Source organism: Schistocerca gregaria, chromosome 2, assembly GCF_023897955.1.
Source record: "Schistocerca gregaria isolate iqSchGreg1 chromosome 2, iqSchGreg1.2, whole genome shotgun sequence".
NCBI classification, from domain to species: domain Eukaryota; kingdom Metazoa; phylum Arthropoda; class Insecta; order Orthoptera; family Acrididae; genus Schistocerca; species Schistocerca gregaria.
Window position 1 is genome coordinate 253,472,681 of NC_064921.1, and position 144,179 is coordinate 253,616,859.

Below are 144,179 nucleotides of genomic sequence, written 5' to 3' on the forward strand. Positions count from 1 at the left end.
CCTTATGTGCCAGTGTTCAATGAAAGTTTATAATTTTCAAGGTTTCAAGACATATTTGAAAACGTCTGGATTATTACACTGGGGATCAGCCATTTTGTTGTCCTAGATCTGTGACTTGTTCTTAACTAATTTTTGGTCTCTGAATTCAAAACTGTTAGCAGATTTTCTCTACCACATCAAGTTTTTAAACTACAGGATACTCTCTCTTTACCCTAAAAGTCATTAAAACTGGGCATGCAAAGGAAAACAAAGTGGGTACTAACCAAACGTAGTAGAATATTAGAATATTTTATTCATTCAAAGGTTATTATAATATTCAAACTTACACTGTCAGCCAAACTTTTTAAAACTCCCTAAGATTTGTTGAACAATTTCGACGTAATTCTGGGCTCGTGTGTTTCCTAGAAAGTCCTTGACAATACCTTTGAATGCCAACCAAGCATTTTTTTCAAGTTCAGTCATTGTTGCTATGGAACGTTCATCTTTAATAAGTTGCTGATTCTGTGGCCCATCAAAGACATCAACATTCATCTTCTCATATGACAAGCTAGGAAATTCCGAAATGATATACTTAAAACAGTCCCCTTCAGTTGACAGGGCTCTAACAAATTGCTTCATGAGACGTAGTTTTATATGCAAAGGCGGAAATATAATGTTTTTTCTGTCGACAAGTGGATGATTTACAATGTATGGATCACTAGGTTTCAGGTCAGAACTTGGCGGCCACTTTGATTGCACCCAATGCTTCTCATGAGCTGTGCTGTCTCACATACACAGAAAACACGGGTACTTGGTATATCCGGGTTGCTGGCCAAGAAGGAAAGAAACCATTTTAAGGTCAACACAGATGACCCATTGGTGCAAGTTATATTGCAACACGTAAATGACCTTCTTTATGTCTTCGTACTTTTCTTGAAAGAAAACTGAATGGCCTATTGGGATCGGACCTTATAAATTTCCATTGTGCACGAGAACACACTTCAAGCTACGTTTTGAGCTATCTATAAACAATCGCCATTCTGTTGCGTTATAGGCTGAAATTCCCAATTCCTTCATTAAAACAGGTATATTGTAGCAATACACAAATCCATCAGCACTCCGAAAGCACTGCAGAAATGCACTTTCTCAATCGGAAGTAGGTGATTTTAGCTTCTTTTTCTAACAAGTTTTTTTCGTGCAGTCTTGATGCTTTTTTGGATAGTCCCAAATCCCGTACCAAGTCCTTTAACTCATGCTAATTAAATCCTTTACGTTCGCTCGACGCATCTTATTGTATTTCCAAAGAGGGTAATTCTTGAAACACTGGCACTGGAACTTCAGCTGAATACAGCACATGGCGTATAGCTGACTTCAAACTAGGGTAATCTATTTTATATTTTTTTGTTATATCTTGACGTTTTTACTATAAAAAAGTAACAATCACTGGAGTGGTCTTTGGGTTCTCGCCAAATCATTGGTATATCAAAAGGAAGTTTATCTCATGTTCCTTTTGTCCACATTCTCAAACTCTCCACACACTGCTTGCAGACCTTGTGAGGGGACCATGATTTATCTTGGTCGCCAATTTTTACGTTAAATTAAGCAAACTAGGATTCCCTGACAAAATTACTGATGTTTGTCCGTTGACTGGGAATGGTAAAACTGCCACATATATAACAAACATGTTATTGCCAACTTAATGCAGTTGAAAAAAACAAATGGACCAACTTTTCACTAACGGAACAACGGTTGTGAATTAGCCTCTTCCATACATGGAGAAACTAATACAGAAATTGTGTCTCGTTTTAGCACTTTAGACGACAACAAATCATCACATGATTACAATAAATGATATAAAACCTGATTAAATGTTCCAAGAAAGCTCATATCGCTCCAAAACACCAAACTTACTGGTATATTTACATTATCACATAGATACAAAGCATCTGTGCAGGAATATTACTGATTTAATTTATTATCATCCCAAACAATGCATTTTTACAATGATTTCCCAACTTTTCTTTCAGAGGAACAAGTCGTACCATCCAAAACACCTCTCACGTGCTACATGTATATTCACTGTAATATTACCTACTTCTCCCTCTGAGCCACTTACCGTTAACTATCTACTTATTTTATCTTGTTTACATCCATTTCCACACAGAGAAAAACGTCACGTCCCCATTTTGGTATTTTGTGAAGGATACCCAACAAATTATCTTTGCTTCTTTATCAGCCTTCAATTTACATCTTACCATACATTCCACTTTATAGGCATTCGTAGGCTAAAAAAAATTACAGAATCTGTTGAATGGAATGAAATTCTATTGCGTACAGAATATGGAGTCAGAGTAAATGGAACAGATTCGAAAGTAATGAGAAGTGCCAGAAATGAGAACACCGAGAAACTTAACATCAGAATTGGCGATCAGGAAGTACATGAAATTAAGGATTTCTGCCACCTAGGCAGCAAAACAAGTAATGATTGGTGGAACCAAGAGGACTTAAACAGGGGTCTAGCACTGGCAAAAACGGCATTTTGGCCAAGAGAGGTCTACCAGTGTCAGGCATAGGTCTTAATTCGAGGAAAAAATTTCTGAGTTCGTAAGTTTGGAGCACAGAATTGTGTGTTAGTCAAACATGGACTCTGGGAGAACTGGAACAGAAGGGACCACAGCATCTGAGATGTTCTGTTACAGAAGAATGTTAAGAAGAAGAATCGGGTTGACAGAACACCTGTTCAGATATCAGCGACTAACTTTCATGGTACAACAAGGAGTTGTAGAGGGTAACAGAGATTGGAATACATCCAGCAAATAATTGAAGACATAGGTTGCAAGTGTCATTCTGAGATGAAATGTTTGTCACAGGAGACGAATTCGTGGCGAGCCGAATCAAACCGGTCAGAAGACTGATGAGCTAAGAAAACGTTCGCTCATGGCACCCTCCTACCCACTTTATTAACATATTACAAAGAAAACCATCTATTCATCCTTGGAACCTCAACCCCAAAGAAAAAATAGCAAGTTCTCGCAGCTGTCCTTTTAAACACCCATTTCTCCTTCGAGATCAGCCTAATGTTTAAACGAATACTTCCTCCACAGGTCATCAACGCATACTATGCAATGTCAGGAACATCAGTCAACATGTATGTTAATACTTATTAGAAATCGTATTTATTTACAATACCTCTGGGACATATATAATTCCACAGCAAATATCTGTCAATCTTTAGATACAGCATCTCCGTTCACGTCATACTAGCCGGGTGTTGCTAAGACTGTTATTACACTCCAAAACTTGGCATTCTTCACAATTGATGGGTGCACCTCCGGAAATTTGTTACAGTGCACCATCAGTAGTGGCAATCCTTATTTCGTCTGTTATTCATCTTTTGTTACATGCATCCTATTACGATTGTCACCTTCCATAGTTTCATATCTGTCCGGTCTTCTTCCCGAAGGGCCCTTAAATTCATCGCCTCTTAAACGTCTTGCATCCACCTTCTACGTCTTCTTCAACGTTTTATTCCCTCAAATGATGTCCATTCTTGGATTATTTTTAGCCTCCGGTTATCATCCTTTCATTGGAGTGGCCAGACGCTGAAGTCAGTCAAGCCGGAGAGGCTTCTCGATGATTGGTCACGAAAGGCTCGCTTCTGCTGAGCAGTGCTGATCAAGCAATGGCTGCGGCGGGTTGCGGGCGATGACTGTGGTTTGTCGCCTGATTTCAGTAGTCGTCGTCCGACGGCACAGGAGCTGATCACGTAGTTCAGTGACCAGCCCTGCTGTCTGGCTGTGTTCTCGTTGCAGTCCTCGGTTACGACTTATGCTCCAAGTTCTCCCAAGATTTTATCCGTTGCATGTTTGTTGTCAGGTCCCATTTTGAATGTTTTTCATGCAGTTTCCTGAGTGCGTAACTGGAGTTGCCTTTGTACTCCGCTAACAGTACGCAGTCATCGGCGGAATGTAAAATTACAGAATGTCTTGTTCTGAACAGATTCCCATTTCACATTTCCTTTTCCAATTTCGCAAATCTTTTAAATACGCCTTAAATGAAGTCGATGCTTATGTGCACCTTTGTGTTAGACCCTTATTCGTGGAGAACTGTTGAGGAATTTAGTTACGTACTGTTGAAACCCTTCTGTAAAGTTTGTTATTGCTTGTGGACACGTGTTACCGATACCAAAATTTTCCACTGATACTCACAAGTTAATGGGACAGCATCGTATGCCTTCTGTAAATCAATAAAAGTATGCCATCTGTTCATTAGTGTGTCACTCAAAACACATTTTGCTCCTCCAATTTTTATTTTTGCTTCTATTTTACCTTTTATTACTTTACGGTACAATCGGACTATTTTAGAGATAATGATAGTCCTGTACAATTTGTACAATCATTCCAGCTTCCCTTTTTTAAATTGTGGACGAAATAATTGCTACTTTCCATTCATTTCGCGGATTCTCAGCATTTAAACATCTATTAAATATTCTTGCCGCATCTGCTGAACCTTCTAGTGTCTGTTGTTCGGTTTGTATTCAGTTAACAGCCTGGTTTTCATAATGGACTTAAGCTATGCCCTAATTTCCGTTAGGATATTTTTGTGATAGGTTTTCTACTCCTCCTTAGAAATAAGATACATTTATGAGACTTGATTTGCTTCCATGCTTTATTTACCTGTGTGTGGCTTGATTGTTGGTTAATATCTTTCCTTTTCTAGCCTTTGTTACTAATATCTGTACCATTTTCTTCCTACCATAGTAGTTTAATCTGATTAGAGTGTTTTGGGAGGTAATCATTTCTCCTAAGCAGCAGTCTTGTCACGTATAGTCTTCCCTATGTGTTCACTATAGCGTGGAGTATCTTTCAAACACCTTTCAAGGACTATTCATTCTCCCAGACCTTCATTTGCAGCTTCGCACATTTCAGATACCGATCCTTCTGCAGTTCTGTCCCTTTTTGTAGCTAGTCGGGTATAAGAGCTTAGGCGAGCCATTTCTCAGACTCTCTATATTATACTTGACATTATTCAGTGGAGTTCCATTTACCTCAGCTCATCTGTTATATACGATGTAAGTCTTTTTGACAGAAATAATAGATTTTATCTATGACTAGGAAATGACATGAGTCACATTACTGGCCACGCATGAGTCTGACGCCTGAGATTTTCAGGTCATTGTTCTGTTTGAGAATAATAAAATCAATGACTTATTTTAGGTTAAGTATGGGTTGCGTCGATGTACATTCGCGGGTATCTTTGGCTAAAACCATCAATTACGAATTCTTAATTTCTGTTGTTCACATAAATGAATTAGTCTTTCCCCATTATTGTTCACAATGGATTCTTCGCAGAGACCTGCTACTAAGTCATTATTGAAACCCGTTCTGGCAGCCAGGTCACCACTTAAAATCCCCTCTTTCCGATTTCCAACCTTTCCCAAAGTTGTCGTCAAATTAATAAACAAGTTGTCGTTTTCAGTTGTTACGACACAGCTCGTTATGGTACATGCCCATGTGATTACCAAATAATGATTTCTTACATCGATATTCACATACAAAAGTCTATGATTGATTTGATCCGAGTCTTCTACCCATTTTTGTACTTCTTTTTAATTGCTCGGGATATTCCTTCTCGGACATGTTCTTATTATGGCATACCAGTATATAAAGCACGTCATCGTCTTTTTCCTCTGATCCTTTTCCTATTTTCTTGGTCTGTGTGAGACCTGCTATATCCACGTCATACCGTTATAATTCTTTAAATGTTTCTCTTTTAGTTGATCTCCATTGAACATTCCATGTAACTAACGTAATTTTTCTCGATTTACAGCCATCATATTCGGCTACTAGAAACTCTCGTTAGAGCAGTTGAGAAGACAGTAGTGGCAAGATGACGTTATAAGGTGTGAGCGTGCTATTGGCCGACCACTTCTCACAGCCATCTCTTCTCCATCGTTCCCGACTGGCGTGCCGCCGCTTGACTTTACGCCGTAACAAGACCGACCTTCTCTTGTGGTCATTACACGTGACCGACCGGAAATTTGACCATAATTGGCATCAAGTTCCCATGCAGTCCAATATGAGGCTGCACATCCAGATACCCCACAAGTCTGGGTGTTGGATAGCTCGACCATCTCGCCAAATGGAGAACCGCAGACAAACTCCTTTCAAATTCTGTCAGGTGCTGACAGTACTGTGTCATGCGAGTACGTGGCATCTCTGTTCTCCTCACACCAAGTGAAGTGTGGCAGCGTTCAGCAAACTGGACTAGCATTCGGAGATACAACGATTCAGATCCCCGTCTGGTCATCAAGAATAATATTTTCCGTGATTCCCTTTGAAAGTGGCTCATCCGCTTTACTTCTTCGTACATTTAAAATCCAGACTTGTGCCCTGTCTCTGATGACCACACTGTCGACTGGACGTTAAACGCCAATTTCTCTTTTCTTTTCTGTCTCACAGTGATCACTCAACATCTGATACTGTTCGTGCTCTTGTATACCCTACCACATCAAATGTGAACAACATTAATGCATTCTGATGGACGATCTACCTGTCACAGAGAACTGCAGCTTTAATTATTTAAATATCCATCGATGGTTTGTCGTGTACGAAATCGATCTGATATCCAACCATGTCTACTGGATGCTTCCTCATTTTTGGCAGGCAGTGTTTGGCTGAAAAACCATCGTATTCCCAGGAAGCGATAGACTTGGGCAACTGTTGTACATCTGTGAAGAAGAAGTATTTGAAAAATGAGGAATAGTCCTTACACTGCTCAGTGTAACGGCTGTAAAGCTGAGTGTGCAGGTTCAGTAGTATAAGAGTCATAATAGCTGACTCTGTCGTTTGTTCACGTCTTGAGCGCTGATCGGCTGAAGCCTATAGGAGTCGGTCGGCTTCGGACCACGAGTGGTTTGAGTGCAGCTGCTGCCAACATTGGCAATCTAAAAATACAGCAGCTGTCTGTGCAGAGACATTACTAAGTGATTGTAGTGTCATCCACGTGTACCCCCCCCCCTCCCCTCCTCTACTCGCCCAACGCTCCGTCCCCGCTTCTACCACACTTGCACTCTCATCGCGGCCGTCTATGTGTTGGTCTTCGATAGGCGGAGACTCTTTTCTACGCTACACACGACTCACCGGAAACTTGGCCAGGTCGTCTTGGACAAACTTTACTCTGCAGTAATTGCTATAAAATCCCACTTGGAATTTAGAAATTATGACCACTCAGGTACCAAGTTGTGTTTTGCAAGTCCACTGCCAAGTTCTTACCAAACTGAAATTCAGTAGTTCCTATCTCTCATGACTGTATTGACAACGGGAAACTGGTAAGTAACATACTCACATTCAAGTCTGATTTTTATTAATTGTCTGAAAATTAATTTCGTGACACCTCCTTAACGAAATTGCTAGTTCAGAATTTCTGGCACTGAGTAATTCTGATGACACAAACTAAGGTCTACATTCTTGAATAGACAATGAGGAATCATTTACTCATTCCAGAAGTTCTTATAACATCAAGAACTCTAATGGAATTGCACAAACGAATGGCAACGGATCTTCAGACGGGACTCCTGTCAACTATGGTCCCGGAAGATTTTCGACATAATTGTACCGGAATGCCGATTTTAATCGTGCTGTCCATGCAATTACTTAATCAGTCATCAAATTTCAAGGTGAGTCAAGACTGACAGTTCAAATAATGTCCTATTTTTATTTTACACATTTTGTGCGACATGCTGTTCGTAGAATGACTGATGGAGTCTTCGTGCAACAGACTCAACTTCGTCGTGTGACTATATGTAAACTGTCACAGTTGCTGGCACACACTCCTTTCAAGGGAAGATTTTCTCAATCCGGTAGAGACTTCGATAGGATTTGAATGAAATGTAGTTTTCACTACTTTGACAGATGTTGTGGGATAATATCAATAAATATCAGCTTGACGATACTTTTGTACTTTATTATATATCACTCTGACACAATGAGTTGCGTTTGTTTCATCCAAATGCATTTATTTGGTAAGGTTTATTACTAATGAAACTCGTAACATTTGAAATCTACTGCACAAAATTCTTAGGCCTATTGCACAATACTTAATTGAACAAAACCAATATACCATGGTTGAAGGAATGCAAAGATTCTGCATCTTCACTTTCAATGCCATGAAAGATTGATTCCCTAAGTAGTGCACTGTTCTTGAATAAAACTCAAGTTCAGGAGCCCCCTACAAAGCAAATAAAGACGAAACATAAAAAGCTACAGTATACTGTTCTGACCTACCAGTAACTGAATGTATATGTAGTTACTGACAGCATAGGTACATCAGAAGAAAAGATATAATACGTTTTATCTGATGAATTAACTATGACAAAGCTTTACGCAAATTGGGTGATGATTTCTTCGAATGTTAAGCAAAAGCAATGTGAGAACCAATTCCTGATCAGTGTGTGGATCGTATTGAAAACAAATCGATTTTTTGCGTTCATTTCTTACCTTGTATGCGGCGTAGTTCCATCACTTAAAGCCAGATATGAGGCAGTAATAAAATGGAGAGGGAGTCACTGGAAGAGGATGACGAGAGTGGACGGACGAAAGTCGAAAAATAAAACTTTTTTAACCTAAAAGCACAGTATTTCACAGAGTGGCAGGAAAACGTTGTGTTATCTTGTAAAACAGTTATTAAGGGTAATTTCAGCTTATCGATTTGATGGGCTACCTATCTCAATAGAAGGCTTGATTTTCTTGATTTTATGAAAGGTGAATGTAACAAGGGAAAGAATGAAGAATAATCTTAATGTCCCGTTAACGTCTCGTTTAACGTCGAGACTATTAGGGAAGGAAGAGAAACTCGGGTCGAGCAATAACTGGGAAACTGGCCGTGTCCTTTGAAAGGAATACCTAAATGTGAGGCTTTATTATTTTACAAAAAAAACTTGTTATTAAAAATATTACTAAACCTCTATTGCGATTTATCATGTGATATTCAGTACACGTTGTTCTACTGTCTCGCTGACTCATCAGTGTAGCACATACACGATATTAAACCATGCTGAACAGTAAAACGGTAAAGAAAGAAACATCAAGAAAGGCACTGATGACTAACACGAACTGTCGTAAAGAAGACGGAAACAGAAATGAGTACAACATTGTAATATATGTAAGCAGAGTAACGAAATCATATAGTAGCATTTTCTGTGCTAATATTCACTTCTGTCTTTAAAAATAGCAGATATTACATTAATAATTTAATTTATGGTGTACACAGATACTGCTAGAGAGAAGACAGTCAGAGTTCATGTGGCTGTTCATACTCAATGGCAGCCAAACGGAGACCGATTTGAGTGACCTCCACATTGAGTTTGACTCGAATTTTTTTGTCGCTGTGCCGTCATCTCGGGGCACTGTTGACGTACTGGAAGCCTACAGGGTAGGCAGAGGATATCCACTTGTAATAAACAAGTTCTGTGAATGGTACTCGACCAAATACCACAACTGCAGAAACGAGAGCATCAGAATGCGGCGTAAAGACCTGATGGGGTACAACATGAAGGTGGGGGTGGTCGTGGTAAGTCAAATCTCCATTGTTTCATACTATGCACCTTCAGAGTATCACAAGTAGTAGTGCAGACTGTTTCCACCAAAAAAGTCTCAGTCAATCTCACGAAATAAGCGTCAAACGAAAAAAATAAACAAAGAACGAAACTTGTCTAGCTTGAAGGGGGAAAACAGATGGCGCTATGGTTGACCCGCTAGATGGCGCTGCCATAGGTCAATCGGATATCAACTGCGTTTTTTAAGATAGGAATCCCCATTTTTATTACATGTTCATGTGGTAGGTAAAGAAATATGAATGTTTTAGTTGAACCACTTTTTTCGCTTTGTGATAGACAACTCTGTAATAGTCACAAACATGTGGCTCACAATTTTAGACGAACAATTGGTAACAGGTAGGTTTTTTAAATTAAATTACAGAACGTAGGTACGTTTGCACATTTTATTTCGGTTGTTCGAATGTGATACATGTACCTTTGTGAACTTATCATTTCTTAGAACGCATGCTGTTACAGCGTGATTTTATGTAAATACCACATTAATGCAATAAATGCTCAAAATGATGTCCGTCAACCTCAAGGCATTTGGCAATACGTGTAACGACATTCCGCTCAAAAGCGAGTAGTTCGCTTCCGTAATGTTTGCACATGCATTGACAATGCGCTGACGCATGTTGTCAGGCGTTGTCGGTGGTTCAAATGGTTCAAATGGCTCTCAGCACTATGCGACTCAACTTCTGAGGTCATCAGTCGCCTAGAACTTAGAACTAATTAAACATAACTAACCTAAGGACATCGCACACATCCATGCCCGAGGAAGGATTCGAACTTGCGACCGTAGCGGTCGCCCGGTTCCAGACTGTAGCCCCTAGAACCGCACGGCCACTCCGGCCGGCCGTTGTAGATAGATCACGACAGCAAATATCATTCAACTTTCCTCACACAAAGAAATCCGTGGACGTAAGATCCGGTGAAGTGCGGGCCATGGTATGGTGCTTCGACGAACAATCCACCTGTCATGAAATATGGTATTCAATACCGCTTCAACCGCACGCGAGCTATGTGCCAGACATCCATCATGTTGCAAGTACATCGCCGTTCTGTCATGCAGTGAAACATCTTGTGGTAACATCGGTAAAACATTACGTAGGGAATCAGCATACTTTGCACCATTTAGATTACCATCGCTAAAATGGGGGCCAATTATGCTTCCTCCCATAATGCCGCATCATACATTAACCCACTTGTCGCAGCCATCATGGATTTTCCGTTGCCCAATAGTGCATATTATGCCGGTTTACGTTACCGCTGTTGGTGAATGACGCTTCGTCGCTAAACAGAACGCGTGCAAAAAATCTGTCATCGTTCCGTAATTGCTCTTGCGCCCTGTGGCAGAACTGTACAAGACGTTCAAATTTTTCAAAGTCGTCACCATGCAATTCTTGGTGCATGGAAATATGGTACGGGTGCAATCAATGTTGATGTAGCATTCTCAACAACGCCGCGACAGCAGCTAAAATACCTACTTGGGCATCATCATTTGTTGCAGGTCATGGTTGACGTTTCACATGTGGCTGGACATTTCCTGTTTCCTTAAATAACGTTACTATCCGGCGAACGGTCCGGACACTTGGATGATGTCGTCCAGAATACCGAGCAGCATACACAGCACACGCCCGTTGGGCATTTTGATCACCAAAGCCATACATTAACACGATATCGACCTTTCCGCAATTGGTAAACGGTCCATTTTAACACGGGTAATGTATCACGAAGCAAATACCGTCCGCACTGGCGGAATGTTAGGTTATACCACGCAGTTACACGCGATCTATCACGATGCGAAAAAAATGGTCCAACTAAAATATTAATGTTTTTCTACGTACTACAGGAATATTTGATAAAAATGGGGGATCCAATTTAAAAAAAAAACCGCAGTTGATATCCGTTTGACCTATGTCAGCGCCATCTAGCGGGCCAACCATAGCGCCGTCTGGTTTCCCCCTTCAAGTTAGACGAGTACCGTTCTTTGGAGTTTTTTCGTTTGATGCTTATTTCGTGAGATATTTGGCCCGGTCACTATCAATGGACCACTCTGTAGTCAAGCACGCGCTCTTGTGTGATTTTCATTCTACACTGACGGAAAAAAATCTCAGCACCAAGAAGGAATTGTGCGACATAAACGCAAGTTAGCAGGCGTGTTTCTTCATCTGAAAGATGACATTTGTACAAATTTCGCGCCAGTCGCTTAAGAGTGACCCTATTACCGCCACTATGAGGATGCAAATCAGATTTGCTTTAAATACTCGCTGTGACGGTCCTGAGCGTTAGCTACTTTCGACATTGGCCCTGGTGAGATGGTGTTAGTCAAGAATGCCTTCAAGGCGACAAAGACGCCATTATCAGCACCACACTGAATCTGAACCACGTTGTCTAATAGGGCAACGAGAACCTGGATGTTCCTTCCGGGATATTGCAGGAAGATTTGGCAGGAATGCAGCCACTACGTGATTGCTGCCAGCGGTGTTCACAAGAATATAAAGTCGCAACAAGGCCGGGCTCCGGACGGCCATGTGGCACCACCAAGAGGACGGACATCGTGTGCGGCCTGTGGCTCTGGCACATCGTACTGCATCTGAAGCAGCAACCTGAGCAGTAGCTGGTACCACACTGACACAAAGAACTTGTACAGATTGCTTATTTCAAGGAGAGCTCCGAGCCACACGACCCGTAGCGTGCATTCCACTGACCCGAAACCACCGCCATTTGGGACTTCAGTGACATCAAGAGAGAGCTCATTGGAGTGGAGGTTGGAGGTCTGTTGTGTTTTCCATTAAAGTTGGTTCAACGTCGGCGACACTGATGTTATCTAGACAAATTTATTACAGAAATTTTACACTACTGGCCATTAAAATTGCTATAACAAGAAGAAATGCAGACGATAAACGGGTATTCATTGAACAAATATATTAGACTAGAACTGACATGTGATTACATTTTCACTCAATTTGGGTGCATAGATCCTGAGAAATCTGTACCCAGAACAACCACCTCTGGCCGTAATAACGGCCTTGATACGCCCCGACATTGAGTCAAACAGAGCTTGGATGGCGTGTACAGATACAGCTGCCCACGCAGCTTCAACACGATACCACAGTTCATCAAGAGTAGTGACTGGCGTATTGTGACGAGACAGTTGCTCGACCACCATTGACCAGACGTTTTCAATTGGTGAGAGATCTGGAGAATGTGCTGGCCAGGGCAGCAGTCGAACATTTTCTGTATCCAGAAAGATCCGTACAGGAACTGCAACATGCGGTCGTGCATTATCCAGCTGAAATGTAGGCTTTCTCAGGGATCGAATGAAGGGTAGAGCCACAGGTCGTAACACATCTCAAATGTAACGTCCACTGTTCAAAGTGCCGTCAATGCGAACAAGAGGTGACCGAGGGGTGTAACCAATGGTACCCCATACCATCACGCCGGGTGATACGCCAGTATGGCGATGACGAATACACGCTTTCAATGTGCGTTGCCGATGTCGCCAAACACGGATGCGACCATCATGATGCCGTAAACGGAACCTGGATTCATCCGAAAAAATGACGTTTTGCCATTCGTCATTGAGTACACCATCGCAGGTCCTCCTGTATGTGATGCAGCGTCAAGGGTAACCGCAGCCATGGTCTCCGAGCTGATAGTCCATGCTGCTGCAAACGTCATCGAACTGTTCGTGCAGATGGTTGTTGTCTTGGAAAAGTCTCCATCTGTTGACTCAGGGATCCATTACAGCCATGCGGTAAACTCCAATCGCGACACGCTACAATCCGACCTTTATCAAAGTCGGAAACTTGATGGTACGCATTTCTCCTCCTTACACGAGGCATCACAACAACGTTTCACCAGGCAACTGCTGTTTGTGTATGAGAAATCTGTTGGAAACTTTCCTTATGTCAGCACGTTGTAGGTGTCGCCACCGGCGTTAACCTTGTGTGATTGCTCTAAAAAGCTAATCATTTGCATATCACAGCAACTTCTTCCTGTCGGTTAAATTTCGCGTCTGTAGCACGTCATCTTCGTGGCGTAGCAATTTTAATGGCCAGTAGTGTATTACTCTCCATTAATTATTTTCTTAGTGTTTGGTTTTTTTCCGTCAGTGTATATTACAAAATGAAACTGCGATGTTCTATATTGTGCCTGTAAAATATTAAGAGAAGTAATTACTATGTAATATCTATAGCTGAAACTGACTGCTGTCTTAAATTATAATACTCATATAAAATTTATGCATGTTTACGTTCGTAAAATTGATAACGTATAGCAGAGCAGAAGGCGCTCCTACGTATCAAGAAACTGATGGGGAAATTGAGAGGATGGGTTTTACTTATTGCCAGTGTTCACAAGAATGCGTACACGAGTTATTTGTTACTGACTTGTGTGAGCATTGTGACCATGACAGATAAGTACATGCCATTCTAAACACATTGACGTTAATGGAGTGTCGTGAATATTGTATCGCTGATTAATGGTATTTTTCTTAGTATATTACCGAGTTGTTTCCTTTTTCGCACAAAATTTCAAAGGCCGAATCAGTTATCTTCTTCTTCAGATGCTGGCAGTTTTTCCGTTTGAGCATCCGCTGCGTGGACTCCAAGCAGATTGCTGGAGTCCAGGCAGCTAGTACACAAACCACAAACGACAAAACTGGCACCACCTGGAAGAGAAGAAGGGAAACGATTTATCTAATCAATCACATCGAGAAAATATGGGAGATTACAGCGTGTGACTGACTTATTTACTTGCAAGCGATGTAAGTAAGCACAATAAGTCATCGCGCTTTTTCATTGTACTCATATTTTCGAATAAAGACAATCTAATCCTTCATTTGTGAGTTCTTGGTACTGATTGCCGCTGGATAGCTTATTAATAAAAGCAGAGCGCCTGGAAATACTGAAAGCCGATTTTCGTAACAATAAACGTTTCCACGTTTTCTCTGTTTCAGTTAGAACTTTGTGAAGGTTACGGTTTTCTGATCTGTATCATACTTCCAAAGAGTTTTTCATCTCCGCATGCTTGTTTCACAACAGTTTCCGCCTTACACACAAACACTATTAATAAAATACAGGCAAGGTAACAAGTCTCAGAAGTAAAATTTGTTTGAAATGTACAAGCAAGCAACACATCCCTTCATAACCGAAAAACAGAAGATCTAACGCTCCCCAATTCTTAACTGAATAACATGTGACATGTACAGCTGCGACTGAACGCATGTTTGCAGTTGCCTACACTGCTATTACTGTGAATAAACAAACAATACAAATCAATGAGCCCCATGCATTGGCATTGTCCTTTTACAAATATGCAGGTTGAATCGAAACAACGAAACGCGGCGCAAGAAGGGGACAACAAAGTCTACAAATAGGGCAGCATCGTTAAACATCCCTCACTTCCCCATGACTATTTAAAGAACTGAACTTGTATAAAAGTTTCTTGCATAAAAGTTTCAAAAGTCTCATAACTTTACAAATGAGTTAATTTGTTGATTTTTGACATAAGCATATAATACATTTATGGCTGAAGACGCAAAACCCTAATTATTTTGGTTCTGTTAGCTTCTGATTATTCAGCCAGAGACTTATGAAAAAGTTTGGAAAAGGTCTGAAATTATATGTCAAGTTTGTTCGAAGTCTCTTAGTATACAGTTTCTGCCTTTAATATTCATCTTAGTGTCCTGAACCTTTAAGGTAAAATTACACTCCTTAATGACTTGGTTATGACAACATTTAAAATTCTTAAAACCGGTCCATAATTATACGAAATGCCAAAAATACATGGTACAATCACAAAGAGAGTATTTATCGCCGTCTAGTGTTATTTACAGCAAGGCGTCCGGATTAAGATTAAACCTCACTGTTTTCCAGGCATTAGTCAAGGAGGATGAGCAGGTGGTTGAAAAATGGGTTGCCTCTTGCGTGACGTGCTCTATATCGACTTTAATGCAGGTTAAAAATAAGCTCTTTGTCATCTCGATGGACGATGGATTGTGAACTGTGTGATTATGTCTGTTGTTTCTAATACACCTTTTTCTACACTGTATTTTTGGTAAATGATGAGAACTCTTACATAGAAAAGAAGTAAATTTTCAACGCTAGAGTGTAGCCATGTATGGAAGTGAAACACGTACGATAAATAGTATAGACAAGAAGAGAATAGAAGCTTTCGAAATGTGGTGCTATAGAAGAATGCTGAAGATTAGATGGGCAGATCACATAACTAATGAGAAGATATTGAATAGAATTGGGGAGAAGAGGAGTTTGTGGCACAACTTGACTAGAAGAAAGGATCGGTTGGTAGGACATGTTCTGAGGCATCAAGGGAACACCAATTCAGTACTGGAGAGCAGCGTGGAGGGTAAAAATCGTAGAGGGAGACCAAGAGATGAATACACTAAGCAGATTCAGAAGGATGTAGGTTGCTGTAGGTACTGGGAGATGAAGAAGCTTGCACAGGATAGAGTAGCATGGAGAGCTGCATCAAACCAGTCTCAGGACGGAAGACCACAACAACAACAGGAGTTATTTGCTGAATTTTTGAAGTTACATCACTGTCGCATATCAAACATCTAAATGTTGGAAATATGATCGTCCATCTAAATTTCAGGGACAAAATCCTTCGGAAAGCGCCTTGAATACGATAAATACTGGTCAGTCTAAGCTGTCTGTTATTTGTTACATTATATCCACAGCTTGATTTTTAGTAATCATTACAAATTTTCTAAAATTAATAACATCATTTTCTTTTTCTTTTGATACTGTGTTGTATTACGAATCTCTATGTTTCGCTTGTAAATTATTTGTGACTCCTGCATTACATCTATAGCCTTGCTACCTCCGATTTGCAGTAGACGGAAATAGCGGCAAGTGGCCATGGAAGTGAGCAATTAACTCGCGTTCAAATTTAAAAATTATGCTATTTTAAATGGTCACCAGCTCCTTTTCATATAATAATGAATTTATTTGCATGATTCAATAGTTCGTCGTAAGAGTGATAATAGCTTTAAAAACGAATTTTCTTAAAAGAGCCTTAAGCTGTCATAAGTGACACACAGTAAGCTCAACCATTTGAAAACATAACGTCATCAAAATATTAGTCGATTTGTGACTCTTTAAAGTTATTTTGGGCTGAATGTGTCAGCTAAGGAGCCTAGTGCTAGTAATTTTGCGAGAAGTTTTAAATTTATGTTTTAACACAAATAAATCTGCGGCTGAGGCTCAGATAATGATGGGTGAGATCTTTGGTGAGGCACCCATTAGTGAAAGAACGTGCAGAGAATGGTTTCAGCTATTCACGAACGGTGATTTCGTCGTTGAAGATCGGCATGGCGTTGGAAGAGCTAAGTTTTTCAAAGTTACTTAAACCAACGGAAACAATGACAGGGGATCGTTATCGAAACGTTTGAGAAGAAATTTATACGTTTGAGCAGAGCACTGAAAAACAAACGGCCACAGTGCAGCGAAAGACATGAAAATGTGATTTTGCGGTATGACCACGTGTCGCAAAACCCATCAAAGCATACTTCGTGACGTTGAGATGGGGAGTCCTACACCACCCGCCGTATTTTCCAGTCGTTGCTGCCTCTGGCTACCACCTTGTTCGACCAATATGAAGCGGCCTCGCTGATCAGCAGTTCCGATCACATAAAAAGTGTAAAACTTGATCAATTCATGGATCTCGTCAAAAGACTCCCAGTCCTTCTGCCACAGTATTCGTATATTACCCAAAAGACCGGAGAAAATAGTGGCCAGCGATAGTCAGTACTTTCAAAGGTGAATGTCTCATAAGTTTTCACAATAAAGCCTCTAACTTAGAAAAAAAACGGCGGAAGCAAATTTGCAGACCTAATAATTAATGCCGTACAATTTCAGAACGTAAGTGTTGCAGAAATACAGTTTCTTCGAACTTTTGCAATTAATGACACATATTCTTTCGAAAAAAAATCTTATGGGAGCGGATAGCAACAAGTTACCCGGTGTCGGGGTGGACGTCATTAACTGATGGTTAGCGTCATAATATTTCTCATATCGTTATCTGAAAACTGTCGGCAGAAGAATTTGTCAAACGTCTTTCTGTCGGTACCAGATACCATACAGACGTTTGCAACAGCGAAATTTCAATGAGGAGTGAGTCAGATTTCGTTGTTTTCAATAAATCATTCAAATTCCTTGTCAATAAGCTGAAATACAATTGGTAGTAATATGCTGCCTTTTCCAAATGTTTAATACAATGCTTGATGTTTTCAGGAGTGGCCTTCTTTGTACTTCTGTAACGGGACACACTGTAAAGGACACATGTGTGAAGTGTGGGAGGTTCTGTCGCAGAGACTTAACGTTACGTGAGTATCTAGTTCTGTTAGCTTACCGATTGTCCCGCTAGGAGCGGCAGGGTTGTGAGAGTTGACAGAAGTGCCCCTATATTTCATAGGCATCTGCGATAAATACTTAAATGGCCTTTACCATTATCATTACCATTATTGTGTAATTTATTTAGTTTTACAGTTATTATTTGTTAATCAGTTTTCGGGTTTACAATGGTGCAAAAAAATTTCGAAATTCGTGAGAACGTTTAGTATTACTTGTGCTACGACATACGTAAGTTGCTTTACGGTAGCATAAAGATACGAATAGAAAACTGATTTATCTGTGCGCCGACGTTTTCGGTAACTCCACAAACAAAAAAGTCTTAATGGTCAGACAGCAGTACTACCGCAACCAAATAAGAATAAGTGTATTTACGATACTGTCCGACACGTGTTAGAGGACCCCACCAGAATGACAATACTACTCGTATATATTTCACCAACAGAACTATAGGATTTACTATAAAAACAATCTTGATCACGATTTATTTATTAAGGTGACCGGTTTCGACCACTACTGTGGTCATCTTCAGACCCTTGAGTAGGAACCTCATTCGGCTGGAGAATCACTAGAGAGATTAGTAGTGATTCTCCAGCGGAATGAGGTTCCTACTCAAGGGTCTGAAGATGACCACAGTAGTGGTCGAAACCGGTCACTTTAATAAATAAATCGTGATTAAGACTGTTTTTGTTGTAAATATTTGTAACACATTGATCACTGTCACTCCCGTAACGTATTCAAAAGTAAAGAACTATAAGAGGTTTCTTATGGTATTCTGTCATTCGTTTCTATGAGAAAACTAGATCCGTCAATAATGCTACACCTAGTGGTAGAGAATATTTGTCACAAGGAAAGCGAAGTACTCTTCAGACCAAATTTGAGTTTGAGGTGTGTTGCCTACATGAAGGGCAAGGTGAATACATGACGTCATTGGGCACCACCACTGTCCTAAGCCACAACACTTTCCCAAGTCTCGTTCCACACCTTCACCCCTCCACTTCCCCATCACCTCCCCTCCCTAGCCCATACCAGAACCATAAGCCACGTCTCTTACCCCTTTCTTTAGCCATGCATCTTTTTTGTGTATAGGCCAATTATGAACCTCCACGATGACGCAAGTCAATTACACAGCTTCTAAACCAACACATATATTTATCTCTCCCACTGACAGCTCGGAATTTTATTGTCGAATCACATTTTTCAAATCCTTCTTAAGCCACGCTCCTTTCGTGCACGTAAGCCAGTCGGAGGGTTTCTAAGCAAACGCGTAGGTTTAGACAAGTCACAAATCAGTGTTTCACTGCCTGGCCAGTTTTTCCAGTCATATTTGTCAAATTCTGTATCAAACAACGTCCTCTTTTCTTGGAAATAGGTCAGTCAGAGAGATTTCTATGGCTACGTTCAGCGGGGCATAACATCACTGCCATCCAGTGGTGTTGGCATAATACCTGCATAGCGTCAGTCATCTTCGCAGTATTGCCCATGTTAGGCTCGAAGATGTAACTATTCAGGATGGGAGTTTAGAGGGAGTTTGAAATGAAAGAATTAAATAAACCGAATTTAAAGGCTTAAATAAACTAAATTTTTCTATATTCGGACCGTTAGGGTACATGGGGCTCTCTGGGCTGTGAGGCAGCCCTCCAGTCAAGATGAACATAGAGTGTGGAAGAATAGGGAGACAGAGGAGACATTGTGGTTCTGAATTAGGTGGTGATCAGCCAAAAAGAGCAGAGCCAAAGACAGATGACTCTGTTCGGTACAAAGGCAAAAACACAAGAGAGATTGAGAGCAACCTCGGCTTGCCACTCCAAGGAGCGGCCAGCAAGCAACGTGCGTAGCTTCTTTTATACTTACAATGGGCTCGCAATGACGGCATGTGTGGCCAGTATCGTCAGCTCGTTACCAGAAACAACAACTTCTGTTTATGGCATGATTCTATCAGGCACGCAGGCTCTGAAGGCGCTTATGCTGGTCGTGTAGCTGAGAAACGTGATGAAAAATTCAGAATATTCCCAGCTGGCCCATGTACAGTGGTTGGAATGACCCCTGTGGTGAACGGTGCTGCAATGTGACAAGGGCGGCGCTTTCCTCAGGTGGTGTAGCTCGATAGGTGCATACAAGTAACACTTATACTACTAGTATGAGCCTACAGGCCAGAGGAGATGTTACACATTAAATTATGATCAGCACAACACTAGTCTGTGCTACTTGATTTTACTGTACAGAAAATTAGAAATGAATAAAGTGTTTGTTTTCGCACACCTAACATTTGTTAAAAGACAAAGATCAAAGATTTGCTTTTACTATTCATCACACTGATAATTCCTGCAGTAATTATATGCATATGCACACCTAGGGAATAGGAAACTAGCATTCAACAGTTTTATCAGTTAACAGAAGGGGAAAACCTATATAAGTTACTATTAAATGTAGTCTTTCTCGTTAAAATTACGTGTATAATCATCTGAAAAAATACTTGTAGCTCTTACATTCTACTGATACATTAGCAAATTAATATTAATTACAACAGTACTTCCTGGGTCTGTACACAAAACCTTTTTGAACCATGGTTAACTCTCTAACCACCATGGGCAACAGCACAAAAACACTTGTAAGCTATTTATTTAATATATCTATTTTTAACTTGGAAGTTCATTACTACAAATAGTAAAACAGATTAAATACAAGAACCCACGGAATTAATTAAAATAGTACACCATGGGTAATAGACAAAACTATTCTAATCATGTGTAACTAACCACCATGATTAACACAAAAAGCCCTTGTAAGTTATATATTTGGTTGTAAAAGGAGATAAAATGTCTTTTGCCCCAGTTAAAGTGTCAGCAGTTAATGGCCTGCTTTACTCATAAAACCCATTTAAATTCAAGACTCTTGGTTGCAGACATGCATTTGGAAATTGGATAGATACTTTCGAATAGCTTTAAACAATTGTTGTTAATGAGGGACTAAGGTTACCTTTGCCTATTTACAAACAACAACATGGGACTATCACTGACATTAGCAAATCTCAAAGGACCACGAATCAAAATAAATCAGTGGATGGGTTCATACTATAGAAATCACAGGGCAAAACAATAAAAGGTACACCACTAAACAAAACAAATAAATGAACATTATGCTAGGTATTGGTACATGCAAACACAAATGTGCACTTTCAGCCATCTCCTGGCTAATAAGCGAAAGTCAATTACAATGTTTACAAAACGTACCTACAAACTAGTGGCTGATAGTTGTCCATAGGACCCTTAGTATTTAAAGGGTACCTCTCTTTCGATAATTTGTAGAACACAGATTAACACATATTAGAACAATACAATCTGACAGAAGAGGCATCTGCTATTCACAAGTAACCACATCAACAACTATATCATCTACCTATCTTACTTCTAAGGCCAAGTGTAATAATTGTGTGCACATGCCACATTTAGAAAGTGGGTATTAACCCCCCCCCCCCCCCCTACTGAAGCTTCATAAAGATTTGCATTTTATAGCCAATCCCTCAGGATCAGAAGAAACAAGATTCAAGTTAATATAAAAGTGTTTTACTGTTCAAGTACTCATTATATACTCCAGATTTATACAAACAAAATTTTTAGCACTAAAATCCTCGTATTCCTACATGGGTGCACTAATTTACGAGAATAGATTATTATGGGCTGGAACAATATCACTTATTGAGTGTAGAGAGAGAGAGAGAGAGAGAGAGAGAGAGAGAGAGAGAAAATATGGGGCTCTGCTAACAACAAAGTTGCGAACTAGTAATGCAAGGTCTTAGAGAGAAGAAAACACAGAGCTTCAATATATATGAGTGAAAAAAGTGTGATAGAAAATTGTATATATCCGAAGTATATGGATAAATTATCCTTCACGAGCAGAAGGAAAAACAGGACACCACCAATGGCATGTTGACGGAGTTAACAGTCAGAATAATGAAAATTTCAGAGTAAAATTTTTGTATTAGACTCTAAATTATATCTGAGCTGCCTAGCTGTTCTGTACTTTTTTTCTGTACCCGGACGCTAAAATGGTGAAACCTTATATTATGGGCAGCTGTAGAGGTTTTCATGGGTTTACTTTCCTAGATTTTCTATTTTTGGTATTATTGTTACAAGGGGTATATTACTAAACCCATGTTTAACCATGTGAGTATTGGAACCACATACTAGCATAATAATCCAGTTGGCTCTATTTCTCTTTTTGACGATTTTTGGGAGGAAAGATTTGAAGTAACTGTCTTCTCATACTGAAATCAACGAACTCTTTTTTTTCTTTTTTGTTATATTCGGAAGTATCTTGCTGCCCATTCTAGCGCTAATACTCTCTATGACCATTTAAAAGTCGTTGTTGCGAAGTCTGATGATAGCTAATTCCATTTCTTGAGGTAGTCATGTAGCTATACAAATGTGTAACTGTATGACGTATTGAGCAAAAATTTTAATACTCATCTTATTTCGTGAATATATTTGTGGTTTTACACTTCTTATTGTTTAAGATTAATGTAAAAGTGCAGGTTTGTGAAATAAGCGAAGATTCTCATTCACAACTGCATCACATTTTTCTTACTTCCCATGCAGGCTTGTTATAATAATGACATTTTGCATCAGTATTCTACACATCACGCAGAAGAGTGTTCTTTCGAGCAAACACACAGTTCATAGTGATCACTGTCTTCAATCAACAAATTTGTAAGACATTTTGAATGGATTTTAAATATAAACTACAGTTTCCAACACAATAAACTCGTACTTCGTGCACATTTTGTCCATGGCACAAAGACTAGCCTAAAACTCTGCCCCTACTCAAAAACTGTCCCATACGAACCCAAGATAAAGATTAATTTAATTTTGGCGCTTATGAAAAACGGTATATTGCAGCATGAAGTTCTAGACTGTTCCAGACAAGTAGATGTTCAAATTAAAATTTCACATTGTTTTCTGTATACCTGACTAAACCGTTAAAAAGAAAAACGCCTCTTGAGATATGTGATATTTATAAATATAAATATAATTGTATGTTACTCTAATAATTTTAAAAGGGAATTTGGAAAAAATTATGGTCTCTGCCACATCACCAGAACAATAAAAATTTTATATTGTCTTACATATGAAGTTTTTTATGAAAAACTAAGTTTGTTTTTTAAGAATTATGATAGTTATTTATTTAATACATAATAAAATGTCACGAGAAATTTCATAACCGAAATATTGTTAAGTGCGAAATATATGACATTTATGGTGGAATTTACTATATAATCAACCCATTTTAAAGACAAAAATAAAAATAATGTTCCAAAGTATTGCACAAAAACTTGGAAATGTGTGAAATTTAAATAAATATCGCCATAAAATATACTGACCACATAGGCTCGCCTCATGTACTTCAGACTTGCAACTTTAGGTAAAATGTAGCTTAAGAAAGAATGGAATCGCAAATTTCGTCAAAGAAGTTTAGTATAGTAATCTATTATTGATCAAAGGTTCCCACGATTCTGGTTCGTTATACCATGTAGAGCAACGCACAGCGTACTAGCTAGCTGAATAAGAAGGTCAGCCAGACCATGATCGGATTAATAGTGCACCAGCTAACATGAATGTTGTTTTACGCTGTTTTCCTGGCTCGATTGTGAGGTTTCTTGGCGAGTGTCCATTTTACAACTCAGACAACATGTTACATAAACAGTTAATATACGTTCAAACACAAAACAAAATTTACACGATTCGCAGACAAGGAGGCGGGGGGAGGGGTACGATTTCCCACCCTGAGGTATCTGACGGATGCGGCGACGTTAAGGACATCCATCATCCACCCACAAATATAAATAAAATAGAATTAATAAAACACGAGTTTAGCGGTGTTGATATATAAGACAGAGAAAAAGTTAACGAAAAGTAGAAGAAATATTGAAAGTATTTGTGAACGAAATGTAAATCTATTTGTTTCCTTACAGTGTACAGTTGTTTTGCGGTTCTAAACCCCTGTATTCCTGTTACACACTAAGCTTATGATGGTGAAAGTATTTGTGAACGAAGTGTTAATCTATTTGTTTCCTTACAGTGTACAATTGTTTTGCGGTTCTAAATCCCTGTATTCCTCTTACACACAAAGCTTATGTTGGTGATGTCTGTCATGTGGGAGGCAGTGTCTGTTATTAAAATTATATTCAGTGATCAGTAGTTACAAAGAACAAAGGTGCAAGGAACGAACTATCATCACTTCACATTTTTAGAAGTATTTGAGTATTGGTTCACTTCAACAATTGTCATTTTTGGTAAGAAGATGACAATGCATACCATTCTACACTAGAAAACTGTAAATGTTTATTGGCTCAAATACCTACTTACTCGTTTCGATTTTACACCTAGCGAAGCCTTATTCAACTGTGGCGAATGACATTGTTCTTATGTACGTGATAAACACAACTGAAGTAAAGAGTGAGGCAGAATGCCTGAAAATATTAATGTTATTAATGCCTGTCACACATTTTTATCACAGATCTACAACACATGCATGAAGTACCTCATACAGCTACACAGGACAAGAAACAATTTGACAATGATCAAAAAGTGTAATAATTACCATTTGATTCCAAATTGCGTTTTATGAGAAGTTACATGGTTCTCAGGTAGCACACAGAGGTATTTTAGGAACGAAGAGATCTTAGTAAAATAACAGTAAGTAAACAGCGTGAACAAAACAAACAACGATCAAATTTGAAACTGCAGACAGCAACTTATCTGACCTAGTCTACAGTCCTATGGCATATGATAGACAAAGCAGAAAAGATCGCTAATAACAGTCAACAGAACAGCAGAAAATACAAGAAAAGAAATGTAATGTGCTAACGAGGAAACAACTTCAGAAGATCACACATGTCCACATAGTTAAGACTTCAAACACATATTTCACCCAAGTGTAAAGTATTTCAGTGACACACAACTGAGTGAAGTGGAAACATTGTTATTAGAGAAATATGTAAGAGATAACATAGACCGGAACAAATGAAAAAGGCATTACGTGTGGAAACAGAACATATTGCAGCACAAGAAGGAAAAATGCTAAAATAGTGATATAAATACGTGACTAATCAGGGAATTGACAGTAACACATGTAAATGGCTCCATCGAACACAAGAAAACTCAAAGAAACATAGAATAAGATAAGAAAGAAGCATTAACAATTACGTTAATGAACAAAATACTACAGTAAATGGGGCAATAATTACAAAGTACACAGTAACACCGTAGTGCTCAAGGATGCCCAGGAACGTATATGAATAAAACACAGATTCGTTACAATACAATAACCTTGAGGAAATATAATCTGACCCAACTTATAGATTCCAAATGAAATTTTACAGTCAGGCATTCTCCGTGGCAGACAAAAACTGATGAAGTACATCTTCTCTTCACCTAATTCAAATCTATGGCTGTAGCTGCATTAACTGCAGTAAACGAACACCATGGGACAATAACGGCGAGGTGCTGCTAAAAAGAACATTCCCGCATTCCTGTAACAGCAGCTAAGGCAGAGAGAGAAAGAGACGCAAATCATTCATGTAGTGAGAGACAATAGAAACTGTAATTTTTAAGTAAAATTATGTTCTTTCAGCCGAAAAATTAATATCTTTACCACATTGCTACATCTTACATAACAATTAGTGAGACTATTTCATCGAAATAAGTAGAAAATATGAAGTGAATTTAACTGGATAACACTGTGCCACTCCAGAAAGTAGGTCAATGTTCAGAGCTACTGCCCATGTTCTACTATGCTGCCAGTTCCATCTCTGGCAACAGACAAATTTCTATAATGGCTAATTTTTGTTTCTGGCGCCCACAAGGTTGACATAGATACGGTTAGGAAAACACAGCAGCTACATCAAAAGCAGAAAATCTAGCAAATTAAACCAATAATATTCTCTCAAACAGCCCACAGTATAAGGTTCCACTGCTTTAAGAACTGGGAAAATGCGGAGCAAACTAACATTGGTGTGGTGTTGACTTTTGTTGGGTCTGATGCATGACTTCAGAAGGAATTGAGACGTATAGTTGGACGAGCTAACAAGGGAGTAAAATACTGAACTCTATGTGAGCTAAGTAAGTGCGTTGGGGTAAGATTAACATGAATCGGCAGCAAAATACTGAGCTGGTATTGGGAGAGTTGAATATGAGTGTTGGCTAAGAATCTCTCAAATTAGCCTAGCGTGGCTTGCGTTGGGGGAAGGGGTGTGACCTGAGAAGTGAGGAGTGAGGAGGAGATGGGGAGAGGCAGTGCAGTAGGTGGTGGAAGGTGTGTAGCTTAGTAAAGGGTTGGGTCATGATGACGTCATGTTTTTCACTACTTGCCAAAATTCCAGGAATGAGCCAAAGCGTATGCTTGATCCAAAGAGCTCTTTGCTCTACTAATCTTGTGAGTTCGTCTTCGGCAACCAGTGGTTATTGAGTGTGTTGTTGATTTCATATACACGCGAAAGTATTAAATCTGGGAAACCACTGGGATAGAGCATATCTCAATATTATCATTTTTATTTGAAATGGCCACGTTGTCACCTCCCAAAATATTAATATTCCCTCTATATAACCTAGTACAAGATATATGATCTATTTTTCTTTGAGTTGCAGGAACAGTTGGAAACATTTGATTATGTCATTTCGTACCACTAATACGTATATTGTGTATGGGAGTTGAACATAATATTCCATGACGAGACTTCAATGGCTACTAAATATCTATAAGTTCGTAACTCTTTCTGACATATTGTGCTGTCATGGAACCCCATGTGCAGCTAGCAACAATTCTGACTGCAGTATTTTCTTTCTGTTCACTGATTACTGAGAGAAAAATAGAACTGATCTTACGATAGGCTCAGTTGTGATTAGGCATGAAAATATTCTAAACATTTTTGTTTTTGAACAAATAGATCAGGTAACTCGAACTTGCACAGTCTGTATATTAAAAGGGTCACCAAGGAAGTGCATATGTCTGAGCTATTCCGCTTTGCCTGAATTTTGTGTAGATACCAAACAGCAGACATGACTGTTATCATTTTTCACCTACAGACATAACGACAGGGGTATAATGTTATAAATATCGTCACTTTTTCGTAAAATTAACGGTCTTTGCATTCTGATCTGTAGTCACTATTTGTCTCGGTGGAAAGACGTTGCAAATTTCGCTGACTCAAGAAATATGAACCCTACAACAAAACTTTTACAGGTAAAAGTTGTTGTCAGCGAAAGCTCTCCCCTGTAAACACATTAGTTTTCGTGCTAGTTATGACGATAATCGTTGTGAATGGTGTCAGTTTGAATTTTTTTTATTACAACTTCCACTTTTTATTGCACCTAAAGAATTTGAGCTTAAAATTAAATCGCTCTGGTGAGAAACTCGTTTTCATTAGCCTACTAGATGGCGGTTTAATCAATGAAAGCAGATTAAATTTCACACGAAGTCGTGTTATACGCACTCATGCCATTAGAGTCTGATTCTTCCTTGTTTACGTTGTGTACTGAGTGTTTAAGATGCCACCGATAATCGTGAGGCCCACCGACTGTGAAGTACGGGCTCTTACAAGATTTCTTAGTGCTGTCATACGCTTATGGAAAAGAACACATAGGTATGTCTTTTGCAAACGTGTACACTAGAAGAAATATGCATACGAGTTGAAAGCTGAAAATGTAACGAACAAGACGCAATACCGATACCCGTTAGTAAACAAGCGTTAGTTTTGGAGTTCCAGTTCATTTGCTATTGATACAGATTGTAACTGGGTGTTCTCTATTGATGCAAGGCAATTGTCAGGATGAGCATTACTGCAAAGGGCGTTTGATTCTGAAGCATTATGTCAGGATGAAAAACACTAAATAAGTTACTTTTTCTCTCTTAACAACATGTGGACAGGGTGGGTTCTTCCTTGGCTCGGATATGAGTTAGAATGAAACAGCATTTTTACATAAGATAACTTTTATTGAAAGTTTTGTAGAACGGTTTCCTTACTGGATTGTTCTGGCTGGGAGAGCGGCAGCTGTGTCGTCTGCGAAGCCTCTGCTGCATGAGCGGCGGCATCTGATTACGCCTGGCGGTGTGTATCTCGTGTCGCCGTTTCGCTCAGTTGTCTGGAGACGCGCCTCGTTCTGTGGCCCGTTTAATTATTGAGAACGAAGTCTTGCATCGGATGGTGATACCTTGGATGTGGCGCCCCAGTGTTTCTCTTCTCTAAGCGGCCGCGTGTGTTGTGCGTCGGCCAGCGGAGCGGCGCGGCGGGGGAAGGCCCGTGTCCCGGACTCGAACAACGGACTCTCGCTTGCCAGTCTTCGGCTGTCAGGTCTTCATCCCAGCTCCCAGGAGACTGCTGATGTGAGGCCGTCTCTTTCCCGTCCTCACGAGTCACCCGGGCACTTACCAATCAGTCTTCAAATACCTTCTGCCTTCTGTCTACTGGCGGCGAGGCTGCTGCTTGCTATTCCATTACAGCGACGGACTTGGTGCTTCTGTGTACGATGTAGTCTCTGCCTGCATGACGGTCTTCAGCTTCGAAACTGAACTGAAAACTACTCCTGTCCGGCCCACTGCGTCTCGCGTATTTATTCACTTCAGTTGTTCTGTCACATTGAAAAGCTTCTCGAAGAATCTTCTTAACGTCGGTCATTGGCTCTTGGAATGTAGGCGAGGGCCTTTGCCCACATGCGACAACTGAGAAACACGTGAGCCGGTCGTGCGATGCCCTGGCGGCTGAATCGACAGCTTCTGCTTATGTGGGGAGGGCGATGGCTTCTTCTGATGTGCTCAGTTCATGGTCATTGGCTCTTCTGCCACTGCTGCTCTGCCCGCTGTTTGCCAGTGTGTAATTCTTCTAAACTAAACTAAGTTTTTCATTTACTTTCTAATTCATTTACCTATCTTAAGTACCACTCAACATTCCTCCACTATTCGGAGAAATTCGCCCTCGAATTTACCACTTAACATTCCTCCACTCTTCACACGGCCAAAGCACTAACACAAGCAATGAAAACTGTCGACTTAGACGATTACACACACTTCACATCGAGAATGTTGAAAATACTTTATCACTTTACTAAAGCAGTGTACTCTCTTGAATCATATAGTTTACACATAAATCGTTATAATAAGTGTAATAAATCTTGATGACAATGAATAAAAGAAAATAGATTTTTCACTTAGAAAATTAGATAACAACACCTGTTTAATCTACCCTATATTAATGCAAAAGTAGCTATTCTACAGTATTGTTTATTTTAACATGAGACTGTTTAATAAAGACTGAAGTACAATAAACAAAATTAATACACTAATGCTAAAAAGTAACCACTGAAGTACAGCAGTTAAGAGTGAGGTATCTAGTTAACAGGGATTTGATGAAGTGGTATATTATTATTTGGCTTATGTTTTTGTCTTAAATAAAAGAAAACTGTAAAAAGCAGAAACACCAGCACAAAGATTCCTGATATACCCGTTCATAGCATTATAATTTTAGGTTTGTGTACACTTTTTAACTTTAAGACATGTTGCATCATAACATTGGCATCAATTTTACCTTACTGTGAGTTTATGAACATATCTAATGACTTCAGAAGGGATCTGTCAAGGGAGTCAAGGGAGTCATTGAGGTAGGATTGGTTTTGTGTAGGAAATGCTTGCAAGGCGTTTTCTGGCCAATAATTTAGAGGGAAGAATGAATTATCATTAGTTGTATTAGTGATTGCTATGGACCTACCAACCTAGTAAAAACAAAAACTAAGAAAAGAAGGAATACATTGTTAACTACAAGATCTACGTTTCTACGTTCAACTTTTTTTGTTTTTTCTTAAAAAAAAAACCATTATCATTTATTAATTATTTACAATTGTATACTATCCACAGTCTACTGTGATTCAGCTAGGCCATTCGCACCCTTGGTCGCAGATTGTACGGCGCCACGTGTGTATGCTGTGCTGGCGTGGCCACTCTTGTTCCTCTTTGGGCACTTCGTCCACCCTTCGGAAGAGCAGACACTATTGTTGAAGGAATTACACCTGAAGCGCCCTTAAAAGGTTTTAAATGACTTGCATGCACAATAGTAGTTTGGGTGGGCAGTTGCAGTTTAACGTTGACTGGCAACGTGATCTCAATAATTTGATAAGGACCTCTGTAGTTTGTTACAAATTTCTTCGTTTTTCCTTTTGTAATGTATGGGGTTGACAGCATCACCCATTGACCCATGTTGTAATTTGGATAGTTAGCTTGGGCGTTGCCTAATCTTTCCTGTCGTTCCAAAGCCTTTTTATTAGGTTTCTGGACCTTTTTCCACACATCCTTCATTCTTCGACAGAAATATTTTACTGTTTCTCCGACTTTTCCGATTTTCTGCCTGATTACATCAAAAGAGGACGGCGTTTTTCTCACATAGACCACTTCATAAGGTGACATGCCAGTTGCTTCACGTTTTTTGGTGTTGTATACCGGCACTATTAGTGGTAAATACGTATCCCAATTAGAATGTTGTTCGTTAATATAATAACTAAGCATCTTGCCAATTGTCTGATGAACTCTTTCTGTGGATCCGTTGCACTGAGGGTGTTGAGGAGTTGTGCGTAATTTACGTATTTTTAGTAAGTGACATAGTTGTTTCATTAATTCAGACATAAAATTAGATCCCTGATCTAATTAAGTATCCAGTTGTTAACTAGTGCTTGGGCAACTGCATTTACTTGCTGATCTAGGAGACTCACCATAGGTAGATAGCGAGAAATGTGATCTATGATCGTAAGAACATACTTATTACCAGCTGGAGTTTTATGAAATGGTCCGTAGAGATCCAGTCCACAGATTTTAAATGGACATGAAGCCCCGGGGAGACTCGGTAAGGGTATTTTTAAAAGAGAAAGTTCAGCTCGCTGTGTGCACGCAATGTAATTACGATATGATCGTGCGCCTCTGTCATTATTTCTTGTCTAAGGTGTTGGGGAGCAACAATACGCGTTCCAAGTTTTGTTTTACGGCATAATACACCATCTTTAAAGCAAAATTGTTCTTCAGTTGAGTATTTTTTGCATTCTGTATCCTCATCTTGTGCCTTTCTCCAGTCCTCAGAATCTCAGCCTGTTGCTTTCAAAAGTGCTATTTTCCAACTTAGGCAATATGCATTCGTGTGTTTTTTGCCTGGTTTATGGATAACTTCGAAATCCATTTCGGAAAGACATAGGGCCCAACGGGTGAGACGACTAGATGGATCCTTTGACCCAAGCAACCATTTTCAAGCTGCGTGGTCTGTAATAACCTTGAATTCCTACCATACAAGTAACATTTAAAGTATTTGATAACATAAATAACACTTAACAATTCTTTCTTAGTTTTGGAATAATTTCTTTCTGCCGTTGTTAGTTGTCTCGAAGCGTAGGCTATGGGGTGTTCCGCGCTATTAATATTCTGACTCAAAACAACTCCTACTGAATGACCACTTGCGTCACAGGATAAAATTAATTTTTTATTATAATCTGGGTGGGCTAATATTGGACTGTGTGTTAACTTATCTTTTAGGGTTTGAAATGCTGATTCACAATCTTCAGACCAATGAAATTTTTCACCCTTTTTCAATAATTGGATTAAGGGTCGGGCAATTTCAGCAAAATTTTGAACATAATTTCGGTAATACGATGCGAGACCAATGAAACTTTGCACTTCTTTAACGCATTGTGATGTTGTGAAGTCCATAACAGCCAAAATTAATCGAGGATCTGTTTCAATTCCTTCTTCACTAATTACATGCGCTAGGTATGTAACCACTGCCAATGCAAAAGTACATTTTTCCATATTTAATGTTAATTTAGCTTTTCTAAGTCTCTGAAAAACATTACGAAGACGCACAGCATGTTCATTAATGTCTTTGGAGAATACAATGATATCGTCTAGATATACACAACATTGCTGAGTTTTGAGTCCTCGTAGTACTCCATCGAGTAGTCTTTGAAAAGTTGCTGGTGCATTTTTCAAACTGAATGGCGTTCTTTTAAATTGCCAGTGGCCTCCAGGGGTAGAAAATGCTGTTTTATGCCTATCTTCAGGTGCAACTTCCAATTGACGATATCCGCTACGTAAATCGATTGTTGAAAAGTATTTACTGTTTCCCAAACTGTCAATGATAACTGTAATGTTTGGAAGAGGATAAACATCTGAGATAGTTTGTTTGTTAAGGTGTCTGTAGTCACAACAAAATCTATATCGTTTCGTACCGTCGGGAGACTTCTTTGGAATAATTACAATATTTGAATTATAAGTCGAATCAGAATATTCTATAATTCCATCTTTTAGGTGCTGTTCTAAAAATTCATCCAGTACTGGCTGTAAGTGATGCGGAACTCTGTAAGGCTTCCTATAAACTGGGGAGGGGGGGGGGGCTATTTCCTGTTGGGATCCTATGCTATGTGATGTCTGTTGCTGGCAGTGGACCTCCTGCATTAAATAAATCTTGGAACTCAGGTGAAACTGCTTCTATCATGTCTCTATCATTTCCTTTCAAGTGCTCAATCTTCTGGCGTAATGCGGTTTTATATGCGTCTGGTTTCTATCAGTAATATCTGACCAAACGAAATCATCTTCTTCAAAAGTACTGACTGTAGCTACTAATATTCCCTTATGCAACTCTTTGTCCTCCACTCCGAAATTGTCGATATGTACTTTTCTTTCTCCCTCACCGTCTTGAACCCGTACCACACTTCTACGTACAAAACAATGTCAAACATCAAATTCCTCATTTTTCTCTAATGGCTCTATTAGACATTTTGCATCTGTAGATACCTTGGGGTCAACAGTCATCCATAATAGTTTTCCTGAGCCAAATGGTACCTTATCCCGCGAGTCAACATTCAAGAACGCTGCAGGCAGTGCAGTAGATTTCGCCTTCCGATTGGGAAATCTTGCGGGAGCGGGACCTTTGCAGCGTTGTCACCTAGCTGAAACACTATTCCGCTACGTTCTACAGTTTGCTGTCTGAGGTCGATTTTAGCGTGATATTTATTCAGGAAATCCAGCTCTAGGATCGCGTCGTACCCGCCAGTTACCTTTGTTACCACTTCTACATCTTCTTGAAATTGTACACCATGAATACAGAAAATCAATGATGTACATCCTAATGACTTCACTGTACCTCCTCCTACCCCACTCAATCTATACCTGGGAGGGTCATATTTCTTTTCTTCAATGCATTCATTACTCACTATTATTGAGTTCAACTGGTTTCTATTTCCAAAAATTTTCTTAGACCTACATTCCTTGAATGTGTGACCTGTTCTTTGACAATTAGAGCACTGAGGTCGTCTGCAGTTTTTTGCTATACGTCCCTGTCGATCGCACCTAAAACATCGTACTCCTGCTCAAAATACATTTCGCTTCTCCTTGTATCTGGTGGCAATGTCTATTTCTTCGAAAGCCGTCGCCACAGATACGGCTTCCGCTAAATTTTTAGGAGATTCTGCCCTGACACGACGGGACGTTTCAGAAGTTAACCTGCGTAAAAATGTATCCAGAGCTCTATCGTCTGCCTCTTGTAAAATAACTTTATTTGTTTCATCACTAGTTGTCAACTGATAGGTGTTAATATTAAGTTTTCTAATCCTATCTACAAAGCTTTCTAACGACTCATTTTGTCTCTGAGTGATAGTGTCTAATTTTTCCCTACAAAATCTACAGATGTTCTGTTTTTGAAAACGTTTAAGTAATCCTTTCTTTATTTCCTCAAATGTTGTAGCATTCCGAAACGCTTCATGGCATAATATTTTTGTTTTAGCCTCGCCTATCAATCTTAACTTTATCACTTGTAAGAGCTGTTCATCTGACCATGATCCTAACTTCGCAGCAGCTACTAATTCATCAAAAAAGGATATTATGTCCTCGCCAAGTTTACCTGAAAAAGGAGTTACCAAGGGTGCTGCTGAGGAATCTAGGGTGGGAGGGATTGAACCAGTTTGTCTAACCTCACACAACTGTTTAAATAATGCACGATTACCATTTTTAAGCTGTACTATTTGAATACCTAAGCTCTGAATAGCTTCCTCAGTAGAGACCGCTTGTGGTGCTGACTCTGACTTTGTACCATTTCGTGTCATCATTTTACCAACTATTACTTACACAATATTACTACACTGAATTTAAAAGGTGTTTAAATATTTTCAACAAACTCTTAAAATTATGAAAGAAAATACATTTCTAAATAAAGAAAATACACTCCTGGAAATGGAAAAAAGAACACATTGACACCGGTGTGTCAGACCCACCATACTTGCTCCGAACACTGCGAGAGGGCTGTACAAGCAATGATCACACGCACGGCACAGCGGACACACTAGGAATCGCGGTGTTGGCCGTCGAATGGCGCTAGCTGCGCAGCATTTGTGCACCGCCGCCGTCAGTGTCAGCCAGTTTGCCGTGGCATACGGAGCTCCATCGCAGTCTTTAACACTGGTAGCATGCCGCGACAGCGTGGACGTGAACCGTATGTGCAGTTGACGGACTTTGAGTGAGGGCGTATAGTGGGCATGCGGGAGGCCGGGTGGACGTACCGCCGAATTGCTCAACACGTGGGGCGTGAGGTCTCCACAGTACATCGATGTTGTCGCCAGTGGTCGGCGGAAGGTGCACGTGCCCGTCGACCTGGGACCGGACCGCAGCGACGCACGGATGCACGCCAAGACCGTAGGATCCTACGCAGTGCCGTATGGGACCGCACCGCCACTTCCCAGCAAATTAGGGACACTGTTGCTCCTGGGGTATCGGCGAGGACCATTCGCAACCGTCTCCATGAAGCTGGGCTACGGTCCCGCACACCGTTAGGCCGTCTTCCGCTCACGCCCCAACATCGTGCAGCCCGCCTCCAGTGGTGTCGCTACAGGCGTGAATGGAGGGACGAATGGAGACGTGTCGTCTTCAGCGATGAGAGTCGCTTCTGCCTTGGTGCCAATGATGGTCGTATGCGTGTTTGGCGCCGTGCAGGTGAGCGCCATAAACAGAACTGCACACGACCGAGGCACACAGGGCCAACACCCGGCATCATGGTGTGGGGAGAGATCTCCTACACTGACCGTACACCTCTGGTGATCGTCGAGGGGACACTGAATAGTGCACGGTACATCCAAACCGTCATCGAACCCATCGTTCTACCATTCCTAGACCGGCAAGGGAACTTGCTGTTCCAACAGGACAATGCACGTCCGCATGTATCCCATGCCACCCAACGTGCTCTAGAAGGTGTAAGTTAACTACCCTGGCCAGCAAGATCTCCGGATCTGTCCCCCATTGACCATGTTTGGGACTGGATGAAGCGTCGTCTCACGCGGTCTGCACGTCCAGCACGAACGCTGGTCCAACTGAGGCGCCAGGTGGAAATGGCATGGCAAGCCGTTCCACAGGACTACATTCAGCATCTCTACGATCGTCTCCATGGGAGAATAGCAGCCTGCATTGCTGCGAAAGGTGGATATACACTGTACTAGTGCCGACATTGCGCATGCTCTGTTGCCTGTGTCTATGTGCCTGTGGTTCTGTCAGTGTGATCATGTGATGTATCTGACCCCAGGAATGTGTCAATAAAGTTTCCCCTTCCTGGGACAATGAATTCACGGTGTTCTTATTTCAATTTCCAGGAGTGTATTACGACTGCTATGCAAACCTCTATCCTTTCACACATTAAACAATACTAACTGTGGACCTTTAGTGACTGTCATTCACACATCATATTAAGCCAAGGTTTTTTTCTCTGACATCAAATGTCATGCGCTTACGGGCTAGAAAAGAAAAAAATAGGTAAGTTTTTTGCAAACGTAAACACTAGAAATATACATACGAGTTGAAAGCTGAAAATGTAACGAACAAGACGCAGTACCGATACCAGTTAATAAACAAGCGTTAGTTTTGGAGTTCCAGTTCATTTGCTATTGATACAAATTCTAACTGGGTGTTCTCTATTGATGCAAGGCAATTGTCAGGTTTGAATCCTGCCTCGGGCATTGATGTGTGTGATGTCCTTAGGTTAGTTAGGTTTAAGTAGTTCTAAGTTCTAGGGGACTGATGACCAAAGACGTTAAGTCCCATAGTGCTTAGAGCCATTTGAACCATTTGAACAGCGACGGATTTGGTGCTTCTGTGTACGATGTAGTCTCTGCATGCATGACGGTCTTCAGCTCCAAAACTGTACTGATAACTACTCCTGTCGGGCCCACTGCGTCTCTCGTATTTATTCACTTCAGTTGTTCTGTCACATTGGAAAGCTTCTCGAAGAATCTTCTTAACGTCGGTCATTGGCTCTTGGAATGTAGGCGAGGGCCTTTGCTCACATGCGACAACTGAGAAACACGTGAGCCGGTCGTGCGATGCCCTGACGGCTGAATCGACAGCTTCTGCTTATGTGGGGAGGGCGATGGCTTCTCCTGACGTGCTCACTTCATGGTCATTGGCTCCTCTGCCACTGCTGCTCTGCCCGCTGTTTGCCAGTTTGTAAGTCTTCTAAACTAAACTAAGTTTTTCATTTACTTTCTAATTTATTTACCTATCTTAAGTACAAGTCAAAAGTGCTAAAGGCCTAAAAGCTATCGATATTCATCGTGAGATCTGTGCATTTTACGGAGAAAACATGAGTGATGGAATGGTAAGAAAGTGGGTGAGCGCATTTAAAAATGGCCGCACAAATGTGCAAGATGTACAACGGAGTGGGCGTCCTTCGGTCTTTAATGAAAGTCTGGTGCATTAAGTGGACAATAAGGAGATAGAAACAGACGCTTTACGATTTTCTCATTTCGAGATAACTTTCCTAATGTTTCTCGTTGTGTTTTGTATGGCATTGTGACCGAGTACTTGAATTACCGAAAACTGTGCGCATGTTGGGTATCGAAAATGTTGACGTATGTGCACAAAGCCAAACGTTTAGACAATGCATTGACTTTCCCTGAGCGGTACCACAATGACGGTGATGATTTCTTAAGCCAAATAGTTATGGGCGATGAAACATAGGTGGCCTATGTCACACCAGAATCAAAGCAACAGTTCATGGAAGTTGAGTAAGGGCATCGTTTTTCTGCAAGACAATGACCGTCCGAATGTGACGAATCAGACCAAAGATCTCATCACATCTTTTCGACGGGAAACTCTAGATCATCCTCCGTACAGCCCCGATCTTGGGCCCAGTGAGTACCATCTGTTCCTGCACTTGAAGAAACAGGAGCGGTCAGCGTCTTCAAGACGATCACGAAGTCAAAACAGTGGTGATGCATTGGTTAACAAGTCAGTCGGCAGATTTATATGAGGAGGGTATTCAAAAACTGGTACAACGTTATGACAAGTGCCTCAATATTGACGGAAATTATGTAGAAAAGTAGATTAAGGTAAAGGCTTTCACGTAAAAATAAAATTATTGAGATATCTTAGCATGTCTTTTTTTTAATTTCAAAACGGTACTTACTTAAAGAAACACGTTTCTTTTTTTCAGATAAGAAATAAACTCATATGTTAGTGGAACTGGACCTTCACACGGGAAGGTTGTACGACCGGATACGTTTTCGACTATGTGAACCTTAGTCTAAATGTGGGAATCTAAGGCGGCAGCTCCGGTGATACAGGCCGCGCGGCATTAGCTTTCCGGTTGTCCAGCAGTACACCTTTAATGGACCTGAATGCCAAAGTCTGCAGCGGCACTTCTGTAGTCGCCCGACAACAGACTGAAAAACGGTGTGCGTGTCAGTGCTCCACTCCGCCGTGATCTACGTAACAGTCAAGTCGAGCGACAGTAGACTCGCCGTTGGGAACTTCTGCGTTCAGGTACAGTAAAGGTGTACCACTGGACACGCGGAAAGCTACTGCCGCGCGGCTCCGATTGCTACAGTCGCCGCATTGGAATCTCACCTTTGAGTAGCTTTTGATGCACAGGCAGGACTGTTTATGGTGAATTTTGACTGCTACGGACAGGTACACTTTTCAGAAGAGCAACCTCTTCGGAGGCCTCTCGTTGAACGGTTCATGGGACGGCCTCGTGGGGCAGCTGCTGGAAGGAAACGTAGACATCGCGCTGGCTCTCATGGCGCTGACGTCGGTACGACACGCAGCAGTAGACTTCTCGCTGCCACTCAGCATCTCTCGGTAAGTAAGCACCGTGAATACTGACACTTATAGGTTTTTGTCAGCCATCTGGCTAAACACTGGAGTTCGAGATCTGACTGTAACGAATCCACATTCGCTATTAGTGACCTTAGCCACTAAGCGTCCTCAAAATTAAACACTACTACGAGTCTAAACTCTAGTAACAGCAGTTTACCAGTGATACAATACTAAGACTGCGGGGTGACCTAAAAGTACGCAGTACGTAAACCTCTCCTATCTTAGCTGACAGGAATGATCAGCGCTACCTCTAGTGCATTTGGTTCATTGGCCTGCTACGCTACTGGCCATTAAAATTGCTATACCAACAACAAATGCAGATGACAAATGCCTATCCATTGGACAAATATATTATACTAGAACTGACATGTGATTACATTTTCACGCAATTTGGGTGCATAAATCCTGAGAAATCAGTACCCAGAACAACCACCTCAGGCCGTAATTACGGCCTTGATGCGCCTGGGCTTTGAGTCAAACAGAACTTGGATGCCCATGCAGCTTGAACACGATACCAAAGTTCATCAAGAGTAGTGACTGGCGTATTGTAACGAGCCAGTTGCTCGGTCACCACTGACCAGACGTTTTCAATTGGTGAGAGATCTGGAGAATGTGCTGGCCAGGACAGCAGTGGAAGATTTTCTGTATCCAGAAAGGTCCGTACAGAGCGTGCAACATGCGCTCGTGCATTATCCTGCTGAAATTTAGGGTTTCCCTGGGATCGAATGAAGGGTAGAGCCACGGGTCGTAACACATCTGAAATGTAACGTCCACTGTTCAAAGTGCCGTGAATGCAAACAACAGATGACCGAGGCGTGTAACCATCACTCGAGGTGATACACCAGTACGGCGATTTCGAATTCACACTTCCAATGTGCGTTCATCGTGATGTCGCCAAACACGATTGCGACCATCATGATGCTGTAAACAGAACCTGGACTCATCCGAAAAAATGACGTTTTGCCATTCGTTCACCCAGGTTCGTCGTTGAGTATACCATCGCAGGCGCTCCTGTCTGTGATGCAGCGTCAAGGGTAACTGCAGCCATGGTGTCAGAGCTGATAGTCCATGCTGCTGCAAACGTCGTCGAACTGTTCGTGCAGATGGTTGTTGTCTTACAAACATCCACATCTGTTGACTCAGGGATCGAGACGTGGCTGCACGATCCGTTACAGCCATGCGGATAAGATGCCTGTTATCTCGACTGCTAGTGATACGAGGCCGTTGGCATCCAGCACGGCGTTCCGTATTATCCTCCTGATCCCACCGATTCCATATTCTGCTAACAGTCATTGGATCGCGAGCAACGATGTCGCGATACGATAAACCGCAATCGTGATAGGCTACAATCCGACCTCTGTCAGAGTCGGAAAGGTGATGGTACGCATTTCTCGTCCTTACACGAGAAATCACAACAACGTTTCTCCAGGTAACACCGGTCAACTGCTGTTTGTGTATGAGAAATCGGTTGGAAACTTTCCTCATGTCAGCACGTTGTAAGTGTCGCCACCGGCGCCAACCTTGTGTGAATGCTCTGGAAAGCTAATCATTTGCATATCACAGCATCTTCTTCCTGTCTGTTAAATTTATCGTCTGTAGCACGTCGTCTTCGCGGTGTAGCAATTTTAATGGCCAGTCGTGTAAATGCAGCCACCAAAATAAGTACTATTTTGTGAAAAGTTGACATGGTGAGCATGTCGCTGTATAAAAATATAAGTTAATTCTTAACAAATGGTAATATCAGCCGCCAGCTATTTCTGCTAATACTATTTATAAAAACAAATAGTGTCACTGGTGCTTACGTTCATAATTACACACTCTTAACACAAAAAAACCTCGCACCACGAAGGAATTATTCGAATGGAACGGAAACCAGTAGATGAGATGTTTACGTGTACACGTCTGCGGTCTGGATGATTATTGACTGGAATAAAAATAGTCTTCAGTGATGAGTCCCGCTTCGAACTGAGCCCCGATGGCCAGCGAAAACGAACTTGACTGTTTCCTGCCATACGGCCCAGCCATCTGAAGTAATAGTCTGGAGTGACATTTCTTCTCATAATCGGACTCATATGGCTGTCACCCACGCCATCCTTAAAGCACAGCAGTGCCTCTACGATACTCTACGTCCCGTTTTGGTGCCCTTCACGGCAAGTCATCCTTGACTACATTTCAGCAAGATAACGCCCGCCTGCACATGTCGAGAGATTCAGCTGCTCGTCTTCGTACTTGAAAACCTCACCTTGGTCAGCAGGGTCCCAGGATCTCTCACCAATTGACAGTCTTTAAAGCGCTATGGGCAGAGGCCTCCAATCAGCTCGGGATGTTGCGATGTAACGCACATGTTGGACCGTATTTAACACAACATCCATCACGAAAATATCTAACAACTCTATCAATCGATGCCAATGCGAATAACACACATACAGGCCAGAGGTGGACCAACCCGTTTTTCAGTTACTCAGGTTGTGAAGCTCTTTTCCTTGAATAAATCATTCAGTTTTTTTGAAATCGCAATCATTTGTTTGTCTGTACATGTACATCACATCAACCAATTTCCTTCCCATTCAGCTAATTCCTCCGTTGTAAAACGTTTTTTCTTCTCTCTACCTGTCTTTTTTTTGTGTCTCTTATACTACGCAGTGTACAACGCGTGTTTTTCAAGTAAGTACCGTTTTGCCACACCGGGTCCGCAGCGCTGCGGTCGGCGTTCTGCGCATGCGCCCTGGGTATCTACATTTGTTGTCTACGCACTGACGCCATTACAGTCTGATTCTTCAAAAAATGGTTCAAATGACTCTGAGCACTATGGGACTTAACATCTATGGTCATCAGTCCTCTAGAACTTAGAACTACTTAAACCTAACTAACCTAAGGCCAACACACAACACCCAGCCATCAGGATGCAGAGAATCTGATTCTTCCTTGTTTACGTTGCGTACTGAGTGTTTAAGATGATTCTGATAATCGTGAGTCCCGCCGACTGTGAAGTACGGGCTGTTATAAGATTTCTTGGTGCTACAGGCCTAAAAGCGATCTGTGCATTTTATGGAGAAAACATTATGAGTGATAGAATGGTAAGAAAGTGGATGAGAGCATTTAAAGATGGCGACACAAATGTGCATGATGAACAATGCAGTGGGCGTCCTTCAGTCGTTAATGAAAGTTTGGTGCAGGAAGTGGACAATAATGTTAGAGAAAACAGACGCTTTACGATTTCCTCCTTGCGAGATGACTATCCTAATGTGTTTCGTAGTGTTTTTTGGCATTGTGGCCGAGCACTTGAATAAGCTAAAATTGTGCTCACGTTGGGTACCTAAAATGTTGATGGATGTGGACAGAGCCAAACCTTTAGACAGTATATTGAGCTGTACCACAATGGCGGTGATGATTTCTTACGCCAAATTGTTACGGGCGATGAAACATGGGTGGCCTACGTCACACCAGAATCAAAGCAACAGTCCATGGAACTTGAACAAGGGCATCGCTTTGCTGCAAGACAATGCTCATCCGCATATGCCGAATCAGAGCAAAGATCTCAACACATCTTTTCGATGGGCAACTCTCGATCATCCTCCGTACAGCGCTGATGGGGTTAACAAGTCAGGCGGCAGATTTCTATGAGGAGGTGTTAACAAACTGGTACAACATTATGACAAGTGCATCACTATTGACGGAAATTATGTAGAAAAGTAGATTAACGTACAGGCTTTCATAAAAAATAAAATTATTGAGATATCTTAGCACCTCTTTTTTTTAATTTCAAAACGGTACTTACTTAAAAAACACGCCTCGTATGATGTTTGCACGATGTTGGCTGTTCGTACTCTTTGATACGGTTTCCATGTTGCCCAGACAAAGAGGTATTAACCAACAGAGTCGTAAATGAAAATTAATCGTGTATTTAATTTTTTATCTCGGAGGCATTCTCATTCGGCTAGGCTGACCCCAGAGCCAAGCAGAAATTGCCACTTTATGAGGAAGCGAATTCTCGTTTCTCACCAAAGTATTACACATTTTCTATCAGTTTTCTACGCAGTTGGGATTTATGTGTGGTGATAACGGATCTCCGTTAATCTGCACTCCAGAGTGTTTTCTAGCGCACTTGAAAAGTTATTTCGTGCGATGGACACGGCTATGGTCCTCTTACATACCTGCGTACATCACGAACGTATCTGTACCTAGAACTGTATAATACCACTCTTCTGGTGTTTACAGGGAGGACCGACGTTAATAAGCGTGGGATCGCAGTTCTGTTCCTATGCGTGCGCAGCGGAGTGTATCAGTTACCAGGTCATGGCGTAGCCCTGTGTAAGAAACATCTGGGTGTCAGATCTGTTGGTGGATGTTATCACTGCAGTTTATGGCCAACAGAAGAACTAAGTAACATTTCATTAATCAGCCACGTATATTTGTGTTTCCCGAGCTTACAGTTTCCAGGTGGACCTCCTTATCATTCTCTTTCAGTTTTGTTCTGTTGATCATTTCTAAAGTGTAAGAAATTCTTTCTAATTCGTAATATCTGACAGTGCCTTTACAGCGTGGACATTCGCCCGGTAAGAAAGGAAACTCTCCCGAAAACCTTGAATGGAAACGATGATAGGAACTTTGTTAATTGGACCATACGATGCTGGCTTACACGATCGCAATTTACATCCTTTATTACTATTATTATTTTATGGGCATTAGTCCGTGGTCTAAGACATATTTCTGCGCATAAAGTTACGTCTCTCAATGCCGCAGACATTGTCAGAGCGTATAAAGACGTAGTCGTTTAGTGTACATACAAACTAATGAACGGAGTATCAACAATCAACTTAAAGAACACAAGAGCACTTCAACCAATACGCAGCACTGATCAATCAGTAGTAGCGGAACAAGCATCGAGTCCGATTTTCCGCCGCTATGCTAGGATGTACAGAGAGGCTGAAAAACACAAGAACAACTTTAAAATAATTGAAGAAGGACTGAAATTAGACACGTTGTGGTGCTAGTATTAATAAAAGTAAACGGTGACAACTTTTCTACAGTTCCAGCTCCGTAACACATGTTAGCGTGACTCCATGATCATTAGCAGCAGCCATTGTTACGCGGTTCCGTATATACAGTTTTGCATCTTGAGTTTATTTATGTTTGAAAATTAATTACCTTGGTATTTACAGCATCTGAGGATGTTTGCAACAGTAGGATCGCAGCGCTGGTGTTAGATCCCGGCCATAAAGCAGTACTCTGTAATCTGCATGAAGACTGAATAGTCGTCTGTTCCCATAAATAAAAACTGAAACTGTGTGTGTCTGTGTCTGTGTGTGTGTGTGTGTGTGTGTGTGTGTGTGTGTGTGTGTGTGTGTAGTGACTGAGGTTTTAGCAATACTAGCAGCTCTGATCACATGAGAAAGGGTACCGCATACAAGCAACACAGGCCAATAGATGCATTGGGACAAAGTCATTTCATAGGTTTGTGACTGAAATCACCTTGTTCTGAGGCACTAACCCGTTTGGATCACGGGTGCCGGTACGATACTGAGTTTTTCTTTCTTTGAGGGAGCTGCTGCTCATCCAGGAACCTAGTGAGAAGGAGTTCGCGTGGGACAACTTCCTGCGGCCGTTCGACTGTCGCGTGTGGCTGTGCGCCGTGGCGGTCATAGCCGGCACCTGGGGCGTCCTCAGGCTGCAGAGGAGCTACAGGTCAGCACTGGGCAACCAGGACGACTTCCAACAGACGTACAGCGATGTTCTCCACGTCGCAGGGATATTCTTCATGCAAGGTAATTTGCTGTACGTATTTCGAAAGTCGTGACCAGAATATTGGTAAATACACTCCTGGAAATTGAAATAAGAACACCGTGAATTCATTGTCCCAGGAAGGGGAAACTTTACTGACACATTCCTGGGGTCAGATACATCACATGATCACACTGACAGAACCACAGGCACATAGACACAGGCAACAGAGCATGCACAATGTTGGCACTAGTACAGTGTATATCCACCTTTCGCAGCAATGCAGGCTGCTATTCTCCCATGGAGACGATCGTAGAGATGCTGGATGTAATCCTGTGGAACGGCTTGCCATGCCATTTCCACCTGGCGCCTCAGTTGGACCAGCGTTCGTGCTGGACGTGCAGACCGCGTGAGGCGACGCTTCATCCAGTCCCAAACATGCTCAATGGGGGACAGATCCGGAGATCTTGCTGGCCAGGGTAGTTGACTTACACCTTCTAGAGCACGTTGGGTGGCACGGGATACATGCGGACGTGCATTGTCCTGTTGGAACAGCAAGTTCCCTTGCCGGTCTAGGAATGGTAGAACGACGGGTTCGATGACGATTTGGATGTACCGTGCACTATTCAGTGTCCCCTCGACGATCACCAGAGGTGTACGGCCAGTGTAGGAGATCGCTCCCCACACCATGATGCCGGGTGTTGGTTCTGTGTGCCTCGGTCGTATATGCAGTCCTGATTGTGGCGCTCACCTGCACGGCGCCAAACACGCATACGACCATCATTGGCACCAAGGCAGAAGCGACCCTCATCGCTGAAAACGACACCTTCTCCATTCGCGACACCACTGGAGGCGGGCTGCACGATGTTGGGGCGTGAGCGGAAGACGGCCTAACGGTGTGCGGGACCGTAGCCCAGCTTCATGGAGACGGTTGCGAATGGTCCTCGCCGATACCCCAGGACCAACAGTGTACCTAATTTGCTGGGAAGTGGCGGTGCGGTCCCCTACGGCACTGCGTAGGATCCTACGGTCTTGGCGTGCATCCGTGCGTCGCTGCGGTCCGGTCCCAGGTCGACGGGCACGTGCACCTTCCGCCGACCACTGGCGACAACATCGATGTACTGTGGAGACCTCACGCCCCACGTGTTGAGCAATTCGGCGGTACGTCCACCCGGCCTCCCGCATGCCCACTATACGCCCCCGCTCAAAGTCCGTCAACTACACATACGGTTCACGTTCACGCTGTCGCGGCATGCTACCAGTGTTAAAGACTGCGATGGACCTCTGTATGCCACGGCGAACTGGCTGACACTGACGGCGGCGGTGCACAAATGCTGCGCAGCTAGCGCCATTCGACGGCCAACACCGCGGTTCCTGGTGTGTCCGCTGTACCGTGCGTGTGATCATTGCTTGTACAGCCCTCTCGCAGTGTCCGGAGCAAGTATGGTGGGTCTGACACACCGGTGTCAATGTGTTCTTTTTTCCATTTCCAGGAGTGTATCTTCAAAAGCTACATGATGACTCTACTGGATAGTGTTTATATAAAAATGTCATGTAACTTAGATAACTATAAGGAAAACAATGAACAGCTGCAGAGGATCTAGGCAAGGGGCAAGGTTCGCAGCTGACCCTCAAGAGTAACGTTTTCTGCAGGAACCAGGGTAATGACAAATTATTTATACTATTACCTCTAGTAACATGGAGAAATGACAAATTATCTGGTTTTAGTAAGGCAGTGTGCAGTTTCCAGAAAGAGATTTTCACTCTGCAGCGGAGTGTACACTGATATGAAACTTCCTGGCAGATTAAAACTGCGTGCCCGACCGAGACTCGAACTCGGGACCTTTGCCTTTCGCCGCAAAGTGCTCTACCATTTTTTTTGTTGCCTTTCGCGGGCAAGTACTTTCCCACCTTTTTTTCCCTAGACCATTTTATTTTCTTGTGTGGGGCCTCAAACTATGGCTTTTTTATTTTATTTTTCAAATTTTTTATTTTTAATTTTTTTAAGTATGGGAAAATAAACATTTGCTCCGATTTGTAATGAGAATAGAATGAACATAGTATATATCAGTTCTAGGCTGCCGTTGCATAATACAAGAAAAGAAAGGAAATGTCTTCTTGAGGTGCACAAAAGACTATCACTTCATTGTCGAAGGAAAGTTGCTCCGCTGATCTGCGAGAGAAGGAAATGTTGAGAGGAAGATGGGAAAGAAAAAAAAATGCCTTCTGCATTGGTGAGCATCTGAATAGTATCTTAAAATTCCAGCAAGAACTTAAGTCCCAGGAAGCAAATAGAATTCATACATACAGGCAACTGGCAAACTCTACTATCCAAATATTGTATTTGAAGCATTTAACCGTTAATTATGATTTTCAGCAAATTTTCAAATATCATCCTGTAGTCACAATTTTGGCTTATTTTAAAGTGTTCAATTTCTATGTAAGAATAATAGTCTAGGAAAGTAGCATGCCTATTCTGCATAATAAACGATGCTGTGTGGCCCATGATCCACGTTGCAGCGTTGTTTTTTGCTCGTGGATATCTCAGTTTTTGTGGCTGAATGATCTCTAAAAGGTCTACACCACTGGGCGTCGTGCGGTCTATCACTGACAATCGTTGACGAAGAAAGGTTGTAATTTCTTCTGCATGTCCGCACGTGAACCTATGCAGAAGCGTATCGACTCTTCCGCATGCGTCACAGTTGGGCGTTGGATGAAGGCCTATTTTATGTAGCTTTTCATTCGTTGCTACTTTATCGTTGACTGTGAGATACCAGTTGGCAATGACGCGTGATGGTAACATACGACATGTTACATTCCGCCATATTATACTCCAATGTGTATGTGGATATTTTTCTTCCAGACGATTCCTGTGGTTTGTTGTCATGGGAAGGTTATAACGCTTCCTAAAAATAAACCAACAAAACGCTTGTTGTATACTCTTGGCTAGGTGGAATTTGCGCCATATAATTCATCTTACTCGTAATGGCGATCTCGATGGTCTTAACTTTCCGTAGTATGTTCAAGTCACGGTCGGAGTGAAGCATCAAAGCAGCACGTAATTTATTAAGCATGTGTGACCAGTTCTTCGTCAGGAATTTGTCTGGTTTGGCCTCAAAGGTAACACCGAGGGTTGTGTGAGAATCCTTTACCTTGCACCAGGTAACATGGAATATGTCTCCGATACCGCCACCGATCTGCAAAACTGTGGTTTTAGTTCTATTGAGTATTGCTCCTGAAAGAAACGTGAATGTTTGTAGAAGAGTTGCTGCTGACAGAAGTTGTTGCGATGATGACACAGTTACGCATATATCGTCAGCAAACGCAATGCATGGGATAGTGACAGACTCGACGCTAAGCCCGATCCCGCTATGCGCTAAGTCGTTCAGTAGTGGCTCTACTGCAATGGCGTACAAAATCATTGACAGAGGACATCCTTGGCGGATGGATTGCTCGATGGAAACTTCTTTTGTCAAATGGCCATTAATGAGAATCCGTGAAGAGGCGTTTGTAGTAAGTTTGCGAATTAATTCTATGAGATGAGGTCCAAATCCTAGTTTCTTCATGCTTTGAAAAAGGAAATCATGACGTACACGGTCATAAGCCTTCTCAAAATCTAGAAATATCAGAGCGCCCTGTCCTTTGGTTTCAGCATATGAACAGATGATGTCCCTCAAATCGCAGGCAGCTGAGATTGCACTTCGGCCTTGCACTGCACTGTACTGGTAACTGCCTAAAACCTTGTACATAACGGTTTGCATCCTTAGCTTAATCGATCTGGTGATGATTTTGAAGTCGGCATTCAGGAGTGTGATGGGTCGCATGTTTTCGACCTTCATGCTGTTCCCTTTTTTCGGTAAGGGCAGGATGATACCTCCCGTAAATGCCTTGGGTATGACTTCCAGGTGCCAGAGTTCATTCGCTATCTCAAGGAGTGTCGGACCGAGGAGGTTCCAGTATCGCTGGTAAAACTCAGCGCTGAGACCATCGGATCCTGGTGATTTCCCTATCTTTGCACTGTGGACCGCCAGTCGGATTTCGTCCTCTGTGAAAACAGATTCCTGCTTTGCATTATCCTGTTGTGACAAGCGACAGCTCAAGGTCCTAAGAAAATCCTCGCACGAGTGTTCATCAACGGGTTGCTTCTTGTAAAGTTGATTATAATAGTCGTAGACGTGCGCGATGATGTCACGTTGCTTCGTGATGGCATTCTCAGCGTCATCAACGACGGCTTCAATCATCATGGCTTTACACCGTTTCGTCGTTCTCAGGATGTGGTACAGAGAGGCCCGTTCTTCGGCGGCAACGCCCTTGGGGTGGGCTCGCACGATGATGCCATGCATTCGTTGGCGTTGTATCGCCGTGATTTTCGCTTTATATCGTTTGATCTTTACGTCGATGTCGCAAGAAGGATTGTTAGTGCGACTGTACAGTTCTCTCAAACAGCGATAATAAAATTCAATAGTCTGTTTCTGCCAAAAGCTTTTTTGTCGGGCGTAGCTCATGAGGGTGAGGCGTAATTTAGGCTTAGCACACTGAATCCACCACTGTAGAACGCTAGCGTAACGACGTCGGTACCGCTGGAGCTGTTGCCACGTTAAGTTCACCTCCTCTTCAAGTTGGGCATCCTGCAGAAGGCTGACATTCAATTTCCAGTAGCGCTTCCCGCGGTAAATTGGCTGGCGTTGTAGGTTGAGGTAACACTGATATGCACAATGGTCGGAGATGTTGACAGGAGCTATTTCACAGTTCACAGTGTGTCGCTGGAAGGCATCGGACACATAGATCCTATCCAGCCGACTGGCAGAATGACTGGTTACGAAGGTGTACGCTACCCGTTCATTGTGCAGTTGTTCCCATGTATCGTGAAGACGCATGCCATGAATTAAATGTTCAAGTTCGATACATCTGTTCGTGTTAGGAGTTTGGTCTCTGTCGTTGAGCACACAATTGAAGTCACCACCAAGGATGAGATGTTCACGATAAGCGCTAAGAAGAAAGGGAACCTCTGTTTTATAAAATTTTGAACGATCTCTCTTATGAGTGCTACCTGAGGGGGCGTACACGTTAACAAACTGCACACCATTCACTCGAAGAGAAATGCCACGACCACTGGGCAGCCGCTGCACGTCCGTAAATGGTATACCGCCGCGCAGAAGGTTGGCAGTGCCTACAGCATCCTGAAGATTGATGTTATCAATAAGAACGTAACCGGGCACTTCTAAGGCTGTGACTACCTCCTGTAGAAGGGCAATGTCAACGCTGGTACCATACAAGAAATCAGTTAGCGAACGAAGTTTCACCGCACTTTGAATTCTATTGACGTTAAGTGTGGTAATGTTGTAGGTTTGGCTGTCACACATGATGGTTCAGAGGACAATGAGCTCTGATTTTTGGATCGTCCTTCTCTCCGGCTTTGAACCAAACTCGTTGGTAACGTTTGGAGTACGAAACGAAATGTCAAAACCAATAACGGGTCAGGGAGGGGAAGGTCGCACCGCGATGGTCATGCGCGAGAGCAGCTACTGCTGCATCTCCTCGTTCTGCTGCCACCACGGCTCATTGCTGTCGGGGTGCTGCGCGGTGCGCGCCGCCCTGCCCGCCACCGCCGGTTGAGTCTGTCAACGTGGTCGCATCCGCCTGGCCACCATGCAGGGCTGCGACTGACGTCAGCGAGTTACTGCGGGAGCGCTGCTGCAGCTGCTCGCTGCTCTGCCTGCTCTTCCTTTTAGCCGTTACGGTGCTCTGTTCCCTCTCAGCGCTCAGTAGTGCCTTCAGGTGTTTGGTTTGTTCACGAATGCGTTCTTGCCTCGCGGTGTCCTCACAGCGCACGGAGCAAGAAGATTGAGGTTCAGTCTCGCTGCCACTTTCTGACATGTGTACGGGTCTCAAATCATTCGACTTTTCCTCTTTGCTACTATTCCCTTTGCTTCTCCTTCGGCGGCCTTTCTTCGTGTCTGCTACAGTCTCTACCGATAGGGGTGGTTCAGGCAAACTGATCTGCACCCGCTCCTGTATCTCACACGGCTTAGTTTCAGAGGTGGCTGGCGCATCGTTGGTATCCAGCGGTAACTGCCCCGGTGAGGATGACGGTGCCGAATCGACGTCCGTCCTACCGCGAATGTCTGTGGCACTGCATTCCCCCTGAACTGGCATCTCCGCCTCACTAACATGTTCCGGCTGCCGGGGTGGTGCTACAGTCCCCGCGACCACCTCACTCAATAGTGGAACAAGCTTTTCACTACCGTCTGCAGGACGTTCCGGTGGAAGTTGAAATGGACGTCGACGTGTACAGTTCATCCGCAGATGTTCTGTTGAATGGCAGATCGAACAGGTAGGGGGTTGTCCAATGTAAGTTACCTGTGCACGACAGCCGCGAATGGCAACACAGAAGGTATATGCTTTTTCAAGTCTACACGTACACTTCGCACCCCGCTGTTAACTTGGTAGCGATATGCACTCGACCATTTTTCATTTGTAACTGACAAAACATCGCCGTACAGTGACAGAGAACGTGCAATCAGATCATTAGGGCAGTCGGGTGGCACATTAAATACCCTGATGGTTCTCACTCCGTATCCCGAAGGCACGATTTGGACATTATTAATACTGCCATCATTATGACGGAATGGTCTCACACCAACATGCTCCTCAACGAATTTCTCATAAGTGTCACTGGAAATAAATTTGATAAATAACGAGTACTGCACAAAGTCCAGCTGGAACGTGTCGACTATATCTTCAGGCAATATCGAATTCTCAAAGATCCACTCATGAATTTCAAACGCCATCGGTCGCAAGGCAGCGCGATCGAAAACACACTGAACGCTGTCCGCTCTGTTAACTGTCGACATCTTAGTTACAACAGTTGTACAGAAACAAACGTTAACAGCGCTCGCACACGCTGCTCAGCTCTCCACCTCAGCACTGCTTGCGACCTAAACACTGGCCCGCGCTACCGCCCGTCACCGCGCGATGTGCACTGGCCGAGTGCCGGAACACGACTGTCCATATGTGCTACCGAAGCACGACTCACGCCCGGTCCTCACAGCTTTACTTCTGCCAGTACCTCGTCTTCTACCTTCCAAACTTAACAGAAGCTCTCCTGCGAAACCTTGCACCCCTGAAAAGAAAGTCTCGGTCGGGCGCACAGTTTAAATCTGCCACGAAGTTTCAGTGTGCAGTTTCATTTGCACAGTAAAAATTTTTAATGATTGGCCCCGGATATACAGCATTCACTTTCAAGTTACGATTGCTGGTGGCTTACTAAGACCATCTAAGATGGACGAACACATGAAACTATTTTTAGCAAAACCATACACCTCACTGAGGACTTTTGGGACAGTCCCACAAAAGTAATGTTACCCACGAAGGAGGTAGTTTACAAAAGCGCTCATTTCGACCATTTCTGTAGCATTCATCGGCAGTATGGGACTCTCACCAGATAGTGTTAATAGAGGAGGTGCAAAAGTTCCAATGAAGAGCGCAGCATTTCTTTAAAGGCTGTTTTAGTAAGCGTGAGCTCACCGAACTCCAGTGGGAAACGCCACAGTGAATCCAGAGTCATACAGTTACGATACAGAGAGTGAGGAAACATTTTTCGTCCCTTATATCTCTCGCGAAATGATCACGGTTGAAATATCAGAGATATTAAGGGACAAAGAGCGTTTCACCGATAGTTGTACCCGCGTACCAATCACCAGAAAGGAAGACCTGATAGTTGTCCCTCCATAACACCCCGTATGGTGACTTTCGGTGTTCAGATGAACACGAACAGTGCAATAAATCTGCTTTTGAGATGCTATGTCAATAACATCGAGGGCTGCCAGTTCGTCAAGAACAATTAGAAAAAAAACTGGTGATGCGGTAGAAAGATATTTTTTGTGTATCATATTTTGTTCTAACTGGAGTTGTAATTCTTAATGATGAACTTGCCAAATCTCTTTCTCTAGTAGGAGGGTAAAAATACAGATGAAATTTATTAATTATTTAGAGTGGTAAAACGAATAGGGATGTCGGTTCATGACAGCCATCACCGTCGTTTTCGTTGACTTATAAAATAAAGTCCACGTTCTTAATTCAGTTCAAGCGACATACACTGTTTCGTTACGCGACCTATGAATAACAACGTTACCGTCGGTCGAGGAGGACACATTTTGTTGGCTGACTTAGAATGACTCACCACGTACTGCGTCTATTTGAGAAACTCTGTTTGATGCTGGTCGTCAGCCTCGAATTACTTCTTAGTCGTGGTCCCTCACCACGGGTCTTGCACCATTGGTTCAGCCCCGTAACTATCTTATTACACGCCGACAGACATTCGATCTAGCCACTGACTGGAAATTATACACAGTGCTGTTTCCACATAACCTCCGAACTGCATCCTGGCAATGCGTTCAGAATCTCAGAATAGAAACAGTTTCAGGACAATATCTCAAGACTCCAGGTCTCAAAAGGTCAGTAACAATCAATACACTTTAGATCTTAATTCGGCCAAAACCTTCAAGACCTAGTTATTAGCTTTGTAACCCTTTTGAAGACCATCTCCGAAATATTTTACACATTTAGGTTACAACAGAACAAGGTTGTTTTAAAAGACCTCATCAAAACAATTGGGAGCTCTAGGAAATACTACGTGTGAAATGTAACTCTGCCGATCTCTATGGCCGAAGAAAATATAATCCGCGCGCTCCTCGTCTCGCAAGACACCAAAACCCGCTTCCTACCGTCCACGAGGATCCACGACTAACTCACCAGCATGTACTGTCCTGAGACACTGCAGTAACCTGTTTCCAATTATGTCTTTGACGCTAATCAGAGCTGTGATTACGAACTGCTTGTCTTTTTCCTAATTAACTAATGCTTCCATCGATACAGTTCCCTTCGTCTAACTATGACGGACTACACTTCTCCACTTTGAGCTGAATGTCGTGGAAGCTCTCCTTACTGCTACGTACGTATACCTTAAGTTTACCCACTGAAAGGTGATGCGTGTTTCAGAAGACGCAGCAAGATAATCTGTCCTGTGGTTTGCGCCTGCAATATTCTCAGTGACAAGAAAATTGCAATTACTTGTGTATAGTATCAGTCTATCGATCGAGACTTAATTTATGTATAAGCATTCCTTAATATCCGGACTGTTTTATGCTATATCCTGAATAAACTGAGTGGCTAAAAATGACGGGTAAGTTTGTCGAATATAAAGATGTGTCGTGTTAGGACGCCCCAATGTTGCCGCTGGAAGCCGCATACGACACGAGTGTGTTTACGGCCGAAGTGTGAAAGTGTCCGAAACGGGAAGTGGCCAGCCAAGCCATGAAATGGTGTGTCGCTGTAAACTTACCGGCCAATGTCCGATTTTTTCTTAATTTAGGTATTTTTCCTTCCACTTCACGAAGTCGGAAGAAAAATTAATCCGATTTGAAAAGTCCTTATGATTACAAAACTTTAAATTAGTTGTTCATTTTATCAATCTCACTTGGTACAATCTGTCATCTCTTAAAGTACAATATAAGCTTTTACGACATTTTGAATTGCAAATATGTTTCGATACTTGATAAGTGTGTATGATTCGAAATTCATACAATCCATTCAGTTTATCAGTCCATTTTATAACCATTACTCATCACTTAGTACAATAATATACAGTTCTATGAAAATTGGAATTTTTATTTCTGCATTTGCAGCGATTTGTTGCAAATTTAGTAACGAATCTGCACCGAGTAGACCCTTGGTCGCAGGTCAGTGACCGAAGAAAAGATCGTTCGTGATGATTTTTCTTCTGTAAACATGGATTCCAGCCAGAGCAGTTTTCCCGATAGAATGGAAAACTCACTTCTGGAATACGGCTGCTTAAGAACACGATTCTCTGTTCGTAGCTTGTAGAAAGCACACTAAACGTTCATCACAATTGCAAGTATGTTTCTGGGAACACTACGACCGCTGTCAGCATCTGGTATAAGGACGACAACACTGCATCCAAATTTTACTGCTGGGAGTTTTTTATCGTAATTTGTAAGCATTTTTGTAACTTGTGTTTGCAATTTTCCATGAGTTCCTGATCTCTGTTTCCTGATTTCTTGTTTATTTTGACATACTCTGCATGTAATTTTCTTTGCATACCCGTTGTCCGCTCCGTTACTTATTCCATAAACTACATGGACCTCTTTGTCGCAGTTTACACAACAGTGGACTGCACTACGCTTGTTTGAGTTTAGAACACTGAAAACTGAAAGCAGAAGAACTGCTGCCTGCCGTACAGTGGAGCATCACCACACCGTACTTTGGTCGGAGATTTCCAGTCAGTGTGCAAAATAGCCGTCCATAATAGCATATAGACCGTTGCTTTTGAATGATGAGACCTCGGCCGCTCCTCTTAGCCAAAGTGCGAAATGGCAGTACTTCGGGCTTTGGTCGTAACATACGCTGTCCGTTACGGGCAGGTGTGTAGTGAACATGGTCGCCAACTTTGGACACGGGATTGTAATCGGTGGGAGATGCGTGGGTCGTAGCATATCGGACATTCCACGAGAATTCAGGTTTCCGTGGTCAACAGTGTCGGGCGTACCTTCAATTTTGGTGTGAAGAATGTTTTCGTAAGTGTAAACCGCCGCACAGGACAACCGCAAGTGTTTGACGAAAGGTAGTCACGTCGCCTTCACCGAACCATACGGGACATTCGAAGGCCTACTATGGGTCAGATCATCGCCACTTTGAACCCTTTTCCGTGAGGCTTGTATGGAGCAAATTACACCTCACCCGCTTAGCACCTGGCGGCACACGTCACATCCAGTGGCTTCGAATAAAGTTTGGTCATTCAGTATAGCAGAACGAGTGAGGGTGTGTAAATGTTCAAAAGAACAGTACATCTAAAACGCTATATTCCCGTCGTGTCTCACCAGTTAAGTTACCGCAGTCACTGCGTTGTAAGACGTCCATAATTAAGGAATTGGTTGTTAGCGCACTCGCGGAGATGTAATTTCGATGGTTTCCTCACGCGCTGCCTGCCATATGTAAGCTATAAGAGAATCTCAGACCAGAGAGCAGAGTTGTCAGCAGTAGTAACTTTGTGGTAGTAGGAGTAAGACGTTACTAGCAGTCGTGTGTGTCGAATTGGCTGGGCCGGTCGTGGGGAGCGATGGCGGTGCCTAAGCGATGTAGTATAAGGTAAAAGCGCCGACAGCATATGTAGTTTGTTACAGCATAATATGTACTATTGTTATATCAAGTCCATTGTAAATGTTTCAAAAAAATCTTTTAATAATAATGTTTCTCATAAAAAGTAACTTTAGACAATCATTCATTTCTATTTAGAGAATTTACTAATTTCTCCAATCCTTGGTCGTCCCGATTACTGAAAAGAAAAATCATTTGTTTCTTTATATACATGACAAATCTATCAGCCAGCATTGCACTACGCTGTGCCAGAAAAATTTCTTATAGGAGCAGATATATATGCGTTATCCGGCGACCTTATTGAGGTAAGAATTTTCAGTTTATTCAGAATGATCTTTCAGGGCCATGACGCAGCACTGCTGACGTCCAAAATTTACCAATTATTGAAAAGTTATAAGTGAGCCACAATTTTTTATTGAGAGATTAGTCACATTGTATTATTGGTAGGTTACGGAATTCAGTTATAGGGGGGTTACGCTAAATGTCAATGTTATAGTTATATTTTTTTTCTGTTGGGAGGTTTCGGAACTTTCTGTTGGGAGGTATTTTATTTTACTGTTGGAATTTATCTGTTGGGCAGTTACACTGAATGTGAATTATATAATTATATTTTTTACTGTTGGGAGGTTATTATATAATTTTTCTGTTGGGAGGTTACAGCGTGTTGTAGTATAAAATTACTTCCGAAATACATCATCTCTACCGGGACGAAAACCCGGAGGGCAGAATTAGACCACCTCATCATGTGACAATTAACAATAGCCCTCTTAATAAACTGCCTACATATGTGGCTAATCTTACGTTCACTGCGTCGGCAGGTCGCGGCGACGGCTGCGACACAAGGACCCGCGACAGCGTGAGGGCATCTCTGCTGGTGGCTTCGATGTCTGCGCTGTTGGTGTACACCGCCTACTGCGGCGCCCTGACCGCCTCCTTGGCCACCCACAAGCTGAGGATGCCTTTCACAGACCTGCAGGGTCTACTGACGGACGGATCCTACAAGCTGGTGCTGCAGGACGCATCTGGAGAGATGACCATATTCCGTGTCAGTGTCGCCCATATACATTTCCTTTTGTTTAGTCCCTACGTACGCTATGCTGCTTCTGTCTGACGTTTGGTTTTATGCAACACTACATAGTAGTCTTGACTTCTGAAAGTCTCTGTGTATCTGCATTGCTCTGCACCCTACATTAAGGATAGGGTAAACTATACCCGGCCCGCTGAAACACGCCACTTCAAGGTCACTGCCCAAGCGCCATACAGTTGGTAATATAACTAACAAACAAGTGAGGAACGTGAGGCACCGCGTCTTCTGAACCAATAACAGCACCGAACAAAAGCCGGTTCCGGCGTCGACGCTACTACGTTTCTGGCTTTCGTGTAAACATTGTCTGTCAGTGGGTGAACGCCTGCTGTCGTGTTGTGTTACCGCCTCAACTACAGTTTTTGTTTGTTAAACAATGTCACCAAAACGATGAAGTTCACTAAGCGACAGTCCGTTGCGCCGTGGAGTGCCATTAAATAGTCAGGCTTTGGAATTGCTACGGAGGAAGCGTGAGTTTTACGAACAATAAAAAGAATTTGTTTCTGGTGGGCATGCTTCGATTCCTGCCGATAAAGTTTCAGACCGTACCTCAAAAACTCTAGGACTAAGTAAAAGAATAATTATAAGTAAAGGGGTACTACTTCAAGAATTACAAAACAGTGAAGTAAACCGTGTGGAAGAAAGCCCCAGTGGGGAAAAGTGTGTTGTTAAGTACTGCGGGAAAGAAAAAAAAGCAGCTCGTCCTGTTACAGATATTATTTCCAATCCGATGCAATTCGTCGGCACGTATACGGCTACTATAAAAGGAAAGAATACTCCGCAATATCGAAGCTGCTAATTTCTTTAAAAGAAAGTGAACTTTTCTCAGGGGGGGGGGGGGGGGGGGAACGTCACTTAAGAAGACATATACTTAAGATGATATTCGGTTTTAAAAAATTAGATGGACGAAAACTGTTACTTGAAAAAGCTCAAGTCTTTGCAGCTCGTACCATTTTCTTACACAATATTGTAGGAAAGGACATACATTCAGTCACATGGCTAGACGAAACCTGGGTCAACGCTGGAGAATCAGTTGAGAAATACTGGACTGATGATACTCCGAACAGCGGCGCATTAGAGAAGCACAGACTTTAGACGGCATTATAAATGAAAACGAACAAGTAATGATTTCTCTTAATGATGATTATGATGATGATCATGATCATGATCATGATGACGACGAAGACAACGGTTTTGGTGCCGATTCCAATAATAGTGAAGGAGGAATTGCGCCATTGATATCGAAAATTGGTGAGTGTAAATGTATACAGAATTAGTTCTTCCTCTCTGCAATCGTCGGTGAGGCCTGGCACGAAGTCGGCGTTCCAAACCATCCAAAAGATGCTCTATAGAATTCAGGTCAGGAGTCTGTGCAGGCCAGTCCATTATAATAATGTTATTGTCGTGTAACCACTCAACCACAGGCTGTGCATTATGAACAGGTGCTCAATCGTGTTGAAAGACGCAGTCGCCATCCTCGAATTGCTCTCAACAGCGGGAAGCAAGAAGGTGCTTAAAACATCGATGTAGGCCTGTGCTGTGATAGTGCCGCGCAAAACAACAACAGGTGCAAGTCTCCTCCATGAAAAACACGACCACACCATAACACCAACGCCTTCGATTTTTACTGTCGGCACTACACACGCTGGCAGATGACGTTAACCGGACAAACGTATATCCACACCCTGCCATCGGATCGCCACACTGTGTACCGCGATTCGCCACTCCACACAACGTTTTTCCACTGTTCAATCGTCCAATGCCTACGCTCCTTACACCAAGCGAGGCGTCGTTTGGCATTTACCGGCGTGATGTGTGGCTTACGAGCAGCCTCTCTACCATTAAATCCAAGTTTTCTCACCACCCGCCTAACCGTCGTAGTACTTGCAGTGGATCCTGACGCAGTTTGGAATTCCTGTGTGATGGTCTGGATAGATGTCTGCCTATTACACATTACAACCCTGTTCACATGTCGGTGGTGTCTGTCAGTCAACAGACGAGGTCGACCTGTACGCTTTTGTGCTGTACGTGTCCCTTCACGTTTCCACTGGACTTAGGGATGTTTAGGAATACGGAAATCTCGCGTAAGGACGTATGGCACGAGTGACACCCAGCCACCTGACCACGTTCGAAGTCCATGAGTTCCGCGGGGCGCCCCATTCTGTTCTCTCACGATGTCTAATGACTATTGAGGTCGCTGATATGGAGTACATGGCAGTAGGTGGCATCACAATGCACCTAATATGAAAAACGTATGTTTTTGGGGGTGTTCCGATACTTTTGGTCACCTAGTGTAATGCCATTCAATGCGACGGCCTTATTCCACTGTACTGGGATATCTCTACTGGTCGATGCGGGAGCCAATGTCTTACAGCGTCAATAACGTCCACATCCGTACTGCTTTCCGCGGAGAGCATCCTTCATTGGACCAAACTCGTGGAAGTTGGTGGGAGATGTGGCCTGTAGGGTGGATGAAGAAGAAGAGTCAGACGATGTTTCTTGAGCTCCTCTCAGGCGCACAGACTTGTGTGAGGTCTTGCGTTTTCATGGAAGAGAAGAAGTTCGTTTGCATTTTTGTGCTGACCAACACGCTGGTTTCTTAAATTTCCTGAAGCCAGCACAATACGCTTCAAGTTCACTGCTGCACTACGAGGGAGGACATAAAACAGAGTAGCCTCTTCATAGTCTCAGAAGGTCGTCGCCATGATTTTACCGGCTGTGGGTGCGGCTTTGAATTTTTTCTTCGGAGGAGAGGTGGTGTGACACCACACTATGGATTACTTTCCCGTTTCCTATTCGAAGTGTAGAATCCGTGTTTCATCGCCTCTGACGAAGTTCGATAAAAAAAATTGTTACGATGCCTCGTAAAGAGTAAGTAGTTCCGCACAGATGGTCCTTGGTTGCTGTTTATGTTCTTCTGCTAGGCGGAGAGGAACGCTGCAGATATAGACCTTTGGTGCCACAACTGGCTGACGAGTGCGTCATCACTGCCAACAGAGGCATCCAGCTGTCCGGTGATGTGTTTGATTGTGAACCGTCGATCACCTCGAATGAGAGAGTCCGCATGGACCAACTCTGCAGGAGTCACAGCTGTGTGCTGCCAGCCGCACGCGGTAGATTTTCGCGACTTCGTTGCGATGATTATAAACGCCTCGCCTAACGACTTACCGTGCTTTTGTTCAGTACAAACTTTTGAATTGGTGTGAAATTCACTCTAGCTCACTGATCGAGAAGCTGTAGTCTGTCAGTTGTTTAGCATAAGTACCACTTTCACGAATTAACGATGTGGCAAGCCAGTTTCACGTATATTAAATAATTTAAATGTTTCCATGTATCGGTTAATGTTTTAATGTGCACAGCAGTTCATAAAATTGCAAACTAAATAGGAATATTAAAGTACTCTAGTTTGTGTAACTCGGTTAGATGCAAACAGTTTGGTTCTTATAACGACAATCACTTTTCCCTTGTATGTGCATTGTGACACTGCTATTCAGAACACACTGCGAAACTCGCAGTATTCAAACAGACACAATTTCTTCCACACCGTTCACGTCAATGGCGAATTGAAACTGTTTAGAAATATGAGAGCACGGCTGTAAATTTACGTGTGCGCTACCATGTTACTCAACACAGCCGCGTATATTGGCTAATGTACACAGACAGACCCTCTCCAGTTGGCTACAGCTATCGATATCGCTCTCGCTTCGAGGCTCATATAGCGCTTGTGTATGTTACATTTCGTTTTACGTAATGTGCTATCCAGCTGTAATTTTTGCACAATCAGTTAATAAGACATTCGTCTAGCAACGCAAAGTACAGCAGTTACATTTCATGCTATATAACAAAACAAAAAAATATTCTAAACCATCAAAGACATACAAGGTGATTCCGTGATGATGTTACAAACTTTCAGGTTTGACGGAGAAGGCTAAATATATTGATTTGATCTGAGAGAGTACCGAGTTGAAAGTTATAAGCGAAAGCAATTCTTATACAGGGTGTTACAAAAAGGTACGGCCAAACTTTCAGGAAACATTCCTCACACACAAGTAAAGAAAAGGTGTTATGTGGACATGTGTCCGGAAACGCTTAATTTCCATGTTAGAGCTCATTTTAGATTCGTCTGTGTGTACTGTACTTCCTCGATTCACCGCCAGCTGGCCCAATTGAAGGAAGGTAATGTTGACTTCGGTGCTTGTGTTGACATGCGACTCATTGCTCTACAGTACTAGCATCAAGCACATCAGTACGTAGCATCAACAGGTTAGTGTTCATCACGAACGAGGTTTCGCAGTCAGTGCAATGTTTACAAATGTGGAGTTGGCAGATGCCCATTTGATGTATGGATTAGCACGGGGCAATAGCCGTGGCGCGTTACGTTTGTATCGAGGCAGATTTCCAGAACGAAGGTGTCCCGACAGGAAGACGTTCGAAGCAATTGATCGGCGTCTTAGGGAACACGGAACATTCCAGCCTATGACTCGCGACTGGGGAAGACCTAGAACGACGAGGACACCAGCAATGGACGAGACAATTCTTCGTGCAGTTGACGATAACCCTACTGTCAGCGTCAGAGATGTTGCTGCTGTACAAGGTAACGTTGACCACGTCATTGTATGGAGAGTGCTACGGGAGAACCAGTTGTTTCCGCACCATGTACAGCGTGTGCAGGCACTATCAGCAGCTGATTGGCCTCCACGGGTACACCCCTGCGAATGGTTCATCCAACAATGTGTCAATCCTCTTTACTGATGAGGCTTTATTCCAACGTGATCAAATTGTAAATTTTCACAATCAACATGTGTGAGCTGACGAGAATCCGCACGCAATTGTGCAATCACGTCATCAACACAGATTTTCTGTGAACGTTTGGGCAGGCATTGTTGGTGATGTCTTGATTGGACCCCATGTTCTACCACCCACGCTCAATGGAGCACGTTATCATCATTTCATACGGGATACTCTACCTGTGCTGCTAGAACATGTGCCTTTACAAGTACGACACAACATGTGGTTCATGCACGATGGAACTCCTGCACATTTCAGTCGAAGTGTTCGTACGCGTCTCAACAACAGATTCGGTGACCGATGGATTGGTAGGGGCGGACCAATTCCAAGGCCTCCACGCTCTCCTGGCTTCAACCCTCTTCGCTTTCATTTATGGAGGCATTTGAAAGCTCTTGTCTACGCAACCCCGGTACCAAATGTTGAGACTCTTCGTGCTCGTATTGTGGACGGCTGTGATACAATACGCCATTCTCCAGGGCTGCATCAGCGCATCAGGGATTCCATGCGACGGAGGGTGGATGCATGCATACTCGCTAACGGAGGACATATTGAAAATTTCCTGTAACAAAGTGTTAGAAGTCAATCTGGTACGTTCTGTTGCTGTGCGTTTCCATTCCATGATTAATGTGATTTGAAGAGAAGTAATAAAATGAGCTCTAACATGGAAAGTAAGCGTTTCCGGACACACGTCCACACAACATATTTTCTTTCTTTGTGTGTGAGGAATGTTTCCTGAAAGTTTGGCCGTACCTTTTTGTAACACCCTGTATCTCTGCTAGTGGTTCTCTTCTGCTGCAAGCTCTTTCCTTTCAATTTCATGTTAAGAGGTACTGTAGACGAAAACAAGCGAAACATTGGTTGGTGAACATTGGCTCTGAAATACGTGCCTCAAGAGCAATGAGCGCTTATACAATAACAAAGAAAACAAGTGCTCTTAGCTTTTGTACGCAATCTAGAGCGCATGTCTACTAGACAGGTCTTCTTGTTTTTGCCCCTACTGTCTCCTCCTAAAGTATGGAAAGCGAAGAGCTTGCAGTAGAAGAGACACACTATCAGAGGCATTAGAACGATTTTCACTTATGAATTTCGGCTCAGTCGTTTCCGGACAAGAGCCCCTAATCTCAAATTTGTACTTTTACCCTTCTCCCTCAGCCCTGAATCACACAGTATGTATAGAGTGAAAAGAGGGCAAAGAAAGGAAAGTAGAAAAAAAATGTATCACTCACAATTACAAATATCGGCACACTTGACATAAATTTTCTATGTGACGTCTGGTTGGTGCCGCACATTTGCATCAAAAAGAGCTGGAGCTCCGTCGTCTTTTAGCGATATTATTTGGCGACCGCTCAGAGAATAACGCGGTATGTTGGTCCAGCTGAGCTGTCTGGGAGTAGATACGGTGCAGTGCTCTGACTATAAGTTATCGCAGCCCACAAGTATTCAGGAAAGCTCTGTTGCTTACTTGTAATGAGTTGCGCATCCCCATTTTTCACTACGTCTATTTATTGCGAAACAGTACAAAATTTGAGAGTAGTATGTTGACTAGGCAGCTCTGTAAGTACCACTGCACATCTCTTTTCGTCCTTGATTATCCTACAGTATTTTCGCTGCGACATTTGCAGTTGGTATGGGTTTGGCTTGTTCACGGACAACTTTCACATGTTAGCATAAAACGCACCCACCTCTTCTTGCACCACTTGATGAATGCTGGAGTAAGAGTAATTTTCGAAGTGACCTTCGCAAGGCAAACATTCGAACAGAGCGTGGATTACCAGCAACCTATTTTGACAGCTAATAACGCCCACAAGGGCGGGATAATTAATACAGTTTCAGAATCCCTGTATACGCACAATAACCGACTCAACAACGTGCAGTATTACGCAATGTAGAGGAAAATCTTAGAAGAAGGAAAAAAAAGGAAAAAACCACTTTGGTGTACATATACGCTAGAATATCGGTAAAACTCCAGACTGAAAATATGTCACGACTTGAAATTTTGCGTTCTCTCGTAGTCTTCTTTCAATTCCTGCGAACATCGAATAATCTGACGTATTTATATTGGGAGCATCTGTGCCTTTGCCATTAATTTGGTAGTAAGAAAGTAACGTACACTATCGGATTGCAAGTATCCCGACACCTGTTGATGAGAATTAATGTGGCATAAGTCCAACATTCGCCTTTATCATAACTTGAACTCTGCTGGATCACTTTCAATGAGGTGTCTGGATGTTTGTAGAGGAATGACAGCTCATTGTTCCTCAAGAGCCAAAACCACGGAAGGTAGTGTTGTTGGATTCTGGGGTCTGGACTGAAGTGACGTTAAAACTAATCCCAAACATGTTCCATTCGTTCAAGTTGGGACTCCGGGCAGGCCAGTCTGTGTCACGGAAGTTATCGCCCACTAATCATAGCCTCACAGATGCTGCTCTGTGACAGCGTGCGTTGTCAAGCAGATACAGTCATTGGCTCCTGACGTTTCTTTTATTGTAGGCAGTAAACAATAGTGCAAAAAGTGTTAGTAATCTTCCGGATGTAGCGTTTGCTTAAGAGCAGTGCGCGGACCACACACTAACCACGAGAAACGTCACCTGCCAGAACATCTTCTCCTTACCACAAGGTTAGCTCTGCAAATGACCACAGGTACCATTCTCCAGGCATTCGATAAATCTAAACCTTCCATCGGCTTGCCACAGGGTACAGGGTATTCATCACTCTGAGTCACTCCTTCCCAGTCATCGACACTCCGGTGCCATCGCTATTTACACTGGCTACAGAAATGTGTGGTTTATGAAGAACTGCTCGACCACTCTACCCCATTCTTTTTAAATCCCTGCGCACAGTTATTGTGTTGGCTGAACACGTAGCACTTTAAATCATTCCGCCGATTTCATGAGATTTTTTGCAGCTATTGCTAAGCCCCCCCCCCCCAAAAAAAAAAAAAAAAAAATTCGACGGTCCCTGTCCGACCCATTCTGCTCTTACTGACAACACAGTACTCACCATCTCCTTTTTCACTTGTGGGTCCATCTCTTGTGACATCTGATAAAATTCTGCATTACTTAAGGGTGTCCGTACCGTATTGGTCTGAAATTTACCGTATATGTTTACTAGCACATACCGCAGTCCTGCCTACAAAGTTACTGTACTAGTACACAAAAGCACTACCCAAATATGACTATAACTGTTGAAGATGCAGTGGATGCACTGGGATTTTATTAGACATGTTACATTGACGTCTAATGCGTTACGTAACTAATTATTCTATGAAATACAGAAGAGACAACGAATTCATTTCTCTTAAACTACGTCTCTTCGTAATGCCTCCTTAATAGTGAAATATTTTGTCATCTAGAATAAGATACGAGGCGTTATGCTATTTATATACGTCCCTTATAAGTGATCAAATGATGTATGGTAGAGGTTTTTACTAATATAATGAATGTATCTTTATTCATTCAAAACAGTGTTAAGGGGAGGTGGAACGATCCATCTCCTCAATGTTAAATTAAGCAAATAGGAAGAATATTTTTTTAAACCATTAAACATATTGCTCTGAAATTTGGATTACATGTTCAGTGAATATTTCTCTAAAAAGTTATAATGCCATGTTAAGAAATATTTATTGGATTTTGTTTTACAAATTTTTAAACAGGTGCTTATTTTTTCTCTAAAATTTTGCACTTTCTCTTCTATAACCCTTGAATTATACACTTTTTTTTTACAATTTGTTATAAAATGACGGAAAAGAAGTAAACAATATTGTGTATAAGTTTCATTGATATACTTTAATCAATTTTTGAGAAAATATTCCTCAACGATGAAAACATTAAAATTACGAGAAATGGCTTCCAAAGTTTTTTTTAATACATTCCTGCACCACACGATGCATTATCAGCATCCATTGTTAGTTTCTTTTTCACTGGTCTTTTCGTCCCTTTTGCTGCATGTTGTAGGCTTTTGTCTCTTCTTCCGGCACCTCTTAGTCTTTCTCCATCAATTAGGCGCATTGTGGAAATGGTGTTGCGCTCTGGTTGGAAATGTAAAAGTTTCGGCACATCACATTTGATAATGTTTCCTTCATTGTATGTTGCCACTGCATCATACACTCCAAAATGCAATGTTTTTATCTGTAGAAAGACTCCTTTGGGAATCCTAATCCAAATTAAATTATTTACACTTTCTTTTGGATTTTGTGTTTTCCCATGTTAACACTTTTCCAATAAACTTGGCTGCGATAAATCTCTGAGTATGGACTTAATTAAATCAATTACAGCACTTGGCAACTGTTTTTATGAACATATTCCTTTCCTGATTGGTACTTACACCATGAGTCGTCACCTGTGGGGCACGGTGCATTTGTGGGTGCTCATGTTTGACGCAGTATGAAAAAATAATACTCATACTGCTCTCCTCATGTGCTCAAAGCTTCTTGTATTTTAGCTAATTGCACACCCATAATACCTCTGGAGTCTATCAATTGCTTCATCTGTCAATCTTCATATTCCTCCAAGGGCCTTACCATCACTAAGCTTCTGGGATCCTAATGTCTGCTTTAGTTTGCACAAGCGAGCCCCATGCGCTTCTGCACGTGTCCAATGCACTCCTGTTTTTAATGTGAATTTCATCGCCATAAGGTTTGAGCTCCTCTACAGCTCTTATATCCCTTAGAATCACTATCTCCTAGATAGTGTATCGTACATTATACCACTCCTGTGATCTGGAAAAAATTGCGTTCACTCTCTCTACTTCCATCGCTCCACTCGTGCTGTGACAATTTGCTTCACAACTGTCACTATGTGTGTCCTTGGTATTGTCCTTACATCCACAATGTTTTGAGAGAATAGCGTCATCAATTACTTAGCAACTGTCTCCACTGGTAGCTGTCACAACTCCATTCAGAGATCTGTGACCTCTACATTGCCATGATCCATCTAAAACAATAGTTAAATCTCTACAATTCCAATTATCTGTCACAGCTTCTTCAACTGCTTTCTTCATTGTTGCTTGAGCATTATCTTCAGCAGAAGGTCCCACCAATTCATTATATTTCTGCAAAGATACCCTGCTTGCAGCTAGCGAGCGACGCCGTCACAGATGGCACACCAAGTCGCTACAACCATTTACTCGAAGCGTCAACTTTGCAGCGATAAAAAACACACTTAGAATTCACTTAGAAGGGTGAAACTTATTTTTATTCAGAAAAATCCAAATAATTTTATAATGAAAAAAACCAACAAAAAACGTTAATTTTGTCATTTTCATCCTTCCTGCTCCCCTTAAAGATCAGTAGCGGTTTTGATACCTTCTAAGTTACATGTTGAATTTATTATACACATTTATGTTTTTAATAATCTCTTATTCATTCCAATACAGAACTCCAGTGATCCATTTCTCACGACTATTTACGAGAAAGTAGTCGAAAAGGAAAATATTCCACTACTTAATACAGAGGTGTTTCACAGGATATGCCACTCACAGAAAAGCGCTGCAATGATTAACTACGATATCTACAGAGCATACAAGAAGCTTATGGAATGTTCTGTTGTAAGGGCACAGGAGTATATAAGTATTCAGATGGGGCTTGCCTTCAGGAAGAGAAGCCCTTATCGCGAACTGATTAACTACCAGTAAGTATGTATTTTAAATATTCAGTAACAAACAGAATATTTACAGTAGTCACAGGGTTTTCTATTTCTACACTCAGTAAAATGTAATTAAAATGTGAAAAGGCTATGGGATGCCGACGAAAGAAAAAGAGACGGTGATGAGGTTATGTGTAAGTGAGTCCTTTTGCAATCGCTTCTTCAGTGGCACAGCACCGCGCGATCGCTACGGTTTCAGGTTCGAATCCTGCCTCTGGCATCGATGTGTGTGATGTCTTTAGGTTAGTCAGGTTTAAGTAGTTCTAAGTTCTAGGGGACCGATGACCTCAGATGATAAGTCCGATAGTGCTCAGAGCCATTTTAACCATTTAGTGGCACAGCGTCACGGTAGTGTCTATGCTATGTTTCTGAGGTACTGTCGTATTCCTTATTACATCAACCTGTAGTCAGCTGCTATTCTTAAAATCCTAATTTCGACAGCTTGTAGTCTTCGGTCATTCCAGCTGTTTAGGTCAAATCGGAAACTTGTAAACTACAGGTATCGTTAGCATTGTTTTTTAGAACTTTACTAGGGTATCTTTCCTCAACTTTTTATTCAATATTCCGTTTATAGTCCATTAATATATCTGAATCGTTCAATTTTTTTCTGGATTTTGTTTTAGTTGCTGAAGGAGATGATTCTACGCAAGAAATTGAGCTAATTCTTATTTACTTTCTGGTTGTTCAACAGAATTTTGATTTGGACCAGGTCTTGAGCTTTCAAACTTATGACTTCCGTTTCTCGCGTCGGGATTGCTAAGTGACAGTCATTGAGATTTAATTTATAAATTGCTTTTTGACTGATGTCCTTGCTGTCAGCTATTAGAAATTGGTTGTCAGCAAATACTGATGTCATTAAGTAACGAAATCATAAACACAGATAACAAGAAAGGTCGGAGCCAAGCTATACGCTTGTCTTTAGCCTAATTTTGTTGTTACTTTAACATTATCTCTTACGAGAATGACAATGCTGTAGTGTTGGTACATTTCGTGGGTTAGTCTTAGTAAGTGGTTTGGCATGTCTTTCCTGCCTAGTATATACGCTTGTCTTTAGCCTAATTTTGTTGTTACTTTAACATTATCTCTTACGAGAATGACAATGCTGTAGTGTTGGTACATTTCGTGGGTTAGTCTTAGTAAGTGGTTTGGCATGTCTTTCCTGCCTAGTATCTCCCACAACATCCCTCTGTATGCATTGTCAAAGGGTGCCACATAATGAATAAAGACTAGATCTGTTTCTCTCTTAATATTTTACATGCTGTTCAGTTATTTATGTGATGACAGACGCGTTGTCTGAAAAGGACCTACTTATTCTGCATCCAGATTGTTCCTGCAGTAACAAGGTATTTTCTAATCTTACTGAGGATTTGTGTTCGATGTAGAGGCCATCGAATGAAGGGTGGGTGCCATGTAACGATATTGTGAGTTCACATCACCAACCACTTGGATACGCTACCGATTAATGTCTAATACCTCATTGTGTATGCTGTTATTGCACGGAGTCTATGCATTTCATTTTGTACGTTGTGTGTTGTGCACTTTCAGTCTTCTAATAGCTCGTGCAATTAACCACCGTAAGGGGTGAGGAACACTAGTTACATTTCGACGACGTAGCTATTTTGGGGGATTTGTATAGGTGTTTGAAATTTGCCTTTTCTGAACAAAAGGCGTCTGTCACGCCTTCAACATTGCTAGACAAATGCACTTCGGATGCCAGCACTGGTCTCTGGTTATAGACTGTTGTCGTCTGCGCCAGTGGTTGGGAGAAGGTAGTGCTGGAGCTATCATTGGCCGTGGCAGGGATTCAGATTGGTGCTATTGTACTGTAATGATATACGATGGTGCTCACAGAAATGTATGCAAGAGGGGGCAAGATTCTGAAATTGCAAATTTTGATATAACTGATTCGGTGAGTTGGAGTATGTCGTGGCTTAAGAATTGAATCTGATACGAAGTACACAAAACGCATTGTTTCACAAACGTATCATAATCAGCCACTCACTATGTTTTTAACGAAGATAACTTTGATACCTCTGATACAAGCATATGAACAAAGTATACCATTTGATGTTATTAGCCGGCCGAGGTGGCCGAGCGGTTCTAGGCGCTAGAGTCTGGAGCCGCGCGACCGCTACGGTCGCAGGTTCGAATCCTGCCTCGGGCATGGATGTGTGTGACGTCCTTAGTTTAGTTAGGTTTAAGTAGTTCTAATTTCTAGGGTACTGATGACCTCATAAGGTAAGCCCCATAGTGCTCAGAGCCACTTGAACCATTTTTTTATGTTATTAATATGAATACAGATGCCACAGTTTACATTTAATGTTCCGTAATTATATCCTCATTTGATCAAACACAGCATATCCAATGAGTTAGAAAATATACATGTAAATGTTCCCAAAAGTTAATTTTATTCTTTTTGTTACAGCACAAAATAATCTCATCGTACATGCTTATATTTTTTGAAGTTTTGCCTGGCGAGCTCAGAGCTGAGAAATTTGGCTCAGGGCCAGTGTGACAGTCAAAATGTCGATAAGGCGTACAGACGATGTAACGAACGTCACACCTGGCGAGCATTGCCACACAACCTGCGAGTGAGGGTAGCAGAAACGCAAACAGCTATTAACAAGACAGCATGGAGTAACACTCTGTAACTACAGAGTCAAACGTTGCTGAAGGGTCTGATCTCGGAGACCCAACAAGTGACAGCATTACTACAGCGAGGCAAGGAGTGTTGACGAGACCAACAAAAGTGATCATAGGCCCAGAGCCACTACGTCATAGGCACAGGCTCGGACCTTTAGATAACAAAGCTCTCTGAGCTCAAAAACATACAGTAACGTTACCCTTCTATCCTTGACACTGGAACCAGAGAGAGTGATGAAACCACGATAAGCTGATCGATGATGGCCTACCTGCTGCCCACCTGCTGACTTGAACACCGAGAGGCAGTAGACCGGATGCATACCACTGCCGTTGTCTGCCGTTGCTGCCTACCGGGTCATCGCGTATGAGGAGAAGACCGGTGTGCAGCCAGTCCCCCTTCACTGTGTGGCAGTCATGGCTGATCTGCAAGCTGTGATCTCCACATCGACCAGGCGCGGCGCGTTCGTGCAGCCCCTGGCCGACTCGTGAACACTTGGCTGCAGTGTTGGTCGAGACATGGTGGATGACGAGCGCCCAGTCTTCACGACAACCGACATCCTGGCCCACGTAGTCGGCTGTCCTCACTTGAGGGCGCAACGGGCTGTCCACGACAACGCTGAGGTGTGAACCACACTGTACTGGGAGACGGCTTCCCGTACCCATCCTGCCGCCAGCACAGCGCTGCAGTGCGATATCGTGATTCGCTGACGAAGCGTCAGAACTTCGTGGCTTGCGCTTACGCCGGGCGCCCTCCAACGCACTGACACAACAAATATAATTCTGCTAACTCAACCAAAAAATAAATCTTAGTGCTGGTACCACAGCGGCACTGACGTCTCCGGGAGTAAACAGGGCCACTCCCCTACCCTCCGTGCTTGGCCTACTGCACGTAGTGCAACAATGTAGCAGTAGCGTTGGATTGATACTGAAGATGAAAAATATGACTGAGAAAAAATCGGGTCCATTCCAGAAAATTTATTCGGTTATGAGCAAAAGAAACCACTAAACGATTCTACTGATTTATCAGCATCGAAATGAAGAAACAAGAAACAAACTAAAATAAACGCTTTTATAACTTCCATATCATTGCAAGAGCAGTGTCTTGAAAGAAAGGTATAAGATGAACATCAACAAAATCAAAATGTGGATAATGTAATGTAGTCGAATTAAATCGGGTGATGCGGAGGGAATTAGATTAGGAAATGAGACACTTAAAGTAGTAAATGAGTTAGGCTATTTGAGAAGAAAAATCACTGATGATGGTCGAAGTAGAGAGTATATAAAATGTAGACTGGAAATGGCAAGGAACGCGTTTCTGAACAAGAAAAATTTGTTAACATCAAGTATAGATTTAAATGTCAGGATGTCGTTTTTGAAGGTATTTGTATGGAGTGTAGCCATGTATGGAAGTGAAACATGGACGATAAGTAGTTTGGACAAGAAGAAAATAGAAGCTTTCGAAGTGTTGTGCTACAGAAGAATGCTGAAGATTAGATGGGTAGATCACATAACTAATGAGGAGGTATTGAACAGAATTGGGGAGAAGAGGAGTTTCTGGCACAACTTGACTAGAAGCAGGGATCGGTTGGTAGGACATATTCTGAGGAATCAAGGGATCACCAATTTAGTATTGGAGGGCAGTGTGGAGGGTAAAAATCCTAGAGGGAGACCGAAATATGAATACACTAAGCAGATTCAGAAGTATGAAGGTTGCAGTAGGTACTGGGAGATGAAGGAGCTTGCACAGGATAGAGTAGCATGGAGAGCTGCATCAAACCAGTCTCTGGACTGAAGACCATAACAACAACAACATCATCGATTAACGCTTTTATTATTTACAGAATTTCTCATGCTAATGGGCTCATTTCATTATTTTCAAGCCTTCTATTTTTTGTGTCAACTGGCGGAATAAAAGTAAAACAAAATGTGTTTTGAAAACTAAACACTTGAACCTTCCAGGAAAAGTGTAATACAGGGAAGACAAACATAAAAAATCCTCCAAAACACCCCTGATTGGCCGGTAGAAGCGTCTCTTAACTGGTTGTAACTGTATCAAGACTGTCGTCATTTCATCCTCCAATCTGACACTTCCTCGTGCAGTCATCTTAATTGAACTGCAGAAGTTGTAACTTTTTTTCTGCACGTTAACTGCGCTCAATCCCATACATTTTTGAGAAGTTCGCAGCACTTATCAATCCTTGAAATTTCACAATATTTTTTCTCTCGTCTAGCGCAGAGAATAGCATTTCATCTACGCAACTGATGCCCTTGAGTTCAAAGACGAGGTATCACTGAAGACGCCAAAAATGTAGCACATCCGTGTGTTTTAGTGTCTACTATGATCGCTCTGCTATCGCGTAAAGCTGAAAATAGACTCATCAAGCACTGACGTGTCATTTTTGTCTATAGACGAATGGCGAACTACACTCCTGGAAATTGAAATAAGAACACCGTGAATTCATTGTCCCAGGAAGGGGAAACTTTATTGACACATTCCTGGGGTCAGATACATCACATGATCACACTGACAGAACCACAGGCACATAGACACAGGCAACAGAGCATGCACAATGTCGGCACTACAACAGTGTATATCCACCTTTCGCAGCAATGCAGGCTGCTATTCTCCCATGGAGACGATCGTAGAGATGCTGGATGTAGTCCTGTGGAACGGCTTGCCATGCCATTTCCACCTGGCGCCTCAGTTGGACCAGCGTTCGTGCTGGACGTGCAGACCGCGTGAGGCGACGCTTCATCCAGTCCCAAACATGCTCAATGGGGGACAGATCCGGAGATCTTGCTGGCCAGGGTAGTTCACTTACACCTTCTAGAGCACGTTGGGTGGCACGGGATACATGCGGACGTGCATTGTCCTGTTGGAACAGCAAGTTCCCTTGCCGGTCTAGGAATGGTAGAATGATGGGTTCGATGACGCTTTGGATGTACCGTGCACTATTCAGTGTCCCCTCGACGATCACCAGAGCTGTACGGCCAGTGTAGGAGATCGCTCCCCACACCATGATGCCGGGTGTTGGCCCTGTGTGCCTCGGTCGTATGCAGTCCTGATTGTGGCGCTCACCTGCACGGCGCCAAACACGCATACAACCATCATTGGCACCAAGGCAGAAGCGACTCTCATCGCTGAAGACGACACGTCTCCATTCGTCCCTCCATTCACGCCTGTCGCGACACCACTGGAAGCGGGCTGCACGATGTTGGGGCGTGAGCGGAAGACGGCCTAACGGTGTGCGGGACCGTAGCCCAGCTTCATGGAGACGGTTGCGAATGGTCCTCGCCGATACCCCAGGAGCAACAGTGTCCCTAATTTGCTGGGAAGTGGCGGTGCGGTCCCCTACGGCATTGCGTAGGATCCCACGGTCTTGGCGTGCATCCGTGCGTCGCTGCGGTCCGGTCCCAGGTCGACGGGCACGTGCACCTTCCGCCGACCACTGGCGACAACATCGATGTACTGTGGAGACCTCACGCCCCACGTGTTGAGCAATTCGGCGGTACGTCCACCCAGCCTCCCGCATGCCCACTATACGCCCTCGCTCAATGTCCGTCAACTGCACATACGGTTCACGTCCACGCTGTCGCAGCATGCCACGGCAAACTGGCTGACACTGACGGCGGCGGTGCACAAATGCTGCGCAGCTAGCTCCATTCGACGGCCAACACCGCGGTTCCTGGTATGTCCGCTGTGCCGTGCGTGTGATCATTGCTTGTACAGCCCTCTCGCAGTGTCCGGAGCAAGTATGGTGGGTCTGACACACCGGTGTCAATGTGTTCTTTTTTCCATTTCCAGGAGTGTACTTTTGTGACTAACTGCTGCAGTAGGGGAATGATGTGCGTCGTCTTTGGAATTGATGACGCATGTCGTTCAGGTATACTGCAGTAAGTTGCACTTTGTTTTCTGAGTTCGAGTAGACTCTCTAAGCAGCTCGATTAAGGCTGTACGAGAAATCGACAGAGTCAAGATTGCTGAACCCTGTATAGGCAATATTCTGTACAGGTTCGCATCCACCATGCTTGGAAAACAGCATCGAAATTGATACCGTGCCCAAAAAACGGTGTGATTTGAGGTTGAACAACCTGGGAAGCAAAATAAGTCAAGTTATGTAATGCTTGCAAAAGTCACAGTATTTCGCGTTGCACTCGGTAGTGCAAATCTTAATGTTAGTGGCATCACAGACAATTATCTTTAGAAGTGCGTGCGACTTCTCTAACAAATAAGAAGTCTATGTCCCAGATGTGAGGGGGGACAGTTATCTGCCTTGCCCTCCATCCCTTCTCCTGCCCCCACTCCCAACATGTTACCTCTTGAGAGCCGCTGCTTAATGTGTTGAGTCGTGAACTGAAGACTCTACATACACAAATACTATTAAGCGTGCTACATATTGTATACTTTCTTCCCGTTCCATTCATGCATATGTCGAGGGAGTAGTAAAGCTTAAATGCCTCAATGAGCTTTATAATTATTCCAGTCATGTATTCGAAGTCCGTTATATGTATTGGTCTGTAGAATATTCCGAGATTCTTCACTTAACACGAAATCTGAAATCTTTTTAAGTAGACCTTCGCGAAATAGTTAATATCTCTCTTCAAACATACGAGTACTAGACCAGAACTTTCAATGTTTCTAAGATGCTCCCCTCTTAGGCCAACAAATCTAAGAACATTCGCTCTGTCCCCCTTCCTCTGCATAGTTTAATATTCTTTGATACTCCTGTTTAGTTTTGTTCTTTATTCACGAAACTATTCGTAATGTGTTCGCAGTTTCACGATCTGAGAAACTATCTGGGCAGGGAGGGGGGCTCTAACTTGTGGTATTGCCATTGCTAACATATTAAGAAACATTCTCACATTAATTCGAGCGAGTTAATTTGTTGTTTTGGGAGTGACATTAAGTGGGACTCGTTCCATTTATTGCATATTTAAACAAAATTAAATGAGTCACATTCAGTGTAGACCCAAAAACATCGAATTAACGTTGTCGAATTTATACGTTAACTCTGCTAGAACCACTGATCCATGCCTACCAGTTACATCCGGTCATGAATCTGTGAACGTGCTATGAATACCTTCGTAAAAACTTTGTCGCGTTGCAAATGCCAAGACGGGACGAATGGAGTATAGATAAGTATTCCGCAGAATTTACGATATTCTGCCTCTTATTAGCTTCAGTGCAGAACATAAACCAGTGTCAGTGCAATATACTCTTTGGCTGTGACGGTATACAATAGAATGACTCAAAGCACTGTGCGACTTAACATCTGAGGTCTTCAGTCCCGTAGACTTAGAACTACTTAAACCTAACTAACCTAAGGACATCACACAAATCCATGCCCGAGGCAGGATTCGAACCTGCGACTGCAGCTTCAGCACACTTCCTGACTGAAGCGCCTAGAACCGCTCGGCCACATCGGCCGGTTACGATAGAATAATAGTCGTTTGGCTCACAGCCAGGCGTGACCTTTTTGATTTGGCGATACTTCCACGGCTTGTGTGTCATTTTCGCTGCTTATTTATTCGAATTTCTTCCCATTTGATCTCAGGGAGCTTAGTGATCTTCATTCCACCTCTAGCGACGTTGAAGACCTAGCCGCGGGGACGGCCTACACAACTGGGAATGTAGAGGTACGTTAGGTTAACATATTTTGCATGGCTCTAGAAGGGACCTTCGGTAGCAGTACGAAAGGTCAAACAAAGATATAGCTCTAATTCCAACTTTAAAAAAGATTTGAGATATGGTACCCACGCTGAGAATGTGCAATGTACACAATTAGTACACCGTTTCAGAGCTTTTCAGTTCATTCAAGATTTATTATTGCAACAGTGCACATTGAGTACATAAAGTATTACATTTACAGATCAATAGCACAAGCGTTTGTGAGGTACCAGGTATTGATGTATGCTGAAACACGCATATTACTACAATGTGTACCCTCCACGGGCGACATTGTGGGTGCTGACTCTGACATCCTGTCGATCACACGCACGGCGAGTACTCTACTGGGATACGTTGCACCACATCAGATCGATATGTTCACGTATTTCTGTAAGAGCTGTCGTTTGACGAGTCACACAAATCACTTCTCGTCCCATCACATGCCACACGTGCCCGACTGATACAGGAATCACTTCTCGTCCCATCATATACTACATGTGCTCGACTGGAGACATGTCCGCACATTGTGTTGGCTAGGGAAGTTGCTGGATGTCTTACAGAGCACGTTGAGTTTCAAGGACTGATTCTCACATAGTGTACTATCAGTTTCTCTTCGATTAAAATATATTTGAGATCGGCGTTTCAGCAGCTAGGTCCACTAGCCCGCAGTGTTTCCTGTTTTGCAGGTGTGTGTGCGATGTCTTCAGATGGGGTAAATGGAACTGGAAGGGGAGTGGAAGACATCTGCCTTGTGTTGAAGGTAACCCTAGGGCAGCGAAAACTATATGAAAGGGAAACCTTTATGGACGGAGGTTGGTGGAATTTTGCATCTTCTGCTGAATCTCTGTGAAACAGAAACATACTTATAACAACAACCCAAAGCAGTATCTATGTAACAAGTTAATTTATTGGCAATGTTTTATTTTTTTCTTTTAAAAATATAAAATTGAAATCCAATATTTTAGGAATTTATTTTTATCCTTGCTTTCAATCTCCCACAAGAGATTTTGGTTACAACAGTGAGATCGTACCCTGTTCTCTGTCACTGCAGATTACAGTTAGACTAAATGAACTTGATAAGACACATCTTGAGGCATCGAGGAATCGTCGATTAAGTAATGGAAGTGTATGTGGGGGGGGGGGGGGGTGGAGGAGAGGGGATGTAAAAATTGTAGGGGGAAAACCAAGACTTAAGCAATAACCATGCTCAATTACATATAGCTTGCATTCGTTATATAGAGACGAAGAGGTTTGCATAGGATAAACTAATTAGCTTTAAGTCACACCAATGAACGTCACTTCTACAAAGACGTCATAATCTTGTTTCCAACTGTGTGGTATCACAATCTATTCCTTTACCTACTGGAGTATTTTCATTTTTTTTTTTTCCTCTTCACTCTGTATTAATCAGTCAGTCAGTTGTTTATTCTTCTGTAGATTACTTACAAAATGTAATTAGGCATGCTACCTTAAATGCAAAAGTATGCATCCTCTTTTTATATTTGAAATAATTCATGAACACAGTAACTACGCATTGCACGCACGCACATACACATACACACACACACACACACACACACACACACACACACACACACACACACACACATGCACACAAACAAAAAAATGTATTTAATTTGAGAATTATGCATGACAGATACTGGGGGTATAATTTACAATAGGAATAATTATCTATGCCTATTTACTGTAGAATGACAATTGCTTATTATTATTTTTTTATTATTCTCACTTCTGGGTTAAGTAAATTATTCTTGACTTTCCACAACAACTATTTAATAAGTATGCTTTATCGCACTTCTTAAATATTTGTATTTTAGGTGTCTCTTTAATCTTCTTTGGTACTTTGATGTTTATTTTCCTGAAGAAAATCCAGTTTCTGTTTTTGTTCATTTACTCTTGGTAAATGTAAGTTTAGTCTGGCTACTGTTCCATGGTCGTGAATGCTACAGTTTGTAAATAGTTGCTGGTGTTTTTTCTTGATGTGCGTAACAGACTGATACAGGTACTCGCATGATGAACTCAGAATCCTCGGCTGGTTAAACCGGTCTTTCCGGAGAGCTCAAAAATGGTTCAAATGGCCCTGAGCACTATGGGACTTAACATCCGAGGTCATCAGTCCCCTGGAACTTAGAACTACTTAAACCTAACTAACCTAAGGACATCACACACATCCATGGCCGAGGCAGGATTCGAATGTGCTACCGTAGTGGTCGCGCGGTTCCAGACTGAAGCGCCTAGAACCGCTCAGGCACTACGGCCGGCCGGAGAGCTCAGTTAATATTTTTATTTGCTATTCTTATGGCCATTTTCTGTAACTTGAAGACTCTCAGTATTATGTGTAGGAGATCCCAAACAAGTGACATGATAGCTACAGACGGAATGCTTATCGGAATAGCATATAATTGTAAGTTACAATCTGATGACAGTTTGTAAGGATAATAGCCTGATAAAGACATTTACTTTCTCAGAGTATTTGTATGTTCTTTCCAATCTAGGTGACAGTCAACATTAATTCCTAAAATTATTATTATTTTTTTTGGCCTAAGACTCTATGAAATTTTAACCTACTGTTAATTTTAGAAAATTATTTTCCCCCTCTGAAGCCGAAAGTCGTGCTCTTTTTTATGTTCATTGTAGGTTTATTGCATGGTGACCATTCATAAACACCATTTAGTGGTTCATTTGATCTCTGTACAAGGGATTCTAGTGTTTCATCTGTGCCTATCTTAGCTCCCGCTACTTTGCTTATGCAGACAGTGCAGTCTGCGCAGACAGTTTTGTTTCTTTAATCGAATTGATACGATGTTCACAGATTGCAACACTTTCTAAACTTTCTTTTTTTTGCCCTTAGTGCGTTCTTGTCGTGATATTTCCATAGAAACTTTCATCCCCGAAGGCATATTTCTTTACATCTAAACGAGATGTGAAGTATCATTTTTATAGATTCAGCTTTTTAAATTGTTGTTATCAAAATATTTTCTTAAAAATTTCCATCCCTTATTTCACCCCCTTAGAAGCTGAATTTCAAAAACAGTGAAACAAGCACTTTTCTATTTTTAATACAGAATCCAAATACAAATTTTCATAGATTTAGCTTTGAAAAATGCTTCCATATGAAATAATTTCATAAAGCTTCTCATCTCCTATTTCACTCCCTCAGGGTGTCGAATCTCCAAAACCTCTGAAAGAACTATTTCTTTTTCATTTCTAATCGAAAACGCACTTATCAATTTTTATAGCTGTAACTTTGAAAATGTTTTAGTAGTTATTTAACAATATTTATTTTCAAAAAAACTTTCACTCACTATTTTAATCACTTAATAGTTGAATTTCCAAATATGCTGAAACGCAGTTTCAGCTTAGAAATTGCTTTAATAGCTATATATTTTCAAAAAGCCTTTCATTCACTATTTCACTGCCTTAGGAATGGAACTTCGAACAATACTGCATAAATTATGCCTACAGTAAAAGATCCACACCCTTTTCGAAATTCAAGTGTCTATCCTTAGGAGTTTTGGGTGGGAGATGCATTGTAAATAAGCCTGTCCCTATTTCACCCCCCTTGGGGGTTGATTTTCCAAAAACAATTAAACATGTTTGTATTCATTACTAACGGAGGAGCCAAAAACCAATTTTTAAAGATTTTGATTTAAAAATGCCTTCACAATGAAATGAAAAAAATCCGCCCCTCGTGGTCTCGCGGTAGCGTTCTTGCTTCCCGAGCACGGGGTCCCGAGTTCGATACCCGACGGGGTCTGGGATTTTCCCTGCCCTGAGATGACTGGGTGTTGTGTCGTCTTCATCATCATCATTCATCCCCATTACGGTCGGAGGAAGGCAACGGCACACCACCTCCACTAGGACCTTGCCTAGTAAGGCGGTGCGGGTCTCCCGCATCGTTCCCCTACGCTCCACAATGAAATACTTTCACAAAACTTTTCATCCTCTATCTCACCCCCTTACGAGTTGAATTTCCGAAAGTAGTTTCATTCATTTTTTTAAATTTCTATTAGAGACGCCAAATAAAAATCCTCATAGATTTAGCTTCACATATGGACTATTTTCATAAAACTTTGCTACACTGGGTAGCCGAGCGGTCCGAGGCGCCTTTTCACGATCCGTGCGACTCCCCCCGTCGGAGGTTCGAGTCTTCCCTCGGGCGTGGGTGTGTGTGTTGTCCATAGCGTAAGTTAGTTTAAGTTAGCTTAAGTAGTGTGTAGGTTTATGGACCGATGACCTTTGCAGTTTGGTCTCATAACACCTTATCACAAATTTCCAGTTTTCCAGAAAATTGTCATCCCTTGTTTCGCCCCATCGGAGCTAAATTTCTAAAAACAGTGAAACTTTTTTATATATGACGGAGAAGCCAAAGGCAAATTTTCGTACATTAAGCTTTAAAAATGCTTTCACAATTATATGTTTCATTAAAAAAATTTCATTTCCTATTTTACTCCTTAGGGATTGAATTTCCAATAACACTGAAACCCGTATCTTTTAAATTTCTATCTGAGAAGTCAGATATCAGTTGTCATAGATGTCGATTTAAAAATAATTTAATAGGTCTTTAATACTGATTTATTTTCGAAATAACTTTGATCCACTATTTCACCCCACCAGGGTTCAAATTTTCAAAAATGCTGAAACCAGATACCAATTTTCATAGGTCTAGCTTTAAAATTGCCCTAGTAGCGACATATTTTCAGAAAGCCTTTCATACTCTGTTTCTTTTTCTTAGAGATGGAATTTCGAAAAACTCTCTCTTAAACGAAGCCTACAGTATAACCTCCACACCCTCTCGAAATTTTAAGTTCCTATTTCAGCTATTTGGGGTGGATGATGATGAGTCAGTCAGTCCGGATATTGCCATTTCTTACTGTAATATTGCTGTTAACAGCACAAAGAATTTTTGTCCGTGTGAAACATTGTCTGGACTTGGTGCATATCAAAAATAATATTGGTCCAAAGATATTACCGTGAAGGACTCCTAAATTATTATTGCCTCCACATAAACAGAAAATAGGCAACATCAGTGGATAGATCATCGCTTTAATTCACTATTTCTGCTACAGGTGCTCTATATAGTACATTACTTGTGGCGCCGAAGTTGTCAATAAGTGCGCGCAATTGATTGAAGTCGTTGACTTGAATTGCCTGTGTCGCCTGTCAGCAGGTGTGAATCGATTCAGTGCGACAACATAGAGCAAATGAGATGGTAGGCGTTCTGACACGCCTGGTGCAGGTAGGTCGCGGGGCACATTACGAACCGACATTTGGATGGGTGCTGTACCCCGAAGGTACTTACGAATCACCGTTTCTTGCCGTTTGATAAACGTTTCACTACAAAAAATTTTTAATCGCATTTTGTAGTCAATAGTATTAAAGGCCTTTGATAAATCTCAAGGTATACCGGTGGCCTATTCATGCTTGTCTTGTGCATCAACTATATACAAGGAACCATTTTTGTAAACGCTACTATGGCTGGTTCTGTACTTCTATTACCTTAGGAACCGAAGTGTACTTTAATGAGAAGGTTAAATTTATTTAAGTAAATCGTTAACCTGCATTTCGTATTAGATTAGACAGTGTTTGGGAATGAGGGTGACAGTGTTATGAGTCTGTACTTTTCTATATTTTCTACAAAGGCTTTCTTTTTCAAAGGCACAAATCTTGCCTGTTTTAGATACTCCAGAAAATTACCTGAGTTGAAAGATTCATTTACTCCTTGAATTAATGCTTACTGCACTTTGTGTATGAATTCTTAAAGTACACAGACTGGCACTTCATCTATTTCTCCTGACTTGTTATTTATTTAAATTTAATTTAATATTTGTACTATTTTCCTGACTTCGTACTCCGTCGTGGGTCATAAGGTCATTGTGGTTGCCGCATATTTTTTTGTGGAACAACATTTAACTTTGCGGATTTTTCAGGTTGTTTCTCTGCTATACCTGGAAAATATTCATTTACGAAATTTATTAGTTTGTGTGGATCATTCTACGATTTATCCTGTCATTTATATGCCAATTATTGTTATTTTGCTCCTGTTTTCGTGTTTCTTGTTTTATAACCATCCAAACCAGTTTCATGTTTTCCTAATTAAGTACTGTTTTGCGATTTCGTGTTATTTTTCCGGCAAACAGCATTTTCCTCTAAATCCTTTTGTGTCTTCGGTAACAGTTTAGTAACTAAGTCTCACTGTGGTTTTTTGTTTTACAACTTAGATATTGTATGAATGCAATGACTTTTTTATATTTGCAGTTATTCAATTAGTATACAGAGCACTGCTACTGATGTGTATACGTCTCGAAATGACTGCTCTAGGTTTAGTTTAAGTATGGTACAGAACTTAGAGAATGTTGCATCTGCTTTGTTTTCTGGATACATAACTTAGATAACTTTGCATCAACATTGATTTCTGCATACACTTCATCCCAGATTTGATCTCACAAGACTCTTGAAGGATCTTGTATTTTAGGTTTTGAAAGAGGTATTTTGTAGATCTGCAGTCTGGTGAGAGTAACTACCACAGTTTTCACTTTTATTAACTAGGAAAAATGAACAGGGCGTACAAGGTCTTTGAGAAATTCACCACAAATAACATAGTCTATCTCTAAAACAACTTGATAGATTACTGCTACTGAAGTTTTTGACGCAGTTGTGCAGTTAAACAACTGTAAACACGCCAAAACTGGTAACAGTGTTGACGAGACTGCTACTGAATCCATCCATGGTATTTTTGTTTATGTTTTGTGTGTCCACATAATATTATCTTGTTCGTGAGCGTTGAAACGTCGGGCAAACCCCCATTTAATTTATTTAAAAAAAAAGTCATCAGTAGTTACGTTACCCGACGGTTGGGTCGCAACGGTAAAAGTCAAACGTCGGTCTAGGAGTGACTTTATTGCTCATATGAAACTATTTGGAATTTATCCATTATTAGATATATAGGAGCTATTACAGGACGTAGATATGCTATTTCAAGTTGTATGTGAAACAAATATTTGCAGATTACCTCTTGGATGTCTGATGATGGATAAATTCAGAAACGTGTCATATGAGCAATGAAATCATTCCTTGCCTGATTTTTTATTTTTACCATTGCTATCCAGTGAGTCTGAATACATAACTACTGGTTATCATAATAGTCACCTGTCCCCTGAATGACTATATATCGCATTTGTATTACTAAAAAAGGTGTCTATATTTCCACTATGTGATCGGTACACACAAAGCATGCTCTCTTTGTTTTGTAAATGCCAACACCTGTTAGTTCAATACCTGACATCTGACATTTCAACATGACTCTCGTCACTAACTATAGTTAGGACACCTCTGAGTTTAAGTTTTGTTCCCGTCTTTATGTAAGTGCACTATCCCCTCCCTCTTTTGAAGTTATACAGTAATGTCTTGCCCTCTCATATGAGGTTAATATTGGATTTCAGGCAGTAAAACTGAGCGACTGTTCGCAGCCTGCTGCAGTTACGGAGCGAAGGTGTGACGCACCGTCTATTCAGGAAGCACTGGGCGTGGCCCGATGATCAGGAGACGAAGGAGTCGCTCAACCCGGTGAGCATCAACAGCGTGGTTCCCGCGCTGGCCGTCTTGGGGGCGGCGGCGCTGCTGTCGCTGTGCTTGCTACTGCTCGAGCGGAAGTTCTGGAGCAGGCCCGTTCTCAAGGACGCTGCCACGAGCACTGACCTGAGCAGTGGACGTAATTCGAATCCTAGTCAATCTGTTGACTTTTCTCACATATAGCTTTGCACCACATCATTTCGCAGTTCTCTACTCACAGTGAACACACATATCGACGACATTAATAACGCTGTAAATTTGTTTCATCAGAAGTGTATCTAGGAAAAACATAATTCCTATCAAATCGTTTTAGAGGTATCGCCTCTAGCTAGAAGTGGATCCCTCTCCTCTAGTATTACTTCTATCGGAAATGACAGTGTTAATATGAAAAAAATTAATAATTATGTAATTGATCTTCCAAATTGAACAACATTTTGACCAAAAAGTATTAGGAGCAGAGGAAACTTGATGCAATTCTAATGAGACGAGCACAATATCTGTTGTATGTAATCTCTGGATTAATTAAACATATTATATTCTGTCTGGTCCAAGGTTTCAGTGATTACGACACTCACAGAGAATGAAACAATTACAAATTTTCACCAAAACAGGTAAGCAAGGTCTCACTATGAACTATAAATCAAGTCCAGCCAACACATATCTATCAGATTTAACGTTTTCAAGCAGTCTAAATTCTTCATAAACGAAAATCCAGCTACTCTTTCCTCATTGGTGATAGTCAACTGACTTAAAGGCAGGCACGATACGGCAGGCGTGCTTTAGTTGCACATTGTCTAGAACAACGCGTAATTCAGGATGCAAATTTGGAGGAATGTGCAAAATGAAAGAGTAACACTCGCATACATTGTAAACACAAATTTAGAGGCAGTAAAAGATGACGAAAAGGTTTAATGGAAAACTTTGTATCACTGCAGATGGACGCAAGCTATAGCACACATAAATGCCACAAGAATGGAAACAATGTCAAAAGGAAGTTTTCTCTAATATACAGTGAATATGTTTTTATACGTGGTACTTTAATATGACTTAATATGTACACACATCATTGTGTGCCTTTCTTTGTGTCGAACAGTCTTTCCACAAACACATCACAAACTTTGCCACTTGATATTATCTGCATTGCCGTAACTCCCCCACTAAGTGGACTACACCTGTCAGTATAGACTTACCGTTTGACATGCACACATTCACGCTAAAACACCTGAACTGTTGCCCAGGGGGAAATAAGGATTAATAGCTTGTTCTTGCCACATGTATGTGGAAGTAATACCTGACCTAAAAAAGTATTATTGTAATAGCTGTAATTATCAATCGGTAAATCTAAATATTGATTTTATGTTGACGAATAAACCATCCTTAATTACCAAAAGACGTTTCTGCACTTATAAACCGATAGATCTATTATAATACATTGTTATAAAATGCATTTAATAAAAGAAATTATTATTAACTTAACATTTTTTTAAATTACTGAAAGTATAAATACAGGTGTCTAATTACATGAGGTAAGTAATAAGAATGAGAACTCGTAAACTTCAGCAAAATATTTTTATGTTTTTTACATGGGTTCTTTGAAACATATTTACGAGAGCTTCCTAGTAGTCACAACGTTCGAGGAAAAAACACTTACCTGAGAGAAATAGTGCGCCGTCATCCCATTTTGGCGATGCATAAATTCTTATAAACAATTGATGACGTGAAACTTCCTGGCCGATTAAAACTGTGTGCTGAACCGAGACTCGAACTCGGGACCTTTGCCTTTCGCGAGCAAGTGCTCTAGCACCTGAGCTACCCAAGCACGACTTTGAAGACAATAGCTTGGCTTGATGAGACACCTAAAAAAAAAAAATAATTCCGTATGACATGATGGAATGAAAGTACGCATAGTATGCTAGAATTTTTATTTTTATATCGCCTATCTCTGACAAAATTCGCATTGCAAGTAGGGATTTGTTTATGCGCTCCTGCCGATTTCTAGTATCCTCCTCCCAGATAAACATATTATCATGCTGTAATCCGTCACATTTAGGCTTGTACTGACGGCTAACCTCTTACAAATTCTGAACAGCGTGCAGCGTGTTTTCTTCAAATTTGTGAGACAAAAAGTTGGCTAGTACCCATTCATGAATGTCCGTGAAAATTTAATTAACTGAACTTTTTAAGACTATACTTCATTTGCGAGTATTGTAATGCTTGTATGACCTGCAACAAAACAAACATGGCATCCGGTTCTGTAACAAATGTAAGGCCACTAATGTACGCAAGAAAAAACAGGGGCCCTAAGATGGAATATTCTGGGACACCACACGTAATTAGTTTCCAATTGGATAATGTCTGATAGCACAACGCACGTCTCTTTCCTACTGACGTTGATATATACAATGATTTATACAGTCAAATGCTTTTGCCACGTGACAAAATATAGCAGAAGGCTGTAATTTATTGTCTAATGAATTGCTGATGTTCTTGCTGTGTGTGTAGATAGCCTTCTCAATATCAGAACTCTTTTAATCCGAATGAGATTTTCACTCTGCAGCGGAGTGTGCGCTGATATGAAACTTCCTGGCAGATTAATACTATGTGCCTGACCGAGACTCGAACTCGGGACCTTTGTCTTTCGCGAGCAAGTGCTCTACCACCTGAGATACCCAAGCACGACTCACGCCCCGTCCTCACAGCTTCACTTCTGCCAGTACCTCGTCTCCTACCTTCCAAACTTTACGCAAGCTCTCCTGTGAAACTTGCACAACTAGCACTGCTGAAAGAAACGATACTGCGGAGACATGACTTAGCCACGGCCTGGGGAATGTTTCCAGAATGAGATTTTCACTCTACATCGGAGTGTGCGCTGATGTCAATTTCCTGGCAGATTAAAACTGTGTGCCGGACCGAGATTCGAACTCGGGACCTTTGCCTTTCGCGAGCAAGTGCTCTACCATCTGAGCTACCCAAGCACGACTCACGCCCCGTCCTCACAGCTTTACGTCTGTCAGTAATTCGTCTTCTACCTTCCAAACTTTACAGAAGCTCTCCTGCGAGTTCGCATTGTAGCTCAGGTGGTAGAGCACTTGCCCACGCAAGGCAAAGGTCCCGAGTTCGAGTCTCGGTCGAGCACACGGTTTTAATCTTCCAGGAAGTCTTTTAATCCGAGATGCAAATCAGAAATATATTATTTGTTGTCAGATAGTGAAGAATCCGATTGTATGTATTTTTTCTTAAACATTCAAAAATTCAGGCAATAGTGAAACTGAGCGGAAGTTTGACAGTATTTCTTTATCTCTTTTCTTAAAGAAAGGCGTAGCTTAAGCTTATTTCGTCCATTCAGAAAATGTTTCACTGATAAATGACTGGTTACATACTTAATAAGCTACTAAACTCAGAAGCATACTTTTCAATTACCATCGTTAATATTTTATCATGTATTTCGTTCATAATGATAAATCTGTTCATACTACCAAGTTTTTTGAAAATTTGATTTGATTGTGCAATCATTGCAGTAAAATACCATATCTTCCCAAATCGTGAAGTTTCACTTCGTTTCGTCCTCTGCTTCTGGGCGCTTCACATTTTTTTTTTGTACCAGGCAGTGCATTTTCTGAGATGACTATTTATAACGAGAATCACATTAATCTATATATCCGTCATGTTCACATCCCTACTACGTATCAAAAAGAAAACACCCAACACGTTAGTCCATTGTCCGATCATCGTAAACAGGCGTCGTTAAGCACCGAAACACAATCTGTGAGTTGCTGCTATAAATAAGTCATTTCGCAGTTCAAAGACGACAACAGTCTCTTAACTTATGTTCGGCCACCTTCTGGTATTCCATCAGGACTTGGCATCTTACTGGTTTCTAATTCTTTTAATTGTTTCTCTGCGTCAGGGAAGCCTGTTACTATGTCCTCCAGATACGTCTGTACGATTCTCTTGCGTGACTGATCTCTTAAATGCGAAATTTGAAATTTCATCATTAATTTGGTTGTGTTCTATTGGCACACCAGAATAGTTGACGACTGAATGGATAGAACCCTCCGACCCGCTTTGAAGTGGGAGCAGAATTTTCTCGGATTCTCGGCAACATCTTTCGCTAACGTGTGACGATAGAAGCTGTTGTGTGCTCCACGTACCTATCTTCTTACAGCCACAAGGATTTCCGTTAATGGGAGTTAGAACGGGAAAATTTTTTTCTCACATTTTCGAATATTTATCTCATTATAAAATTTGCAATTTTCCGAATAAAATGATTTATATATCGCTTATAAACTCACATGGGAATTATTTAATTTTATTTGTTTGAATATAATCTACACCGGTTGAAAATGTTAAAATTTTTACGTGTGTTACTTCAATATCTAATAAAATCGGTAATTTTTTTATATGGTGTGTTGTAGAGGTTAAATTACGTGATTGTATTGGTAGCACTATCAAAATAAATATCGTATCGTTTCATAGTATAAACACGCGTTGTATGTCTTCTGATGGTAAAACCGTAAGAGGCAGGCTGACAGACAAAACGAGTATTATGGGATGGCCATTACAAATAATACTGAGGATTTGTTGAAAATGAAGCAGGCAGTAAGGGCTACCTTCTTCTACAGACTGTGAACTGATGAAAAACCAGTACACCACCTTTGCCCTCCTGGACCTGATTCATGGTGCAATTACCGCAATGCCCAATACTCAAACAGTTCATACAGCCATAATAAACAATGTATCCCAGCAGCAGACATTGATGTGATAAAACCTATTGACAGAGGCCTGTCAAATCCTGAATTACTGAAGAAGAGTCTGCATGGTCAGACCAAAAATCTCAATGAGTCGTTCAATAATCTTACGTAGACTCGCTTATCAAAAAATGTTTTTGTTGGAATGAAGACACTAAAGGGGGGGGGGGGGGGGGTGAGTGCTTCAGTGATGCTGTTATTGCTTTTAATGATCGCAACATTGGTAGGGTGAAAGTGCTGCAGCATATGGAAATTAATCCTGGAGCGAACTGCATCAGAGAACGTGAACGGATGGACAATGTTCGCATTAATAAAGCAGAGTATGCAGCACAGTTGGCCACTAAGGAGTTCAGAAAGGAGAAAAACTTGGAAACCGATCAAGAGGATGATATCCAGTATGGTACAGGGTGCTTCTGAGTGCCTAAAAATAAAAACTTAAGTATATATTAAGTGAATAACAGTCTTCTGAAACTTTGGAAGCTGTTCCTGACAATTTACATTTTCTGTTGCATTTTTCCCTAAATCTCAGAAACCACTTCCAGTATAGTATTCAAATTTCCAGGGAGTAATAACATACTTATCATAAGTCTACTGAACTAAAAGTAGAACACAATGTTATGTATAAATAAAAGTATTTAGGATAACACACAAAAAAGTACATAAAATTTTAACTGTGTAATTAAAAAATTGTGGTTTCGAAATAAATGGCTAAAATGCAAATATTGTAGTTCAGTAGACTCAGAACATACAGTTTAATGATCAGTAAAATTTTCATGTCAATAGCTACAGTGGTTCCTGAAATAAAGGGAAGCCAAATCACTAAATTTAACGTTATCGGGATACGGCGTAGCGACTCCCCTTAACTTTTGCCTTTCGAATCAACGCATTCTTTTTTGAACCGAGAGTGCAGCAGTCTCTGCTTCCTAAGTATTTTTCGACGTCTTCGCCATACAACCATCTGCCGTGCAATCTTCCACGTAAACAAAAATCACTGTAAATAGAAGATTAATTAAGGTACTAAATAGGTCGTTTAATAGCAATGAGTCTATAGATTTAAGTTTTGTGATAACAAAGGAAAAATTATTGCTAACATATCACAGGTCCTATCACCATAATTTTTCACTCATCGACGTTAAATTTTTTCTCTGAATATGTACAGGTACATTTCTTATTCTGAATATGCACTGCTTAGTGTGTTTCAAAGTCTTGCAACAAAAGACTGTGTGTGATACATCGCCTCATACGGAACAACTTTTTTCAGAAACAAGATGTTCGTCGATGCTTCCCAGCAACGTTAGGCTTCTTTAGTAGTTATGTCCACTGAGAGGTGTCAGGATACAGGAAATCTGCTGCATTTGTATACAATTTGTGTTACCTATAAGGCAGCCATCTTCTCTATATAAAACGCGATAGTCCGAGATTATACAATATATTTCGCCACTCAGCGAAATCTTGTCTTCGAAGGGACCGCAATTCAATAAAACGACGCCTGTCGTCATCAAATAGTTCGTCTGTAACCAAAGTTGTTGGCCACGACGTGAGCTGTTATTCACAGACGTCTATCGCAAACAAATTTAATATATAAATAACTTTTCTTTATATATTTTTCAGTACGTCACAGTTGGCAACTACTCCTGACCCTAAGAAAGGGTTTCTGGACACGGGGGGAGGTATATTTTTTTGTAACAGCTTCTTCTTTTCTTCCTTCTTGCTGAATCCTCAATAGGTGGCTAGCAAATAGGGGTAGTCTACATCACTAATTGCTTCATTTCTGCACTCACAATAGGGTGTCACACGAGGACAGGCTGGTACAAATGGCTTCGTAAGGTTCCCATGAACTAGCCGCACTCTTGTTAAACTGGACGTACTTCTTTTGTAGTTAGTTTTGTGGAACCAAGAATTCAGTGGGATTTTATCTTGAACTGGTACAAAGTCACTGCCCTTTACTTAACTTGATGAATTCGTCTTCTTGCTAAAGGATATTAATGATGAATTTGATAATGTTATAAAATTCTGTATGTGGTTATTTCTATGTTTAAGTGTATCCCTGTTGCTCTTGCTTCTTTAGTATGTACATCCAATTTTTTCATGCTCTCTGACTCCACAGTTTGTATTATTTCACGCAACGCATCTCTATGAGTTTCTCTTTCCGTTACATTTAATGCAGTGTCTAATTATTCACAGACGCTCTTCAGTTTCTTACTGTTACTGGTTCTCAAACACACTTAGATTCAATGAGTATCAAAATTTTAGATTGAACCTATGTGTACACCGTATTTTAATGCTTCAAGGATGGGTACCCTGATTCCAATAATTGAGGTGTCTTTCAGTAACCGATATTATGTGCAACCTCCTAACCCTGGGCAGTAAAAGGCTCATCCTACACAGACGTTTAACTTTCACTTAGGATCATTAGTCTAGACGAAATAATCTGGCCATTTATTAAGCTTATCCTCATGTATTTTTGAATAAATATGGATAGGACCCTTCGCAGTATTAACAGACTTCTAGTTAAGTGGCACTTTACAACGGAGTAGCCATAGTCATAGGCTGGAGGCATTTTCGTGACAATAATTTTCATTTTCAAATAATTCCAAAACTTCTGATCATGGTATAAGTCTGGGCTGATTTTTCTACAGTTTTCCTATGCTATAAAAGAGAAAAAACATATGTTTCTGATTATTGGATGACCATCAACCGATGTTCTTCTTAAATAATATTTATCCGTGCACTAGCTGTATCCGAAGATGAAGTGCAGTTTTTGGCGTTTCCACTAAGATAGCATTCATTGGAATTGATGTTATTACTCCTGAGCATATCCTGATTCATCTGCACCACAAGGTATCTAGCTTGTTTAAACTGGCCTTCGTTGCACTGTGATACATAAAAGAGCCTAGGCGATTTTTGTTGTTCTAAGCTGTGTATACAAGTCGAAGCCACAGATAATGGACGCAACATTGAAGCTGTACGTGTCTCCATACGTTGATCATATAAATGATACACGGATAAGAAAATTTGAGATAACAAATTGGGATATTTACCACATAATTAAAGATTGCATGAGTTACTAGAAAACATGCCTTGCAGCACTGCCTCTGTTCTTTATAATCGACTTAATTAAGTGAGGAAGGAGACCACAATTTTTTTTCTGTTATGCAATTCCCGACTGAAGCCCCTCAGTGATGATTAGATACAGAAGAGATACGAAGCTGCGGGTATGTTGATTGCTACAAAAACTGTTCAAAGTAATACCTCAGGCTATCTATGGGATTAAGATCGTGTGCCTTAGAAGGCCACTCGAGGTACAATGTTGTTCCTGAATGTTCGCAAACCCGAAACGTGAGCGCACAGCACTGAGAACAAGACTGTCGTCCTCTTTTATGAGTTGAGTGTCCCCAACACATTACAAATTTTACGTACAGCTCCGCATAGTGTACTGCTGATAACGGTAGAGGGAATAGAAATAAGGTCATCATAAGAATAATAAACTTACTAAACGAACAAACTGACATAAGGGAAAAAACGGTTCGACGTCTTCTGATTTAAGTTGGGATGAATATTTTCAGGATTTGACTAATAGTAAACTGCTATTTCAATCCTCCTTCGTCCCCTCCCCTTGTCTTGTAAATTTTTGACTACGAGAGGTTTAAGTTTTGTAAATAGATCGTACATAAACTTAAACATTTTGATGAGATTTATAAAATCACACTGACGACTGGTATCTAGAAAACATTAAAGAAATAAAAACGGCGGTGGCAAACAGTCCACTGGCTTGATAATCGCATACCAGCGGCAATTTCGATTCGCAACGTACGTCTGAAACTCATAAAAACAGCTGCATCCTGCGTGTGGACGTCGAGCAATTAATCCATTAGTCTCGACGGTTATCAATGTCTACATTCACCTCTACAGAAATTACAGTGCTGAGTCAAGAGTTCTTCAGTCAAATATCATCGATGCATCATCAGTATTTATAAATTTAAAAGAGTAAATATCTTTCACTATTACACTTAATATTTTTCAAACGAAATTAAATGCTGCAGTAACTATAATCAACTGTCACAGTCCCTCGCTTTCACACAACCAACTTCAAACTACGAATCGTAACGAAGATAAATACTGTAATGCACGTCATGTACAGGGTGTTTCAGAAGTGACAGTTAATATTCAGGGCCATGAAATAATGATCATTCGCAACAAAAAAGGTAAACATGAGCTCTTAAATGCATACCTTAAGAGCTGTGAGCAATTCTTGATTTTCGTTACTGCGAAACAAATCTCTTCTAATGCAACCTTTTTGCATTCCATATTTTGGCAAGTGGTTGTGTGGACCAAAACAAGAAAAAAGGTCCAGTAAACATCTGCTGTAAAATGCATACCTTAAAAGTTATGAGCACTTGTTCATTAGAAGAGTTGTGTTACAAAGTAGTAAAGATAAACGAGTGGATAAACGAGTGCTCATAGCTTGCAGCAGAAGAGATTTGTTTCATAGTATCGAAAATCAAGAATCTCTGTTAGCTTCTATAGTACGCGCTTTAGATCCCATGTTTACTTGACTTTTTTGTTTCGAATGATCATTCCTGTCATATCCCTGAATATTGACCATCACTTTTGAAATACCCTGTGTATTCTTCAAGAAAATATTAGGCACACTGCACCTCTATCTACCTGTATATCATCAAACGTTTCGAGTAAATTCAGATCACCTCTAACTCTATAAAAGCCTGGTTTGTCCCATTAGAATGGTATTGCGAAAATCAATCAGTTACACATCACGAAGACTGACATTTGACATACTCACTCTCTTTCCCACTCTGCAGCCAGCTAAACCTTCATCTTAATCTGCATACAAGATAAAATTAACTTCGTGTTAAATAATACCTTTTCTTTTCTTTAAAATATTAATTGATTTATCTATTTCCGTTGTGTGGCGCCCATGCTGTGATCTACTCAATAAGTAACACTGTTTTACATCATGACATTGTGTCGGTAACAAGAATAAATTTTCTTTTTCGAGTGTGTAAGTTTGCTACGTATACTTTATTCATACATAAAACCACTTAGTAATTTTCCATTCTCTAATTCATTCAAGACGTCGGTAGTGGGAGAAAGTCTTCCATTTCGTGTTTTTAAGGGAGCTAATGCAGCTTAATTCAGATGTACCTTACACTCAATACACACATTAGTCTCACAGTTAGAGATGTTTGTACATGGAACTGTTGTATTTCTTGGCAATAACGCGTTTAAGTTGCAGGTACCTCTAAAGATTCTATCTGATAGCAATCCACACGTTAGTCTCACAGTTATACACGTTTTTAAATGCAAAGGTTCTATTTCATGGCAATTTCGCATTGAAGGTATAGGTGCTTGTAAACATTCTACCTCACTGAAATTTTGCATTTAGCTCTTTCATTCAACATACGCTTAATACTTACAACTATCACTTTACATACGTTTAATACGGACAATTATAGCCCCATACATTATGACGTCAATACGTTAATCATATTGTAAGGAAATATAAAATGCGACTTGCAATAAATTGACGCAGTTTGCAAATGCGCCTGCGAGAATTTTGTTTATGCGTAAGCTCTGTTGTGCTACATCAAAAATACTATTACAGCAACTAGCCTTTTTGTCGCAGCCAGCCACAGACAAGGAACCTGCTGCCCACAGCAGTTTAAATACAATTGATGACCAATAACATTCCTTACGTTACAGACCAGTCTAACTTCTTTAACACTATTCTTTTTGTTATAAACATCAATAAATAAAATACCGAATACATAGAGCTAGTACTACTGTTGTGCCGGCCGCGGTGGTCTCGCGGTTCTAGGCGCGCAGTCCCAAACCGTGCGACTGCTACAGTCGCAGGTTCGAATCCTGCCTCGGGTATGGATGTGTGTGATGTCCTTAGGTTAGTTAGGTTTAAGTAATTCTAAGTTCTAGGGGACTATGACCACAGCAGTTGAGTTCCATAGTGCTCAGAGCCATTTTACTACAGTTGTATAATTTCCTCTAAATATCTTTGAAATAAGCAAAAGCCTCTCTCTCCATTTGTGCCACAGGCTAACGTGAGGAATTTGTAGCGATTCATGTTACCCTTAAAAAAAAAAAAAAAAAAAAAAGACCCAGCTTACACATGGATCGTGCTCCTCAAGTCTTTGATTTTCAGCTTTTCACAGATTAATGCACTTGTTACTCGTAAATACAGTGCATCTACATAACGTTGAATGCGTACATAATATAGAATCCTCTACCATTTCAGTTCCATCTTTCTACAGATATTAATTGACACAATAAATTATACAATATGAATTCTTACCTTAATGTTCCACTCGAAGATTTATTAATATTCATAAACTAATTACAATATTTCTTAAAGCCACAATACAACTTGATGTCTCCACTGGCAGTCAAGCTTCACTGACACACACTGTTTTCAAAGCTCAAATCCCCCTCTGAGTACTCATTCCAGTTTAAGTATTTTTCAAAGTTACAATTATGATAGTCGTATACCCTAGTATACTTCCTAGGATTTTTTAAAATTCTACTTGAAACTTATCCAATGCTGTAAAGTTAGCTTGATATATAAAATGCAATTCTACAGCTTCACCTCTCAAGTGACCAACAGTGAGACTAATTCTTTTAACATCGGTCCAACATCTAGGAGATATTCCCTCAAATGTTGTTACGAACACGTCTAAGTGTATACTGTCCGTGGATAACATGTAACCAAATTACGTAATGTTAATGCATCAGGTCTCCCTACCTCTTTCCCACCCACACGTTCAAGCTCCTTAAATACTTCCTAACTGCTTTGCCTAGGTCTTTAATATCTTTCTTCCATGTAACTCAGTTCTGTGGAAATCTTGTATACTTTTAGTAGCATCTCTACTAGTTGCCATCATAACATAAGTATTATCTCCTGTTTCAGGTTTCTTGGAATTTATGACATTGTTAACAAATTTTTATCTTTCTGTACTTAGAAAATACGTCCCTTAGGTCTGTTTCGAGTATTAATACTGATACAACATCACACCATATAGCTTAACTATTGTTAAAAACAGATGATTCACTCTTATCACTTAAATTATCTAGTTGCTTACATACTACTGGTTACCGTAAGGTTCGTTCTCTTTATGACTTGACAAATCTTTGTTAGCTGATCTGTTTCAATGTTATACAACCTCTCTCATCTAACTACATTCGGATTTCAAAGTTTCCTTTTCCTCACAATTGTTATACTCCGTATCAACTTCTAATTATTTACATTCAGCTTTCTATGCATCATAATGCCTAAGTCTGGTTTCCATTCCCACTTCACATTCAGCTCCAATTTCTGCTATCTAAAACTAAATGATGGCACTTTCATAATTGTAACAGTGTATAGGTCCCCCTCAGGGAATTTCCAGCTATTTCTAGAAAACTTGGATGCTTTGTTGCGCTATCTGCCAGACAGGGGGAAGCAAATTATCATTTGTGGGGATTTCAATGCTGATTCCCTGAAAGAGAGTAATAGGAAGAATGACCTTGTAGTATTACTCAGTTCTTTCAATTTGAGCTCCTACTCGTATAACAAAGAACAGCAGGACATTTATAGATAACTTTCTTATAGACCAAGATAAGTTTAAGGACATAAACGGTTATCCTGTTGAGAATGGTCTTTCAGATCATGGTGCACAGAATTTTACGGTACTTGACATAGCTCCATGCAGTATATCAAATGAGAATTTCGAAGCAGTGCGTTCAATTAACAAATTTAAATAGTGCAAACTTTGGGGAAAGCCTAAAGCAGCTAGACTGGGATGAAGTGTATATGGAACCCGATGCAGACTTGAAATATAACTTATTTCACGATATATTTTAAGGGTATTTGAAAATTGTTTTCCCCAGAAAATAGTTAAACATAATTCCAAGAAAACATGTAGAAAAACCTTGGCTAACCAAAGGAATAAGAATATCTTGCAACTGTAAAAGAGAACTGTATCTAACAGCAAGAGGGAATACTGACCCCGAAATTGTTCAATATTATAAAAACTATTGTGCAGTACTAAGAAAAGTTATTAAAAAGTCCAGAAGCATGTTTATCATGTCTGAGATCAGTAACTCTGATAATAAAATAAAAGCAATTTGCAATATTAATGAAAGGGAAACAGGGCAACCAAGTGCACAGGAAGACTTTAGTGCCATAAAACTGAATGACATGTGCACTAACAAACAATCAGAAATTGGAAATATTTTCAATAATAATTTTTTAAATTTTGTGGAGAAAATAGGATCTAGATCTTCACTAGAAGAGGCAAGGCTTCTAATAGAAGAGGCCATACCTGTGCAGTTTGAAACAACTGTATTTCCACCTATCTCTCCCTCTGAAATCAGTAAAATAATAAACTCACTGAAAAGTAAAATTGAATTGATGGCATTTCCAGCAAGATACTTAAAGCTTGTTCCCCACAGATAAGTAGGATTCTCAGCCATTTATGTAACAGCTCTTTGGAGCAGGGTGTTTTCCCCGATAGACTGAAATATGACATTGCAAAACCATTGCATAAAAAGGGGGATACGTCGGATGTCAACAACTATCGCCCAATCTCTCTTCTGACAGCTCTATCAAAAAATTTTGAGAAAGTAATGTATTCAAGAGTAGTCTCTCATATTTGTAAAAATAAAGTACTAACAAAATGTCAGTTTGGTTTTAAGAAAGGCTTTTCAACAGAAAATGCTATATACGCTTTCACTGATCAAATATTAAATGCTCTGAATAACCGGACATCACCCATTGGTATTTTTTGTAATCTCTCAAAGGCCTTTGATTGTGTAAATCATGGAATTCTTTTAGATAAGCTAAATTATTATGGTTTGAGGGGGGCAGTGCACAAATGGTTTAATTCATACTTAATTGGAAGAATGCAGAAAGTTGAAATAAGTTAATCATGTAATGTTAAAACAACAGCTGATCCCTCAAACTGGGGGCTATCAAGTACGGGGTCCCACAGGGTTCGCTCTTGGGTACTTTGCTGGTCTTGATATACATTAATGACTTACCATTCCACATTGATGAAGATGCAAAGTTAGCTCTTTTTGCTGATGATACAAGTATAGTAATGACATCCAAAAACCAAGAACTAAGTGATGTAATTGTAAATGATTAAGTGGTTCTCAGCAAACGGACTCTCTTTAAATTTTGATAAAACACAGTATATACAGTTCTGTACAGTAAATGGCACAACTCCAGTAATAAATATAGACTTTGAACAGAAGTCTGTAGCTAAGGTAGAATTTTCAAAATTTTTAGGTGTGGCCATTGATGAGAGGTTAAACTGGAAGCAACACATAGATGGTCTGCTGAAACGTCTGAGTTCAGCTACGTATGCTATTAGGGTTATTGCAAATTTTGGTGACAAGAATCTCAGTAAATTAGCTTACTATGCCTACTTTTATTCACTGCTTTCGTATGGCACCATATTCTGGGGTAATTCATCGTTGAGTAGAAAAGTATTCATTGCTCAAAAACGTGTAATCAGAATAATTGCTCGAGCCCACCCACGGTCATCCTGCAGACATCTATTTAAGGATCTAGGGATCCTCACAGTAACCTCGCAGTATATATTCACTTATGAACTTTGTTGTTAATAATCCCACCCAGTTCAAAAGCAATAGCAGTGTGCATAGCTATAACACCAGGAGAAAGGATGATCTTCACTATGCAGGGTTAAATCTGACTTTGGCACAGAAAGGGGTAAATTGTGCTGCCACAAAAGTCTTTGGTCACCTACCAAACAGCATCAAAAGCCTGACAGATAGTTAACCAACATTTAAAAATAAATTAAAAGAATTTCTAGATGACAACTCCTTCTACTCATTGGCTGAATTTTTAGATATAAATTAAGGGACGGAAAAAAAACAACTTAAACATTAGTGTCATGCAATATTTTGTGTAATGTAATGTCTTGTACAGACATCTTTCATTAACCTAACACGTTCCACATCATTACGAAGTGTAGTATTCATGATCTATGGAACAAGTATTAATCTAATCTAATCTAATCTCTTTTATCTTTTCGTTCAATTCCTGGGGCTCTCTGGAGCCTCATAAAACTCGAGCGATAATGATTCCATTTCTGCCAATGTTAATCTCTCATTTCTTTTGACTTAATATTACTATCTATCATTTCTTACTCCTTCTTCCTGATTAAATTGTCCAACGCACTTTCGTAAAGTGTGAATTTCTCATTCTACCTACTTTTCACTGTAATATAAATTACTGAAAACTTAAATACTACCAGAAAAATGATCCAGGACAGCAGCAGCCTATATCAGCAGTTCACTGTGTTGTGTGCGGTGCCAATGTGCAGTCGTAATGTGCAGAACACAGTCACAAACCACCCGATTGTGAAGCAGCCCGATGCGTTGTTGAGAGAAATTATGTCGCTTGCTCCTCCTGCTCGACATATGTCAATGATCCGCCCCGTATGGTTGAGATGCTGAGCCGCGTCCCAGACTGGTACACAATGGACCCGCCAGATACAGCACGAACTCTCTCGCACTACCACAATAAAGCGTGCAAACTAATGTGCTCTTAAACCCATTCTGCAAATAAGTAGTCATGCCACCCACGCCGCCATGAAGACTGCACCGCCGAGGCCACCTCAAACCCTCCAGCACCGCATCAGAAGTTATGGTGGATGATCTGAGCAGCATCTCTTGCAGAGAGAAGCCATCGTAATGCACATCACCTATTTGCTTACGAATCCGCCGGGCGGATTAATGACGAGATCCGGTGTGCCGGTCAGTCTGGCGGTCAGCGATTTTCCATCGGCCATGGGGACTGATTCCTCTTTTTCCGCCACTGTTACACTATGTCGGCGATTGCTGTGCAAACACAGCATCCACGAACGCGTACACCATAATTACTCTACCACGCAAACATTTTGGGTTATATTCGTCTTGTATGAGAGTTCCCGGGGGTGTCCACTTGGGCCTAACCGTGCAATAACCCTATGTTCGGAGTGGGTCGGCGGTGTGGTGAGTGCCTAGGATAGATTGAAAAGGGCTGTTTATGGACGACGTGACCGACCAACTACTCTGAGGGATCTACTCCGAATCGCCATTGAGGAATGGGACAATATGGACCAACAGTGCCTTGATAAACTTTTGGATAGTATACCACGACGAATACACGTATACATCAAAGCAAGAGGACGTGCTACTGTGTACTAGAGGTACCGGTGTGTACAACAATCTAGACAACCACCTCTGGAGGCCTCGCTGTATGGTGGTGCAACATGCAATGTGTGGTTTTCATGCGCAATAAAAAGGGCAGACATGATGTTTATGTCGATCTCTATTCCAATTTTCTGTTCAGGTTCCGGAATTCTTGGAGCTGAGGTGAAGCAAAACTTTTTTGATGTTTGTACATATTTCATGCATGATAAGCATATTTTCTGTTGTATTCCGTTCTTATTACGATAGTCAGTTTCCTTGACACGTAAGAGTTTTATGGAGTCGAAAGATTAGTACATTCTTACACTTCACTGATATTTCTAATGAAGGAATATTTTTATAAATGTAATTACTATTGCTTCAAATGCGAATTAGTTGAACTCTTTTTTTTTCGTTTATGCTCAGATATAGAAACTATTGTGTAATTAGTTTATTCTGTGTTGGGAAAACGTTTTATAGCTTTAGACATCTAATTATCAGGTCTGAATAGTTTTCTCTCCACTACAGTTGTGGTGGCTTGTCTGATATGTTAAAGGAAGTATGTATTGCATTTTATACAAGTTTCCTATGTTCCATATTCACTGATTTGACTTGAAGTGTACTGAAGAAAAACTTAACGTTATTGAGTAAATATGCAACATATTTCTGGAAAACGTTGAGTATTCTGCTGTTTACTAATCGTTCTTTGTTCTTAACAGGAAACTACATTCTCCACTGAAGAGAACTTAATGGACTGTTTCATACCTCCCAGGGTCCTTAGGAAATGAAAGAAAGACAAATGCGATGTAATTTTTTAGTTATTGCCAAATGTTTGGCACTATATACATTCTGTAATGTAAAAGGTACGTTACAAATCAATATAAACGATGCTATTGGCACTTACAACATACTGTATTCAGAAGTGTAGCTTTCTGGCTGCTCGGAGTGCTACTGCCGCAGTATACAACAAAAATGAGCGACAGTGTAGGTATGTATTGGGTGTTCCCCACATGGTTTCCTCCAGGCTAAAGGTGAAAATAAAATCCACAGAGAATTTATAAATTTTAAGGAGTAAGTATCTCTCACTATTTCATGTAACATTTCTCAAATTAAGTTAATTGCTGCACTAACTATTACGGATCAGTCGAATTTCAGGCACATTACAACGTTTATCTTCGTTATGATTCGAAGTTTGAATTTGGTTGTGTGAAAGTAAGGGACTGTGATATTTGCTTGATAATTAATATTCATCCCAACTCAATAGCATCACGTCAGTCAATCAGTTGTGCATGGCAAATACTGACTTTTACATTATTCTTTCTTACATCTTGCTCAGCAGTAGTGGAGTCCTAGTGCACTACTGGAGCAAAGAATAATGAGTTGTAGAAGTAAGAGGGTTTCATTAAAACTCATTCACTTTGCCACAGGAAAACTCGAGTCATGGCAGAGACAGGCTAAAGCAGAAAGCTAGCCAGTATGCTGGATGTGGAACGGGTCGTTGACACCTTTTCGACACCGTTTGCCGAGTGAGGAGATGCATTGAGAAGAAAGGTGACTGCGACAAAATACCAAAGGAGGCGAGACAAGGATATTCGTTAGCTTGTAAGACATGCTGCAAGAAACTATATTTTTCACAAGAGCACATAGTGAGCAACTGACACAGCAGTTAACACTCTGTTAAGTGAATATATCAGAAGAAGGAGAACTCATACGGTCATTACGAAGCGAGCCTTGCATCACAGTCTCACACTAGCTCACTTTAAATGCTCCGGCATTTCTTCTGTCGTCGTGAGTTGATCACTGGGATTATTGGCATTCCCAGTAGCAGCACTCAATTCCATGATTACGGTACTGTAGTGAAACTATGTCCTAAATGTGACAGCAGAGTCTACGAACTAACCAAAAACGTATTCGAAATGAGAGTTTTCACTACCACTCATCACTGACGGTCTGCCAATTGAGAAACCGACTGTCTTCCGACAGCACCACATCTCCGGGTGCTGCCAGCATTGAACTTCAACATAGAGGCCAGCAACAGGGTCCTGTGAGGTCTGAATTTCTGTTCAACACTCAGGCGACTCTGGGTGCTGAAAATTAGAACAGGTTAGTGAGCAGGTCATTCAACCACATGACTACTAACGGCGGGTACATTACGGACGATCGTCAAGGTTCATCGTAGAGTCCCCAGTGGCACCAAGGACACTTCAACAGCTGGCTTGAGACAATTTCTTGCAGGAAAGTAGCCGTGTCTGCTCGCCGGCAACCGGCCAAAGCCCCAGGGGTCGTTAACACTACGTGGGGGTGAGTAATCTGAGCTGACTGGACAGACATCATCTTAAACCCAACACACAGCTGAATGAAGCATCGGCCGAGGCTGGTGCGGAAGAAAGACGACTTGTAACATTGTCAATAAATGACTGGACTCTAATAATGTTATATTGGCATCAAAGAGGCTTCACAGGTTCTCGACAGCCATCTCGACTTCACGCACTGAAGTCTCCGCTGGGCACCTCTGTAGCACCATGGCGGTCGATGCATTGTGGTCCTGCTGTCGCCACACACAGCGAGTACTGTATCTCAGCCAAGTCTTCCGGACACTGCGTGACATCGTTACAGTTATCTTTCTAAAACATTTCTGAGAAGAAATTAGCACGTGATAAATGCCCATATTTAAGACTTCGTCTGGTCGCTCAGTATTACCGAACAGATAACGAGGGTTTTAAAGGACTGTTTCCCCTGTTCTTTATTTTCCATTTCTTGCGTCGTAGTAACAAGAGTTTTCCGTTATGCAACATCTGTCACCCCTCTTTTGTTTTATGAGATTTTCTTCAGGCAGCTCATATCCTACCCTGTTTTGGTTTGCTTGATGCTTTGCTTGTGCGATTATTTCTCTTTCGATACTGTAGTATAACTAATCACTTTGGATATCTATATTTCTTATACTGTTATAACCTGATAAAGTGATCTCTTAAGGACTCACTATCTGTAGCTAACACAAATGAGAAAGACTTAAACCGGATTGACAAAGGTCTAAAATATAATGAAGAGGCTATTAAGGGGAAGAAGGGGGAAATGAGTAACCTCACCATTCCTCGTCGTTATTTGTCGTGTCGCGATGCCGTCGGCAGACAATGTGTCGGGCCGGTGCGTCGCCTCGGAGCCGTGCGGTGATATGCTTGAGGCCCTCCGCTTTCTTGGTACTTCGTTGTTCATAAAAGTTCTTGGTAAACTCTGCAATCTGCTTCTCCGACATGAACATTGTTTTTAATTTTCTGCTTCCTATGTTTATGCATCTTAGTGAGACAGTCTGCTTCGCGACCCTGCATCTAAAGTTAAAAAGCAAAAGTCTGATTCATAGACGTATACATTATTTTAAGGCTAAAGTCTGCTTCAGAGACATGTATATTATTTAAAAATTTCTCGCTTCTATGAATATGCGTGTTAGTGCAACAGCAATTCCTTGCGGCTGCTTCACAGCTGTGCAAGTAACGTTTTAAAATTTTAATGCCAGTTTTCTCACCTCGTGACTGATATTTATTGGTGCGAACGTCTACATCACAGATGGGCACATTAATTTAAATTTTGCTTTCCCTGTTTGTGCAAACCAGTTAGATAACAATTCCTTTTGATTGCTTTTCAGCTGTGTATATAATTTTAAAAAGAATTGGTATCTACTGATACTACCTTATACCCTCTATTCTGTCTGCTTCACAAACGTATATAATCGTATGTTATTTCCTGTGTTAGTTACTAAGCGATGTGTATTACAGACTCTGTTTGAGTAAGTTTTGAGACTTTTTGGGTGTTTCTCAGAATTGTAATTTAAAAGTGATAAATCAATAAATAAATTTATTTCAAAAGTTGTTATAATTTCGCTCAGCACCTACACCCTACCGGCTCCTCTACCAGTATACAAGATATATGTGACAGGCAAAATACAGTATAACATAAAGAAGAATGTAATAATTTCAATAGTAAAAAAGGCAATTCAATAAGCAGTGGTAGAAATATACCGATACAAATTATTTGTAGTTCATTATAAACCTCTGGGAAGATCAGTTAGGGATTGTGGAGGAACCTAGCAATACGCTAGGAAATACTGACTCTTCGACTTAATTTAGAACATAGGTTGAAGAAATATGAGCCTACATTTATAGACTTTGAGAAAGCCTTCGACTTTATTCACTAGTATGTAAACGATATCCTTTGAAATTCTGAAGGTATCAGAGATAAAAGACATGGAGCTTAAAGCTATCAAAAATTTGCACAAAAACTAGACTGTAGTCATAATAGTTGAATGTCATAAAAAGGATGCAGTAGTTTAGAAAGGTGTGACACAGACTTGTAGCCTACCCCCAGTCTTATACAATCCGTAAACTGAGCAACTGAGAAGCAAACTAATGAGATACTTAGAAAGGGAATTCAAGTTCAAGGAGAAGTAACAAAAACTCGGATGATTGCTGGCGATATTCTAATCCTGTGACTAACGGCAAACGAAAGATTAGTGAAAAAAAAACAGATATTGTCTTGAAAAGAGGTTCTAAGATGAGCATCAGCGAAAGTAAGACAAAAGCAATGAAAAATAGTCGAATTAATTTAGCTGAAACTGAGGCAATTTGATTAGAAAATAGGACACTGAAAGTAGTAAAGGATTTTTGCTGTTTGGCTTCAAAATAAGTGATGATGGCTGAAGTAGAGAGAACATGAAATGCAGACTAACAGCACCAAGAAATCCGTATTTGAAAAAGAGAAATTTGGTAACATCAGGTATATATTTAAATTTTAAGATTTATTTCCTGAAGGTATTTATCCTAAATGTAGCCTTGTCCAGAAGTGAAACATGGACGATAAGCAGTTCAGAAAAGAACAGAAACCTTTTATATATGGTGCTACTGAAGCATTTCTAAGATTAAATTTGTAGACAGATTAGCTAATGAGGAGACACGGATTCGAACTGGAGAAAAATAAATTACTACACAATCTGATTGAAAGATGGAACAATTGGTAGGATGCATCCTGAGGCATCAACGAAAAATAAATTACTACACAATCTGACTGAAAAATGGAACAGTTAGCAGGATGCATCCTGAGGCATCAAGCTGCGGTATCGTTATTTTCAGTGATTGAAGTGTGAGTGTCTAGAGGGACGGGAGGTGGGAAAACTGTAGAGGGAAGAAAAAGGTAGGCATGAATAGAGTAAACGGATTAAAATAGACATTGCTTGCGGCGGTTATGTGGAAATGTCGAAGCTGGCAGAGGATGTCATGTATCAAGCCAGTTTTCTAACTGAAGACCACAACAACAACAACTTGTTTCTCTTCTTCAGGAATAATCCATAACACCACGTTTCCAATCTTTCTGTTCTCTCCTTGTGTGTGTTGTTTATCAACAACGTTCACAGCCCTTAAAGACTACACTGCAGACAAATATTTTCAGAACAATTCTGCGAGTACTAAAATCTGCACTTATATTAAATTTCAACCTATTCCATCTTTTCAGAAAGGCTTTTATTTTTATCTTAATGTTACATCTCCATTGCTTCTGCAGTTGTCTTTATTTTATAGGCTAAACAACAAAATTCATTTACTACCTTCAGCACCTCGTTTCCTAATACCGCTGCCACAGCGCCACCTGATTTAATTCAACAACGCTACAACAGCTACCTTCGTTTTACTGGCATCTGGCATCGCATTTGAATACGTTATCAGTTCCGACCAGCCAACCTACCACGTTCTCTTCCAAGTGTGGCACAAGTGCAATGTTGTAGGCAAACTTAAAAGTTCTTATTTATCCTCCTTGAACTTCAATTCCTTAACGATATTTCTGATATACAGGTATCTCTATAGTGCACTTTACTGATCGTTCTATGTTTAGAGTGAACGATATGTGGGACAATCTCCAGCAGAGTTTCAACCACTTCCTTCTAAATTACTAAGATCCTTAGTAGATCTCCACTTTAGACAGTCGAAACAGCTTCATATACTGCGCGTTAGGGTGATAGGTACTTATATTGTGATAATTGGTTGTTGTTGTTGTTGTGGTCTTCAGTCCTGAGACTGGTATGATGCAGTTCTACATGCTACTCTATCCTGTGCAAGCTGTTTCATCTCCCAGTACGTACTGCAGCCTACATCCTTCTAAACCTGCTTGCTGTATTCAACTCTAGGTCTCCCTCTACGATTTTTACCCTCCACACTGCCCTCCAATACTAAATTGGTGATCCCTTGATGCCTCAGAACATGTCCTACCAACTGATCCCTTCTTCTAGTCAAGTTGTGCCACAAACACCTCTTCTCCCCAATTCTATTCAATACCTCCTCATTAGTTATGTGATATACCCATCTAATATTCAGCATTCTTCTGTAGCACCACATTTCGAAAGCTTCTATTCTCTTCTTGTCCAAACTATTTATCGTCCATGTTTCACTTCCATACGTAGCTACACTCCATACAAATACTTACGGAAGCGACTCCCTAACACTTAAATCTATACTCGATGTTAACAAATTTCTCTTCTTCAGAAACGATTTTCTTGCCATTGCCAGTCTACATTTTATATCCTGTCTACTTCGACCATCATCAGTTATTTTGCTCCCCAAATAGCAAAACTCTAAGCAACTTTAAGCGTCTCATTTTCTTATCTAATTCCCTCAGCGTCACCCGATTTAATTCCATTACATTCCATTATCCACGTTTTGCTTTTGTTGATGATCATCTAACACACTCCTTTCAAGACATTGTCCATTCCGTTCAACTGCTCTTCCAAGTCCTTTGCTTTCTCTGACAGAATTACAATGTCATCGGCGAACCTCAAAGATTTTATTTCTTCTCCATGGATTTTAATACCTACTCCGACTTTTTCTTTTGTTTCCTTCACTGCTTGCTCAATATACAGATTGAATAACATCGGGGAGAGGCCAAAACCCTGTCTCACTCCCTTCCCAACCACTGCTTCCCTATCGTGCCCCTCGACTCTTAAAACTGCCATGTGGTTTCTCTCTCTCTCTCTTTTTTTTTTTTTTTTTTAGGTCATCAGTCTACTGACTGGTACGAATTCAATTCCTTTCCTGTGCTAACCTCTTCATCTCAGAGTAGCACTTGCACTTGCAACCTACATCCTCAATTATTTGGTTGCCGTATTCCAATCTCTGTCTTCCTCTACAGTTTTTGCCCTCTACAGCTCCCTCTAGTACCATAGAAGTCATTCCCTCAGGTCTTAGCAGATGTCCTATCATCCTGTCCCTTCTCCTTATCAGTTTTCCACATATTCCTTTCCTCTCCGATTCTGCGTAGAACCTCCTCATTCCTTACCTTATCAGTCCACCTAATTTTCAACATTCGTCTATAGCACCACATCGCAAATGCTTAGATTCTCTTCTGTTCCGGTTTTCCCACAGTCCATGTTTCTCTACCATACAATGCTGTACTCCAGACGCACATCCTCAGAAATTTCTTCCTCAAATTAAGGCCGGTATTTGATATTAGTAGACTTCTCTTGGCCAGAAATGCCTTTTTTGCCAAAGCGAGTCTGCTTTTGATGTCTTCCTTGCTCCGTCCGTAATTGGTTATTTTACTTCCTAGGTAGCAGAATTCCTTAACTTCATTGACTTCATGACCATCAATCCTGTTGTTAAGTTTCTCGGTGTTCTCATTTCCACTACTTCTCATTACCTTCGCCTTTCTCCGATTTACTCTCAAACCATACTGTGTACTCATTAGAATGTTCATTCCGTTCAGCAGATCATTTAATTCTTCTTCACTTTCACTCATGATAGCAATCTCATCAGCGAATCGTATCATTGATATCCTTTCACCTTGTATTTTAATTCCACTCCTGAACCTTTCTTTTATTTCCATCTACATCTACATGACTACTCTGCAATTCACATTTAAGTGCTTGGCAGAGGGTTCATCGAACCACAATCATACTATCTCTCTACTATTCCACTCCCGAACAGCGAGCGGGAAAAACGAACACCTAAACCTTTCTGTTCGAGCTCTGATTTCTCTTATTTTATTTTGATGATCATTCCTACCTATGTAGGTTGGGCTCAACAAAATATTTTCGCATTCGGAAGAGAAAGTTGGTGACTGAAATTTCGTAAAAAGGTCTCGCCGCGATGAAAAACGTCTATGCTGTAATGACTTCCATCCCAACTCGTGTATCATATCTGCCACACTCTCTCCCCTATAACGCGATAATACAAAACGAGCTGCCCTTTTTTGCACCCTTTAGATGTCCTCCGTCAATCCCACCTGGTAAGGATCCCACACCGCGCAGCAATATTCTAACAGAGGACGAACGAGTGTAGTGTAAGCTGTCTCTTTAGTGGACTTGTTGCATCTTCTAAGTGTCTTGCCAATGAAACGCAACCTTTGCCTCGCCTTCCCGACAATATTATCTATGTGGTCCTTCCAACTGAAGTTGTTCTTAATTTTAACACCCAGGTACTTAGTTGAAATGACAGCCTTGAGAATTGTACTATTTATCGAGTAATCGAATTCCAACGGATTTCTTTTGGAACTCATGTGGATCATATCACACTTTTCGTTATTTAGCGTCAACTGCCACCTGACACACCATACAGCAATCTTTTCTAAATCGCTTTGCAGCTGATACTGGTCTTCGGATGACCTTACTAGACGGTAAATTACAGCATCATCTGCGAACAGTCTAAGAGAACTGCTCAGAATGTCACCCAGGTCATTTATATAGATCAGGAACAGTAGAGGTCCCAGGACGCTTCCCTGGGGAACACCTGATATCACTTCAGTTCAGTCCATCATTGCTTCCTCGATGTACAGATTGAAGAGTAGGGACGAAAGGCTATAGCCTTGTCTTACACCCTTCTTAATACGAACACTTCGTTCTTGATCGTTCACTCTTATTATTCCCTCTTGGTTGTTGTACATATTGTATATGACCCGTCTCTCTCTATAGCTTACCCCTACTTTTTTCAGTATTTCTAACAGCTTGCCCATTTTATATTGTCGAACGATTTTTCCAGGTCGAAAAATCCTAAGAACGTGTCTTGATTTTTCTTTAGCCTTGTTTCCATTATTAGCCGTAACGTCAGAATTGCCTCTCTCGTGCCATTACTTTTCCTAAAGCCAAACTGATCGTCACCTAGCACATTCTCAATTTCCTTTTCCATTCTTCTGTATACTATTCTTGTAAGCAGCTTCGATGCATGAGCTGTTAAGCTGATCGTGCGATAATTCTCGCACTTGTCAGCTCTTGCCGTCTTCGGAATTGTGTGGATGATGCTTTACCGAAAGTCAGATGGTATGTCGCCAGACTCATATATTCTACACACCAACGTGAATAGTCGTTTTGTTGCCACTTCCCCTAATGATTTTAGAAATTCTAACGGAATGTTATCTGTCCGTTCTCCCTTGTTTGACCGTAAGTCCTCCAAAGCTCTTTTAAATTCCGATTCTAATGCTGGATCCCCTATCTCTTCTAAATCGACTCCTGTTTCTTCTTCTATCACATCAGAGAAATCTTCACCCTCATAGAGGCTTTCAATGTATTCTTTCCACCTATCTGCTCTCTCTTCTGCATTTAACTGTGGAATTCCCGTTGCACTCTTAATGTTACCACCGTTGCTTTTAATGTCACCAAAGGTAGTTTTGACTTTCTTGTATGCTGAGTCTGTCCTTCCGACAATCATATCTTTTTCGATGTCTTCACATTTTTCCTGCAGCCATTTCGTCTTAGCTTCCCTGCATTTCCTATTTATTTCATTCCTCAGCGACTTGTATTTCTGTATTCCTGATTTTCCCGGAACATGTTTGTACTTCCTCCTTTCATCAATCAACTGAAGTATTTCTTCTGTTACCCATGGTTTCTTCGCAGCTACATTCTTTGTAGCTATGTTTTCCTTCCCAACTTCTGTGATGGCCCTATTTAGAGATGTCTATTCCTCTTCAACTGTACTGCCTACTGCGCTAATCCTTATTGCTGTATCTATAGAGTTAGAGAACTTCAAACGTATCTCGTCATTCCTTAGAACTTCCGTATCCCACTTCTTAGCGTATTGATTCTTCCTGACTAATGTATTGAACTTCAGCCTACTCTTCATCACTACTATATTGTGATCTGAGTCAATATCTGCTTCTGGGTACGTCTTAGAATCCAGTACCTGATTTCGGAATCTCTGTCTGACCATGATGTAATCTAATTGAAATCTTCCCGTATCTCCCGGCCTTTCCCAAGTGTACCTCCTCCTCTTGTGATTCTTGAACAGGGTATTTGCTATTACTACCTGAAACTTGTTACAGAACTCAATTAGTCTTTCTCATCTTTCATTCCTTGTCCCAAACCCATATTATCTTGTAACCGTTTCTTCTACTCCTTCCCCTACAACTGCATTCCAGTCGCCCATGACTATTACATTTTCGTCCCCTTTTACATATTGCATTACCCTTTCAATACCCTCATATACTTTCTCTATCTGTTCATCTTCATCTTGCGACGTCTGCATGTATACCTGAAATATCGTTGTCGGTGTTGGTCTGCTGTCGATTCTGATTAGAACAACCTGGTCACTGAACTGTTCACAGTAACACACTCTCTGCCCTATCTTCCTGTTCATAACGAGTTCTACACCTGTTATACCATTTTCTGCTGCTGTTGATATTACCCTATACTCATCTGACCAGAAATCCTTGTCTTCCTTCCACATCACTTCACTGACTCCTACTATATCTAGATTGAGCCTTTGCATTTCCCTTTTCAAATTTTCTAGTTTCCCTACTACGTTCAAGCTTCTGACATTCCACGCCCCGAGTCGTAGAACGTTATCCTTTCGTTGATTATTCAATCTTTTTCTCGTGGTAACCTCCCCCTTGACAGTCCCCTCCCAGAGATCCGAATGGGGGACTATTCCGGAATCTTTTGCCAATGGAGAGATCATCATGACACTTCTTCAACTACAGGCCACATGTCCTGTGGATACACGTTACGTGTCTTTAGTGCAGTGGTTTCCATTACCTTCTGCAACCTCATGTCTTTGATCATTGCTGATTCTCCCGCCTTTAGGGGCAAATTCCCACCCCTAGGACAAGAGAGTGCCCTGAACCTATATCCGCTCCTCCGCCCTCTTTGACAAGGCCGTTGGCAGAATGAGGCTGACTTCTTATGCCGGAAGTCTTCGGCCTCCAATGCTCATTATTTATCAAAATTTAGGCAGTGGCGGGGATCGAACCCGGGACCGAAGACGTTTTCATTATGAATCAAAGACGCTACCCCTAGACTACAGGTACTGCTTCTGTACAAATTGTAAATAGCCTTTTGCTTCCTGTATTTTACCCCTGCCACGTTCAGAGTTTGAAAGAGAGTATTCCAGTCAACATTGAAACATTGTCAAAAGCTTTCTCTAAGTCTACAAATATTAGAAACGTAGGTTTGCTTTGTCCTAATCTATTTTCTAAGATAAGTCGTAAGGTCAGTATTGCCTCACGTGTTCCAATACTTCTATGGGATCCAAACTGATCTTCCCCGTGGCGAGGCCGGGTTCTACCAGTTTTTCCATTCGTCTGTAAAGAATTCGAAATAGTATTTTGCAGCCGTGATTTATTAAACTGATAGCTCGGTAATTTTCACATCTGTCAATACCTGCATTCTTTGGGATTGGAATTATTATATTCTTCTTGAAGTCTGAGGGTATTTGGCCTGTGTCAGACATTTTACTCACCAGATAGTAGAGTTTTGTCAGGACTAGCCCTTCCAAGGCTGTGAGTTGTTCTAATGGAATTTTGTCTACTCCCAGGGCCTTGTTTCGACTTGGGTCTTTCAGTGCTCTGTCAAATTCTTCACGCAGTATCATATCTCCCATTTCATCTTCATCTACGTCCTCTTCCATTTCCATAATATTGGTACCTTTATACGTACACACACCAGTTTGCTGGGTGTTTTATCTCTACATCTGTCTTCCAGCAAACACTTTACATAATTAATTACCTGATGTTATATGTATGGTTGTAACTGCCCCGCATAATAGACTACGCTTGTCAGAATAGGCTCTTCGGTTTGCTTTCATGCATCCACACATCATTACCCAACCTGCTGCCCACACGTTCTAACCAATCTAAAAGAAAACTATTCATAATAGCTATACTTATTTGTCTGTAAATGAAGCAAATGCTGATGTAACGTTGTTCATACACCGTCCTTAGTCAACACAAAAAATATCTACACTTATACCCCTGACACCCAATGTATACAAAAATGTAATAATTCGAACACCCAGGAAAGTAAGTTGTAACAGTTGTGAATACTACCAGACGATACAAGTCATGGTTGCGGTACAAAATTTCAGAAATCGATTTTGCAATTTTTAATGGAATACAGTCTTTGAAATGTTTAAGTTACTTCGAATGAAATACAGGGATCTGAATTTTATCTGTGATTTGTATAGACGTGATTGCTGTTATTAAATTTCAAGGACATGAAAAGCAAACAGCAATTGATAATTGAATCGATTTTCCGACTATCCCACAAACTACTCAGTTTGTATGTGGGGCAAATAGTAAACAAAACCAAGGGTAAAATTTATAATGGAGTATAAAACACAATTTCACTGTTTCTCGTTGACACTTGAAGTTTTTAGATATGTCAAATGACTGGGGAGGCTAGTTGACTGGAATGTATGGATAGTGTCCTGGAGAGAGGATGTAAGCCGAGCGTCAGTTAAAATAGAACACTCGTAATGGTGTGTTCACGAACTAAGTCATGTGATGCTGGAGGTAAAGGATTAAGAATTTTATTTAGTGGGCAGCAAAACAGCTGACTACGGCTGAAATAAAGACGGTATAAAATGCATACTGACAATAGCGTGAAAAGCTTTTCTGAGAAAGAAAAGTATGTGAAAGTAGAACGGAAATTTAAAAGTTAGAAAGTCTTCTCTGAAAGTATGGGTCTAGTGTAGCCTTAAATGAAAGACAAACGTTGGTCATAAATCTCTCAGAGAAAAAGTGAGTAGAAACTTTCGAAAAGTGAGCTCATCATAAAGTCTAGGATTAACTGGATTGATCGGATAGCAAATGAAGCAGTACTCAGTATGACAGAGAAGTAAAAAGCATTATGAAACAACTTGATTAAAACATCATGAGGCATCCACGAAAAGTTAATTTGGTGATGTTAAAAATGAAAGATGCGTGAAGAGCTGCATCAACCCTAGAAACAATGAAAAATATAACATTTACTATGTGAACAATTTTAGGTTTAAACGACCACTGCTCTCTTCTTTATTCTTGGAGAATCCTTTATGTCAAAATGTTTCATTTTTGTTAATAATCCAGATGAAGTGTCACAGAAATTAGGTGCTACAGTAGAAATAGAAACGGATGGACATCAAATCGACGACTAGTCACCTAGATCATGGTATTCTATGGCGACATGTTTCAATTATAATAACATCAGAGATTTCCTTCCTAGTCCACTCCGAATTTGTGATTCGTCTGTTATCAAGTCGTCGTTGAAGATAAGTTAAGCTCTAACCTAATACCTTTCTTTATGTTTTTTGTTTATAGATCTTCCTCAAAACGTACGATGTTCCTTCGTGATTTCTAATATGTCTAAAGTGGTCGAAGGGGACATCATACTGACCCAAAATTTAATTGCTGTAAGGTGGAAGATAACACATCAGAGAATCGTGGGACATAATTTTCGCTAGTAACTACAGGAAAAAGTTTGCTGTGAAACCTGGTGGTAGGTCTACAATGATCTAGAGGCATAATTTGGTGCGTCGTGTTTCCTCTTCTGTGGTGGGAGACATGGACAGTGACTACACTGGTAAGTAAGTCTTCAGAGTTAACTCCTTTAGATAGCGAAGCCTTGAAAACTTCTCTCGTATTGATTATAAAACCACTGTACTGTTTATTCGTATCCAAGCAACGGCCGCTGCGTCGTGACGTCAAAGATATCCAAGTGGGGCCGAAATGGCTCATGGAGTTTATTCGAAACATAATTTTATTATGTTCTATATAAAAATCTCACAACTTGTCAAATCTGAGACCTCTTTCAGTTCTGATGGAATTATTTTCACGGTCATAAATTTCTGTGGCTTAGAATAATGTAATGACTGACCAGGGACAAGGTTTCGTTACAGAGTACCGATCTTGGTTGTCTCTGGCCTCAGTGAATTACTTGCTAATGCTAACTTATTAATGCTACTAAGACAATAATTGCTTCTGTGTTACTTGGTTTTCTTTTACTGTTTCCAGTGTGGACGTAATCACACTTATAGACATTTGCTGTGGTTAGGGGGAAAAGTACGGCATCTGAGCAGTCCAAGACTTCATGCAGAATTTTCACGGTTTTAAAATCTTTTGTATATAATAATTTTTTTAACGTTTCCTTTAATAGGTTGTTTCAGTTCGGTAGTTTCTGACCGTCTAGGATGCAATCCTTTGTTTATCACTTTATCAAAGTAGTCATTTATTTTTTAGCTTTTAGTTAAACAATTTAGTTCCTCTTCGAAGTTCTGTGTATAATAGTTTTTTGTAGGTGGGTCCATCAATGATTTCAACGTGCTCCTTGTTCGATGTGCATTCTGTAAACTTTCTACTGCAGAGCACCACCAGTTCTTCAGAGCACTTCTATCCATGAAAACTAAATCTGACCTTTCTTCTTCCTTTTATACCTAATACCACCGGCTATCGATTCCAACACCGGGTCAGCTGGAAACCTATTAGCGAGCGAAAACTCTTCTGGGTCGGCTCGCAGGCACGCTCAAAAGCAGTAACGACGTTCTGACAGTTGGTAAACCGCTACTGTAAATATAGAGACAACACAACAGACAACCATTTCCTGCTCGTATACGAAGTCAGTAGTAATAAGCCGTATCGATGTCAGTGTACGGCCTTGTTATTCTTTCGAACTAGACTGGGTTTTAATTGGAAAGGTGTTCTCTCGGCGTTGATGACGCTGGATTCACATTTGGCTACTCACTTTCGTACAGACATCATGTGCTGAAACTGTAACACGCGAATTTACTGCTTCTTGTCTCTACGGACTAGCTGCATGAGCCTAACAGCACAAACCAATTTATCTTCGTATCTACCAACCTTACTGCTGAGTGTCATATTCACTTCTGCAAGCTATTTTCTGACATTATTGTAAGTTTCTAGATCAGTATTAGTAACAGCTGCAACTAAGGAGAAAGAGTAGTGAAAGCACTAAAGGCAATCATTACTATCGGAACAAAATCCGTAAGATGCCGGCTGACATGTGCGACAGAAAACACACAGTCTGTGCATACCACACTTTTGCATCAAATAATGCTGTGGTTCAGCTAACAATTGAACGCCCTTGGGAATAAAATCAGTCAGACTTCAGCCAGCCATTTAAACGAGACATGTTCTCGTTATTTGGAGATGAACTTTAATATTTTTCTTGTGTAAACTCACAGGTGGAGTATACCACCGTCCATGCCTTGGGAACCGTTTTACGATCGTTCTGAGATCTAGAGGTTCTGCTAGAATAGTGTCGAGTACCTCACCACTACCACTTCACATCCAATGTCTAATCTTGTGGTACAGTGGCTGCTCAAGACGTTTGCGACGCAAATAATGAAATGACGGCGTCGGCTCTCTAGGAAGCCCTGAACTACTTCCTCCCCTTGTCTTAGTCTACCACCGTTAATGACTGCTGTCTTCTCGGCGTTTTGCACATGTACAGGCCCAGTACGACGACGGCCCAGAGTCCACGCTCTGAACTTTAGTATCGTGTGGGCACTTAGGTTTGGGCTGCACCTTCGACTGGACTTCTAGGTGGCGGAGTTCCATCGCCATGGATCTGTCTACCCCTCATCAAAGACGGTCTGCCATGCTGATGAGTTTCAGTTACTGCAGGATTACGGGTCTCTCCAGCCTTCACGTCAAGCTGTGGCGTATAAAATAATTTTGAAGTGGAACAGAACGGATTTCAGGGAGAAGGCAATAGGAAGATGAGTGTATGGGTGGGTTTGTCCTTGGAAAATATACATGTCCATCGAACATCTTTTTTATTTTCAAGCCGTTCTATTTCTCTGTCACCAGTTCACTAGTAACAAAAAATAAATACTAAATGTTAAGAGATTACACACAAGTCATTCTCAACAGGACTGATCACAGATTAACACTGTTCAGTGAACAGAACTACTAAAACATTCAACTCCCAGTACGCAAAGAACGAGAAATCGATTAAAAAAATTACAATTTCTTCCTATAAAATAACTGACGTGAACTCAATATTCACTTAATTTAAGCAAATTAATATTTTTATTGGAACAGGAAGAAATCGCCAATGCCCAAGGTGACAGATGTTCTTAGCCCAAAACAACGCAAAAAGTGAATGCCAAAAATGATTTAAAGACAGTGCTGGACACGTCCAGATAATGGAAAACAAAATCACAAACCATGGCTTATTCACTTAAAGAATATGTAGTTTCTTGGCTTGTTTTGGCTTCAGAACGCTCGAAATGAAATTAATAAATGAGTTCTGCCAGTCACTCTCTTCCCTGCCTTCAGATCAGAATAATTCACAATTTTGGAGTAGAATATCGAGGGTATGAGATAGGTGTGACTACTATCGTATATTAAACTATTGACAAGAATCAGTATGGTGCAGTCTGTGTTAACTTTGTGTATTAACATTTGATGCCATCAAGTGAAGTGTAAATAATAAATTAACACTAAAAACGAATTAGTTGCAGGTGTTTTCTTTTGTTTAATCATTTTCCTATGAATCACCATCAAAGAAAGAACGCCTCACTCAACCAGAGCTCACAACCAACTTACATGTAACAGAGAGCCTATTATACACATCACATGACAATACTGCTTCAAACGTATAAGACACAGAACACTTTGTGAACATAAAAGCTACGGTGTTACAATGTTCAAGAATATATACTGCAAGTCGCAGATTCTTTCACAACCATTTTCATCATAGAATAGATCTTATGAACAAAAGTATATCTGTTGCACAAATAAACAGCACAAATTGACATTTATCAGCCACAAATAGTTTATTAGCATGACAGAAATAGGTCTAATACAATGTGGATGTTCATAATTTTTTCATCCTCTTTATTTTTGACCTATATAGAAGGCAAGCGCACAATAGTACATAACATTTTAAAAAATTATTTCGGTCATTTTATGTACAAGGTGCATAACATTTCAGATTAAATACTGGATGAAAAAATTAAAAGAGTTAAGTAAATGTGCAACAAAATCAATTAATATTAAAATATTTAATTTAGTCCCCTGTGCAAACAACACACACACACACAAAACCATTTTTTAAGTTTTATTTCCCTGAACTAACTTCTAAAATGAAGTGATCATCATAAGTTCTGTCTACACAAGTATGTCTAGTTAATGGTATTAAGTCTTATGGCGTAATCATACATGTGTAATCAGTTTGTGTTATTAACATGTTGCATATTGCACATCCCACACATTTTCTTTGCTTGGTTAACATCTTGAAAAATACGGGATACGAGAAAAGCGCAGCATTCCCTTCTCACATAGTACATTCCACTTCTCTTCTTCCAGTGATGGCTCACATTCAATTCCAGTTCAGTACATGGGGCTGGCGGGTGGGGTTGGAGAGCGAACTAGGTCTTTCGAGAATCACCACATGATCGGGTTCGAAGACTGTCTCTTTTTCACGGGGCGTAGGCCATATGGTAAACCCCTCATCTCCCAAATGCGAGATCATTGTCTCGATAGACCAATGACCTAGCAGTTTTAAGCCTTGCCCCCTCTTTAAACCAACCAGCCAATGTCTCGAACTCTGTTTTATCTCGCTCAGCCTTTCGCACCTATACAAGCAGTTAGCACTGACTATTGTTACTTCTTTAGTTGGTTGCTTGGTATACTTAAAGTGACGAGTTATAACTAATCAAAACATATGAAACAGTAGGGATTTTTAATATAAGAATTCCTCTCTCGTGCTAAACTCTTAATCTCGTAATCGGACTACAAACTACGTTCTCAATTAGTTACTGAATATAAGCCTATTTTTGTCTTGTTTTTACTCTCAGGAGCTCCCTTTACTACCATTGAAGTTATTCCTTGATGTCTTAACACTTACCCTATCGTCCGCAGCTCGTGGTCGTGCGGTAGCGTTCTCGCTTCCAACGCCCGGGTTCCCGGGTCCGATTCCCGGCGGGGTCAGGGACTTTCTGTGCCTCGTGATGACTGGGTGTTGTGTGATGTCCTTAGGTTAGTTAGGTTTAAGTGGTTCTAAGTTCTAGGGAACTGGTGACCATAGATGTTACGTCCCATAGTGCTCAGAGCCATTTGAACATGTCCTATCATCCTGTACTTTCTTTTTGTCAGTGTTTTCCACATGTAACATTCTTTTCAAATTTTACGAAGAACCTCCTCATTTTTGTCTAAGCAATGCACCTAATTTTCAACATCCTTCTATAGTGCCTTCTCCCAAACCCTTCGATTCCCTTCTTTTCAAATTTTGCCGCAGTCCATGATTCACTCTCATGAAACGGCTATTCTCAGAAATTTTTTCTTCTCTAACATAGCCTATTTTATAAATAAAATTCTTCCAACATAAAAAATGCATATACATCCTTCACAAAATTTTACTTTTAGGTTGATCCATTCTACGTGCTCAGTGACAGACGTAATTATTTACGCACACCTTCTCTGTCTACATTACAACATATCCCACTGTCAATACAATTCTTCTGGTTATGTGACTGTATTGTGCAAAATTCTCCAACGTTTCGGCCACTGTTGCAAATAGTCTTCCTTACTGTGTATTTAGAAAAAAAAATTGACATTGACATATCCAGAAGACTATTGACTAAGGAAACACGGCGTAAGCCTATGGTCGCATACCCTAATGAGTTTAGTTCAAATTCTCTAGATAGTCTTGGTGGGGCATCCCTCGTATTTATGGAACACAAAAGTTCAGAAGGGCATTGGTACCTCAATTTCAATATTTAACTTAAAGTAAAAAGATTAAATTTATAAGCTGAATTATTATCCTTCCTTATAGTGCTGATAACAGCATGAAAGACCGTAAAAATTAGAAACTAAAAAATTGTTTGTAGAAGGCAGTTTGATAATAAAACAGAAAACGGTACCTCACAGATAGTTAGAAGGTCTTTACAAAAAATTCTCCAAATTGTGGATGTGAGATGTCAATGTTGGGAATTGTGCTCCAAAGGGAGTACTTGTTTTGTAAAGTAGCGACATAGAGAGTGGGGCTTAGACAACGGTTTCAGACAGGCAGCCACTGCTGACCACATGGCTTCAACAATACAAACTGGGAAGAATGTTGGACGCAGAAGGTCAGACATGGCCATCGGAAAGTGATTACTGCAAGCTGGGCTAGATGCGACAGTGCTTTCTGGTTGTACTTGTTCTCAGACATCATAAGGGTTTAACAAAGCCAGATGGTGGACTGAAATTGTGTTTAGTGCTGGGATTGGGTATCACCATGGTGCCAGTGATGGTCGTCTGCTAGTAGAGTGTCAATATGGAGAACAACAATTCCCAGAGTGTGTGGGGCAATGGCATCCAGGGCTAACTCCACGTGTCACATTATGCTGAGCCTGTACCATGTTCAGATGAGGTTACTCAGATGATACAGAAACGGTGTACATTGCATAATATGAACCGAACAACATCCAGTCGATTCAGCTGCCGCTCCTCCAATGTCACGATTCCTTGCTCTACCAGCAGGACAATGAGCGTGCAAACACTTCATCTGAAGCATCCCAAGATGGTCGGTATCTCCTCGGACCTGCACAACCACAAGACCAGTCCTCTAGAGCGTGAGATCAACGAGGTATGACAGCGTCTGGTCTGCTCTGGTTTCCATAAGTGAGAACGTCATTTGAGCAACTGCGACAACAGTAAAAATAGTGTAGAACACTATCTGTCAAGAAGGCGTCGATGATGTCTATGACCATACATTTGCACAATAGCAGCGCTGAAACGTAATAAATGAATGCTACACAAGTTACTGAAACTGGTGTCCAACACCACATGTTCCAAGGTCTACAGCCACATAACGCGATGATTTTCCTGGTGTAAGCTTACCATACAGAATGTTAACACCGCCATAAAAGACCACACTGGTCGATTTGAAGTGCTGTGTATGCCATAGAGCTGGTAACAGATGGTCATGTGACGTGCATGGTGTAAGTCATGGCAGTTCACTGGTGTGTATGTGGCAACTGGTAGTACGGAATGAGCCTAGTAAGATGGGTCGAAGAGGAGATATGACAGTATGGACAAAAGGAGTAGCCATTTTTGAACAAGCTCGCGAGGACACCTTAAATGAGTTTACTCATTTTGTTGGGGTACCAAAACGGGCTGTCCAACGTTTCGACACCTAATGGCGTAACATTCTGTTCCATGATAAATAATGTAAGAACAGTGGACGTAAACAGATCCTAAGTGACAGGGTCTGGTTACGAGTGGTACATTATGTCACTGAAAATCGGTTTCAAACCAGATATAAATATCTTGTACATGTATTCAGCTTGCAAATGTAGCTGTTGTCAATCAGTACAGGCCCACTTCAGTCATTTTCCAAGTGAACATTGTGAAACGAACGGCATGCTATGGGCGTAGCTTGGAAAAGGACACTGGTCACAGTGGCACATACACTTGCACGTCTTCAAAGGGCTTAGGAACACAGAAACTACACAGCAGCTGATTGGAAACGGATGGTGTAATCTTAAACGCTACAGTTTGCCTCTTATCAAATGATGCAAGACGTTGGGTCCATTGAGGGGCCATGCGTTTAACCTGTCATGTGAGGAGGCTGTTGTGCAAGTCAAATGTGGTTCTACTATGTTTTGGTAGTGTTTTCTTATCACAGCCAACAGCCTTGCCACGGTGTTAACAGCCGTTCTCGTCATATCACCGAAGTTAAGAACAATTGAACTTGGCTAGCACTGGGATAGATGACTGTCTGGGTCTCTAGAGCGCTGTTGGTGATTAGGGTGTACACATCCCTTGTGAGGCCAGTTGAGGAGCCATTTGACTGGCTACGAAACCTGACAAAGGCTAGGAGAGCGGTGCATTGGTCACATGCCCGTCTGTATCTGCTCCCAGTGTTGCCTATCATCTGAGGACGACATGGCGGTCGACCGATACCATTGGGTCTTCTGAGACCTGTTCGGACAGAGGTTTCTTATTATAGCTTGTACTCAATCATTTAGGTAAAGGTATATCCAAAACAGGATGTTTATAGCAACATTCTCAATGAACAAACGTTGCCCTTTCTCGATTGGTTGTACTTGGGATTCCAGCACACTTTTCACTGCAGGACTCTATAGTTCAATTAGCTGGCCTTACTCTACTCTACTAGAAGGACCTGTATGCCTGCATGGTACCATTCTACTGGTCGATGTCAGAAACAACGTCTTGCTGCATCAATAACCTCCCCATCATCCATGTACTGCTTCCTGCACAGTCATTTTTCATCGGACAAAACCTATTGAAGTCGGAATGTACGAGATCCGGGCTGTAGAGTGGATGAGGAAGAACAGTCCAAGGAAGTTTTGTGAGCTCCTGTGAGATTGAGGCCTTGCGTTGTTATGGAGAAAGGGAAGTTCCTTTCCATTTTAGTGGCGACGAACACGCAGAAGTCATTTCTTAAATTCCCTGATTGTAGCACAATGCTCTTTAGAGTTGATGTTGCACCATGAAGGAGACCATCAAACAGAATAACCCCTTCAGGGTTCCAGAAAACCGTCTCCATGACTTTATTGGCTGAGGATGTGGCTTTATACTTTTCCTTGAGAGGAGAGGTGGTGCGGCGAAACTCATAGAGTATCATTTTGTTTCCACTTCGAACTGATGAACCAATCGTTCATCGCGTGTTACAATGTTCGAAAAAAAATGTTACTGCCAGCCACATAACGTACGAGGTATTCCACAAAGAGATCCTGTCGTTGCTCTGTATGGTCTTCTGTTAGGCAGTGAGAAACCCAGTGGATACACGTCTCTACTGCCCCACTTGGTGGACGTGTGTGTCAGTACTACCAACAGAGACGTCCAGTTGTGAGACGAGGCGTCCGACTGTGATCCATCAATCGCTTCAAATGAGTGTGTCAGCACATTCGGACATTCCATAACAATGCGCAGCCAGCAGGTGCGCAGGATATTGGTCAGGTTTGCACAGCCTTGTTGCGGTGATGACAGATGCCTCGCCCAAAGAGCCACTGTGCTTTTATTTACTGTGAGCTTTGTAAAGGCACCCTGCAAGCGCCTATGAATATCTGCGATGCCTGGTTTTCCGTGGAAAAGAAGAAGAAGAAGAAGAAGAAGAAGAATCAGTGAGATCTGTCTGCTTGGAACACACCTTCGTTAAGACGCCGCTTTGAAAGCTACATATAGGACCGTCATCTATCAGAACATCATGGAACTATATGGACTGAAGGGGGCATGTTCGAGTATGTTCCAAAACAGTCTGCATTTTTTCCACCTGAATTTGCCAAAAAAAGTGTTGCAGTAGTTGTTCAACGCCCCTCGTATTACTTTCTTGAGTGAGGTGTGTGTAAGAAGAGCTCCAGGAGTTTGGGGGTATAACTGCCCACGTCGTGTTATACCGACTCCACTGTAGCTTGAAATTTTTAAGTTTGTTTTATATGCCCGACTACTAATTTCACCACACAAGTCTCTAGGGTTGATCAGCTATTGCCCGATGACGACACGCAATACAATTTGTTAAAGCGGAGTTCCCCGTTATTAATTATGTTTTTAGATTTAATTTTATTACTCGTACAGAGACTCAACGTTCCTCTGTTTAACAGCGCGTCGTCAAAGTAAGTATGAAATGCTAATGTCTTTGCAATACATAATGTCGACTATTGAGTTAAAGTTCGTGCCTGTTTGGCCATTTTAGAGAAGAGAAACCTTAAACGGCTCTGCTTCTATAGTCTCAGTATCAAATGTTCACTAATTTCAATTTGCTTCCTATCTCACTTCATATTTAACACAAATTATATATCATTGTTATTTCAGAGTTATTACGTCGGTTCCACACTAACGGAATAACACTTAATTGCCATTTAACATCACTTTTATTAATAATCCTTTTTCTTATGACGTAACTGTTAATGAATTATCACAATCTAGGGGGAAAGAGGGATTGATCCTAATCATGAGATAATAGCTTTTAATGAGCCCGCAATCGTTAATTAAATAAAATGTCACGTTCAAGGATGATATGTGAACAACTTTCGTTACGTCCGTTTTCACGTATCTGTCAAATCTTATCCTGTCGCCCACAATTCAAATTAACACTGACGTTAAGCCCTTTTGTCGGAACATCGAATCGTAACTATTATGTGAAAGTTTATTCTAGTCCCCGAATTAATGCCTTGCAGATACGCGCACGACCGAACAGCAGAACGGAACACAAACGACTTGTTTTAACAACCGAACGACGCAATGACGTTACATTACGACAATGTCCGCCCAGTGAACATCTCTTTGACTTTATCTTTTCGACTCTGTTTAATTCAATTATTCCTAATTACAATTTATTCAGCTATTTAACGAAAATATATAACAAAAAGTGAAATAAATTTATGCCAACGTAAAAGATCCGTTATAGGGGCTAATGAGTGCCATGACAGGCTATTCACACTGGGTGCCCACTGAGACGCAGGTGAGGCGCCTAGTGTCGCCGGTCTGGAACGCAGCGCGTGAGTGCGGTGTTGGCGCCCCGTCTGCGCTGCCGTGTTTGCTGCCAGTGGGTGTGCTGCAGGCCCAGAGCCTCTCTGCCAGCAGCAGCACCAGTGAGAGCAGAGCGGCGGCGGCCAGCACCAGAAGCAGCGGCGCCACCCGCGCTACGTAGACCGGCCGCCAGGACTGGACCCGCTGCGGCTGCCGCTGCCGCAGCTGCTGCGGCTCCATCGCACTCAGCGGCCAATGCTTCCGTATGAGCCGCGGCACCACGCCCTCCGTGTACAGCTTCAGCAGGCTGCAACAGCCCGGCACCACAGCATCAGACGAGCGCACCAGGCAGACCACTACACATCTAGCTTATAACCCAGGGCTTCCCAACGTGTGGTCCGCGGAACCCTTAGGGGTCCGCCGGCTCTTTCTAGGAGGTCCGCGGCCACCTTTCACCAAATCATGTAAAATAATGAGTAAAATTATAGAACAAAAATGTGAAAATCAGATTCATCACTATTTTTTTCCTGTGAAATATACGAGGTGCATTCAAGTTCTAAGGCCTCCGATTTTTTTTCTCCGAACAGGAAAGAGATAGAAACATGCGCATTGTTTTAAAATGAGACTGCGTTCAGTGTCAATACGTTCCAGAGATGGCAGCACTGTACGGCAGATGGAATTTTACCGCCAGCGGCGGGAATGAATACTGTTTTAAATACTTAAAATGGCGACGTTTTCCTTACTTGCACAGCGTGCAATCATTCTTTTTCTGTATTTGCATGCTGTGAAACCAATTGAAATTCATCGACAGTTGAAGGAGACATGTGGTGATGGAATTATGGATGTGTCGAAAGTGCGTTCGTGGGTGCGACAGTTTAATGAAGGCAGAACATCGTGTGACAACAAACCGAAGCAACCTCGGGCTCGCACAAGTCGGTCTGACGACATGATCGAGAAAGTGGAGAGAATTGTTTTGGGGGATCGCCGAATGACTGTTGAACAGATCGCCTCCAGAGTTGGCATTTCTGTGGGTTCTGTGAACACAATCCTGCATGACGACCTGAAAATGCGAAAAGTGTCATCCAGGTGAGTGCCACGAATGCTGAAGGACGACCACATGGCTGCCTGTGTGGCATGTTGCCAAGCAATGTTGACGCGCAACGACAGCATGAATGGGACTTTCTTTTCGTCGTTTGTGACAATGGATGAGACGTGGATGCCATTTTTCAATCTAGAAACAAAGCGCCAGTCAGCTCAATGGAAGCACACAGATTCAACGCCACCAAACAAATTTCGGGTAACCGCCAGTGCTGAAAAAATGATGGTGTCCATGTTCTGGGACAGTGAGGGCGTAATCCTTACCCACTGCGTTCCAAAGGGCACTACGGTAACAGGTGCATCCTACAAAAATGTTTTGAAGAACAAATTCCTTCCTGCACTGCAACAAAAACGTCCGGGAAGGGCTGCGCGTGTGCTGTTTCACCAAGACAACGCACCAGCACATCGAGCTAACGTTACGCAACATTTTCTTCGTGATGACAGCTTTGGAGTGATTCCTCATGCTCCCTACTCACCTGACCTGGCTCCTAGTAACCTTTGGCTTTTTCCAACAATGAAAGACACTCTCCGTGGCCGCACATTCACCAGCCGTGCTGCTATTGCCTCAGCGATTTTCCAGTGGTCAAAACAGAATCCTAAAGAAGCCTTCGCCGCTGCCATGGAATCATGGCGTCAGCGTTGTGAAAAATGTGTACGTCTGCAGGGCGAGAAGTAACGCCAATTTCATCGATTTCGGGTGAGTAGTTAACTAGAAAAAAAATCGGAGGCCTTACAACTTGAATGCTCCTCGTTTGTGTATAGCATTCGAAAGTTGGCAATAACATTCGATCTTTGGCAATAATATTTGACAGTCGGCAACACAAACCAAAACATTGGCGCGGCTCCCGCTGTCGGAGGTTCGAGTCCTCCCTCGGACATGTGTGTGTGTGTGTGTGTGTGTGTGTGTTTGTTTGTGTTGTCCTTAGTGGAAGTTAAACTTAGGTTAATAGTGTGTGAGACTAGGGACTGATGTCCTGAGCAGTTTAGTCCCATAGACTTAACATACATCTGATCATTATTCTTCGTATCCCACGAAACACCACAAACACACACACACACACACACACACACACACACACACTCACACACACACACACACACACACGACTGTTACGAAATATGCATGCTCCTTACACAACAGTAGCCAAACAGTGGAAGTGAACAGACCACAGGCAGCAGCTTGTCAACAGCGAACAGTTTGGACGTGACTTCAATCGCTCTTGGAGGAAGGCAGCTCAACGTGTGAAATTTCAGTTACGAAGTAATATTAATCAGGCTATAGTGTGTTGAACAAAGGGAGTAAATCCACTAGTAAGTGTCTCGATACAGTGGGAATTCAAACTGGATCGTTAATTTCAAGTTGTTTTCATATATGTCTAAACCAAAGTCTATTGACACTTGGGGGAGGGGGGAGGGGTCATTGGGAACGTGGCACTTGCATTAAGGAGCTTTCAGTTCCCATGGGGTTTGCTCTGAAATTTAAAGTTACTGTGCTTTTGAGAGACTAGGGGTCCGCCATGGATTTTCGACTGAAGAAGCGGTCCGCCAGCTGATAAGGTTGGGAGGCCCTGTTATAACCTATACATGTACTCTGCTAACAACTGTGAACTGTAAGAGGCTTGCCTCGCGGGATTAGCCGAGCGGTCTGGGGCGCTGCACTCACGGATTGTGCGGCCGGTGCCGGCGGAGGTTCGAGTCCTCCCTCGGGAATGGGTGTGTGTGTTTATCCTTACGATAATTTAGATTAAGCAGCGTGTAAGCTTAGGGACTGGTGGCCTTATCAGTTAAGTCCCATAAGATTTCACACACGTTTGAGCATTTTTTGTAAGAGGCTTGAAACTTAAATTTCACAAATATTTATTCACAACTGACACAAAAGAGTTACATGTTTGCACCTGTTGCTGTCCTTCGCAGTAGTCACCAGCGTTGTGTGGAACCTGTTGCCAGCGATGCGGAAGGCTTAGTACACCGTTATCTGAGCCTGTTCTGTTGATGGTGCGAATGGAGCAGTCTAAAGTTGTGGTGATTCTCGTGTACGACTGTGATGGTGTTATCCTAACGCATTACGATCCTCCACGGCAGACCATCAATGCACAGTATTACTGTTCGATTTTGGAGCATCATCTGCGACCAGTTTTGCGAAAGCAGCGGCGACACTTTCTGCACAACCCGCTCACCATTTTGCACGACAATGAGCAGGCGCATACAGCGCAAGCTGTGGTTGCTCTGTTCAGTCGATGGGCCTGTACAATCCACCAACTCCCCGGACTTAAGTCCTTGTAACTTTGATTTGCTTCCGAAGGTGAAGGAACCACTTCGTGGATTTCGCCACAGAACTGTTACAGAGATTCGACAGGCAGTAGACCGCTCCATTCGCACCATCAACAGAACAGCCTCAGCTAACGATATACTAAGCCTTCCATATCGCTGGCGAAGGGTTCTGCACAGGGCTGTTGACTACTTTGAAGGACAGTAACAGGTGCAAACATGTCCATGTGGTATCTCGTCTGCGCCCACTATTCATCGCGTTTATTTCGACGGTAAAGTATTCTTGACACGTGTCTCGTATTCTATAAACAGTGTATAGAATAACAACTGCCGAGACTACAGGAAGAGTACAAACATTTCAAAGACAGGATGGAAAATTTGTAATGTGAAAAAATTAAATGAAATGAGTGGCATGAGGGAGTCAAGAATACGGCTCATCCGGTTTTCAGTGCAACTACTTAACTAAGACGCCGTGGTTGTTAAGAATATTCCACTTGATGAGCTTGGACCGTTCACTGTTTCTATTCTGCTATTTTTCACAGTTTAGTGCACTTTCTTCCTGTTTTAATGCTTGAACCGTGTTCAGTTTTTGACGGGATATCCACTGGTCCATATTAGAACTAAATCTAAAAGGGGGGAGGGGCTGCGATGAGGAGTTTCCCTTGTTAGCAGAGGGTACTGTGACGTCGGTGGCATTAGTTATGCCACAAACAAAAAAAATTATTTCATATATATTTGATATATTTTTTATTTTTTATTTATCAGCATGAATCTTTCTCTCACGGATATTGTCTTTTTTTATCGCTTTTACTTACGTGCATAAGTAAATATGAAACGGGTTCTTGAAGGGCCTCAGTTATTCATGTACCAACTTTAGATTTTGCACGTGATGACTAAAATATAGTTGCCGTTAACTGAATTGAATGTAATTTTGTTAATTTCTATTTATGGATTGCAAAGCAAGGCTTGAGAGAATTTCGATTGTTGCCGTGGAGCGGCCAAGATTAAACTTACTGAACTCATGGAATCTGTATAGTTTCAAAACATTAACTTTAACGTAAATTAATTATCTGTTGCAATTTTAAAAGGTTCGTACAACGAAATCTCTCGCATTTACATTTACTGTTAACACTTTGATAAATAAATTAATAGTTCGGCGCGTAATGGCCGCCCAGAGGCTGCATCGGAAGATGAGCTTCTCGCAGGGCGAATTACTGAAAAATGCTTATTAAAAATAATTAGCCACTGAGAGCATTTGAGGTGACAACTATTACAAAGAAATTCATTTACTAATAATAATAACACGTTTATTTAGCAAAAACTACGAATAACTTACAAAAAATATTTGTAGCCACTCAATGGCTGCCTTCCGTATAGCGAAACAAAACAGGGTGTGTATGCCACAAAACACGTCCTTCCTCCTAGGCCGTACAATCGCGTCTCGTTTGAACCTTTTTTATTTTCATAGATATTAAATAAAGATGCTATCGCTGCATATCACTTGTCTCAAGAACATTAACTATATCTTTTACAGTCACAGTACTTTGAATGGTACCACACATTAGGGGTTCTTCCCATTCTCCTTGCGTATACAGTGCTGTAATAATGGCTGTTTAAACGCCTCTGGTCATGCTGTAAGAATTGGTGTAATCTTTTTCTTATTTATTTCACTTTCCCAGTGTATTGCAGCACCGTTTGTCTTTCTCACCACTGGCAGGATAAGTCTGACTTGATTCGGTGGCAGGTCATGCGTGAGGTAACTAGCAGCATGTGGTGTGTGCTGCGAGCCCCTCCTCCGGTTGGCGACAGGTGGCAGAGAGGAGCAAGTGAGAAGTTCGAATCAGCCGGCAGAGACAAACACATCCTGGAGAAAGCTCAGCAGGGCCGCCTCGAGTCTGAGTGGATAGCTTTGAGGCAACAGGGCAGAGGTGTTGTGGACCATCAACAAGGGGAATGCCTCAAGAGGCATCTTTTGGGCGGAGCAGCAGACAGTGTTCGCCACAGAAGATACAGCAGCAGGGGATTATACTGAGCCCCTTTCGTACAGTTATTCTCAGTGGGACTTAAAGTCAGCAGACAATTATCACTTTCTAATATATATACACTCCTGGAAATTGAAATAAGAACACCGTGAATTCATTGTCCCAGGAAGGGGAAACTTTATTGACACATTCCTGGGGTCAGATACATCACATGATCACACTGACAGAACCACAGGCACATAGACACAGGCAACAGAGCATGCACAATGTCGGCACTAGTACAGTGTATATCCACCTTTCGCAGCAATGCAGGCTGCTATTCTCCCATGGAGACGATCGTAGAGATGCTGGATGTAGTCCTGTGGAACGGCTTGCCATGCCATTTCCACCTGGCGCCTCAGTTGGACCAGCGTTCGTGCTGGACGTGCAGACCGCATGAGACGACGCTTCATCCAGTTCCAAACATGCTCAATGGGTGACAGATCCGGAGATCTTGCTGGCCAGGGTAGTTGACTTACACCTTCTAGAGCACGTTGGGTGGCACGGGATACATGCGGATGTGCATTGTCCTGTTGGAACAGCAAGTTCCCTTGCCGGTCTAGGAATGGTAGAACGATGGGTTCGATGACTGTTTGGATGTACCGTGCACTATTCAGTGTCCCCTCGACGATCACCAGAGGTGTACGGCCAGTGTAGGAGATCGCTCCCCACACCATGATGCCGGGTGTTGGCCCTGTGTGCCTCGGTCGTATGCAGTCCTCATTGTGGCGCTCACCTGCACGGCGCCAAACACGCATACGACCATCATTGACACCAAGGCAGAAGCGACTCTCATCGCTGAAGACGACACGTCTCCATTCGTCCCTCCATTCACGCCTGTCGCGACACCACTGGAGGCGGGCTGCACGATGTTGGGGCGTGAGCGGATGACGGCCTAACGGTGTGCGGGACCGTAGCCCAGCTTCATGGAGACGGTTGCGAATGGTCCTCGCCGATGCCCCAGGAGCAACAGTGTCCCTAATTTGCTGGGAAGTGGCGGTGCGGTCCCCTACGGCACTGCGTAGGATCCTACGGTCTTGGCGTGCATCCGTGCGTCGCTGCGGTCCGGTCCCAGGTCGACGGGGACGTGCACCTTCCGCCGACCACTGGCGACAACATCGATGTACTGTGGAGACCTCACGCCCCACGTGTTGAGCAATTCGGCGGTACATCCACCCGGCCTCCCGCATGCCCACTATACGCCCTCGCTCAAAGTCCGTCAACTGCACATACGGTTCACGTCCACGCTGTCGCTGCATGCTACCAATGTTAAAGACTGCGATGGAGCTCCGTATGCCACGGCAAACTGGATGACACTGACGGCGGCGGTGCACAAATGCTGCGCAGCTAGCGCCATTCGACGGCCAACACCGCGGTTCCTGGTGTGTCCGCTGTGCCGTGCGTGTGATCATTGCTTGTACAGCCCTCTCGCAGTGTCCGGAGCAAGTATGGTGGGTCTGACACACCGGTGTCAATGTGTTCTTTTTTCCATTTCCAGGAGTGTATATATATATATATGTGTGTGTGTGTGTGTGTGTGCATAAACTTCTTTGGCACAATAAGCTGCCTTTTTGTGCTGGTACTCTAAAATGGTATAAGATATAATTTTGCAGTATTTCGTCGAACGAAATAATAAAATTCGGATAAGTATGAGTAGGACTCTCGCAGAAAAGGTTCCGTACAAACTTAATTACGTATAATGGTAGTTCATTCATTAATAAAATCCACAATTTCAACGGTTTTTGCCTGTTATCGATATCGATACCCTAGTGTGTGACATAAATTTCAACTTGACACATGAATCTGTTACTGAGAAACAGAGGTCTTAAGAGACGGAAAGACAAAGCGTTGGGATAACAAAAAAAGACAGAACAATTTTTTTTCGTGTGACGTAATTACTGAGTAAAAACTTTCGGATTTTTTTTCCCTTTATTTGTATTGCAAAACCTCGTTTCTTGCCAAATTCCATGATTGTATGTAAAGGGGCAGTTCGCTACAGGTTTGATGAGTGAGTTTGCGAGTATCAAAATGAGTGACATAAATGGCTGTATCTTGTCTGCATTGAAGTAAAAGCTTAAATTTTTCACACCGGCAAGTGGCCATCGACGTTAGTCCGTAATATATAGATTGGAAAATGGTATATCTACGCGTTACTGAGATATAGCGTTCTTACTAGTCGGGCAGACAGACAGACGGACAACATAGTGTTCCGTGTTTAGCGATTGAGGTACGGAACCCTGAAAGTGAGTGCTGCAGGCGGTACCACGTAATTTAAACCTTTCATCGCAGCTGCGAACCCAATTTGAACGTTGATATCAATTTATTTACAGCGGAAACTGAGAGAAAAGTGTCACCGTCTGCCTTGAATAAATTTCGGTTGTTGTCAACAAGTTTTCTATGAATATTCATCACATCACGACATTCGATTAGTCCGGAACCGTGGGACTGCTACGGTCGCAGGTTCGAATCCTGCCTCGGGCATGGATGTGTGTGATGTCCTTAGGTTAGTTAGGTTTAAGTAGTTCTAAGTTCCCCTAGAACTGATGACCTATGATGTTAAGTCCCATAGTGCTCAGAGCCATTTGAACCATTTTTCACATTCGATTTCCTTCATTTCCCAGCATTTATGCCCCATGTCTTTTTAGAGAGCTGCCAACAGACAGTTACTGAACAGAATCGCGTGTAGTTTCGGGCCGAGCTTGTTGAAGAAGATTACTCACCTCGTGCTGCCGTCCTTGAGCGAGGCCGAGAAAGGTTTAGCCCATTCTTGTATGTAGAAGAGGCAGTCAAATGAAAACGAGACGTATGGTAAAAGTAAATAAACTGTTATTTCAACAGAAATCGTCATAACTGTAAATACGTTTAATTCCACCGTGAGAAGAGACGGTCAATGATATTTGCTGTTGCTTGCGGAAACATGACAGCATCCAGGGTGCACCTCTTTATGCGAAGCAAATCTATGACCACGAATGTCTTTCTTCAGTGCTCCAAAAATATGGAAATCGCATGAGGAGTGACAGCGATTGTACAGAGAATGAATAAGGGCCTCCCACAAATTGCCAAGGTTATTTCGAGTACGCGGCAGAAGTTTCTTTGGTAATCTTTACACACCCTCCATGCAGTCCCGATCTCACCCCAATGTTTTTTAAGCCCCGAGGAAAGACTTTCGCGGCCATAAATTTGCTTCGGACGAAGATGTGTGCCCCTGGGTTCAATCCTGGTTCCGTAGGCATCTGTAAACATTTTTCTATGAAGGCATCGACCCTCTAGTTTCAAAGAGCCATGTGCATTAAGTTTGTGTATAAGTTCGTAGCGTTTCTCCGTAAGTATAATAGACACAACAGGTGCTCATAACAGAGACTTTTGTCATAGGTAATGGATTCTCCTTCACTATTTACAACAATCTGCCGAAGCTGGGCTAACTTTTCGAATCCACTGTAGAAATTATGCGATTTTGAGGAGAAGAACTCTTGGAGCCATGTTCGAAGGGTATTTTCAACCGAAAAGGAAGTTCCCTGAAGGTTTTTCGAGAGAAAGCGTTTTTTTCAGTGTAGCAGAAAGTCAGCGGGCGTTATACGTTAGCGTTGTTTCAAGCATTCTTCCTGGTCGTTTTTCTTGGACTGTGCAAGACTTCTCAGTTGTTGACAGTAAATTTCAGCAGTGTGGTTTCACCACGGGGAAGGAATTCATAATACACAACACAGCCGCTGTTCCACATTATCTTTTGTGGACTCATGCATGTCTCTGAATGGGATATTGCTGTTTTCTTTGGGCTCAACAATTTCTTTGTTTCCCTTAAGATAGCATAAAGACACCTTTTATCGTCACCAGTAACTATACAGATTGCGAATAGTCGGTTAGTTCATGAACCAGCTGTTGACGAGCAAGCAGAGATGCAATTATGGCCACCCTCTGATTTGTGCGATATTACATGGAGCCTGCGGTACCCTTACGCCACATTTTTTAACCTTCCTCACTGCTTGCAAATGTCCCACGATGATGGAATGATCACTTTTCATCACGTTTGCCAGTTTTGGTGTGCACTGACGTGGATAACTGTGGATTAATGCGTTTAAACGATCTTCATCAAACCCCGAAGATCTTCCTGAACGTGGAGAGTCATTAATGTCAAAACGATCCTCCTTAAAACGAGAAAATAATTTTATTGTCACGCTCTGTCCAGTGGCATTATCCCAGTACCAGTCGTAAATGCTTCTGACTACCTCTGCTGCTGTCAGCTCTCCACTTAAATCAAACAGAATAATATATCTGAAACGTCCCGATTTCCGCAATTGGCATACCATTTTCTAGCTCCACAGTTCCACTCAGTACCTCCAAATGAGGAAATGACGATATGTAACAGTGAACTAAAAATAAAAATTGACAATCAATAAATAAATCCACAGAAACCGAAATACCAACATGTAAAACAAAAACTCTACTAATTTTTGCACCAACCTGATATTAACAGTTATGACGATTACTTTTGAAGTAATAAACAGTTTACTAACTTTTTTCCATCTGTCTCCTTTTCATTTGACTCGCCCTTATGTATGTGGAAGAATTACTATAAACTGGTTTTATTTTCGTCCATTAATTTCCGAAAATGGAAAATGTTTCATAGAAAAGACTTGGTATGAAACGCGTGTAACTTAAGAGATAATATAGAATAAATATTTTAACGCAAGGTTTTTTCATTTATTGGTTGCAACGACCTTGATGAAATCAGTTAACTTTCTAAGCCTTAAAGAGTTCAATATATGTATGCACCCCTTTCACGTACGTAGCGCAACTGAGGTTTTAGAGCTTTTGTTAGTTGAGGAACGTTATACTGCGCTGCAGGCCATATTTATGAATATTTGACCAAAGATGGGATGTTTCTGTCAGTAGGAAAGCTGAGTAACAAGCTGCGTCGCACCTCTTCACCGAAATTTGCGTTTTAAACTAGTCAAAATTTTGTGAAATTGAAGTGCCCCGGTTCGAAACTGCCTCGCGGATTAACAAGGGCTGTTGAGCTGACCGGCTTGCATATGGTTCTTCTGCGGTTTCCCTCATTCAGCCTTAGACGCGTGCTACCCAAACAACATTGAGAGAGCGTTCTCATACTTGCACATGAGATTTGCTCTAGAACAGTGGCCGTAAAACTGCTACCCGCATCAAGTCCTCTAGCGGTCCGTGTTTCTCATTTGTACTTTATAATATGTAACATGAATCCAAGAGCCGCGCTGGGTAGCCACGATGTCAAGAGCCTCCTGTCACGTTTCGCGCGGCTCCCCCGTCGGAGATTCGAGTCTTCTCTATGGTATGTGTGTGTGTGTGTGTGTGTGTGTGCTTTCCATAGTGTAAGTTATTTTATGTTAGATTAGGTAGTGTGTAAGCTTAGGGACCGATGATGGCTCTAAGCACTATGGGAATTAACATATGAGGTCATCAGTCTCCTAGACTTAGAACTAGCTAAACCTAACTAACCTATGGAGTTCACACACAACCATGCCCGAGGCAGGATTCGAACCTGCGACCGTAGCAGCAGCGTGGTTCCGGACTGAAGCGCCTGCAACCGCTCGGCCACAGCGGCCGGCTGGGAGCGATGACCCAAGCAGTTTGATCCCATAGGACCTTACCATAAATTTAGAAATTTACAATCTAGTACATAATAGCCGAATCGAAGGGATGCTTCTTAGGAATATAGTTTTCCTGCAAAGTAATCAACAAAAAAACTTACAGAGGTAGTAATATTCTTTTCAAATTCAATTCTGAAAAGGAGTTTATAATGTACACATCTCAAAAATCTGGTAGTTGTGAAAACGGCCCGCGTAAACGCTCTACTCCTGTCACTACGTACGTCGAAACCCAATCGTTGTCAAACCGGCACACAATAGTTTAAAATTCTTATTCCCTGTATTGTAGGATTTTAATGTCATAAACGTGGCTGATCACTCTCAGCAACTGCACATTAATTTTGTTCCACAGGGGAGTCAGATACGCCCAACAATTGCCAAAAGGTAAGAATTTAATCTTTACAGATATCGAATATACACGTTTATTTCTAACAGGTTATCGAAAAAAGATAACTTATAATCCAGTAAAGAATAAATAACTACACTTTGCGACTGTGCCGGCCGGCGTGGCCGAGCAGTTCTAAGCGCTTCAGTCTGGAACCGCGCGATCGTTACGGTCGCAGGTTCGAATCGTGCCTCGGGCATGGGCATGTGTGATGTCCTTAGGTTACTTAAGGTACTATTTCGCTGCGACCGTCCGCCGTAGCGGCGGGCAGTAACTGCCAGCCGTAACTGGTGACCGTCACTGCCTGTGTATTTCGCTGAGACTGCTGACCGTAGCGGCCACGCCACTCGGTGAGTTACCTCTGTGAAAGGAACCCGCACGCGAGTTCGCAACGTGGATGCTAACACCGTTCTAGGTTTTTGGTGGACGAGGAAGAAGAAGAGGCAATTATTGCAATGCTTACAAGATCTTCTCCCCACAGCATTTTCCAAACACGGAAAAGTGAAGGAATTTATGCTATCTTAGTAACCGGTGACTTGCGAAACGATGAAGAGAGGTTCATAAATTTCTTTAGACTCAGTTCGATTTTAAGTCTGGTAAAAGAAGATAATAGCAGGAACAGCTACCAGTGCAGTGCAAACTCCAATAGCAGCCGACGAAAAAATGGCAATGACTTTACAGTAAGTAGCTATATAAAAACACACGTATTCATCAACAATGTATCTCTATGAAATAACATAAATTTCTATAAAAATAATAGGTTTGTTGGAAAACGACTCAGGGCCTGTACAGTTTGTTGTCTATTTTTACATTAACTTTACACTGTGTTTACATTATGATTGGTAATTATTTTCAAAAGTAGTATCACCTGCTTGTGGTTCGACGTTTATTAATGGGGTGAAAGTGTACGTATCGTCTCCAACCGATGAAGTTCGTTCGAAAGGGGATGAGAGGGAAGACGAGCCGGAAGGACTGATGCTGACAGTTAGTGGCACAAGAGATGATTCTGGAGAACTGTCAAGTCCCGTAATATAGCTCACAATGTCAATTTTCGCTTTATTAATGAGGTGAGGTGGTAGTTTCCTAATGGACGCTGCTATGCTTCTCATGAACAGGCGCACATCATCTTCCGGATCCCGATTATTAGCTAAGCGCTGCAGCAATTCCAATCGTTGTTGCCCCTTTGGTTGATTGAATCCCAGTGTGTTTTCCTCGATCTGCGAGCTGAGATGGAAGAGTTGGCAGCAAGTGCGTCACCAGAGGAAAAGGAAGCAATGGCTTGTGGAGTGTCAGGCCCTGTTTCATTGGCATTTTGTCCGTCTTCATCAGATAGCAGTCCTTCAACAATTGTTGGCTCATTTAGCGGGACACTACAAAAAGACGACCGCTCCCTTTCTACATCTCTCAAAAAGCCTAGTCTGTTGAACAATGCCCATTTTGTTGTTGAACTTAGTGCTGCAGAACAGTTTTCCAGTAGTTATCTCTGATGTCTTCTTATACTGGTTACCTAAAACGGAACGATATTTGTTTAGCTGTGTAATTAGGACAAGACGTGTTACAGGCTTCTAACTACAGGGGAGTGTTTCGTGTCCCTTGGATGTGGTTTCCGGATATCACCAAGCTACGTGAGCATCATAGTTCGTGAAACAGTAGAAGCTATGTGCCAACACTTAGCACCTATCTTCCTGCCTCCTCCATCTCGAGAGTCTTTCAGGGAAGGCGCGAAAGAATTCTGCACTCTTTGGGGTTTCCCTAACTGCTGTGCTGCGATTGATGGGAAACATATAAGGGTTCGGTGTCTTATAAAAAGTGGTTCCCTTTTCTGGAATTACAAAGGGTATTTCTCCATAGTACTTTTGACATTGGTTGGTGCGAACTGTAAATTCGTTGCGCTAGACGTAGGTTCATATGGGAAGGAAGGAGACGGTGGCATATTTAATAAGTCAGCAATGGGGAAAATGATCATGAAAGGAGATGTGTTTCGAGCAGATGAAAAGCTTCCATTAACTTACATCAAGATGTCATTTGTTATAGTAGGCAACGAGGCATTCCGCTTGCGAAAGCATATTCTCAAGACTTACAGTCGCTCGTCTGCCCAGCAAGATAAATCAAAAGCGACCTTCTACTATAAACTGTCACGAGCGCGTCGAGTTTCTGAAAACGCTTTAGGACTTTTGTGTCAGGTATTTCGAGGGTTCTACACAACTCTGAAGCTTCAACCTAACACATGTGATAAACTAGTTACAGCTTGTTGCTGTCTACGCAATCTCCTCAGGGACGCCTATTTAGAAAAAAGAGGACGAGATTTTTATGAACTTGACCATGCCGTGAGTTTACCACTGAACATTGTTCCCCTGCCCCGAACAGGGGGATTCTACTCCTGTGAACATACAAGTCAATGATTACAACCCGGAAAAGAACTAAGGCTCAAATAAAGGAAATAAATTATTGGTACTACTCGTAACAACTATTGTTGTAACCGTTTGGTGACAAAAATAATGGAGGCATTGTTGTAGCCTCCATATTGTACAATTTGTCAGAGTAGGGAAAAAACATAAATAAATGAATGTCTACATGCAAAACACTTACCATCTTTTTTCATTGCTTCTCCTATCTTCTTCCACACACCTTATACTTTGCCATCACATTTCTGAAATCTGTATGCTTATGATCATACAGTATGGAGTATCTGCTCACATACCCCACTAACTGATCGTCGTCGTCATCGTGAAAACCTTTCTTCGACATACCGCGTCGTTGATTCCTGCAGTCGTCGCACACCTGGCAGTCGCGGCCGAACTGCTAGACTGCTTCTGCAGCGGCCGAGACGTGGCAGTCGCAATGACGTCACGGCCGGCAGTTGCAGCGTAATAGTACCTTTAGGTGTAAATGGTTCTACGTTCTAGAGGACTGATGACCTCATAAATTAAGTCTCATAGTGCTCAGAGCCATTTGAACCATTTTGCGACTGTTGGCAATACCTGATTCCTTCGTCGAACGAAAAATATGCGGGGGAATTACAGAAGGGGCGGCAAAAGCTGGCCAGTGACCTCAGAGGTGCAGCTGGAGATCGATTTGTCGTTGCGTGGTGATTGTACGTGATAGGGGGAAAGTTTGTCCTTCAGTGTCGACATCTCATGGACTTGCGCTACTATTACCCATCAGCTGGTACGGTATCAGTTTCTACCGTAAGTAAGACGGATTCGTCAATGTGCATTACACAGACGGTCTCCCTCTGGTATGGATGTGTGTGCTGTCCATAGCGTAAGTTAGTTTAAATTAGATTAAGCAGTGTGAAAGCCTAGAGGCCGATGACGTCAGCAGTTTGGTTCCATAGGAACTTACCACAAACTTTGAATTGTGGTAAGCCGCGCAGAGTGGGCGGGCAGTGTGACGCGCCATGTCACGGGCTGTGGGGCCCCTCATGCCGAAGCTTCGAGTCATCCCTCGAGCATGGGTGTGTGTGTTGTTCTTAGCATAAGGTAGTACAAGTGGGTTTAAATAGTGTGTAAGTCCAGGGACCGATGACCTCAGCCGTTTGGTCCCTTAGGAATTAACACACATTTGAACATTTGAACAGATGGTCACCTTCAAAAGCGGTACATACAGGGTGGTTAAAATTAAAATGTCCCTTTTTAACACCTTATAACACGGAAAGTAATTACTGTACCAGTACCAAACTTTGTATCATTAATGTCCAGAGTATGAGGTATACGATTTCCATGCGTCACAGCGCTACCGTTCAGTTCCAGATATGGCCACCAGGTGCCGTGATCGGTCATCGTCGTTCATAGTCTCGCACACCTGACGTGTCAGCATGAGTTCGGACACTATTGGTGAAGCTCTACCACCAAAACGACAATAATGGTGCACCTGCTCTTCGAGAATATCGCAGGCTGAAAGAATTACGGAAGGGTCTTCTTTCTCCATATGCTGTGCGGAGCATGACGAAGAAGTTCGAATCAACTGGAGAACTGGACGTCGCTCCGGGAAGAGGCCGACAACAGGTTGCACCACAGGTGGCTGATGAAATCGCTGTTGCTACAGCAGACAACGCTGGGCGCAATTCCCTGTCGTCGGGCATTGCGCGTGCTGCGTCACGACAGTTCAACACCCCGTGGTCCACTGTACGGAAGGTGCGTCGAACCATTCTCAAATTGCATCCGTACAATATCCATATAGTACAGTAGCTTGCACCACAGGAAGCACATCAAAGAGTAGACTTCGATCTCCACTTTCTCGCAAGGACTGAAGTTGACGGAGGCTGGCCCTGAACCGTCCTATGGACAGACGAAGTTTATTTTTCTCTGAGGGTGGTGTGAACACACATAATTGCTGACTGTGGGGATCTTCACGTCCAGTCACTGTGCATGAAGTTCCTCTCTGCGGTGGACATGTCACCGTGTGGGGTAGCTTCACGGCTATGTTTATCATTGACCCATTCTTTTTTGAACAGGTTGGCGCTCAAGGATCAAAAAACGTACAGTGTGATTGCCCAGCGCTACTGCGATATGCTTCGTCAACATGTCATACGTGCCTTGCAGGAGAGACACGTGTTGAACTGAACAGTTTTCATGCAAGATGGGCCCCACCGCACATAGCTTGTGAAGTTCACCTGCTTCTCCGAAATACATTTGGAAATGATCGAATTATCAGCAGATCGTTTCCAAATGGCTGGCACTATCACCTGATCCCACTCCAGTGATTTCTGGTTGTGGGGCTTACTGGCGGACAGGGTTTACCAGGGTGGTGGTGGTGGTGGTTAGTGTTTAACGTCCCGCCGACAACGAGGTCATTAGAGACGGAGCGCAAGCTCGGGTTGGGGAAGGATTGGGAAGGAAATCGTCCGTGCCCTTTTAAAGGAACCATCCCGGCATTTGCCTGAAACTATTTAGGGAAATCACGGAAAACCTAAATCAGGATGGCCGGAGACGGGATTGAACCGTCGTCCTCCCGAATGCGAGTCCAGTGTGCTAACCACTGCGCCACCTCGCTCGGTGGTTTACCAGGGGAACATTCACACATGTGCTGGTCTCAGGTGCAGAATATCAAGGACATAGCCAGCTTACCTACGGACATGCTTCGTTCTGCTGTGCAGAATGCAAACCGGTGCTTTCAGACTCTTCTGAACACTGATGGAGCCGTATTGAGCCGCTTTTGTAGCAGTAGTGGCACCTGTGTATAACGGTATCATGTATCGTATCAGCAAATTAAATTGATTGTGCATTATTTCTCTTCCCTATGTAATTGGCATTGGTACTTCCAAGTTTGGTACTCATACGGTAATTAGTTTCCTTGTTACAACATGTTAAATAGGCAAAGTTTCAATATAACCACCCAGTACTTGTAGCAAGGAATATAGTAGTAACTTAAGGCTGTTGTAATATAACCCAAATTGTAAAAGAAAAATGTCATTCAAAGCATTTAGTAAATATATGTGATCTTGTCTTATAATGCTTAATGCACTGAAACATAAGTACACATACTGTTATTAACCAGTTAATCTTTTACTAACACAGACGACACAACAACATTTCGTCACGAAATTACAGAGTTACAAATTTGGAGTCGCTGAGGGCGACAGCAATCTGAAACATAGAACAATCAAATCAAATGGCTCTGAGCACTGTGGGACTTAAATTCTAAGGTCATCAGTCCCCTAGAACGTAGAACTACTTAAACCTAACTAACCTAAGGACATCACACACATCCATGCCCGAGGCAGGATTCGAACCTGCGACCGTAGCGGTCTCGCGGTTCCAGACTGTAGCGCCTAGAACCTCTCGGCCACCCCGGCCGGCATAGAACAATCGACTTGAAGTGTTCCGAATGGCCAGACTTCTTTCTATCAGTTCTTTCAGGTCAACAGTCAACATAGTATACCTAGTTTTCTGGGATCTCATATCATTCCAATTTATATACGTTACAGACGCATCATAAGATTGGTATACATGCGGTCTGAGGTGCCGCCGCACTTTTCAGTATTGGCTCTTGGAGAAAAAAAAGTCAGATGCTGGCAGATGTGACAGTGTGATACACAGATTCCACTTTGCGGGAGGAGGGGGGGGGGGTATAGTGAATGAGAGACTGATAATCGTAGTTGCTTAGTCTCTTTAAACATCGAATCATCATTGTTTAGTTGAAACTTTCTTACAGTTTATGTAGGTGAAAATTTCTTTACCGGTTGAGCAAATATTTGACGTGATCAACTCAACTGAATCACGTTGTATTTCATTAATAATCAACACAGAAGTTCTACAATACAGCGTATTCCTGGCTGGCCGAGGTAGCAGTTAATTTGAATTTCAGTCCGGAGGGACGCACACCGCCCGCCGTTTTCGTGGAATACGAGCTGTTCCAGGTCTTCCATCGTGTTGTCCGCAGGCATTGCCTTCACTGTCTGTACCTGTTAGGTTGGTCACCGGGCTCCTCTTGTTGCCGGTACAGGCGTACAGTGCCATTGCGGCTTCGTACAAGGGACGCCAAGTTCCTTGGTCGCAGCATGATTTTTCTCGTTGCCATAACTGAAACTTTATCTCTACCTTCAGAGTGTGGAGCTGCAGGCGTAAATGAAAATAAGAACGCAAAAATAAAATATAATAATTCGTATGTCTGTTCTTAATAAGAACGTTTTTGAACTTTAGAAACATTGTCTCGAGTTGAAAGAATAATTATGATAGAAAGAAACATGAGAGTTCACTAAGCACTTGAATTAAAAATAAATTTTAATTATGAATGTTGTACTATACTTACTGGTAGTTGATGATTTCGCGGTAAGGACTTCTCTTTTTGAAAGCAATTGCCAGCTGTGTGCTAATGTACTCCTGGGTGGACGTCACGGTACATTTCAGGGAATCCTCGTGCAGCCTAAACTCCACCAGGTGAGACAGGAACGCGTGCTTGTCTGTGCTACACAGCCGGTCGAATGCTTGTGTCGGGTGTAGTGGCATGTTCTCCTTCACCACGATATTATTGTATATCTGTCTGGTGACAGACTCTTCTGAATCCTGAAAGATGTTACACAATATCTGTACTATGGGTAGTCAGAGTAAATTCATAAATAACTTCGAATAAGACAGTTGTTGTAGTCTGATGCAGTTCTCCATTCTAGTCAATCCCTCAACAGTCTCTTCATTTCAGCATACCTACTCCAACCTGTATGCATTCGAAGTTGTTTACCATAGCCGAGCCTCAAGAATGTGTGTGCCCTCTCCTCCCCCCCCCCCCCCCCACCACCACCACTCCTCCCTCCACCTCCATCTCCGCCACAGTATTTTCCTCCATTCATGAGTTAAATATTCCTTCATGTCTCAGGATGTCCCCAACCCACCAGTTCCTTCTTTTAGTCACTTTTCTTGCCGACTCGATTCAGTGCCGCTTCGTTATTTATCCTCCGCCACACACCGTCAGGTGGCTTGCGGAGTATGGATGTAGATGTAGATGTAGATGTTCTAAACACCGAATCTTCAGAATTCTTCTGTAACAATAAAATTTAAAAGTTTCACTCTCGTCTTGTCTGAAGTGTTCATCGCCCACCTTTCACTTCTCTATCAGGCTACACTCCAGACAAAAGCTTTCAGAAAATAATTCCTAACACTTTAATTACATTCCGTCTTAATATACACTCCCAGATAAAACAAACAAACAACACGAAGAAATTATCCGAATGGAATTGGAAATCGGTAGATGTGATGTACACGTACACACAAACAGATTACAATTTCAGAAAAACTGTATAATTTATTCAAGAGAAAGAGCTTCACAAATTGTACAAGTCCACAAAGCATTGGTCCACCTATCACTCTTATGTAAGCAGTTATTCGGCTTGGCATTGAATGTTAGAGTTCTTGGATGTCCCCTTGAGGATTATCGTTTCAAATGCTGCCCAACTGGTGCGCTAGATCGTCAAAATCTCATGAAGGTTGAAGGGACCTGGCCATAATATTTTCTCACTTAGGGAGAGTTCTTGGCCAAGGAAGGGTTTGTCAAGCAGTAGAAACTCTCGCAGTATGCGGGCGGGCATGATCTTGTTGAAATGTAAGCCCAGGATGCCTTGCCATGAAGGGTAACAAAACGGGCGCATAATTTCGTCGACGTACCGCTGTACTGTAATGGTACAGCGGACGGCAGCCAAAGGGTCCTACTGTGAAATGAAATGGCATTCCAGGCCATCATTCATTGCTGTCAGGCCGTATGGCGGATGATAGGTTGGTGTCCTGGGGTGTCTCCAGACACGTCATCGGAGCTGTGTTCGAAGTGGGACGCATCACTCAATACAATTCTACTCCACTCTATGAGATTCAATGTACAGAAGGAAAATTACTTGTCCTATCTTTTTTCCGATAAGAATATGGTAGCTGGAACTTCCTTCTTGCTTATTGGGGGTAATAAGTGAAAGAGGAAGCCGTCTGGTAGAATTTTACACAGAGCACAACTTATTCATAGCTAACACTTGGTTCAAGATTCATAAAAGAAGGTTGTATACATGGAAGAATCCTGGAGATACTAGAAGGTATCAGATAGATTATATAATGGTAATACAGAGATTTAGGAACCAGGTTTTAAATTGTAAGACATTCCCAGGGGCAGATGTGGACTCTGACCACAATCTATTGGTTATGAACTGTAGATTAAAACTGAAGAAAGTGCCAAAAGGTGGGAATTTGAGATGGGACCTGGATAAACTGAAAGAACCAGAGGTTGTACAGAGTTTCAGGGAGAGCATAAGGGAACAATTGACAGGAATGGGGGAAAGAAATACAGTAGAAGAAGAATGGGTAGCTTTGAGAGATAAAGTAGTGAAGGCAGCAGAGGATCAAGTAGGTAAAAAGACGAGGGTTAGTAGAAGTCATTGGGTAAAGGAAGAAATATTGAATTTAATTGATAAAAGGAGAAAATATAAAAAGGCAGTAAATGAAACAGGCAACAAGGAATACAAACGTCTCAAAAATGAGATCGACAGGAAGTGCAAAATGGCTAAGCAGGGATGGCTAGAGGACAAATGTAAGGATGTTGAGGCTTATCTCACTAAGGGTAAGATAGACATTGCCTACAGGAAAATTAAAGAGACCTTTGGAGAAAAGAGAGCCACTTGTACGAATACCAAGAGCTCAGTTGGAAACCCAGTTATAAGCAAAGAAGGGAAAGCAGAATGGTGGAAGGAGTATATAGAGTGTCTATACAAGGGCGATGTACTTGAGGACAATATTATGGAAATGGAAGAGGAGGTAGATGAAGATGAAATGGGAGATACGATACTGCGTGAAGAGTTTGACAGAGCACTGAATGACCTGAGTCGAAACAAGGCCCCGGGAGTAGACAACATTCCATTGGAACTACTGACGGCCTTGCGAGAGCCAGTCCTACCATCTGGTGAGAAAGATGTTTGCGACAGGCGAAATACCCTCAGACTTCAAGAAGAATATAATAATTCCAATCCCAAAGAAAGCAGGTGTTGACAGATGTGAAAATTACAGAACCATCAGTTTAATAAGTCACAGCTGCAAAATACTAAAGCGAATTCTTTACAGACGAATGGAAAAACTGGTAGAAACCGACCTCGGGTAAGATCAGTTTGGATTCCGTAGAAATGTTGTAACACGTGAGATAATACTGACCTTACGACTTATCTTAGAAGAAAGATTAAGGAAAGGCAAACCTACGTTTCTAGCATTTGTAAACTTAGAGAATGGTTTTGACAATGTTGACTGGAATACTCTCTTTCAAATTCTAAAGGTGGCAGGGGTAAAATACAGGGAGCGAAAGGCTATTTACAATTTGTATAGAAACCAGACGGCAGTCATAAGAGTCGAGGGGTATAAAGGGGAAGCAGAGGTTGGGAAGGGAGTGAGACAGGGTTGTAGCCTCTCCCCGATGTTGTTCAGTCTGTATATTAAGCAAGCAGTAAAGGATACAAAATCCATGGAGAAGAAATAAAAACTATGAGGTTCGCCGATGACATTGTAATTCTGTCAGAGACAGCAAAGGACTTGGAAGAGCAGTTGAACGGAATGGACAGTGTCTTGAAAGGAGGATATAAGATGAACATCAACAAAAGCAAAACGAGGATAACGGAATGCAGTCGAATTAAGTAGGGTGATGCTGAGGGAATTATATTAGGAAACGAGACACTTAAAGTAGTAAAGGAGTTTTGCTATTTGGGGAGCAAAATAACTGATGATGGTCGAAGTAGAGAGGATATAAAATGTAGACTGGCAATGGCGAGGAAAGCGTATCTGAAGAAGAGAAATTTGTTAACACCGAGTATCGATTTAAGGGTCAGGAAGTCGTTTCTGAAAGTATTTGTATGGAGTGAAGCCATGTATGGAAGAGAAACATGGACGATAAGTATTTTGGACAAGGGAGAATAGAAGCTTTCGAAATGTGGTGCTGCAGAAGAATGCTGAAGATTAGATGGGTAGAGCACATAACTAATGTGGAGGTATTGAATAGAATCGGGTACAAGAGGAGTTTGTGGCACAACTTGACAAGAAGAAGGGACCGCTTCGTAGGACATGTTCTGAGGCATCAAGGGATCACAAATTTAGCATTGGAGGGCAGCGTGGAGGGTAAAAATCGTAGAGCTGAATACACTAAGCAGATTCAGAAGAATGTAGGTTGCAGCATGTACTGGGAGATGAAGAAGGTTGCACAGGATAGAGTAGCACGGAGAGCTGCATCATACCAGTCTCAGGGCCGAAGACCACAACAACAACAACATACCCTCGCCCATCCTCTTCAACATCTGCTGCA

The 144,179-nt window shown here is 41.7% G+C and overlaps 1 protein-coding gene across 1 annotated transcript; it reads left to right on the top strand.

Annotated features, from left to right (window-relative positions):
* The first annotated feature begins 9,498 nt into the window (after window positions 1-9,498).
* LOC126335731 (glutamate receptor 1-like) lies at window positions 9,499-82,609 on the top strand. The gene is made up of 6 exons (XM_049999187.1): window positions 9,499-9,549; window positions 37,937-38,094; window positions 43,654-43,877; window positions 55,827-56,053; window positions 72,971-73,059; window positions 82,324-82,609. Exons 1-6 carry the CDS (start codon window positions 9,499-9,501, stop codon window positions 82,607-82,609), a joined length of 1,035 nt encoding a protein of 344 aa, XP_049855144.1.
* Window positions 82,610-144,179: the final 61,570 nt, after the last annotated feature.

Coding starts and splice junctions, on each gene's coding strand:
- LOC126335731 (XM_049999187.1), top strand. CDS start 9,499: ATGCGGCGTAAAGACCTGATGGGGTACAACATGAAGGTGGGGGTGGTC. Junction 38,095..43,653: donor CTGCCACTCAGCATCTCTCG/GTAAGTAAGCAC, acceptor TCTTTCTTTGAG/GGAGCTGCTGCTCATCCAGG. Junction 73,060..82,323: donor TGTCGTTCAGGTATACTGCA/GTAAGTTGCACT, acceptor GACTGTTCGCAG/CCTGCTGCAGTTACGGAGCG.